Consider the following 144,179-nt stretch of genomic DNA (forward strand, 5'->3'; position numbering starts at 1 on the left):
GTGGAAACCAGTACAACTTTATGCTCGATTGAGTGTTCCAAAACCTTATGAGTCTAAGCCTGGATGACTTTTCAGCTGAAATGTTTATAGCAAAATTTAAAAGCAATGTTTTATTTTTTAGTTTACAATGTTTTCTAAAGTAAGAAGCAAAATATTATTACAATAATAATAACAACTGTTTATCAAAACTACTTTCATACTTTGTTTTAAGGTGTTTTGTATGAGCCCGTTAGATTTTTTTATAGCGTCAACATCCGATAGGAAATGTCTGTTTTGTGATTCTTCGCAAAGTGTCGCGGAAATGACGTTTTTACCTTCAACTTTCATTTGCTCCAAGTTTTTGTACATCACTATATTTTGCTAAAAGTGTGTTTGCAAATATACTTAAGTACTTTGAGCTATAATCATTTTTTAAACTATCTTATTACCTTGCAACTAAGATTGTTAGTATTTTATGGATATATATTTATATAAAAAAGTTTAGGAATTAGCAACTTACCAAGTACATAATTTTCTACACTATTACACATTCACATCATCATTAAAATAATCAATAAATACATGAAAAGTTAATTATTTTAATTTTCGAGAATTAGAAACAAAAACATAAAAATACATATGTAAACTAAGAAAAATACTTATATGAAGTCAAAATAGATACTAAAATATAGTAATAATTAAAACTATCTTTTATCTGTCAGTTTAATTCATCTCTTTTTTATGGCTTCTTTTCAAAAGTTCAATAATAGAAAGAAGGGTAAAACGTAATGCTATAAAAATCAATTAAATGCTATCGCTTTTATTTCAAATTGTAACTCTTCTTATTAACTGGAATAACTTTAGTCTAAAAATAAGTGAGATAGTATACTAAAAAGAGCAAACATAATAAATTTTCAAATGACATACTTAAAAGTATGAATACTAGCAACTAATACCTTTTTGCAATTTGGTTGTTTTAATTTTGAATGACCCAGCAGTTTAAGATCTACTCTTATATTTCAGTTGTAAAAAAGATTAGATGATAAAGCCTAAGTTATACAATAAATAATAATAATAAGGATACATGAAATCGATTGAGAATAATAAACAGAAGTACAATATAAAAGAGTTATACCATGTATGGCGGAGACACGAACTTGGTGAGCTGCGATCTCGTTTTCGCCTTCCTCATTGACAATGACATCACTCTGATGTAGGAGTCTTGCAACTGTTTCGACTTGTATAAATCTTGAGACTCTCCTCCATTTAAAATAATTAGAACTGAAGGCCTATCATTTTTTAATTAGGATTTGTTTAACAAATATAGTTGATTTTCAACTTTCAGCCTTTAAAATAAGCTGAATGCAAAGTCTAATAACTATAGATGTACTTTACAAATAAATGTACAATATGATGTATCTTTTTTTTTTACTATACAAATAGATGTATATCAATTATGTTTACAAGTCTTTAATTGGAAAATATAAAAAGATACTATACAAAATAAAATAAAAAAATTAAATTTTTACGTTAAACATGGTAATCAATACAATATTTTTTGTTTTAATTTACACGAAGTATTTTTAAGTTATAGCATAATTAGTTTACTATGGTAATTTTGATTAGTCCTTTTAAATAACTTATTTAGACTTACGTTTTATAAACTTGTATAAAAATTTTCAGTTTAAAGTTCTTAAACAAATTTCAAACATTACTTTAATTATTTTTCAACTATTTTTTAGTGTTAAATAACTTTTTTCTCTACTTTTACCGCAAGTGTACATTACTATTTTTCAAAACGACTGAAGCAATTTATCTTGTAGGTATCATAACAGATCAATTTAGTTTTGATTATTAATACTAATTTGATAAATTTAGTTGTATATAAAGCATAATCTGTTTAAATTAGTCTTTTATAAACCACTAGTAACAAACTTTTTTGTATGTGTTAACTTGCTTCAATAGGATATTAGATATACTTACATTATACATAAATATGAATATCTTTGAGTTGTTTATAATAACATATATAAATATTATCAGTAGATAAATAACTTTATTTCTACTTACATAGTTTACGAACTATAAAGAAATAAAACTTGCCTATCATTTGTTGAATTTAATTCTTTTGGAAAGTTTTTGAACTTTTGAAAAAATCTTCCTTTATTTTTGTTGTCAATTTTTAAACTGTTTATTTTATACACCAGTTCAATTTTACTGTAGTTAAACGTTTCAATGTCTAGATGTTTTGTGAGCTCATAACCATATCTAAAAACAGTTAATCTAATAGTTTAACTTTGTAACTGTTTTTAATTAGCTTTTATTTTTTAACTTTTTTTTTAGTTTTTTTTTTTAACAGAAAGTTTTACATAAACAACCTTGAAACAAAAGTTAGTGTAATATTAAAGGTAATAAGCCTTCTTGATTTAATAGTTTAAACTACATTCTTTTAACCAAAACTTAGCATTACACATGTTTTTATGCAGCAACTTTTCTATTAATTACCAAGTAGGTGGTTTAACAAGGTTACACCTTTAAAAGTTGCTTTTCTTGTTGCAAAAACAAACATGTGTAGACGGTGCGTAAACATTTATGCTATTACTAAATTAAAACGTTAATAACTAGAATACTAGATGGTGCGCTAATCTGTTTTTGACCATGTAGTTAACACAAAACAGTGCTAAAAAGTTCAACCCTAGCTTGCTCTTAAAGTAAAGACTTGTAAGTTCTTACTATAATTAAGATAAAGTTGAAAGACTAGTAGATTATGCATTGTAAAATTTTTTACAAGATGTTCTAATTTAACTGAAATCTTAAAACTAGTTTAAAGAATAACTAACGTGAAAACGCATATTCGAGTTGATTGATAAACTGGAGTGGGCTTTACGAGATCTGAAGCTACACTTGCCAACAACTGCTTCAAATTTACAAAATCCTCGTTGGAAACACTGTTGTCTATTGCAAACACAACCTCGAGGCTCAGGGATTGCAAGCAAGAGGACAACGTAAACTTCCCGCTGATGCGATCTACTAAGAAAAACGTTAGAAGGAACTGTAGAATGGTGTAAACTGATTTCATGTTTAAAAATAGTGATTCTAAGCTGTTTTAGTTTTGAAAATAACCATAAGTCTTCTTAAATTTTGAAAGTAATTGAGTTTTTCTGATGTTATTCAAAAAGTGTCATCTACACGACTACCTATTTATGTAAAAAAAAGTACAATTAAGTGTTCTATTCACACCCGAAAAACTAAAATATAAGCACACATTATTGATTTCTATCATTATACCGTGAAATCAAAACGCTTAGAGCTTTCAGTAATTAACTTTTTTAAGTATGAGTGTTTATATGGGTTGCTTTGGTGTAAAATTTTTTTAAAGAAGTTTATTAATTTTTTGTAGAAATAGCACATAAATTACTTTTTTACATAAAATCATTTCGTAATAAACGTATAAAAACGTGAAGAAATTAAAAAAAGCTATATTAATTAGGGCTATAACAACAATAAATCTAACAAACTAATGCAATTGAGCAAACCATACTCAAATCAGTTTACAAGTGTCATAAATATAAAAATATTTGAATAAAACGTTTGCAGCAATAAACAAAACCAAGCAAACAAAACATCAACACTCTGTGAATTGCGAATTTTCGCCTCGAGATATCTGCAAAAACGCTTGTCGCACTAAACACTAACAAAAGCTCGAACTACATGCCAAATTCGCTTCTCACATAATTCAATTAACAACATCATTTTTGTTATTTGTAAAACAGCAACTGATCGAATAAAATTTCAGTTTCAAGAAGAAAAAAGTTTTGCGTACTTTAGAAACTTTTTCTGGTGTTCTCTTGCTAAATTCTATCAACTTTAATGTGTCGTAAATTTTTTTGATAAATAATGATGCTGTTTGATTACATCACAAATGTAAAAGGTGTGTTCGAACGTCGACGAAATCAAAGAAAGTCGCAAATTATGTTTTCTTTGATCCACTATACATAAGTGGCTGTAAAAAAGAACACTAAATTGTTTTCCAGCAAAATAAAGTCACGTATGTTTCTTGTAAGACACTTCAGTTGAACAAGTGTAAAGAGCAAATGATCAGAAGTAGAAACTAAGTTTGTAAAAAGACTATTTTTTATTACCTTACAGCAATTTTGCATTACGTTATAATTAAAAGTTTTGTTAGCAGTACCTTATCCGTAAAAAAACGAAGAATTTCACTTTTAAACAACTTTATAGTTTATAAAAAAGTTTGTTGAAAGTTTAGTTATATAATGACTAAAACAATGTTTCGAATAGTTTGAAACTATCTTTACTGTTTTTAAGCCAGTTTTTACTATTTTTAAGTCTTAATTAAGTAAAAGTATGTTCTAGAGTAATACTGCTTGTCTCAAGTTTTTTTACTTAAAACATTGTTATTTAGATACCTTTTTAAGCTAATAACAATCTAAATTTAAATTGTTAAAAACTTTACTGTCAGTCTTGTTTGGAGCTGTCAAAGAACAATTTTTACATCACATATGTTATATTCTCGCTAATACATTTAAAATAAAGTTTTAATACTGTTTAAAGACCTTTTAGTTTTGTTAAACTTTTGTTTTGTAACTTCAGCAGTCATTATTACTTGCTTTGTTTAAAATTTAGGCGTTTCTTCCATTCAAGTTTAAAAATAGTTTTTATAGTTTATGATTCAAACTTCATACTGTTTTTTAACAATTTACATATTTCCAAAATTTACTTATTTTATTTATAATGCCTGTTTTTTGTGATTCAATGAAAATGACAAAAATATTAAACTCTAACCAAATGTTTTTGTTTAATAAAGAACGACCGTTTAGCAGATCTAAAAACTTTGGGTATTCGAGCTTTTAGTTCCATAATTAAATGTATTAGATACAGTTGCAAGAAGACTAAATTTGTAGTTAGTTGATTATATTACAACAGTTAACTATTTTTTAAAATCTAAATCCAAAAGACTGTTGACATAGAGTATTTTTTATTACAATCTTATTTAGAGAACTACTGATCTCTAGATAAAAACATTAAAACATTTGTTTAGTTTATTATTTAGCTTAATGCAATTCAAATTCCCATTATGCTACATTCAGCTGCTTGCTTTATTTTTGACTTTCCAAACATTTTATTTGTAAAGTTTTGTTTAGAGTTGTGGATTTAAATTTCATGTCTGACAAATTGGCAATGCTATTTTTCTTAAAATTTCGCAAATTTTGAAAATAGAAATAATCGCGAGCGACAATTATAGTTTTAGTTACTACTTTTCAAAACAAACCCCGAAATATCTAGTGCAAGTTTTAAATCTCCCTAAAGTTCTACCTGAGTCCTATTTTTACTGTTTATTTCAAACTCTAGAATATATTCAAATTTTATTTTGCGGGCAGATTTTCATGCTCGCGTGCCGTATTTTACATTTCGCGGGGTTCAGTTTACCGGTTCCTGCTTAGACAAATAAAGCTATAAAGTTTCGTTTAGTTCTATCTCTGATGTTGCACTTTTTTATTTTAACTATCACGGTGTACTTTCTACTTATAATAATACAACTTTTTTATTGTTGCTCACTGCTAACATTTTAGAGAATAGAGTTAATAAAATAATTATATAGTTGTTTGTAGTAGTTTGTTTAAACCTGATAAATTATTCTTAAAACTCAGTAAATTTTTCTCACTACTTTTGCAAGAATCCGTTTTATTATACAGATTTCAGCACATCTTTTGCATTTATTATTTTCATTTGGACACTTTTTAATGTTTTTGACCGCTTCAATTATTATTAACGCTTACTGCAAAACACTATTATTTCAAGTGAGGATTGTTTGCTTTCTGTAAATTTCGAGGATAGTTTTCTCATCTTTTTTTTAAAGTTATATAGCCTTCAAACTTCAATCATAAAAATTGGTTATTTACTTCCGGGTTTCCCCGTAATTACAAACCAATTCCTTAGTTAGATTCTTAATTGTTTACGTACAAACAAGAAGTTTTGTACTCTTTATTATATATACATTTGTTCTGCTTTTTAGCAGTTTATAAAATCTTTTGTTGGATTTTACACATTTTGTTTAGTTTTAGAAGTATAACAATTTATAAAGCCAGAGTTAGTTGAGCATTGTTTTAAATTTATACTTAATACAAAACACGCTATGATTTCAGTATGCAACTTCTAAAAACTAAATAAATAGCTGTATTAAGTTTACAAATGAAAACAATTATAAATAGTTTGAAAAATGCTCAAAAAAAAAACAATTTCTCTAAAAGAAATACCCAGGTGGTTTTAACAAGTGTTTTTTCTGAATAATAGTAATAAAAAATAAATAGTTCATAAAGCTTTACACGTGTAATGTTGTATACAATTCATTACAAATCAAGTTTTGTACTTGAAATTAACTCTGTTTAAAAAAATATTAAGTTGAAAATAGATTGAAGAACATTTAACAATCTTTTTATACAAAAAATAAATCCATACTTAACAAGCAATAGTATTATTCTTGATTCTGAAGTAAAAATATTATCTAAAAAAATTTAAATGCTTAATCCTCATGATATACACAATGCACAAATCAAATAGTGTATTTGAAATTGACTCCGCTCCCCTCCAATTTTTCCTCCACCATTCTGTCCCACTCTTCCGACTGCCTGACTGTTAAGTGGTTCTTCCATCCGCCCACTCCGCCTGGTGTTAAAAAAAAAACTAAATTGTATTCAAGGATAAAGTTTGTTGGTTTGTCTGTTTAGTATTTTAAAAGTTTGTGTTTAGACGACTTCTTTTATGAAAACTTTGAGTTTGGTTTACAGCGTCTTATTATGCCCGATGATAGTTAGATGCCTGCTTGACCGATTTTAGATTATAACTAATGGTTGAATATAACATGTTCTTAGCATGTAATTAGTTGTGTAGTAATAAAACTTATGAATAATTTACTAAAACACGCGTTTTGATTTACATAAAACGTATTACCAGAATATTCATTTGTTTACACATAACATATGCAAAACACTAAAATCTTTAATTAGGCTTTTAAAAAAGATGGTGTTTAATAGCTTGTTTGTGTTACAGTTTTTATTTTATTTTTAAAGTAAAATTTTTGAACTCGGTGTACTTTTGTTGTAAAGTTTAAATTACAATTTGTTAAAGTAATTTATAAGCCTCATCTAAGTGCGAAGACATGTCACCTTAAAACACAAACATATCTGCTACTTAGCTTTGCTGTTAAGTTTTTTAAAAATTTAAAACTTAAAACTACTAGTGCAAAACTGTTTATACTCTATAAAAATGTTTAACAAACAATTGTGAACTATTTATCAGCCACCTTTGAACACGAACATGGGGGCCAGCTGCGCGTGAAACCCGACTCTCTTCTGATAATTCTTCCGCATGCTGGCGATGGTGCACTCATTTGCGATTTCCTCCAACTTGTCGTCGGAAACTTCAACTTGCAGATACTCAGCCAGCTTCCTCACTTCGCCCTTGAAATCCTGTGAAAAAATTTGAATGTTGAAACATTTTCAAGAAACAACAAGGTTGGGGTTTAACTACTGTTTCGTAAAAATTGTCAAGAGTTGCGTTGAGGATAAGCTTCAGCTACTTTTTTCTTCGAAGTAAAAGTGATTAAATACTATTTCTAACAGTTTTTATCTTTAGTAAATTAAAAATGTGTTATTGTGACATGTACGAACTACTTTAAACTTCCATACAAGTTTATACTTGAAAAGGAATTAAATATGTTTTTAATAGCTTAACTTTTAAAGTATATTACACTTTATTGAGTATTCTAAAATCTTATCATATTAATAAAAAACAGCGTAACTTCAATATTAAAATTAAAGTTTAACTTTTATTACAAGTTTCAAACAAACCACAAATCTTTACAACTTAAACCCGAATTAAACAGAAAAAAAATTTAGGTTCAGCTCTCAACATCTTTTTTTTTTCGAAATCGATGATTTTCGTTATAACTAATGCAAACATTGTTTCAAATATTGTCAACAAACTTGTTGAAGGTTTTCGTAATAGACAATGTAAACATTATTTTGTTGCACATGCTTCATCCAATCAACGATGTGATCCAAATAGTTCTGATCCCTGTATCCGTCTATCGGGATTTCGTCTTAAATTTATTTTTTGTGTTTTACTGTGATTCTATTTTCTTTTAACTACAGTGAAAAAAATTTAAACTTAAGAATCTTTAAACAGTTTAAAAATAATTACAATCGTTACTATTTGTTTATATAAAAAAAGAAATCAAATAGCTTAAGAAGCTTGTTTTTGTTTGATAACATTACATTTAAAGTTTAGAACTTACAAAAAAACTCTTAAATTTTTGAGATGTTCATATTAGTTTTTATTTTAAGCAAAAATTAAAAGACAGTTGTTGCGAAAAGTTTTTACTAAGTAGACACAAGTTGTCTACAACAAGCATGAATAGTTACTATAAACGTTTTTTTTTAGTGTAACCAAGAAGGGTTGTTTAAGATTTCTTTGGTAAACATACAATTCATATAAGCTTCATAGAAACTCTGAAACCCGTTTGAAACTAGCCATTTCATTGGCTCAACTGAAAATGGCGGCAATTTCTTGCAAAAGTTGAACATTGAAACCATGACGTCTTTTGGGTTGCGAAGTACGTATACTATCTAAAATCGATTGACGAATTACCTTTCAATAGTTTTTAATTTCATAATGTGTCTAAAAAAACAAATAGGGCTCTATTTAGTTTCAGTTTAGTTTACTTACTTCACTTTTTTTTACTGAAGTAGGAAATACAAAAAATTTTACAGTCTTTGTTTCAAAATTTGGTTAGAAAGAAATTTTTTTTGTAGGTTTTACAGAGTTATAGATTGTAAAAACAATAGTGAACAGTAAGCCACTTAAGTAGCGTCTAGCAAAAATGGATTTACTGTATAAGTTTAAACACTGTTGAAGTAATAAATCGACATACTTTTAATTTATTTATACACATATATTTATACAAAATAAGTCAAAACTTTAAAATATATACCTTTACAAATAAATTACACTACAACTTGCTAATAAAACACAACTAGACAATCAAACGTACGATAACTAAAACAAACTTTGGTGTTCTTTTTTTTGAACATTTCCAGATCGAGATCGCCCGCTTGAAAGTGAGTAGAAAATACTCGGCGTTTAAACGGCAGTTCGTTGAATATTTCCCATTTCTTTGCTGTCAAGAAAAAAAAAATACAAAGTATTTTATTTACCCATTGATTTACTAAATTATTAGTTTTAAACGGCTTAGAATATCTTTTAAATACATAAACTTCATGGAAAGCTTTCATATTGTAAATCAAATAGTTATAAAGTATATAAAACAACATGAATTATTTAATAATGTGTATATTTATACTTGTGGTTAACTGAGTGTGAGAAGAAAAGTTCTAAGATTATAAAAATATTAAAACACTGATTGCAGTCTAATATGAACCTAGTGAAAAAATAGGACAATATAGCTTTTAAAATATATAATAGAATATTATTTAGAAGTAAAAAAAACCTTGTACATAAATTAATGTTAAGTTGACTTACGAGATCCAACTTCAAGTATGTTGAGATTCATTGGCATCAGCTTCCATTTGTTAAACTCTTCCGTATCTTGAAACATCAATCTGTTTATTATTTCTAACGTCCAGTTTGTACCTAGCATAAATATCAGGATAAATTTATTTGACTTAAAACTTTTTAAATGGTTCAGCAACAAAAATTTTGTAAAAGTAGTGTTTCGTTTTTAAAAGTTATATTTTTGAAATGTTTTTATAATCTTAAAGTAGTTGTTATAATAATTTTAAATGAAAACTAACAAAAATTCTTTTTTAAATTTACTTTTTTATGTTTTAATACGAGAAAATATAACCAAGTGATGTACGACTTGATAAGCGAAAGGTTTTTTCGTGCACCAAGTCCGTGGACCAAACACTTTGAGCACTTTTTTGTCGTTCAATAAATAATATTCAACAAAAAAAAGGGTATAAAATAAATGTGCATAAATAAATTATTAAAGTACATTATTTTTTCGGAAAGTTTTTTACAAAAAATGTCTACATAAACTTTTTAATGCAGCTGATTATTATTATCACAGCCAGCCTAGCATAACAGAAAAAGATTAAAAGTAATATTTTAAGTAAATTACCTGTTTTAGGGTAAGCAGCAAGCAGTACTTCCCCTTCGTTGAAAGTCATGTTTTTGTTGACCTGGTCCATTACCTTCAGCCCGTTCTGGTGGAACACGGAGAACATGTCCTTGGCCTTAGTTCCCTCTAACGTGTACTCCTTCAGCGAGTCGCTCTCTAAAACTTCTTTCAATATGGGGACTTTTTCCTCTGGTATCAGCTTCGTTAGCCCTTCCTCCATCGTTGTATAAGTGATAAAAAAAAAGTATCTGTTTTAATTTTATTGATTAAGAAGAAAAACGAGTTTTAGTAAATTAAATAAATTCAACACTTAACTTCACAAATTTTTATTTGTTACTAAAAGATATAAAAGTATGTTGTACTCTAGCAGAAAAATTTCTAGGTTTAATAAACTAAAAAGAAAACTGTTTTAAAAAAATGCGCGTTAACTGTTTTTAATATTTTTTAAGTTGTTTCTAGGTTACTACAAGTTTAAACAATAACTTGAACTAAAGATGCTTACAACTAGTGATGTACCGGACTCACTATCCGGGTCCGGGTCCGGCCGGATATTGCCATTTTTGTCTGATATCCGGATCCGGCCGGATTCTAATTTGAAAAAAAAGTCCGGATCCGGTTCCGGCCGGACTCTAATTTGAAAAAAAAGTCCGGATCCGGTTCCGGCCGGATTCTAATTTGAAAAAAAAGTCCGGACCCGGATCTAGTTAGTAAAAAAGAGCATACTGAAAAGTATTTTTTCAAAAACAAACCCTGTGTAAATTAATAAGAGTCATTTTCGTCAGTTAAAATTAAACACCTACCGTGATTGGCTCATTCATTACACGTGACTAATTTACATTTGTATACATTTGAACTATGAAATAAACATTTCGTAAATGCAACTCTTTACATATCTTATAAAATTAAGAGCTTTAGAATGAATACTTGCATTATTTATTGTTTTAAGTTGTGGTCAGAGAATATTTAGAGTTAATACGGTTGAATGTACGAGCAAATGAGAGTCATATGACAAAATGTTTCAAACTAAATATTGATGCAACAAAACATCAGAACATGACAGGCAGTTTATATGTAAGCAGTTAGTTAGTTTAGTGTGCAGCTTGAAGCAACAAAATATCTTGAACTTTTTTGTGAATACTTATTGTAAGTAGTGTTTTGTTTTAAAAGTGAATATTTCAACTGGTGTTTAATTGTTTAAATATTTAAGCCAGGTTTATAGTTTAATAGTTTATTAAAAATTCTACAGTTTCTTGTTTACTAATAGTTTTATTTAATTTTTAGTTTGTTCTTTTAAGTCTTTTGATATAGATTTAAATAGCTTCCAGTTTTTAAAGTGTTACTAAATTAATTAATAATTTTGTATATGCTAGTATTTCTTGTTGTGTTTTATATAAAAGATTCATCTCTCAAAACTGTCGTGTCTGATTATAGAAAGTAGTCTCAGTTAGAATTTAGTATTTGTTAGATATTAACTAAATAAGGTAGGATTTAATTATGATGGATAGTACTAATAAGTTAAGTGTACCACAATCAGTCCACAACTTTACTACCAAATTGTCAACCTTTGCTAGCTGTCTGATTGTTAGATTAAAGTAATTTTTTCAGTTTTTAAAAACCTCATTCTGACTCCGACTTGTTTATACAAACTCTAGCTAGTTAAATTGACTTAAACAATGGCAACCCTGCTGGTTTGAAAATTTTTGGGAATTTTAGAAAATCTTGGACTGCTTCAGGCTAGTTTAGTTTTTTATAAAAACTCAGGCTAGTTTTCTTTTAGATTTTGAATGAGTTTGAGCTAGTCCAGTTTTCAATATTTTGTATTTTTCTAGTGTATTTTGTTCCAGAACTTGATTTCAGATTTTTAATTGTAAATAAGACCTAAATTTGTAAACCTTGTGGCCAGCTGTTCTACTTATTATTATATTAAAGTTCTTTTTTTTTTCAGTTTTTAAAAACCACATTCTGACTTAGGCTAGTTTATACTAGTGATGTACCGGACTCACTATCCGGGTCCGGGTCCGGCCGGATATTGCCATTTTTGTCTGATATCCGGATCCGGCCGGATTCTAGTTCGAAAAAAAAGTCCGGATCCGGTTCCGGCCGGACTCTAATTTGAAAAAATAGTCCGGATCCGGTTCCGGCCGGATTCCAATTTGAAAAAAAAGTCCGGATCCGGTTCCGGCCGGATTCTAATTTGAAAAAAAAGTCCGGATCCGGGTCCGGCCGGACCCGAAATTGTGGGTCCGGTACATCACTACTTACAACACATTTCATCATGTTTGTTTTACTTTTTTCATTTTATTTCTTTAACTACAAAATAAGAAGGTCACAACTCTAAGCGCTATTTTTTAAATTAATGTAGTTTTACAACATTAAGCTATTTAGCTTTTACATTGTAGCATAATGTGATGATTATATAATTTGAAACTTTTAAATTATTTTAAAATAAAGTAGCTTATAGTTTTACCCTAGATATTAGCTTAAAGCCTTTAATACTGTTTATTATATAAGTTGAATGATATATAACCTTTAAATAAATCTTGGTATAATGACATTAAAAAAACACAAAGAAAAGAGTAAATGCAACTGTAATCTACTACTTGTTTTCCAACAAGCTCTGTTTCAGTTTACTTAAAGACTAAATTTAAGCGTTTTGTTTACTTAAACATACCATTGAAATAGTTTAAAACTCATAAAGCTACTAAAACTTAAAAGTAAACAAACAAAAGTATCGCGGTATGTATAAATGTATCAAAGACGAGTTGTCAAATAAATTTATTGAACAAAGTGTAAACTTTTTAAGATTTATCATTTTGTGCATCAAATTTAAAAATTTTTCAAAGTAATTTTTATAAATGGACTATACTTTTCATTTTTAGTTGAATTAAAAATAAAAGGTGCACTTTATGAAAAAAATATTTTCATTTTATAATGAAACAGCCAGATTTTTTGTAGAAAGTAAAATAAAACTACCTCATTTGTTGATGTTCTTAGAAAATTGTCTTAAAATCAGTTCTACGAAAGGTTTTGCAAACTTTTTACTTTAGCTAAACACAATTATTAGAAAAAAACTCTTCTTAACTGACTAAATTAACGATAAGCTTTTTAGAAAAAAAATTTAATACAGTAGTATAACTTGATACTACTTTATAAAAACAACTGCTAATTACAGAAATTTAAATTAATAATTTACCTATAAGCAAATAGCTTTGCGCCGATTTATTTGTTTTTTTCTTCCATGCCTAAATAATATTTGATTAGTAGTTTGCAGTTGAAACAGGTAAAAATCTTGAATATTGCAAATATAATATTATTTGAAAATAATTCTATCACTTATGGTAAATTAGTCGTATAATTTATTTTTTTAAATAGAAAATTAAGGTATTTAAATTATAATTTATTAAGCATCAAAAACAAGTTTAACAAATAGTTTTTTGATGTCTTCAAAAAAATCAAAATTACTGTTTAGAAAAAATAGTAAACTTAAAGTAAGTATTTTTAATGAAACAAAATAAGTATGTATTTTTAAAATAGTGAATATTTTATATTTTACAACTCTGGTCATAGTAAAGCTGCTTTAAAACTGATTTAGTAAAATATCATTTGTATGTATTTCTTATGCAATTTTAAAGTAAGCTTTTATAAATAAATTATTAAACAAAAATTGTTAATACTAAAACGTTTAGTCTTATAAATATTGCTCTTACCTAGTTTCTTTTTTTTTTAATGTTGAGAATTTTTTTTTTTAATTCTCAGACACATTGTACTTTTTTTTTAATTTTAATTTTCTTGATACTTAAAACTCATAACTCCGAAACTTCAGTTCAGTGCGACTTTGGTTAACTGTAAAAAAGAACTTAAAACAAAACTTTCAAAAAATTTTGATAAACAAACTCCTTTTAAAATCATTTTAAAAAACAATGCATACTTGTATTATTTCTTTTTATAATAAAAGCTTTTTACTAAAAAGTAATTAGCAAATTATTTCTTTTATACTTCTGTATAAAGATGTACTTAAAAAATTCCAATGCTTATTTTCTTTTTTTAGATCTACCACGGGCTTTAAAAACATTTAATAGCTTTCCCGAGTCCCGACTCGTACTCTACCTTTTTATTTTTTTTTTATTTAAAGCATTCACAACTGAAAAGGCCTTCAAAAGCACTCAATCTTGTAACAAGCTAATAAACCTACTTTTTGATAGTGAAAACATGAAACATAGTTAAGAATTTTTTATTCTACATCTATAACATATAGTAAAATATCAAACACTTTTAAATTCTTTAAAGTTAGTAATTAATAGACGTTTTTAAAAACAACTAGTTGAATCTATTTACTGGACTTCTAAATTTTTCTTAGTTTTAGTAATAAAATTTGTACTATTTATACTAAAAAACATATATATTGTTTCTAGGAAACATGAAACATACAGATAGGAACATTGTGTAATAATAAAAATTTTAACTCATAAGTTTGTGTATTAAGATTTTAAAGTAAATGCTTAAGATAAAGAAATTCAAGCAAAGAGATAAAACTGAAATAAACGAAGATCAAAACTAAACAGACTTATTTTTAAAAAAGTTTACCTCATCACTAGATATTTTAGTATATTTAAACCTATTATTTTTTAAAATTACCACCAGATTATTTTGTTTAGCATCTAACCTAATAACTAAGTTAATAAATTGATTACTTAAACAATAAATAGTAGTAATTTGTTGCGTAGTACATTTCAACTGTGAACAATACTAGCAAAATCTTGTTGATGTCGACTCTAATCTAATACTTTATGAATGTTTTGTTTATTTTTTTGTTATCGTTGCCCAATTTTAACTTTTACTTAAGTAGTTTATGCAATGTAAAAACAATTAGTTTTCCGGCTACAATGAGTGTCAAAACCATGACTAATGCTAATTTAAAAAAGGTTTAAACCTTAAACTAAAAAGAAACTTGTCAAACTGCTTGAGACTGGCAGAGATGCCAGATTCTGAACAAGTGTTTTTTGTTTTAACTTAAAATGTTATGCTCGAGTTCTGTAACAATTCTTATATAGAAATTTGACAGCTACTAATGTTAAATTGTAAGAAAAGATCTTTTTTTAATATCACAAGTTAAATTTATATATTTTAATTTTAGTTCTACGAAGTTAATTTTTACTGTAGTCTAACGAAAATTTTTTGTCCAAGTTTTAAAAAAAAAACTTACTTGAATCGAACATTATCAAAAAAAATTTACCCGTTTTTGACTTTTAGAAGAAAGTTGCTTTGAAAATAACTATTTTTTGAACACTGAAGAAATGCACTAAACAAATTTCTGCTGCCTCTAAATATTAGTTGATATAAACAGCTAGTAGTATAGTCCCAACAAGGGAAAACTTATAACCTATTGTTGTATTGTTGGTATTTATACTTAATAAACTTCAATTTTATTTTAATAATGATTTAGTAATTCTTAAAAAAAGAAAAAATCTTCATGTTTATTTTCTGTCTCTCAAACTTGAAAAAAGTAATGCAATAAGACAAATAAAACATCAGATTTCTAATATTCCTTGTAAAATTTTACACTCTTTACATCAAGTTTAATAAAAGATAAAAATTAAAAAATTGCAATTCAACCTTGAGTATTTTTTTCTTAAAATTGTGTTTGTTGTAAATGATCTAAAAAAATAAGTACCTATTTTTTTACTAAGCTTTCTAATTTATATTTTCACTGAGATTTAGTATTTCATATTATTTCAATTAGCTGTTTAAATTTTTCAACTTTACCCACAAACTGTCGCTTCAGTACTTTGTAATCCCTGCTTGGTTAGATCTCAACAGCAGTTTCAAGCAACTATGCCTGCTTGATGAGTCCTAATAAGGAAAAACTGGTAGTAGGTTGTCTTGGATGTTGTTGTTAATCTTGAAGTAAAGTTCATTAATTATATTATTTCACTATTAAAGTACCATTTTTTTCCTATGTCAAAAATGTAATAGTTTTATTTAACTTTTTTTAATAAATAAAGTCCTTGATATTACTGTGGTGTTGTACATATTACTAAATACTAGCTCTTTAATTTTAAAGTAAGTTATTGTATTTACTTGGCTGAAATGACATTATTGTTAGAGTTATATAAGGCCTAAAAACCAACTTAATTTTTATAATTAATTCACAGCAGTATGTAACCTACATAAACCATAATACTAAAAAAATAAAAAATAGTTTGAAAATTGCATTGTTGAAATGACACTGTTGTATACAGTTGAAGAGTCACCTAAAATTACATTGAGTAGTATAAGTACATAAGCAGGGCGAAGCTTATGTACTTATTTTCAAAATAAAACTGAAAACTATTTAAAATAAAGCTGAAAAATTCCTGTATATTGAATTACACCTCAAATTAGTTTTAAATTATAAATAAGTCTGTATGGATCAGCTACAATAATTATCAAAACTATGATTAATTAAGGGCATAGGGGGGGGGGGGGGTAAACACCCTTTTTTGGTTTTTGATCTTATTTAATATAGTTTTTACTAGGCTACAAGATGCTTTTTACAGATTTTAAAAATTCAAAATAATTTTTGAGATATAGCCGGTCAAAGTCAGAGCCAACAATAGGTTCCTTATGGGAGGCGCAAACTAAAACGGCAAAAATAGACTATTTTACTAAAAATCTATCTTCTCCTACATTTTTTGAGATAACTACCTCAAACTTTCAGGAAATGTTCCTTGATATATTTAGAAAATTCTGTCAGAAGGAATTTTGAAAAAAATAATAAATAAAAATTTTATATAAAAAATAAACAAAAAAACAGTTTTTTTTTTTGTTTTTTTGTTATAAAATTTTTATTTTTTGATTTTTAAAAATTATGTTCCGACAGAATTTTCTAAATACTGCAAGGAACATTTCCTAAAAATTTGAGGTAGTTATCTCAAAAAACGTAGGAGGAGATAGATTTTTAATGATTTCTAGTTATTTGCCGTTTTAGTTTGTGCCTCCCATAAGGATCCTATTGTTGCCTCAGACTTTGACCGGCTATATCTCAAAAATTCTTTTGAATATTTTAAATCTGTAAAAAGCATCTTGTAGCTTAGTAAAAACTATATAAAATAAGAACAAAAACCAAAAAAGGGTGTTTACCCCCCTATGCCCTTAATACTCAAAAAATGCAATAATAAAGTCTTAAGTAGATGTACAATAATGTCCATCTGTTGCCCGACCTTAGAATTTTGTTTAGTAAAATATTTTGACATTTGGAAATCACATAAATAGATAGTGTAAAAATAAATCACCTTCCTAGCCTTAAGCCTGCAGGAGCAAATAACCTTTGAAAATTCTGCTTTATATCGGTTTATTTAAAAAGGGAAAAAAAAACTATTTTACTAAAAAAATAATTTCTACTACGTTTTTTGAGATAATTATATGAAACAATTAGGAAATGTTCCTTTCCTTATTTAGAAAATTCTGAATTAAAAAAAAATATCAAAAAAATTAAAAGTAAAACTAATTTTTTCTCTTAATTTTTGAATAAAATTTTATTTTTGTTAAACTTTGTTTCTACAGAATTTTCTAAATATGTCAAGGAACATTTCCTAACTGTTTCAGGTAATTATCTCAAAAAACGTAGTAGAAAATAAATTTTTAGAGAAATAGTCTTTATTCCCCTTTTTAACTATACAGATATAAAGCAATATTTTCAAAAGTAATTTGCTCCAGCAGGCTTAAAGCTAGGAAGCTAGTTTTTTTTGTGCTGTCTGTTTAATTAATTTCCAAACATCAAAAATTTTACAAAGCAAAATAACAAAATTTTCAATTTTTGAGGGGCAATAGATGCACCCTAATGTTCAACAAAACTGTACATCAGTATCTCTTAAACCAAGGGACAAATACAAAGGTAATCTTGAAATGAAGCTGAAATTTGATATAAGTGGTTTTCAAGCACTTAACATCTATAAAACTTTTTTCAGTTGGAGACTCTCTAGTGGACTTAGTTAAAAAAAGTTTTTCATCTTGATTTTATGTCTTAAACATCAATAAGCTCAAGCTTGAAAAATTTCCATTCAAAATGTTAACTATTGTCAAAATATTTTTTTTATAATAAGCATAACAGCCCTTTTTATTTTATATTTTTGTTCATATAGTTTTTATTAATTTTACAGTTTTCCCTCTATGCCCTTATTAACTAAGCTAATGGTTGCTTTTACCCTATATATAACAAAAGTTGGTTGATTAATGTTCAAGAATTCAAAAGGTTTTCTTATACTTTATAGAGGGCTCAAGTTAAAAAGACAAAAAAGACTATTTCATTACAAATCTATCTTTTAAGAGTTTTTGGTTAACTGTTTCTAAACATTTTAAGTCTAATCTTACAAACATAATTAATAATTTCTCAGAAAAAAAAAGAATGAAATAAAGCTTTTTTTAGTGTCTAGAAATCCTTTCAAAAACTATTTTATTGTTAAATTTTTAAAATTGATATGTAAAAATTTGAAGTAAATTGTTCTATTTACAGGGTTGCCAAAAAACTTATAAAAACCTGGGTTTTGACAATTTAGGCAAAAAAACCTGGAGTTTAAGATATTCTGAAAAAATAACTGAGAAAAACCTTAAATTTTAAACTGTTTTTACATATAAAAAGATAGAATTTGGATTATACACAAAAAATCTAACATATAGATAAAAGTTTTTGTATCACAATATTTTTTTTTAAAGAAATTCAAAGTAGCTTTCGATATTTTATCAGTGTTGTTATACTATTTAAGACAGTTTTTCTACCTTTAGCTTAACTTTATACCAAAGATTAAATCAAAAACTAGTATTTAAAAAATCTGTAAGAAATTCAGTAAGCCTGGAAGAAATTTACAAAAAACATTTGGCAATCCTGTATTTGTTCAATTTTTAAAATATGCACAATTTATATCAGAAATGTTTTACTAAGCTAAATATAACTTGATGAAATTTGTTTTTTTTTTGTTCAAAAAAATTATCTTATAGTTATAGAATAAGCATCCAAATTAGAGCTGATTTTAATATTAAAAAAAAGTCTCTTATTGTTAATTTAATTTAGATAACTAGATGGTGTCAACTGACATTTAAAAATTTATTTATTTGGAGGTTATGAATTTTATCTAAAGCTCAAAACACTGGTAACCACCAATTAGAAAAATGAAATAGTTATACATATTCGTAATTTTTTCTCAAATGGGGACAATATTGCTTGCTCTGTTATAAGAACAATAATGAAATTATTATTCCAATTAAATTGCAATTAACTACCGAAATAGAAATAAGCAGTTAAATGAAATGGTTTTATATACCTTTTAGATAAAAATAAACCTTTTCTTAAGTACTCTACTTCTTTAAGCAATTTTTTAGTTTGTATAATACACCTAAATTTTAATCATACGTTAGAACAAACATAAACTGGGTCTTTAAATTTTAATAGAAATATTATTACTTAGACCTTCTTTATTCTATTTAATATTACTATTTTTACCTTTAGTAATGTTTTTAATAGTTTTAACTGAAATTTTTTAATGTTGATAAGTGAATTGTTTTTTAATACTTGTAATACTTTACTTAAAAAATTATATATGTGTATACAAATATTTATTTATATTCCAGTGAACTTGTTTTGCTAGAATCTTTTGTTAGCAAACGATTAAATCTATAGTTTGAACAGTTATATGTGTATATATTAATCATTGTTTAGATGCTCAAATAATAACTATTGAAATTTATGCATTTTAATTAAAAGTTTTAGTTAAGGCTTTAAGGGAAGTCTTTATTGTTTTTTAAAAGTCGATCTTGTTTAATGGAGTTTTTTATGTTAGTTATCACATACTTTTTACCAGTTATCAAGTTTTAATTCATTTTTGAGATATAAGGGATTAAAGTTGGTGTGTTTATTAGGTTGCTAACACAAAAGGTATTATCTAAAAAGAAAAAAAAATATATTTAGTAATATACTAAACGTTAAACTAGCTTAGTTTCAAAATTTACAGTGAGTCTATTGCTAAAACTTAAATCATTCACTAGAGGGTATGTATTGGAAAAACAAATTATTGTTAAAAGGTTACCTTTTTTAAGTTTGAACTCTCTTGCTCAAAAACCAAAAAGTAATTTAGTTTTTAACTATTATTTATAAATATATGATTTTTTCAACTTAACCCACAAACGTTTGCTTCAGTACTTAAGCCCACTTTGTAATATCTCAACAGCGGTTTCTTGCCTGCCTGATGAGTTCTAATTTCATTGTATATAAAAAGTTTAAAATATACTTCAACACTATAACGTTGAATTTATACTTAGCTGTATATAGGAAATGAATTATTTTTCAAGTAAAAAGATTATAATATATAAAAATTCTCTCACATTTGTTGTTTTTGGGACAAATTAACAATTCAAATTTTTAAACAAAATTGCTTTCTACAACTTGCATATAACAAAAAAACAAAAAAAAATTCAAAGTATTTGGTCCTCGGATCTGGTGTACAAAAAAACCTTTTGGTTATCGAGTTGTACATTACTCAGATAGATACAGTTTAACGTTTTGTCCTTAACAGACTATACAAGATGATGAACCAGAAAAAAAAAAATTAATATCAACATGGTTTCCAAAAATTCTGGAATCCTGAAAAAACCTGGAATTTGACAATTAAAAAAAACCTGGAATTTTGATCAAAAATCTCTAAAAAACCGGGAGTTATAAACTATTGTTACATGTAAAGTTGCTAAATTTCAATTAGATACAAAAATCTATCATAAACATATAAAAAATTTGTATCATTTAAAAAAATTTTCAATAAAAAAATTTAAAGTAGCTTTACAGTATTATTTCAACGTTTTTTTTAAGACAGTTTTTACCTAAAGTTTAAAATGATACTAAAAATTTACCAAAAACTATTGTTTTATATACCTAAAATAAATTGAAAGAAAACTTTTGGCAACCCTGTACCAAGTAAAAATTATTTTTACCAACATGTAATTTCATACTAAGTGAGACATAAATTTTTCTTTACAACATTGTTCATTGTGCTTTAATTTTGTTCTACTGTCTTGTGTTCAAAAATTTATCTAAAAATGGCCTGCATAAGTATTTAAATAAACGTTTGGTACAAGATTGGCATAAACATAGTTCCAACTCTAGAATACATACATAACTTATTTTTTTGAATATTATGTAATGTGTGTTGAATTATAAACTTAGCACACTTAGCAATAAATGGAAGTGATGTTTTTTATATTTTTAGATACTACATATCTGCAGGCTTGAAAAAAAAATTCAGCTTTTATACATTAGCTTTAAACATAGTTGCCACACACTCAAGATGTTTTGAAATTTTAGAAAATCTCAAGTCAACTCTGGATGTTTTGATTTTTAAAAAACTAAGTTGGCTAACCTTCAAGTTGCTTTTTACTGTTTTAAAATACTAAAATTAGTTTCTGATATATGACCGATCAAAGTTGGGCAACATAATAGGTTCCCTATAGGAAGGGAAAACTAAAAAAGCAAAAAAGGACTATTTTATTTAAAATCTATCTCCTAAATTTTTCAAGCAATCTTCTTCAAATTTTCACAGTCTAATCTTTACACAATAACAAAAAAACATTATTTTATACTTGAAAAATTTTAAGTAAAATTATTAGAAAAAAAAAATTTAATTATTAAAATCTATAAGTAAACTTTTTTTCTTATAATGTAAGAAAAATTTCCTGAAAATTTGAAGAAGATTTCTTGAGAAAGGAAGTAGGAGATAGATTTTTAGTGATTTTTAATTTTCCGAGAAAATTGACTTCAAAACATTTGCGGCCCATACGTTTGTATTGGAAACTTATTACAATAATAAAAATATCTCAAAAGTCGAATGATAATTTTGAATTCTATATAAAACTGGCTTGTAGTTAGTACTTAAATCTTTCATATAAATAGCAAAATTATTTTTTGTAAAAAAAATTGTTGGACCTCCTCCCCCCTATGGCCTTAATTTCAAACAAGTGTTCGTTTATAACCAATTTTGTTAAATAACTTGATTTTATTAATTTTGAAAATTAAAAAAAAAAGTTTTTAAGGATTTAAAAAACTCTGGATGACTTAGGACAGTTTTTTGACTAAAAGTTTGGCAAACATATTTGAAAGCATGAACTTGATGTCAATTTTTATAGAAATTATAAAAGTCAATTAATTTTTGAGGTATAGTAATTTTTGTAAAACATTTCTAATACAAACTTAGGGACCATATCTTTTAAAAAATTCAAAAAATCCTATATACTTTTTGAGCTAGAGACATAACATTTTTAGAAAAAGTTTGTTAAACAAGTTGAATTTGTTCAATTGATTATTTAATTTAAAAAATATTAAAGAGTAAAAAATTTAAATAAAAAATTGAAACAAAAAAAATATGTAATTAAAAATAATAAAAAATAAATTAAGTATTTTCCTATAACTATTTTTTATTTTTATTATATAATTATTTAAATACAGTAATAGACTTGCTAAGCAAGTTTTAAGAAGATTGCTTAACAATGAAAAATAAATGTTCTAATTGTTATCTTAAATCTACTACTTATATTTAAATCATTTCAATGTAGGATTTTTTTAGTTTTTTTTTTTTTTTTAATTTAAAATTTCAAAAAATAGTGTTTACCCCCTATGCCTTTAAACTATACAACAAATGGTTTTTGAAAGTCTTTAACTCATAGATAGATGGAAAATGTAGATGTTCAGTTATTAATCCAATTTTAAATAGAAATGAAAAAATAAGTTTTTTATCTATACATTTGAATCATTAAATTTTTACAAAAATTACTTTGTCTCAAAAGTTAATAAAATTTTTATATTCCTGTCTATAAAAACTTCCCTGTAGTTACACTTTAAGTTTTTATTCTAAACTAATGTTAAATTTTATAAAACAACTTCCATCAACCTCCCTATGCCCTTAAACATAAAACTATGCTTATAACATGGCTACAACGCATTTAAGCCACTCAGACTACTAGTTTGATATGTTACAAAACTCAGGCCAACTCAAACTAGTTTGAAAAATTTCAGGTTGTTTGAGTAGGCGAATTTAAATTTCTTTTACAACTTAATAATCACTTTTTTCTTAATGTATTTTAAATATTAAAGCTCTTTTGTTATCATATATATTTTCGTATGTATTTAGGCTTGAATGACTTAAAAGTTGTCTAGGTTTTAGGCTAACTTAAATTAGTTTAATGTTACTCAAGCTCTTTTTTGCTTCAAAATGCAACTCTTTTATAATGATACATAATCAATTTATATCAAAATTTTTACTCCCCAATCATTTATTATTTGTAGATTTCCCATTCAATTGATTTGAATTTTATTAACTAAAATACAAGTTCATCCCAATTTAATCATTTCTCATCTTAATGTACATATTAAAAATAGATGGTTACCTAAAAGTGTTTTGTTGTTACATATGTTAAAACCTAATTTACTAATTTTAAGACTCTCCAAAAATATAGTTGTTTGTAAAATTTTTAACTTGTATAACTGTTGGATCATTACTTAGTTATGATAATATTGTCTTCAGTTTTCTTCTTTCATATATAAATTCAGCCAGTGGTGAAATAGTTCTTATTGTTTCTTAATGAACTGTAGTTGAATAAAATCAAGGCTTTTTTCATTTTCTTTAAACAGTTGCAACTTTGTAAATGTTAAATTTTTATATTCTATTGAAGATAATTTCTGTGTGTTTATACAACTTTAATCTGTTATAGTTTTATGATATAATTTAAATTAGTAGTAATTAAAAAAATTATCAAGATAGAGAAAAAAAAACATAAAAAATATATGTATTTTTCAACTTAGTGTTTATAGTTTAATACCTTTTTTACAGATAATAAATCTTTAAGCTCTAAAGATAAAGAACAAACAATAACCTACTATGAGTATGTATGATATTCATGATCAGGATATTGATCCTGCAGAGGAATACAATGACAATGGCAATGAAATTTCTGTAGACATGTGGCAAGAGTCTTGCTGGATTGTCATCAGTTCTTACTTTGATGAAAAGGGGCTTGTAAGGCAGCAGCTGGACTCTTTTGATGAGTTTATTCAAATGAAAGTCCAAAGAATTGTGGAAGACTCTCCAACAATTGAACTTCAGGCTGAAGCTCAGCATACTACAATGGACATACAAGAGCCAACTAGATACCTCTTGAAATTTGAACAAATTTATCTGTCCAAGCCTACGCATTGGGAAAAAGATGGTGCCCCAAGCCCAATGATGCCAAATGAAGCAAGATTGAGAAATTTGACTTACTCAGCTCCTCTCTATGTTGATATCACTAAGACTGTTATTAAACCTGATGAAGCTCCAAGAACTAGCCAAAACTTAAAAATGTTTATTGGTAAAATACCTATTATGTTAAGATCAACGTATTGTTTATTGAGTAACATTACAGATCGTGATCTTACAGAATTAAATGAGTGCCCATTAGATCCTGGTGGTTACTTTATTATTAATGGATCAGAAAAAGTACTTATTGCCCAGGAAAAGATGGCAACTAATACTGTCTACGTTTTTAAGAAAAAAGATCACAAATACACATACACAAGTGAAATCCGAAGCTCTTTAGAGAACAGTTCTAGGCCAACAAGTTCTATGTGGGTAAATTTGCATGCAAAAGGTGGAGGTCAAGGTGCCAAAAAAAGTGCAGTTGGTCAAAGAATCACTGCAATTATTCCATACATTCGCCAAGAGATTCCAATAATGATTGTGTTCAGAGCATTGGGTTTTGTTGCAGACAGAGACATATTGGAACATATTATATATGATTTTGATGATCCTGAGTTTATGGAAATGGTCAAACCTTCTCTTGATGAAGCTTTTGTTATCCAAGAACAAAATATCGCCTTGAACTTTATTGGTACAAGAGGTTCAAGAGCTGGCGTTACTAAAGACAAGCGTATTAAATATGCTAAAGATCTTCTTCAAAAAGAGATGTTACCTCATGTTGGAATAAGTGACTTTTGTGAAACCAAAAAAGCTTACTTTTTGGGTTATATGGTCAATAGACTTATGTTAGCTGCACTTGGTCGCAGAGAAGTTGATGATCGTGATCACTATGGTAACAAGCGTTTAGATCTTGCTGGACCACTTTTGGCATTTTTATTTAGAGGTCTGTTTAAAAAACTAATGGGAGAAGTTAGGTTGTATGCCCAAAAGTTTATAGACAAAAACAGAGACTTTAATGTTGAACTAGCAATTAAAACAAGGATTATAACTGATGGCTTAAAATATTCACTTGCTACTGGAAATTGGGGAGACCAAAAGAAAGCTCACCAGGCTCGTGCTGGGGTCTCTCAAGTTTTAAACAGACTAACCTATGCATCAACACTGTCTCACTTGAGAAGGTTAAACTCTCCTATTGGAAGAGATGGTAAGCTTGCTAAGCCACGTCAATTGCATAATTCACTATGGGGTATGATTTGTCCTGCAGAAACTCCTGAGGGTCATGCTGTAGGCCTTGTGAAAAACTTAGCATTGATGGCATACATATCTGTTGGTTCTCAGCCAAGTCCTATTTTAGAGTTTCTTGAAGAATGGTCTATGGAAAATTTGGAAGAAATTTCACCTTCCACTATTGCTAATGCAACTAAAATATTTGTGAATGGATGTTGGGTAGGTATTCATCAGGATCCTGAGCAACTAATGACAACTTTAAGAAAACTCAGACGTGATATGGATGTTATTGTGTCTGAAGTTTCTATGGTCAGGGATATTAGAGAACGTGAAATACGTATATACACTGATGCTGGAAGAATTTGTAGACCACTGCTAATTGTAGAAAATCAAAAGCTTCTACTAAAGAAAAACCACATTGATCAACTAAAAGAAGAATATAATCCTATCAGGTGGCAGGACCTTGTTCAAATGGGTGTGGTTGAGTATATTGACCCACTTGAAGAAGAAACAATTATGCTTGCTATGTTCCCTGAAGATTTGCAACAGAAAGGTGAACAATATTGTAGTACATACACTCATTGTGAAATTCATCCTGCTATGATTCTTGGTGTGTGTGCTTCTATTATTCCATTTCCTGATCATAACCAATCACCACGTAACACATATCAAAGTGCTATGGGTAAGCAGGCTATGGGTGTGTACATCACAAATTTCCATGTTCGAATGGATACTTTGGCTCATGTTTTATACTATCCACAGAAGCCTCTGGTCACTACTAGATCTATGGAATACTTACGATTCAGAGAGTTGCCAGCAGGTATCAATGTTATTGTAGCAATTGCTTCATACACTGGTTACAACCAAGAAGATTCTATTATTATAAACAAAAGTTCAATTGATCGTGGGCTCTTTAGGTCAGTCTTTTATCGCTCATACAAAGATGCTGAAAACAAAGGTTCTTATGAAATGGAAGAGACTTTTGAAAGGCCTTCCAGAGACAGCTGTGTTGGCATGAGGCATGCTTTGTACGACAAACTTGATGATGATGGTCTCATTGCTCCTGGTACTCGTGTGTCTGGAGATGATGTTGTTATTGGTAAGACTGTCAAACTTGAAGAGAAAGATGATGATGTTAGCAATGTTTCATCAAGGTTCAAGAAAAAAGATGGGTCCACATTTTTAAGGTCTAGTGAAACTGGTATTGTTGACCAGGTTATGGTCAGTATTAACTCTGATGGTTACAGATTCACAAAAGTAAGAGTGCGCTCTGTTCGTGTGCCTCAAATTGGAGATAAATTTGCTAGTCGCCACGGTCAGAAAGGTACTTGTGGAATTACATATTCTGCACAAGATATGCCTTTTACATGTGAAGGAGTTCAACCTGATTTGATTGTCAACCCTCACGCTATCCCATCCAGAATGACCATTGGTCACTTGATTGAGTGTCTTCAAGGTAAAGTTTCCGCTAACAAAGGTGAAATTGGTGATGCCACACCTTTTAATGATGCTGTTAATGTGCAAAAGATATCTAACTTGTTGCGAGAGTATGGGTACCAGCAAAGAGGTAATGAGGTGCTTTACAATGGTCATACAGGGCAAAAGATGAACACCCAGATTTTCTTTGGACCTACTTACTACCAACGTTTGAAGCATATGGTAGAAGACAAAATACATTCTCGTGCTCGCGGCCCCGTCCAAATTCTCAATAGACAGCCTATGGAAGGTAGGTCTCGTGATGGAGGTTTGCGTTTTGGAGAGATGGAACGTGATTGTCAAATTGCTCATGGAGCAGCCCAGTTCTTGAAAGAACGTTTGTTTGAAGCTTCAGATCCTTATGCTGTGCACGTTTGCAATATGTGTGGTCTGATTGCAATTGCAAACGAGCGCTCTAACACGTTTGAGTGCAGAGGTTGCAACAACAAAACTCGCATATCACAAGTCAAGATGCCCTACGCCTGCAAACTGCTGTTCCAAGAGTTAATGTCCATGTGTATTGCTCCTCGTATGGTGGTCAACTGAGTAGAAACATTACGTTGATTGTAAACGACAAAGTTTTTGAATGTGAACATAATTTACCAAGTGTAATATAAGAATGTATAACTTTAATTTTGCTTTCAACTTTATTAGAGTTACTTTTTTAAACGAATTCATAAAGCGTTTTTGTTTGTATTTACTACAATTCAATTTTAGAAAATTAAAAGTATTGGTTTACATTTAGAAAATATAAATTACTAATGTTTCATAGTATTTCTAGAAAATAATATCGTTTTCATATTTTTTAATAATGTAGTATTAAAGCAAAAAATAATATATATTTGTAATTTTACTGAGTTGAAAAATGTTTTAATTTGTGTATAACGTGTAAAATTTTACCTTGTTTTAATTTTTTATTTTTTAAAATATTTTATATGGTAGATAAAATACCAGATGAAGGTAACTAACTGAAAAGTTTTTTTTTTACAATAAGTTTCAAAATTTCTCTGAAAACCTCTTAAATTAAAAAAAAAATCAAAGTACCTTTCTAAGTCTGTTTTTATTATTGAATAGGATTTTTATGAGGCTAATTAATATTTTCAATGTTTCGTTCAAATCTTGACCATGAAAGTCGGGGAAGTATGTTAAATCTTCGCAAAAAGAAGAAAAATATTAGAAGCATTGTTGTTGACACATTAGACGCTCGCCTTTATTTTGAGTGCGTTTAAAAAAAAAGTTTTAATTAAGTTTTGACCTAAATCTAATGTTTTAATGTATCTGCGGATAGCTGCAATATATACTTTGTTTATGAATTTCAAGCTTTGTAATTTTTATATTGAAATAAGTACTTTTGTTTAACTCTTTTATGATGAGTATTTAAGTACAAGTTATTGAAATCAAATTTCTTTCAATAGTATTTCAATATCCTTTTTAATTATAAAAAATTATAATAAAAGTGAACATAAGTTATAAAGATTCAAATTTTATACTGTAGCATTGAAATTGGATCAAAAGCGAGAGTTGTTTTTGATCTTGTCTGCCACACAATTGGACTGCGTGAAACAAACTTCTTCGGGCTGGCAATCGATCAGGACACAAGCGAGTTTCCGTTTTGGTTAAAACTGGATAAAAAGGTTCACATATAAAATATTATTATGATATTATAACAACTTTAAAAATCTTAATGTTTCTTATTGTAATAATTAAAAGAAATCTTTAGCTGGTTAGTGTTCTTAAACTCTTACTAAGCTACAATTTATCATTCGAATTATATCAATATAGTTTTTAAAAGTTTTATCACTTATATAAGTGTTTTAGTAATTTATTTTAAATATATAATCTACAGTTATTCGATCAAATAGCCCATATTTTCAAAGAAGATCAGAATGTAGTGCTGCAGTTTTATGCAAAGTATTTTCCCGAAAGCGCTGAAGACGAACTGTTGCAGGATGTCACTAAACATTATTTTGCACTTCAGGTTGATCATTTTTAGTTGGATTAATTGTTTTTGATGGTATAGTAAAAATCTATTTTTAATTAAAATTTTTATAAGTTGTTATAAGAAACGCAGCATAAAATATTAATAAGCTTTAAGGTTACTAATATTAACTAATGTATACAGGGTTGCCAAAAAACTTGGAATTCTGGAAAAACCTGGAATTTGACAATTTAGGCTAAAAAATAACTGGAAAAACCTGGAATTGAAAAAAAATTGGAAAAAAAATTGGAATTTTGAAGCATAACCACTAAAAAACCTTGAATTTTAAAAAACAAAAATCACTAAAAAAAGCTGAAAAATCCTGGAATTTTAAACAATTTTAACATCTTAAGTAGTAAGCTTTTAATTTGACACGAAAAATCTACCAATATATAAAAAAATTCCTTTATCATTGAAATTTATTTATTAAAAAACACATTTAAAGTAGCTTTACAGTATCTTTTCAGTGTTATTATACTACTTAGCACAGTTTTTTACCTTAGACTTAGCTTTAAAAAAATCAGGAATAAATTTCTCAAAAAAATTTGGCAACCCTGTGTATAATTTGGTAATTTTTTTTTTATTCAATAAAAAAATTGTAATTGTAAAAATATGTTAAATTTTATTGGTTATAGTTGTCTCTTAACAGTATTGAATTATAAATGCCAATAAAACTAAAATTTAAATTTTTAAAGATATCCTCAATAATGTATTTATATAATTGGTATAGATGTCTTTAAAGATTATAGTGTTTTAACGAACTTGACTTATTAATATTTTTAAAAAGTAAAGCAATTAGTTTTAAAAATATTGACCTTACAGTTTAATGTAATGTTTTTACATATTTTATTTTTTACATATTTAAATTATAATTTTACCCTATTAACCACCCTGAACAGCAAAACTAATTTTGAAAATTTTAACAGTACCAGTTCTTAATACAGAAGAATTTTATAGAATGCACTTATGATGCTGGTGAACTGTTGGCAGCTTTTTCAGCTCAGATAAAAGTTAGTACATTTTCATATGCCATTATAGTTATTTAAAGTGAAACTTTTAGCTAATATTATCTTGAAAATGTTAATCAACTTAAACTGAATAATATTTATTTGAGGCTCTAAAACTCATGGTATTTTGAATAATAAAAAATGTTTGTTAGTAAACAGTTTGCTGTAACTATAAATAATTTTAGTAAGCTTAATTTACTGTACATGTTTTAAAAACTTTCAGTTTCTAATGTAAATGATCTTTACAAAACTGTTGAAAAATATTTTACACGTTTAAAGTTTTTTTTGTACACAGTATGGAAACTTTAGTGTGATCGAGAACGAAAACCTGTGGGAAATGTATAAAGATTTTGTACCTCAGTCTACTTTAACCTACTACAACAATAATCAGGACGCAATAGTAAAAGCAGTAAGTATGTGGTAAGTATATCTGTATATGCTAAGTTTGTATATTAAATCTTAAATAACATGTTTATAAAGTATTCTTTATTATGATTAACAAGTCTAGTTATTTGTGTAGTTTAATTTTTAAAACTGTCCACTTCTAATTTTAGTTTAGCTAGGTAAAAATCTATTTAAAGTAATACTATAAAGGCCACGACAAGTAAACCACGATCAGTAACTTTGTTATGTGTGCAAATTATACACTCTTATATTCTGTCTCGTGCCAGAGAGCTCATTACGTAAGATGATTTTCACTATTGTTATCACTTAAACGTTTACAGGCACATAAAGCACAAGGGAATGTGCAGGGAGGCTGCAGAACACGAGTACGTTAACATTGTTCACGACTTTCCAATGTGTGGAGTCAACTACTACGAAGTTCAGGTTGATGAGTTGTTCATTTAATTTTTGATTTTATAACTATCGAGCTACTATGTCAATTGCTTCCAATCTCAGGTTAATTAAATAGTTTGTTCGTCTAAATCGGTGATTACTTATTAGTTTTAAAAAATTAAAGTATCATAGTTCTTTTTACCTACAAAGGGTGTGTTTTCTATTTAAAATACATATAGCTTCCACTTTGACCAAGTCAAACACGTTACAGCAAATTTTAACTATCTTAAGTTTCTGCAAATTGAAATATTTAGCACAGCTTTGATTGTTCACCAAATGCTTAGTCATAGCAGATCTTTTTCTTGCAGATATAATTTTTACAGACTTCTTTCTTTTTCCTTTTCAGCTGATTTTAATAACTTATCAATTCAAGCGGGTATATGTTTTTTGACCCTAAGATTATATTAAAATTAACTGAAAAGTTTATCTTTATGTTAGTTTTTTAAGAATACTTTACTTTCTGATTCCATATACCGTTTTAGCCAATAAAACGGCATAACTAGATTTGTATTTATAAAGTTAAACAAAACATGATTCGTTTAACCGTAAAAAAACATAAAAAATCTACAAGCTGTTACAACAAAAAAAAGTAGGCTTATCTTGTTTCTTTTTTAGTATTAAAATAATCCTAATTTTAAAATAAATTTAAAAACAAAAAAAAAGTGCAAAAGCATTTTGTGAGCTACTACTTTAAGGCTTCTTACTTTTATTGTAATAGATTATTAATAATTCACTAGCTATAATTTTGGGTTACATCGAAACTTAGTTTTTAAAAAGATTAAAAGTAGTTTGTACAAGATTTTAATCCCTATTTCCACTTCAATGTGGTTTGGGTCCACTGTGTAATGGAGTTCTAACATTTCTTTTTATAAAACTAAATTTACAAAACCTTATTACAAAAACTTAAACGAAAGCTTGAAGTATGATCTTCTAGTCATTTTTTATAGGATACAAAAGTTTTAATTTTATTTTGAGATAAAATCAAATCAATATTTAAAAAAAAATAGTCAATTTTATAAAAATTTTCCGATAATAGCCTATGCAACGCAGTTTTTTATATCGTGAGTCTGGACGTTAAAATAATCAATAACATATTTTTTATACCCTTTTTTTCGGATTAGAGAACTCAAATTCTCAAAAAATGTTTCTTCAGTATTAAAAGAAATAAAAAATAAATCAAAATGTATTTTTTTTTCCACAATTATTCAGTTTTTTTTTTGTATAAGTATTTTAAATGAAATTTAGAAATTCCGTATAACGGTTTTTATTTTTAATAATTAAAACTGAGAAAGTTTGAAAACGATTGCTTAAAAATTTGAGGAGATTTTTAGTACAATATTTTTTTGCTTTTTAGTTTGCTAAAATGTTATATCATAAACTAAATATCAAACTTTCACAGGGCAGCAACGGCATCCTAGAAATAAGTTTAAGTTTTGAAAAACGGTCAAAAGTAGAATATAATTAGCAGGCCACAAAACCTGGAAAAACCTAGAATTTGATATTATAGGCCAAAAGAACCTTGAAAAACATGGATTTTTAAAAAAACCTGGAATTTTGAACAAAAAAAAAACTAGAAAACCTGGAATTTTAAACAATGTTTACATGTTAAGTAGTAAAATTTTAATTTAACACAAAAAATCTACCATAAAATAAAAAATTTGTCATCAACAACAAAAAATTTATTGAAAAACACATTTAAAGTAGTTTTACAGTATTTTTCAATGTTATTATACTACTTAACATAGTTTACCTTTAACATAGCTCAAATCTAAAAATAGACCCAAAAATGTTTACTTTTAAAACCCTTGAAGAAATTACTCAAACACCAGTGGCAACCTTGTATAATCATTAAAAAAAATGCTAAAAACAGGGTTTTACCCTTATAGCATATATTATATTATCCTCATATCAAAATATCTTATTATAAACAAAATATCAACACAGGACAGCAACGGGGTGAACGCGTTGTTGGGAGTGAAAGCGGATTCGGTGTCGACTTACCCGATGACCGACAAAATAAACCCCACCACCACCGTGGACTGGAACTCCTTGGTTGACATGAGCTACACGGAGCGCAAGTTCACCTTCAAGTACGCCGTTCCAATGCCAGGTAGTTGTTTCAAGCAAATTAAAAACCTTTACTTTTGTTGATTTGTATAAATTTATTACATTTTAAAGATAAACTACGTTTTTTGACTTTTGGTTTATTCACTCAATTTTATTAGTTCACGAGTTCTTTCATGAAACGGTGTTTCACTCACTTAATCAATAAGATTGTTGAGATCCTCAGTTTCAATTAATTCTTATTTAAACAAAGAAGGTTTCTTCTCTAATAGTTGTTACTTGAGGAAAAATTATATTTATGATATACCGCGCAGAAAATGACAACAAAAAGAAAGAGTCGTCGCTGAAGAGGTCGTTGAAGCTGGGCAGCCAGTTGAACTTGTCCACTGTGAACTTGAACAAGCACAGCAACCACTACTACCTGGACCTGACCATCAACGTGAAAAACACCGACATGTGCAAATACGTGAGTTGAAAGTGTTTTTGATTAAAGTGTGACCAGGCGAAGTAGCCTGTATGGGTAGTTGTACAACTGAATGCGTTTTTTGTAGTTGAAGTTTAAACTAAAGTTCGGCCCATGATAATAAAAGAAAACTGATTCCTAGTGGTTTTTGAGATGATTTCATAATTCTAGACCCTTGTTTGGAATTTTTTGGATATTTTTATAACCTTGTAACTATATATAGCAATATGAAATTCATTAAAATACAAAAAAAAAAACTAGTTTTGAGAAAAAGTTTGTGTACTAATAAAATTACACAAATGTAATTTTCTAGTTGTAAAATTTCTTATCCATTTAAAATATTTTTTATTTATTCAAACTACAACGTAGTAATAATAAATAATTTTAGTTTTAACAAAAAGGTAACAAAGTTGTTGATCTACATAAAAATAATACTAAATGTATCAGTTATAAAGTAAACAGCGTCAAATATTTTAACCAAAACTTTATTGTTAGCTGATAGACATCTGTAGGGGAAACCATTCATTGTACATGGAAAGAAGAAAGCTGGGTAGAAACATGGAGCTTCAGCAAATGAAAAGTCTAGCGCTCGAAGAAAAGGGTAGAAGAGAAGTTAGTTAAAAACTTATACTGAATTAAATACTCTTAAAGAAACTTGCTGTGAACTTTAGAACTGTTCGAATTCTTTTAGTTTTTAGTGTTTTTCTAAGAGTAATATAAATATTTGTAAGATGTTTTTCAATACAGAGCTTCCCCGCTTATCTAGTTCCTCGCTTATCCCGTTGGTTTTTGTCGATAAGTAGGTTTATTTAATTTAGCTTAATTCAAAGCCTTACTATAAATACGTGTCTAATTTGATTTCAATAACTAAGCAAGCAGTTTATAGTAACGTGATGATAAAAAAAAAATTATAGTTCATGTTTTTCGCCCTATACTAAAACAGTATTAAACTGAGGGTTACTCCAAACATAAAATTTTTAATTGTGAAGAAACCAAGAAACCGGGTTGTATTTAACAATGTTGCCTGGAAATACTGAAGCATTAGTACACAATCAGCCGGATTAAACAACAAACCAGAAACCTTATTAGAAAGTGTTTCATAACTTATCCAATTCCGAGAATTTAATGCTAAGAAACAAGAAAATTATGTCAAACAAACTTCCATTCTTTCTTTTTTCAGAAAGCGTCCCAATACTAGTTTAACTGTTTATGATGTGATTTGTTTTTGTTAAATTAATTCAAAACTTTACAAAGTTTCGTTTCGTTTATTGTTTGTCTGTTTTAATTGTTTGGTTTGATGAAGAAAATTTAAATTAACTTTATTGGCAGATAAGTAATTGTACGTTTTGTTATATGCATTGAATAATATTAATGAGGTAAATTATGATGAAAAACCATATTTTATCCTTACCCGGCCAAAGGCTAATCAGGTCTAGTTTACATAAAACGCATGCCGGGTAAGTAAGAAAGCACTGTACTTGCAATCACAGTTACTATTTTTATTTTTGTAAATCTAATGGTAGCGATCGTTATGCCTTCTTATGCTTAGATCGTCAAGCATTTAATCAACAGCAAAAAGTTTAGTTTATAAAACCAATAGATCTAAGAAAGCTACGTTAGAATAGTGCTGGCGAGAAAGCGAAAATTCGCAATAACTTTTAACCACAACCATATCACTGCAATTAATTTTTTTTGTGTTATTCAAAATGTATACATTTCAGAAAGAACGGGAGAGCAGCTTGAAGGACGTGGACATAAAGCTGAAGTTTCACGAAGAAAAAATGGAGATGATAGCCAAGTACAAAGTGCTGGAAAAGAAGTACAACGAAACTCTGGTTTCACTGGTTGGTATTTATATTTATACTTGGAGAAACATAAATCAACAATTTTTTTCACCGTTTTATAGATTTAATTTAAAATCAAAACGGTGGAACTGATCGGTTCGCCTTTGTAAACCAAGGATACCTGCAACTAGTTTGCATATTTTCCGAGTCAGCATAACTTTTTAAATGTGTTTTTTATGTTGTTTCAAAAATGCTAATTAGTTTCAGGTTTAAGAAATTACCCGAAATATAATGCTAGAACATTTTTTTAATCGGCTGCCGACGAATTTTTTTAAACCGAGCCGTCTTTTTCAATCGGCTCACAATTTTATCTCGACCAATCACGAGTCGTTATTTTCATTTTTTTCTCTTAACCAACCGCGAAGCGGGGATCGACGGAGATGTGCGGGTTGCAGCGGGAGAAGACGGAGGCGCTGGAGGAGGAGGCGTCGCTGCTGAGGCTGAAGGCGAGGAGCATCCAGAACTCCATGCAGCAGGTGTCCATGGATTTCGAGGTTTGACTCGGTAGCAGTGAGAGAGAGGTGTTGCAATCAGAGTAGCCGTTTGTTTGATTGTGAATTATAAATATAGTGGGTTTTTTAGTGTTTGTATGTTGTGGTTAATTTCGATATGTATGTAACTCGTAGTGTACATCATATACTGTGCTCTAATAGTTTTTTTGTTGTTGTGAGCTAGCTTGTCGTATTGTTCGATTTGTTTTTTTTATGCCTAAAAGTTTTGTAAAATAATGTATTTTTTTACTACAAGTTTTGTTACATAATTTACTCAAAGCAATTATTAATTAAACTTTTTTTTTGTATTTGCTATTTATAACTTACTCGTCTTTTTATTATTTTATGCTGTACTGAGTAATTCTTTAATTATATTTTATCATTAAAATATAATTTTATTTCTACTTTTGTTTTACTTAATTATAACTTTTTATTTTATAAAATTTCATTTATACAAGTATTATTCACGATAAAATTAAATAAGTTGAATCCTGCTTCAAGTTAATAAGATTTTTTGATTGTTCTGTATATAATTAACTTTTCAATATATTTGGTTTGATTAAAAATATATTAAGTTTAATTGACTGTAATTATTTTGTTCATAATTTTTAAACATTAATTTCTATAAAGCAAAAGTTGAAAAAAAATAGTGTAGTTTTAAACCAAGATAAACTTTGTTTTATTTTATTTTTTTTTTATAGGTTTTTTTTTATAAATTAAAGTGTGTTTCTCAAATGTTTTATTTTTATAATTAACATTTAATACTGACTAATTTGTTGAAAATAATTTAATGAAAATTTAATTTTGAAAAATTAAAAAAGTGATATATTAGGTATTACATATATGACTTATTGTTGTAGATTTATAAAAAAATTATAAGCTTTTGATCATTTGATTTTTTAACTTGTTTAATTTTTATACAAGTTTAACATTTCAAAGTTTATATAATTAGTCCTTTTTTTTTTGAAATATTTACCCTAAAAAATATTTTCCATAAAGACTGATTTATTTGTTTCTAAATTTTATGGCATAAACTTTTTTTAAACTACGAAATATAGATAATTCAAGTTTATTTTATTTAGTTAAATAATTTTATTGGACTGTTTTCTGCTTTTTGTTGGTTGTTCTTTACAAACAACATGGTTGTTCTTTATTTAAGTAAAAATCCTTATTTAGCTGCGATACAATATGTTTATAACACTTGGTAGCCATTTAGTCAAGTTTTTATGCTAAACGGTCAGTAAGCCTTCTTGACTAAGTGGAACATCAAAGTTTATTTTTCAAATATTTAATTAAAGTTTATTGTAGATCATTTCTTTTTTACAAAATTTTTTACAAATATTTTTCATATAAAATACTTATTTCGTTAAATTCAAACAACTTTAATAAGTTTGTTTGATTTATATAAATTCTTGTATTTTAAAAATGATTGAGTTCCTTACCTCAACTTTTGTTTTTGTCAAATGATATGTCAACAATTTATTAAAGTGATTAGTTGGTACCAGTGGCGTAGCGTGGTTTTTTGGTCAGGGGGTGCGCAATTTTTTTTCTCAAAAAATCCGCCTAAGTTGCAACTTTTGTAATTAGCTATAAAAAGATCTTTTATAAGTAATATAATTGAAATAAATTCATTAAGTAAAATAAGTTCAAAGCAACTGTTTTAAAAAATAATTATTTATTACAAAATTAAATAATTAAAAAAAGTATAAACTTTATTAGAACTACTTATACTTATACAAATGTAAACTTACTTCGAGGTCAATTTTCTGGGAAATTTAAAAGATTATTAAAAATCTATCTTCTTCTTCATTTTTCAAGCAATCTTTATAAATTTTAGAAAATGATCCTTACTTTACAAAAAAAAACGTAATTTATGAATTTTGATAATTAAAATAAATAAAAATTTTATAAAAAAACTTTAAAATTTATTTTATTTTTCATAAAAAATACATTGTTACTACAATTTTTTTAAATTCACAGGTAATGTTATTTTATTATTGTAAAAAGATTAAACTGTTAAAGTTTGAAGAAGATTGCTTGAAAAATGTAGGAAGAGATAGATTTTAAACAAAATAGTCTTTCTCGCTGTTTTAGTTTTCCCTTTCCATAGGGAACCTATTATGCGGCCCAACTTTGACTAGTCATATCTCAAAAAATAATTCGAATTTTTTATAACAATAAAAAGCACCTTATTGCTTGGAAAAAAATTTATAAGATAAGATCAACTTCTAAAAAACATGGCTTACCCCCCCTATGGCCTTAAACTACAAATAAATAGTCAACTAAGTATAACAATTAATGCCTCTAAACATTTTCTCTGTGCATTTTCTAGATAATTTTCTATATCTATTTTATATCAACAAATAGATTAAACTCAAAATAACTCATACTTTTATTTTGTTGCAGCTTTTAATATACTATCTCTATCTTTTATATAAAAATGTTAAATCTTCAGTATTAAAATTAAAAGTCTTAAATTTTTAATTTATTTGTAAAAAAATTCTAAAGAGCTAGTTTTTTTTTTGTTTTAACTTCTACATTTTTGGCTATATTACAATATAAAACTGTAAAAATATATCTTAACAAATAAAGAAAATCTGAAATATAAACAAAAATTAAAATTTCATACCACTTGAACTGCAGTCTTGAGTAATAGCAATATCTGGTGTTGGTCTGCTATTTTTCAATTCAAGTTTTTGAACTTCAGATAATTTTCCTATCTGACATATTTTTAGATTTGCAACATTCCATACAATACTACTTTGCATATTTTTTTAAAATAATAATCTAAAAATTAATGAAAACAGATTTTTACTTTTTATTTAGTATTATAAAACAAATTTTCAAAAAACAACCAACTTTGAAGATATCAGGATTGCCTTGCCACTCTTTGAGTCAAAATAACAGTCCTGAGTTAGTTTAAAAATATCATGTGTCATCATAGGCATTTTAAATTATTTTAAAGATATTTTTTATTGTTTTTAAACTAATAGAAACTAGGCTCTTAAAAAAAAGCTTTTAAAACCAATAAATCTACCCTGAGTTAACAAAAAAACAAATATATCCTTAGTCAGCCTGAGCTTAAAAATACTTAATTTTATAAAATATTAAAAAAGTTATCCTGGTTTTAACTGAGTCATACTAAAGTTTTCCAAAACTTCATAGAATCTTGAGTTATCCTGAGTGTGTAAAGATTTTACTAAATGTTTCTGATACAAAACAAAAAGTTTAAAAGATAAATTTTTGAAGGTCAACCTTTTCCATGCTTTCAAAAATTCACAAGAAATATAGCTTTTCATTTATCTTGAAATCGGTTTTTCTATGATCTTTAGGGAATAGCATTTTTTAAATACTACAAACAGTGGGTAGAAAGAATTTTTTTTAAATACCATTTAAACTTGATTTAAATTTAATTAATTTAAATTTACAATTAAGTCTTTAAGACTAAATATTGATTGTAAAAAATCTGTTTTACAAAATGCTATAATATTATTCATGATGTGACTGAAGAAATTTTAAAATAACTAGCTACAAAAATTGATTAATTTTTAAACTTTATGGCTGATAGAATAGTTTGATTTGTTTGTTATCTTAATAAAAAAAGAAACTACTTATAATAAAAATTTTAAGTTTAGGGTAATTTAAAGAATACTTTTTGTACAGTGAGAATAAAACTGCAATCACAGTATGAACTGTTTATTTATTATTTGTTTTAATTTTTTTTTTTTTTTTGTATTTATCTTTTAAATTATGTTGTTAATATTTTTTGTACTTATTATCAATTTATTTTTATTTTATTAGCAGTTATTAATTGCTATTTTTACTACTATTTGTTTATTCTTGAATCATTATCACTATAAAACAGGTTTAGCTTTATGGTTTGCTAACAAAATGTTAGCATTTGTCCTTGTAGAAAATTCTCACATAAGGTTATACTACTGCGGTGCACTAACTGGTTGCGTACTGTTTGAGTGTAAATTCTTATGAAGTTAATGAAGTTATAAAATTTTTCCTTATGGAGTTTTGCATCAACATTGGTGCACATTTGAAATTACGCACCGAATCAGTATACTGGGTGATTTCCCTAACTTGTCACTAATTAATATTTGAAATTTCGTTTTACTTTTCAAATACTAGAAAAACTAAGTTGAAAAGCGGCAAATTAATCAGAAAAAATAAACAATAAAGAATAAAGATATTACATTTTTTTTAACTTCTTTATTTTTCTTTTTCGGGTGGCACGCATGCGCCAGCGTCCCTCCCCACGCTACGCCCCTGGTTGGTACTTTACATTCAATTTTTTTTTGCTCCATTTGCAGTAAGCATATATAAACTAGGAAATATTTTAAAACTTTTTACTAATGTTATTAGTATTTGTGTGAACATTTAGGAAGCCGCTCAAGCACAAGCGTCCACTAAAAAGGAGGTGGAAAAATATAAAGAACGCGTCAACAAACTTCAGTACGATTTAGAAATTAAGTGAGCTTTTGTGATTTGGTTTACTTTTTTTTTAGTTGCCATATAAATACTTGAGATGGGTTTAAATTACTAAAGCCAGGTTTTAGAAATATAAATGCTGCAGTATGGCTAATAAAGACAAGTTTTATTTTTTAACTAATGAATGTAATTTTTTTAAAGAAATATATTCATTAAAAAGAATTATAAATTTTGTAATAATTTGTTATAAAAGTACTATTGAAAATTTTATAATGAAAAGACATAAAACTTAGACTGCTGTTTTTTTCTTCTAAAAATCTCAGTTGTGAAATATAAACTGATCACATTCTAAAATTATAAGATTTCATTGTTGTATGTTATCCTTATGCAGTCCTTGTTCCTGAATAGAAAAAAAATCAAGTTTTACAGACTAATAACGGGTTGCCACAAAGTCATGAAAAGTTAAAAATAGATAAAAAAGCCAGGAATAAATAGTCAATTTCGAAAAAAAAGTCAGGAATTTTGATAAAACCATGCTCTTAATAAGAAAAGTATCATCACCAAAAGCTGTATTTTGCTAATGTTTTTTTTCTAAGAAATTCTGCTTTTGCAAAACGATGATTAAATCAAGCAAAATAACTGTTGTTTTAACCTTTATAAAAATAAGACTGATATCTAAACATAATTTAAGTCTTTGATCATGTATTTTTGAATTGGTTTTAATTAGATATTAGGTATATAGAATTCAGGTTTTTATTGGAGCTGTATCTGCGGCAATCATTCTAATAAGTTATTGTAAGATAATTTACTAAAATTTAAAAAAAAAAGGAATACACAAGAACATTTTTCAAATTTCATAAGTTTACGTATTAATTTTATAAATAAGTATATTATCAAAATTTTCTTACTTAGTTGGTTATGAATATGTTATAAAAATAAATTATCAATCTAATGAAGACTATTTAAAATTTAAAGAATACGTTTTTATTTTTTATACTTGGTTTTTTTTTTCTATCGAAAAATTTTGGCTTTAAATTGCATAATAAACTCAACAAAGAATAAAATTAAAAATGAACAAAAGGATCTAGTAGTTGTTATAGATTAAGATTAAGTATCTTATGACATGCAGTTTTTAAAAGTTCACTGTCGATTTTAATCACAATTCTGAGCGTCAGGCAGCAGTTTAATTTAAAACTGGCAATTAATTACTTATATTTTGTATTGTCTTTTAAGTTAAAGTGACAAATTTTATTACTAAAATATATTTTAAAATAATTATATTGAAATTTATATGAAATAGGCAACAAGAAAACGATCAATTAAAAGAAGAAATCGCATCACTGAAGAAAAAACTGAACAGGCATTCTTTGGGTATTATTCGCAGCTCATCGTTTAAGGTAAAAGAAATGCTTTAAAGTTTAGTAACTTTGATACATGGTTTCCTTTAAATCTTTCTTTTACATTATTTAAACTATCACGAGTTTCTAAATTTGATTTTGAATCGATTAACTTCAGCAAAACTCACCGCAATCAGTCAGTAGCCAGCAACACATCAAGAGTTACCATAGAAACCAGATTCAGCACCAGGATAGCAACGGTTACCATCCGAACAACAGCGGTGACTACCAGCAACAGCAGTTCGCTCCCCAATACGAAATTGAGCAATCCTACCAAATGTACAACAACCAACACTCCAGGTTAATTTTTTTTGGAATTTTTTTACACATTGATTTATACAGGGTTGCCAAAAACCTTGAATTTAACAATTTAGGCTAAAAAACTTAAAGTTTGAGAAATTTTGAAAAATAATAACCTGGAATTTTTAACATGTTCAGTAGTAAAATTTCGATTTGGCACAAAAAATCTATCATATAAATAAAAAAAAACTTTCATCTTCAAAAATGTTTTCTTTAAAAAACACATGTAAAATATCTTTACAGTATCATTTCAATGTTTTACACTATTTAACACAGTTTTTTACCTTAAACTTAACTTTAAACTAAAAATGATGTCTTTTTAAAAACCCGGAGAAAATTTGCCAAAAACATTTGGCAACCCTGTTTATAGTATTATCAGTGTAAGTTTCCTCAAAGTGTCTAGAAAAACGATAGTATAGTTCATTCTCGTTTTAACTTGATCATATATATATCATACGTATGTTGTTAAATTTTTAAAATGTGTTCTTTTCACTCAATCAGTAAATATTATGCTCTTGGACATGTTACGTTTTTTTGATACATTAAATCAGCTCACCGACTGAAATATCTAGCTTGTAAATCTCTAGTGAAAATTAAATAAAATTGAGCTTTTTAAAAAAGTTTTACACGTTGATTTATTGTATTGTTAGTGTAAATTCCCTCAAAGTGTCTATAAAAACACTAGTATATATTATTTTAGTTTCAACTTGATCATGTTTAACATGTGTTGTTGCAATTATTATAATGAGTTATTTTCACTCAATCAGTCAAAATATTACTCTTGGACTTGTTACATTTTTTGATACATTAAATCAGCAACATTCGGCTCACCAACTGAAATGAAATTGAGCTTTTTAAAAAACAAGTGCTCGAAATGTGCTCTTAACTTGAATTTCAATATACAGTGGTGCTTATTAAATGATTACAATTTAATAAGTTTTCAATTTTTAGAGTGCAATTTTGCAAAATCTTTTGGTTGTCTAAGACTTTTTTTAACAAGTCTTGTCTACTAACAGTTTTATATGGTAAGTCCTAACCGCAGACTAGAAGAGTTGCTTAACTTTACGTTAGGTTTGCAATAAGTACTAGTAAACACCTTGTTTTTTGCTTGATTTATGGTATTTAAAACTAAGAAAAAACAAAAGTATGATTACACACAATACAGCTTTAAAAGTTTTTCAGATTTTAATGGTGCAGTTGGAATCTTAATTTGTTTTCAGTTTGAATCAAATGTTTTACAGAAAATTTCTAGTTTATATAATACTTATTTTCAAATAACATAAGTAACGTTGTACTACAGATAAGTTTGTTGTTCTCAACTGTTTAAAATATGTACAAAATTTTTCTATTGAATTTGAACAAAAAAAAAAGCATTATAAAATTTTCAGTCCAAAGATGTCTTAATAGTTTGTTGAACTGTATAAATGCAGTTTCTGAACAAATATGTGTAAGTAAATTTTCTAACACCTAATAAAATTCTGCCAAAAAATTATTATTTGTATAATTAACTAGTCTATTTTATTTAAGTTTTTTTGATTCTTGTAAAAAAAATAAAAATATTACAAAGTATAATATAGTATACAAAGTACGTATATTTTATTAAAATCTAATTTAATAATATACACTAGTTGTTCACTAGATTGTATGTTATCTAACAATGAAAAACACTGCAACTATAAAAAAATTTGTGATATTACAACATTGAAAACTTAAAAAATAAATTAAAAATATAAATAAAAACCAGGTCATCCTCGCAAGCATCTAGGCACAATCAGCCGAAGTACCACCGACAATCGCCAGCAAACCGATCTTACGACGACCACCATGAAATACAAAAATCCAAGTTAGTTTCGGAGTGTTCTGAAGTCAAATATGTAACTTTTTGATTTATCGTTCTCGCGTTTAGTAAATTGAAATAAGTTGTTTTTTTAAATTTTTATTTCCAAACAAAATATGGGTAAAAAAGCTCATCAGCGCATCAAGTAATTTTATTCTTAATAAAATCTATATATCACAGATGTTCTTGTGCTAAAACTTTATTTCAACTAACGGCGTTTCACTGCTCTCAAATAAATTTAAGAACAGATCTACGGAGTCTATAAAATGTTAACACACATTAGAAAAAAAGCAGAAAAAAGCATGTATAATTATGTATAGTGTTTATCTAGGTAGTAACTATAAATGGACTTTGTGGTTTGAAAACAAAGTTTGGGATAAAAGCATAAAATTATAAAATTGTCTACAAAAAATCAAATTTAATAAAAGTAGGCACTAACCTCAAAAAGCTCTAAGAATAGGCAAATTTTAAAAATGAAAATTAAATTGAGTTGTGCAGAAATGTTACGTCATAATAATTTTAACAAATTTTTCAATAATTTATACAGCTTAAAAACATGAAGTATTAAACTTGCAAGGATATGTAAGTTTTGTGAAATAAATTAGTACATAAATAGACAGAGTTATTTAAAGTAGAATCGTCGGTTATGGGGACAGATATTCGATAAATCTTGCCGCTTATTCAGAAGTAGGTCTTTATCTTCTGCTGCAATTACTGCTCTTTCTGTATTGCAAGTTGGGCAAATTCTACTTACTCCGTTGGATGCATGTTTTATCTTTGAAACAATATATAATTTTATGCTTTTATCCCAAACTTTGTTTTCAAACCACAAAGTCCATTTATAGTTACTACCTAGATAAACACTATACATAATTATACATGCTTTTTTCTGCTTTTTTTCTAATGTGTGTTAACATTTTATAGACTCCGTAGATCTGTTCTTAAATTTATTTGAGAGCAGTGAAACGCCGTTAGTTGAAATAAAGTTTTAGCACAAGAACATCTGTGATATACATTCCGATAAGCTTAGCTTATCAGGATCTCCAGGATTTAACGCCTTATAACGTTACATCTTAAAATCTATATATGTATTTACTTAATTTAAATATGAGATGTTTGTTGTTTAGATCTAACATTTCAAACAAAAATATCCACACAGCAAGGAGTACGAGTCGACGAGCAGCAAGATGGAGCAATCGTTCCAGGAGATCAAGTCGAACATGATGAACTACGAGTACAGCTGCACTTCCAGCTCCAACGACAGCCAGGACAACCTGTACTTCCAACCTCAATCGGTTCGCAGTATAGATGTTTAGTTTTGTATATAAATTTGAATGTATGATTTTAAATTAAGTTCAAGTTGCGCGCGAATTGTAAAGTGTAAATGAGTGCACTAACGTTTAAATTTCATTAGTTCAAACTTAAACGATTTTTGGTTAATTGTAGTTTTTCTTTTATTAAGTATGTTATCCAAAAAAATATTACCATCATAATTTTACTAACTAGACCAACATGAACTTTTTTCTTCTAATTTAAGTTAGTATTTTAGATATGACTTTAAAAGTTTATAAGCATACTAAAATATGGCTATTATTAATAAATTTAATTTTCAATTTTTAGAAACCCAAAAAAATAATGTTTAATCATATTCTTAACACTCAATATATAAAAAATTTATTATATATTTTTTTTGTTATTTAGTATACTATAATATACAATTAAAATAAATATGGCTACATGAGCATTTTTTCAAATTTAATTTAATTTTAGAGATGTGGCCCCTTAAAGATTTTATAATAATTTAAATTGTCGGAATTCGAGTTGTCCTTTTATTTATGTTTGTATACTTGCAAGTCAAACACATTTTTTGTTCTTTTAGTTTTCAATTTAAAAATAACAAACATCCCTTATATGACATATTTTTAATCATATTAAAACAAAGTTAAACTCTCTTTTGTGTTTGAAAGTATGCTTTATACTACTGTTTGCTAAAACTATCTTGGTATTAAGTTTGTTTTATACCAATGGCTTTTTTTACTATTTTTGTTTTTTTTGCCAGGCGCTACCTATTTTTATACTTTACATTGGAAATTTTTAAAATAATTTTGTGATTTTTAATCAAAGTTTCTAATGTTATTAAGCAGTTTTGAGCTGTTTTCCAGTTGTATAATTTGAGCAGCTCGGGCATACACTGTATAAGTGTAAAAAATATGATTAATACTAGCCATCAGTTTTTCACACAGTGTCACAATAAATTTTGAGAAATACTGGTTTAAAGCTAACTGTGTCACAATCACAAAAGAATCAAGCTAACCCTTTAACTCTGGCTATTTATTTGCAGCAGAAAAAAGCAACTTAGTAATACAACACACCTGTTCATGTAATACAAGGTTTCCAAATTCTTTTTACAATCGCCACTTTGGCAAAAATCTCTCATTTCCACCACCTAATTACGTATTTACTTTTTAGTTTTCTTTTTACTTTCTTGATACAAGGGGGTGAGCTCGCCCACTTTGGGAAGCCCCGATGCAAGAATTTAAGTTAACTTTGTTAAAATGTTTCTTCTAAACGGGACTTTTTTTTTATCAAGTCAATGTTCAAGAACTTATATTTTTCAGGTTGATGAGTGAATGCACACTGAGAGGAAAGAGGCCTAACACTAGTAATATTTTATTCGCCAATAGTTCTTGCATATGTTTTCCAACTTTACTAACGGTACGATGTTTTAAGGTTCAGTTTGTTATTTTTGATAATGTCACGTAATACTTAACCAAATCTTAAGTTTCAGGTTTGGTCAATCAAAACGAATTTTTCATATCACGGTTTTTTATTGTGTTTACTTGTATCAAAATATAGTTAAGAACAATCAATTTTTATTTTTTCTTATATCAATGTTTGGAAACTCAGTTTAATAATCTTATTGTCATTTATTTTTTCATTTTAAACAAAATTAATTAAGAAAGCTTTAAATAATTTAAGAAGCAAGTTTTTCTCATGTTTTATAACATTTTTATGATTATCAAGTGTTTTTTTGGTGATAAAAAGGCTTTTGCGTAAAGCTCGTTTTAAATTTGTACAATCATTTAGTGTTGTGCTTTATTCACGAAGACCTGGAACTTTTTGATAATAAAAAGATATTTTAACGTTCCACAAATTTAGCTATAGACAGTTCTTTACTATTTTTTAAAATTTTAGTTATTATGTGGTATTTTTAGTTAAAAGTTCTTATCAAGATAACTATTCTGTCATGTGATTTTCAGTACTAAATAAATATGATACTAGAAAGGTTTTCTTATTGTAAACATTTATGTTCTAATCTTTACAATATAAGTGGATAAAAATACTTATGTTACCTAAAGTGGTTTCAATTTAATAATACAAAGTCACTATTAGTAAACTTTAAAATTTTCCAAAGAAAAATTATTTAACTATAGATTAAAATTAAAGTGATCTACCGAATCTGGCCTTTTTTTTTTGTTAACATCCTAATGTTTAAATTAGATCCGGATTAAGTTATTTTAAAAGAGTATGAGTCGATTTTTATTAGAAAATAATTACAAACTAAGTTGATAACAATATTCTCTTGAAATGACACAAACTCCAAGCAAACCGCCATACATAAACAAAGGCACAGTAGAAGACACTGTTGAAACTAGTTACTGATCAATATTTTTTAAAATTTAAAATGTTTAAAAATATCCCGTTGCTGTATAACATAAATGTTGATATACTTGAAAAATATGTTTATTGAAAAATGTGAGGATAAATTTTCGACTTACAATTTATCGGTAGATATATAACGTAAATAATAAACACAAGAATGTTATTTACTTTTATTTCATAGAATTTTTTTTTTTTTAATTAAAAATTTTATTCGTCCTTTAAACAATTAACTCTCTTATGATGTTCTAAACTAATTTTATTAACTTTAGAATCAATAAACAAGCCAGACGTTTATGTAATCGTATTCGAATCTTAGCTAAAACATTAAAAGTGAGTGATGAGCAAGTGAATAAAATATATACCAGGGTTTCCCAAAGTGAGCCACGAGCAGCAAAGGGGTAAGAGGGGGGGGGGGGGGCATAAGGTCATAATTTGAAACTTACACTAGATATTCTCGAGTTGCAGATTAAATACAAAAAAAAAGTCTTAGGTGTTTATATGGTAGTTTGGTAGTTTATGAGTAATCTTGTTTAAGGGGGCCATGGCTTTTTTAATTTCTTAAAAGGGGGCCATTTGCAAAAAGTTTGGGAAACCCTGATATAGACTATAATTAATAATTATTTATTTTGAAAATTTAGAATTATTCGTAACCGGGCGGAACTTCAATTGAAACAAAAATCCTAACCTTATTTTAAAAAATAAGGTCCGTATCAGGTAAATCTATAATAAAACTTGAGCTTGCTAATAACTATTAATTATATTTATCTAAAATATTGGATATTACCGTATCTTAAATCGAACTATATTTTAAAAACCTTAACTGTAACTATGGTATTTAAATGAAATTTAAGTCCTGGGAAGCATTTAAGCAGTAAATGCGTTTTTAACTGTTAAGAGCATGTTGTCTCAAACTAGATTTTAACTCAAGTATTTTTTCTGCATAATATAGCAATGTTTTTAGCTCTTTTTTTTAAATTAAACACATTTTTTTCATGTTTCAGAAGCTATAAGTTAGCACCGTTTTTTAGCCTTATAAAATATCAGTCTTTAAAATAAACGTATAATAACGTAAAATAAATATCAGTATATAATGTTTATGCCTGAGGTTAACCTAGGAAGATTTTCAACTCTCAATAACAATTCCTAATTTTCACTTGTTCATTGCTTATTCTGTATTGATAGATATCACCCAATTTGTTGAAACTGTGGTTCCGACCAATGTCGAAGTAGCTAAAATGTTTTAGCTGCAATAAAAGTTCACCAAACTGATGCACGACAACTTGAACCGTAATTTCTGCGACAGAATGTGATCGTGGTTTTCACCCATTAGAACTTAAAACATATTTATGAGAAAGAACCTGAAGTTGAGAGATAGATGTAAACAATTGTATAGGACTCGAATTTTTGTAATATTTACACTCTCATGCCTGACCAAACTATTAAGGTTAAAAAATAGCTGACTAAATTTTATCATACCGCTACCTCGTAGATTTTTTATAAAATTGTTAAACTTGTCTAGTTCGATAACAACATACACAATGTAAGATGTAAATACAGAGTTATAATTGTTTTTTCTTAAGCTAGTTTTTTATTATTTAAATTTTAAATGCACTAAAACAAGTCATTAGCCAAAAATGTAATTTTAAAATTAAACTTTGTTAATGTATATTTGAAGTAAGACCAAATGGTATTAATATTAACTTTACTTTTATTACACAGTAAAGTTTTTAAAAAAATTCTGTATGCGTGTTTCCAAAATGTGCACGAATATTTTGGGTGAACAAAAGTATCTTAAGAATTGAAAAAATGATGAAATAGGTGCATATTGTGTCAAATGTAAGTTTCTTTCGGTTAACTCCAGTACATTTTCATTTTAACTACAAGTAAACTATACAAAAAATATATTATTTTAAAAAGTATATTTTTTTTTACTAGGAAAGTTTTAATAAATTAAGGAACCACTACTGTGAACAACCTATAATATGATCGTAAACCACATGGATCGTAATCTAATTTGATAAAACAGTCTTTTACTTTGGTTTTTTGTCACAACTTAGTTTTTTGAGTAAAATTTCATGACAAGAATGTTTTTTCCGAAACGAGTCAGTTTTGCACGAGTGACAATTTTGCTGAAGAGTAAGAAATAAAACAATAGTAAACTATGAGGTTAGAGTGATGCTAAAAAAATAATAACAGATACTGATCAGAATTTAGAGGTAACAGAGATAAAAAGTAAGCTGCAACCTGTGCAAAAGTGTTCCTTTGTGCATTTCTTACGCCTACCTATTTTCTAACGTTATTAATCTGTTAATATAACTAATTTTAACTCTCAGTCAAACAGTCTGTTAATCAATAATTTATGAAGTAGACGACTCATGTACTGACTTAACCTCTGCGTTTCCTAGTCACATTTTTGAATCTACCGCGATGCAGCCTTTTTTCTAAGGTCTGGATTTTGATATAAAAAAATCAGGATCTCATTAATTTAAATAGCAAGAATCAAGTTTTTTTGTAAAAACAAAACTTATACGCGAAAAAAATACTAGCTTTACCTATCGAAAAGTTTACTCAGAAGACACCACTAAGCATAAACATATTAGCTGTATTAGATAATCGTTCTCCGATAAGTCCAACTAAACGGAGAAAAACACTTTTAAATACTAATCGGCCTTTTTCTTAATTTTAAGCCTGAGCTTAAAAGTTCTTTATGGTTTTAAAATGTTGTATAGGGATTTAAAACTTAAGCATTCTAATTACAGCAAATTACCAAAAAAAATTATTTACAGTTTTGTTCAGCAAGTCACATTTACATACTCGCTTGCCGCTGACTTTTCTTTCGCAATTTCTGTTATTAATTCTTAAATGAAAAATTATAAACACATAAAATATTATACAGATTTCATTATAAGTAAATTTATTAGCGCAACTAAATACATTTGAAAACAAGAAAATATCAATATATTCTGATCATCCGTTACCTGAACAATTTATATGAAACTAAATTATAAGAAAAAACTTTTATTTTTTTTTAATCTGTATAAAAAACAAATTAACATAAAAAGTGTGTAATTTTACGTTTACCAGATAGAAAATTCAGAAACATTTTAATATTATTTAGTAAAAAAGAATTACACTTCTCTAGTGTACTAAGCATGAGTTATTAAAATTATAATAAAAAGTAATCCTATAACATTTAATACCTTATTTCAGTCCTTTATTGAGTAAAAATCAAATAATCTAAACATACTATGTATTGAACACAATCAAGTATGCAGGTACCATCCCCTCTGAAGTTGCGTTGATGATGTTCTTTGGATTTAATAAAGGTGCGGGATAAATAGAACAACCTCTACTGTCTGAACCAAATGTATTATCTGCATCACCGACAAATGTATCATGAAATTCTTCTTTCGATAAACAAAATTTTTTACCACCGGAAACATCGAATACAGTTTTTTTCGTTTTTTTTATGTTGCCTACAGCAAAAACAAAAGATAAAATTTTAACTTCATCTTTAATTTTACAGTAACTTGTGCCTTTTGAAATCTCCTTTGTCAACACATTAGACACTCTACAAGAACAATTTTTAGTGTGGAAGATGTCTTCACCTAAACACTCTTCTTTGCATTTTTTATCATAAGATTCCCCTTCTTTTGGGTACCCAGACTTGAGTACATTCATGACTTTGTTAGATTTAACTCCGTTAAAATAAAGAGAAACATTGTTTATTTTTCTAACATCATTTTGATCAACAGGGTTTATTCTAAAGATATGAAGAACTCTTGGATTTTTTTCAGTTATTTGATTATTAGTTAAATTCCATATAAATTGATAATTTTCATCTGTATATTTTAGTGTTTTAGTTTTATACAATATAGAACTGTTATTAGTAGTTTGCGAAAGACTGCTTACTTCAAAAGATAACTGTTGAGTAAGTGAAACAATATTATGATCAAATTGAGATTTTATAAACTCTAGTTAAGCAAAATAGTTTAAAGATATTTCTTTTTTCAATTCTGAATAAAACTGTTCTGAGGTATAGTCGCTCGTCGTTTTTAAACTAGTTTGACCTGTTGAAATTTTAGACACACTTTGAGGTTTTGTTTTAGTACTAGTTTCTTTACTAAACCTATGCACAAACATTTTGTTGTACAGTATATCTTTAACAAGTTCTTGCACAACTCTTTTTTCTTTTATTTCTATCAGGTATGCAGGAGTCACTAAGTCATGATGAGCTACAGCTTTTTTCTCTTCTAAGAAATAGTTGTGAAATGTACCGTTAGGAATTTTGTTGTCCTGACTATCAAATGTATCATGAAGAGAATCTTCGAAACTTTTTGGAATTTTAAAATCTGTTAATTTCTCAAAAACTCTTAAGAAAGGCTCATTATTAGCATAGTCTTGCAAACTTTTTTCTGATGGTACAGGTCTTGAACCACTAACACTACTATCTTTCTTACCATTTTTATATGTTAGGGCAGTATTTTTAGGATTAGCAAATACAATTTTACTTTTATTTGATAGACTATCCCGCTTGTCTTTTCTTAGTTGTGTAGATGCTACATTTTTCTTAGTACATTTTACTTTATTGACAAAAAAATAGCTTAAGTTTTTAGGAACTCCTTCATTATTTACAAAACAATTTCCATACTTTAAAGCACACAAAAAATTGTTAGTTAAGTATACACCAGGACCTTTACTACCAGATTGCGATGGTCTAAATCCTTCTTTTAATATACCTTCAACACACGGCCCTTTAGTTCCATGAAGTAAGAGTAAATTAGAAGATTCAGAAGCTTTAGATTCTTGTAAAGTTTTATTAGTTGATTTTACTCTGTAAAATTTACAATCATATCTATCGTCTTTTAGTTCTAAAACTTTACTAATTGCAGCTTCAAGTCTTTCTGTTTTAGACTTTACACTAAGGTTCCATGCTAACGTATCATAATCTTGATCACCGTTTTTCATTAGTTCAAGTTTATATCTGAAATTAGGAGCAGGTGTTGTGAAATTAGAAGTGTTGTATTGAAAAATTTCTTTGACTTCTTTTAACATATCTTCTGTTGTTTGCTTAAATTCGTTAACTGCTTTTTCAATTTCTTTACAAGTCTTGTCTTTTTCTTGAATGCAAAGATTAAGCAAACATTTTTGAGGACCAGAAAAGTTGTTTAGTAGCTTATTCAAATTTGTATCATTTAAATACATATTGTTTATTGTTAATCAACTAAGCTGTAAAAGTACCCGATTTAAATGATAGTAAGATGTTTCCATCTTTGGTTTTTTATTTATTAAATGTTATTTAAAATAAGTTTAAGTTGTGAAGGTTTATTCAGAAAATAGTTGTAGCTAAGAAAACTAATTTAATAAGCGTTTTAGTTACTTTAAGTTTTCACAAATTTGCTAATATTTTTACATATTTAAAAATATTGAAAGAAAAAAATATTGTATCTAAAAAAGTCTTTAATTTAATTTTAAGTATAATTTTTATTAAGTTTGTAAATAAACATATATATCAATAAATAAAAGCAAGTTTAGTTGTATCTTTAATTACAAAAATAACAAGCCACAAATCTGTAATATTGTTAAATCTGTTTTAGATTTGTATTTGTTACATAAGAACCAGTTTAACATGTTTTATTGATCTGTTATAAAAAGATACTAAAATGAAGTATCTAGACATTAACTAATTGGGAAAACAATTAACTATATGTTGAAAAAGCAAAAAATTTATATTTATTAAAACTATATGAACACCATTTTTTTCAAGTTGACATTTTTAGTTTTATTTTGAACATTCGAATATTAAGTTATAGTTGAAATTTTTTAAGGTGTCTAACAAATAAATAGTAATGGAAACTAACAGTTTTATTTCAATAGTCCAGGACAAGACATAAAACTGTAACCGTGGTGTAGGACTGTATAATCAAAAGATTTTTCGTACACCAGGTCCATCGATAAAAATTTCTGAGCATTTTTTTGTCGTTCAAAAAATATATACTAACATAGATAGAGCATAAGTTAGCTTTATTAAGTTTGACAGTTATGGTTTATAGCTAATTTTCAAAAGTAAGTTACTATACTTTTTACTACACATTTACTAGTTGTTTTATATCATAGGAAATATTTTTGAGTTGCTAATAATTAATTACATTTTTGAAATGCTTATTATTCATACAAAATATGCAATAAAATATAGTTCTAGTTTCAAATTTTCATACAGTTGGCTGAAAAGAAGCTTAAGCGTCCATTGACTAAACAAATTAAGAGTTTTTTTTAAAGCTGGGTTTCTTCTTTTAAAAACTGTGTTTGGTTCCTTAGTTCTTGAAGTATATCAAAAGTTAGAGTCTTGAAGTGTAGCAAATTTTTGCGATTTTTTAGTTTAAAAACAACTCAAAAATCCTTAAACTTGTATGAGAAATAAGGTCTGCAGTAAATTTTAAGAATACCATAAAAGCTTTTACAGAAACATTTTTTTAGGTTATTTATTTTCTTTGGTTATGTGTCAATCAATATGAGTGAAAATTGAATATTTACATATAAAATTTTATTATATCTCATTTTAAAATCTGGTATTCTTTCCAAAAATTCATTAGTGTTTTTTTTGGCAATATAGAGTGATTTTAAGAGTTAATTTTTTTAAAACACCCATCACCGACAATTTTGAGTTTTTAAATACATAATTTACTAAAGAATATGCATTTTAATCTAATAATTCTTTTTTAATTTTAATTACGTTTTATTGTGAGTAGTTTCATATCATTTTAAGGACTTACTGTAATGTTTTTATTTTTTTTTTTCTTAATTAATACCAGAAAATTTAAACTGCTTTGAATTTTAAATAATTTAGATTTTTTGTAAATATAGCGATTGTATTTGCAATAATATCTTAAACGTTAGAATTTTCATTTACTTGGTCTTTTATTCTGTTTGCAAAAAGTATCATTTAAAAACCTTTATGTTAGAGATATACCTTTTGTTATAAGTTATAATGCTGCTTTTTATAAAACTATTGGGTATGGTGGTTAACATTACTGAATTACTTTTTTAAATAAATTAAACTTCAGATAGTGTTTGTTTACTTGTAACCTCTAAATAAAGACTCTTTTTAGTATTAGTGTATAGAATAAACTAAACAAAATAATAAGTAAAGAGAAAAGAAATGAAAGAATTACTTAGAAAAAAAAGAAGGTTATAAAAAGCTGACGAATTTGTCCATTTGTATAATTCAAACTTATCAAATCAAAAACACTAAAAAGGCTTGTTAAGTACTAATATAAATACACATATACATATTAATTATCTAATCAAACTACATAAATAGTTTGACAATTATTTTCACTGCTACTTTTAACTAACTTTTCAACGTTTTCTTAGGAAAACACCTAAATAATTTTATTTTTGTTTTGCATTATTGTTTTTCGATTCGGTATTCAAAATTGTATTCTTTAATAAACATGAGGGAAGCGTAAAAAGCTACCCGAAATATTTTTTCACAACTGCCAAACATTTTTTAACAGTCATAAACCTAGCCGTTGTTATTGTTAAAATATCTTACTCTAGGAATGTATTTTATCTTAATCGTTTTAAAACAAAATATTAACTCGAGAACTATTAGGTTTAAGATATATCTTTTGTTATATATTATTTGTGATGATAGTGTTTAAAAAATATTTTTATAAATGGATTAAGGGTAATGAGTTACAATAAAACAGTATTAACTTTATAATTTTTAATTTAAACTTTAAATATGTTCTTGCAATGTTTATTTTGATTACTAAGGTATACAAAAATGAAAAATTAATGAAAAAAGTTATTCTATCATATCAACTTTTAAAAAATTTAAACAAATACTTATACACTTAAATACATATAAGCCACTACAACAAAACAGTAGTTGTTTATTCAACCGGTATAGATTATTTGAAATGTCTTTCATTAGTATGTAAAACTTTTTTGTACTACCTTTTCATTTAATAAAAAAGCTTTAATAAGCTAGTAAGATGGGTATAGACTTGCACCTTTGTTTTTATATGCAGTATTTAAACTTGTATTCTTTTATAAATATGTGTGCAGCATAAAAATTTGAATATTTTTATTTGTTTTTATAATATAAGTATTTCAAAAATGAATAGAGTTTATTTAAAAACTTTTAGGGCTAAAAGAAACTAACAGAAATGTTAAAAAGGGTTTCTGATTTTACATCTTTTTATAATAAATACATAAATGCTTTTAAACAATTTATAGTTTATATAATTTCAAACTTACGATTTTAAACCTAACACGAAATTAAAAATATATGTCAGAGTTTCAATAATTAGAGTTTTTATACGTCTAGTGATTGTAAATGAAAATATTTCTAACACCATTGTTACTTATATAAATTTGGTCTTAACTATTTAAATGAATTTGTATTAGTTTGACTACTTCTACCCTAGAAATTCTAGGTACAAAGTTTAGCTTTCAGTTATAAAATATTTGTAATTATGCTGTTTTTAATACAATTGTGTAAGATGAGTTAAGGATAATGAATTAGAATAAAAGAATAGTGACTTAAGAATAATGAAAATAAAGAAGATTAGTTTACTTTCTACATCTTAAACAGAGAGTATTAAAAATTTAGTTTTTAAGTTTTAACTTTTACAGAAAATTAAAGAAATTTATAAGTAAATTCATAATAAAATTAGAAGATTTACCATAAACTATTTTTGAAAAACGTGACCATTTAAACAAAACTATAGCTAAAAACTGATGAAATAGGCTATTCTTTATTTTGAATCTATCAAAATTGTAAAAGAAATTCAGTGTTACTTATATATTTTCGTATAAAAAAGTAACTTAAACTAAAACACAAGGTATTAAGTTGCTTATAAATACGTCGATTTTGAGTTAAGTTAGAAAACGTTTTACACATGGCAAATACCAAAAAAACACCCTATGCAAAATTTTAGCTAATTTAAAGAAACTTTAACCCTGGCGTAATTTGATTTTCTAAAACCAATCTTTATGCAAACTTTATGAGATCCAAAAATTTGACCTTAGAATTTTAGCTGGATTTTTTTTTACATGATGCCAATTATCTTAAAACGCATCGATAAACACTACATAAAACCAAGAAATGTCTCCATTAAACTTTCTTAAAATCGTCTTAAATTATGCACAATGTGTTTTTGTGATGTTTAGAAACATGTAAGAATTTTAAGCTACAAATTCATGGTCAAATTTTTTGGATCCCAATATAAGTTTTTTTTTTAATCTCATACATTTTCATTGGGGTAGTTTTCATATTGTGCCAAAGTAAAAGTATCTTCAAATCATCTAAAGTTTTTTAAAGGGTGTTTTGTGGTATTTCCCAAGTGTAAAAAAGTTTCGAGTTTAAAACTCAAAGGTCGCCGTATTTATAAGTAAAGCACCTTCCACCAAAGCAATTTTGCTAATTAGATATATCTTCAAATTGTAAAAAAAAAATTTTTGACATTACCTTGTACTGGTACTTTTGTTTATTTTGTCCTACATTTTCTTAAAATTTTTTTTTTATAAAAAATAAGATATATGTAGACTTTCATCATTTTTTCTAGATTTGTTATTTAAAGTTGTAACCATTTCTAAATACGAGAGCAACATAAAAAGTTACTTTAAACAATACTTTAAACAATTTAAACAAAAACATTTTGACACATAATTTAAGTTTTGCTAATTAATTTTAATGCTCATTAAAGATAACATGATGTTTCTTTTAATATATTTTGCATTACAAATACATAAAAGATTAAAGAAAGACTTTTGAATTTTTTAATCTCACTATAATTTTTTGTTATTTACTTTTTCCGTAATTGTTTAGATTTTAGAAAATTGAACAATAAAATGTCAAAATTTTAAAAAGCTCTTAAAAAACATATAACAATTCGTTTGTCATGTTTTTTGTTTTACGTGTAAAATTATCTGTATGTATGAACCGTTTACTTTTTATTTGTTTAAATGCGCCGTTTACTTCTAGTTTTGTTAATACTTTTTAACAAATTACAGCTACAAAGCTATTATTGTTAGTTTATTGAACGACAAAAAAACGCTCAAAATATTATATTATAAATAAATATAAATTTATAATCTACAGTTATTCGATCAAATAGCCCATATTTTCAAAGAAGATCAGAATGTAGTGCTGCAGTTTTATGCAAAGTATTTTCCCGAAAGCGCTGAAGACGAACTGTTGCAGGATGTCACTAAACATTATTTTGCACTTCAGGTTGATCATTTTTAGTTGGATTAATTGTTTTTGATGGTATAGTAAAAATATATTTTTAGTTTAATTTTTATAAGTTGTTATAAGAAACGCAGCATAAAATATTAATAAGCTTTAAGGTTACTAATATTAACTAATGTATACAGGGTTGCCAAAAAACTTGGAATTCTGGAAAAACCTGGAATTTGACAATTTAGGCTAAAAAATAACTGGAAAAACCTGGAATTGAAAAAAAATTGGAAAAAAACTGGAATTTTGAAGCATAACCACTAAAAAACCTTGAATTTTAAAAACAAAAATCACTAAAAAAAGCTGAAAAATCCTGGAATTTTAAACAATTTTTACATCTTAAGTAGTAAACTTTTAATTTGACTCGAAAAATCTACCAATATATAAAAATTTTCTTTTATCATTGAAACTTATTTGTTAAAAAACACATTTAAAGTAGCTTTACAGTATCTTTTCAGTGTTATTATACTACTTAGCACAGTTTTTCACCTTAAACATAGCTTTAAAAAAATCAGGAATAAATTTCTCAAAAAAATTTGGCAACCCTGTGTATAACTTTGGTAAATTTTAGTTTTACTCAATAAAAAATTGTAATTGTAAAAATATGTTAAATTTTATTGGTTATAGTTGTCTCTTAACAGTATTGAATTATAAATGTCAATAAAACTAAAATTTAAATTTTTAAAGATATCCTCAATAATATGTTTATATAATTGGTATAGATGTCTTTAAAGATTATAGTGATTTAACGAACTTGTCTTATTAATGTTTTTAAAAAGTAAAGCAATTAGTTTTAAAAATATTGACCTTACAGTTTAATTTAATGTTTTTACATATTTAATTTTTTACATATTTAAATTATAATTTTGAAAAATTTAACAGTACCAGTTCTTAATACAGAAGAATTTTATAGAATGCACTTATGATGCTGGTGAACTGTTGGCAGCTTTTTCAGCTCAGATAAAAGTTAGTACATTTTCATGTGCCATTATAGTTATTTAAAGTGAAACTTTTAGCTAATATTATCTTGAAAATGTTAATCAACTTAAACTGAATAATTTTTATTTGAGGCTCTAAAACTCATGGTATTTTGAATAATAAAAAGTTTTTGTTAGTAAACAGTTTGCTGTAACTATAAATAATTTTAGTAAGCTTAATTTACTGAACATGTTTTAAAAACTTTCAGTTTCTAATGTAAATGATCTTTACAAAACTGTTGAAAAATATTTTACACGTTTTAAGTTTTTTTTGTACACAGTATGGAAACTTTAGTGTGATCGAGAACGAAAACCTGTGGGAAATGTATAAAGATTTTGTACCTCAGTCTACTTTAACCTACTACAACAATAATCAGGACGCAATAGTAAAAGCAGTAAGTATGTGGTAAGTATATCTGTATATGCTAAGTTTGTATATTAAATCTTAAATAACATGTTTATAAAGTATTCTTTATTATGATTAACAAGTCTAGTTATTTGTGTAGTTTAATTTTTAAAACTGTCCACTTCTAATTTTAGTTTAGCTAGGTAAAAATCTATTTAAAGTAATACTATAAAGGCCACGACAAGTAAACCACGATCAGTAACTTTGTTATGTGTGCAAATTATACACTCTTATATTCTGTCTCGTGCCAGAGAGCTCATTACATAAGATGATTTTCACTATTGTTATCACTTAAACGTTTACAGGCACATAAAGCACAAGGGAATGTGCAGGGAGGCTGCAGAACACGAGTACGTTAACATTGTTCACGACTTTCCAATGTGTGGAGTCAACTACTACGAAGTTCAGGTTGATGAGTTGTTCATTTAATTTTTGATTTTATAACTATCGAGCTACTATGTCAATTGCTTCCAATCTCAGGTTGATTAAATAGTTTGTTCGTCTAAATCGGTGATTACTTATTAGTTTAAAAAAATTAAAGTATCATAGTTCTTTTTACCTACAAAGGGTGTGTTTTCTATTTAAAATACATATAGCTTCCACTTTGACCAAGTCAAACACGTTACAGCAAATTTTAACTATCTTAAATTTCTGCAAATTGAAATATTTAGCACAGCTTTGATTGTTCACCAAATGCTTAGTCATAGCAGATCTTTTTCTTGCAGATATAATTTTTACAGACTTCTTTCTTTTTCCTTTTCAGCTGATTTTAATAACTTATCAATTCAAGCGGGTATATGTTTTTTGACCCTAAGATTATATTAAAATTAACTTAAAAGTTTATCTTTATGTTAGTTTTTTAAGAATACTTTACTTTCTGATTCCATATACCGTTTTAGCCAATAAAACGGCATATCTACATTTTATGTATTTATAAAGTTAAACAAAACATGATTCGTTTAACCGTAAAAAAACATAAAAAATCTACAAGCTGTTACAACAAAAAAAAGTAGGCTTATCTTGTTTCTTTTTTAGTATTAAAATAATCCTAATTTTAAAATAAATTTAAAAACAAAAAAAAAGTGCAAAAGCATTTTGTGAGCTACTACTTTAAGGCTTCTTACTTTTATTGTAATAGATTATTAATAATTCACTAGCTATAATTTTGGGTTACATCGAAACTTAGTTTTTAAAAAGATTAAAAGTAGTTTGTACAAGATTTTAATCCCTATTTCCACTTCAATGTGGTTTGGGTCCACTGTGTAATGGAGTTCTAACATTTCTTTTTATAAAACTAAATTTACAAAACCTTATTACAAAAACTTAAACGAAAGCTTGAAGTATGATCTTCTAGTCATTTTTTATAGGATACAAAAGTTTTAATTTTATTTTGAGATAAAATCAAATCAATATTTAAAAAAAAATAGTCAATTTTATAAAAATTTTCCGATAATAGCCTATGCAACGCAGTTTTTTATATCGTGAGTCTGGACGTTAAAATAATCAATAACATATTTTTTATACCCTTTTTTTCGGATTAGAGAACTCAAATTCTCAAAAAATGTTTCTTCAGTATTAAAAGAAATAAAAAATAAATCAAAATGTTTTTTTTTTTCCACAATTATTCAGTTTTTTTTGTATAAGTATTTTAAATGAAATTTAGAAATTCCGTATAACGGTTTTTATTTTTAATAATTAAAACTGAGAAAGTTTGAAAACGATTGCTTAAAAATTTGAGGAGATTTTTAGTACAATATTTTTTTGCTTTTTAGTTTGCTCAAATGTTATATCATAAACTAAATATCAAACTTTCACAAGGCAGCAACGGCATCCTAGAAATAAGTTTAAGTTTTGAAAAACGGTCAAAAGTAGAATATACTTAGCAGGCCACAAAACCTGGAAAAACCTAGAATTTGATATTATAGGCCAAAAGAACCTTGAAAAACATGGATTTTTAAAAAAACCTGGAGTTTTGAACAAAAAAAAACTAGAAAACCTGGAATTTTAAACAATGTTTACATGTTAAGTAGTAAAATTTTAATTTAACACAAAAAATCTACCATAAAATAAAAAAATTGTCATCAACAAAAAAAAATTTATTGAAAAACACATTTAAAGTAGTTTTACAGTATTTTTCAATGTTATTATACTACTTAACATAGTTTTTAACCTTTAACATAGCTCAAATCTAAAAATAGACCCAAAAATGTTTACTTTTAAAACCCTTGAAGAAATTACTCAAACACCAGTGGCAACCTTGTATAATCATTAAAAAAAATGCTAAAAACAGGGTTTTACCCTTATAGCATATATTATATTATCCTCATATCAAAATATCTTATTATAAACAAAATATCAAACTTGCACAGGACAGCAACGGGGTGAACGCGTTGTTGGGAGTGAAAGCGGATTCGGTGTCGACTTACCCGATGACCGACAAAATAAACCCCACCACCACCGTGGACTGGAACTCCTTGGTTGACATGAGCTACACGGAGCGCAAGTTCACCTTCAAGTACGCCGTTCCAATGTCAGGTAGTTGTTTCAAGCAAATTAAAAACCTTTGATTTGCCAATTTGTATAAATTTATTACATTTTAAAGACAAACTACGTTTTTTGACTTTTGGTTTATTCACTCAATTTTATTAGTTCACGAGTTCTTTCATGAAACGGTGTTTCACTCACTTAATCAATAAGATTGTTGAGATCCTCAGTTACAATTAATTCTTATTTAAACAAAGAAGGTTTCTTCTCTAATAGTTGTTACTTGAGGAAAAATTATATTTATGATATACCGCGCAGAAAATGACAACAAAAAGAAAGAGTCGTCGCTGAAGAGGTCGTTGAAGCTGGGCAGCCAGTTGAACCTGTCCACTGTGAACTTGAACAAGCACAGCAACCACTACTACCTGGACCTGACCATCAACGTGAAAAACACCGACATGTGCAAATACGTGAGTTGAAAGTGTTTTTGATTAAAGTGTGACCAGGCGAAGTAGCCTGTATGGGTAGTTGTACAACTGAATGCGTTTTTTGTAGTTGAAGTTTAAACTAAAGTTCGGCCCATGATAATAAAAGAAAACTGATTCCTAGTGGTTTTTGAGATGATTTCATAATTCTAGACCCTTGTTTGGAATTTTTTGGATATTTTTATAACCTTGTAACTATATATAGCAATATGAAATTCATTAAAATACAAAAAAAAAACTAGTTTTGAGAAAAAGTTTGTGTACTAATAAAATTACACAAATGTAATTTTCTAGTTGTAAAATTTCTTATCCATTTAAAATATTTTTTATTTATTCAAACTACAACGTAGTAATAATAAATAATTTTAGTTTTAACAAAAAGGTAACAAAGTTGTTGATCTACATAAAAATAATACTAAATGTATCAGTTATAAAGTAAACAGCGTCAAATATTTTAACCAAAACTTTATTGTTAGCTGATAGACATCTGTAGGGGAAACCATTCATTGTACATGGAAAGAAGAAAGCTGGGTAGAAACATGGAGCTTCAGCAAATGAAAAGTCTAGCGCTCGAAGAAAAGGGTAGAAGAGAAGTTAGTTAAAAACTTATACTGAATTAAATACTCTTAAAGAAACTTGCTGTGAACTTTAGAACTGTTCGAATTCTTTTAGTTTTTAGTGTTTTTCTAAGAGTAATATAAATATTTGTAAGATGTTTTTCAATACAGAGCTTCCCCGCTTATCCAGTTCCTCGCTTATCCCGTTGGTTTTTGTCGATAAGTAGGTTTATTTAATTTAGCTTAATTCAAAGCCTTACTATAAATACATGTCTAATTTGATTTCAATAACTAAGCAAGCAGTTTATAGTAACGTGATGATAAAAAAAAAATTATAGTTCATGTTTTTCGCCCTATACTAAAAGAGTATTAAACTGAGGGTTACTCCAAACATGAAATTTTTAATTGTGAAGAAACCAAGAAACCGGGTTGTATTTAACAATGTTGCCTGGAAATACTGAAGCATTAGTACACAATCGGCCGGATTAAACAACAAACCAGAAACCTTATCAGAAAGTGTTTCATAACTTATCCAATTCCGAGAAATTAATGCTAAGAAACAAGAAAATTATGTCAAACAAACTTCCATTCTTTCTTTTTTCAGAAAGCGTCCCAATACTAGTTTAACTGTTTATGATGTAATTTGTTTTTGTTAAATTAATTCAAAACTTTACAAAGTTTCGTTTCGTTTATTGTTTGTCTGTTTTAATTGTTTGGTTTGATGAAGAAAATTTAAATTAACTTTATTGGCAGATAAGTAATTGTACGTTTTGTTATATGCATTGAATAATATTAATGAGGTAAATTATTATGAAAAACCATATTTTATCCTTACCCGGCCAAAGGCTAATCAGGTCTAGTTTACATAAAACGCATGCCGGGTAAGTAAGAAAGCACTGTACTTGCAATCACAGTTACTATTTTTAATTTTTGTAAATCTAATGGTAGCGATCGTTATGCCTTCTTATGCTTAGATCGTCAAGCATTTAATCAACAGCAAAAAGTTTAGTTTATAAAACCAATAGATCTAAGAAAGCTACGTTAGAATAGTGCTGGCGAGAAAGCGAAAATTCGCAATAACTTTTAACCACAACCATATCACTGCAATTAATTTTTTTTTGTGTTATTCAAAATGTATACATTTCAGAAAGAACGGGAGAGCAGCTTGAAGGACGTGGACATAAAGCTGAAGTTTCACGAAGAAAAAATGGAGATGATAGCCAAGTACAAAGTGCTGGAAAAGAAGTACAACGAAACTCTGGTTTCACTGGTTGGTATTTATATTTATACTTGGAGAAACATAAATCAACAATTTTTTTCACCGTTTTATAGATTTAATTTAAAATCAAAACGGTGGAACTGATCGGTTCGCCTTTGTAAACCAAGGATACCTGCAACTAGTTTGCATATTTTCCGAGTCAGCATAACTTTTTAAATGTGTTTTTTATGTTGTTTCAAAAATGCTAATTAGTTTCAGGTTTAAGAAATTACCCGAAAAATAATGCTAGAACATTTTTTTAATCGGCTGCCGACGAATTTTTTTAAACCGAGCCGTCTTTTTCAATCGGCTCACAATTTTATCTCGACCAATCACCAGTCGTTATTTTCATTTTTTTCTCTTAACCAATCGCGAAGCGGGGATCGACGGAGATGTGCGGGTTGCAGCGGGAGAAGACGGAGGCGCTGGAGGAGGAGGCGTCGCTGCTGAGGCTGAAAGCGAGGAGCATCCAGAACTCCATGCAGCAGGTGTCCATGGATTTCGAGGTTTGACTCGGTAGCAGTGAGAGAGAGGTGTTGCAATCAGAGTAGCCGTTTGTTTGATTGTGAATTATAAATATAGTGGGTTTTTTAGTGTTTGTATGTTATGGTTAATTTCGATATGTATGTAACTCGTAGTGTACATCATATACTGTGCTCTAATAGTTTTTTTGTTGTTGTGAGCTAGCTTGTCGTATTGTTCGAATTGTTTTTTTTATGCCTAAAAGTTTTTTAAAATAATGTATTTTTTTACAACAAGTTTTGTTACATAATTTACTCAAAGCAATTATTAATTAAACTTTTTTTTGTCTTTGCTAATTATAACTTACTCGTCTTTTAATTATTATATGCTGTACTGAGTAATTCTTTAACTATATTTTATCATTAAACTATATTTTTATTTCTACTTTTGTTTTACTTAATTATAATTTTTTATTTTCTAAAATTTCATTTATACAAGTATTATTCATGATAAAATTAAATAAGTTGAATCCTGCTTCAAGTTAATAAGATTTTTTGATTGTTCTGTATATAATTTACTTTTCAATATATTTGGTTTGATTAAAAATATATTGAGTTTAATTGACTGTAATTATTTTGTTCATAATTTTTAAACATTAATTTCTATAAAGCAAAAGTTGAAAAAAAATAGTGTAGTTTTAAACCAAGATAAACTTTGTTTTATTATTTATTTTTTTTAATAGTTTTTTTTTATAAATTAAAGTGTGTTTCTCAAATGTTTTATTTTTATAATTAACATTTAATACTGACTAATTTGTTGAAAATTTAATTTTGAAAAATTTAAAAAAGTAATATATTAGTTATTACATATATGACTTATTGTTGTAGATTTATAAAAAAAATTATAAGCTTTTGATCATTTGATTTTTTAACTTGTTTAATTTTTATACAAGTTTAACATTTCAAAGTTTATATAATTAGTCCTTTTTTTTTGAAATATTTACCCTAAAAAATATTTTCCATAAAGACTGATTTATTTGTTTCTAAATTTTATGGCATAAACTTTTTTTAAACTACGAAATATAGATAATTCAAATTTATTTTATTTAATTAAATAGTTTTATTGGACTGTTTTCTGCTTTTTGTTGGTTGTTCTTTACAAACAACATGTTTGTTCTTTATTTAAGTAAAAATCCTTATTTAGCTGCGATACAATGTGTTTATAACACTTGGTAGCCATTTAGTCAAGTTTTTATGCTAAACGGTCAGTAAGCCTTCTTGACTAAGTGGAACATCAAAGTTTATTTTTCAAATATTTAATAAAAGTTTATTGTAGATCATTTGTTTTTTACAATATTTGTTTTAAATATTTTTCATATAAAATACTTAATTCGTTAAATTCAAACAACTTTAATAAGTTTGTTTGATTTATATAAATTCTTGTATTTTTAAAATGATTGAGTTCCTTACCTCAACTTGTGTTTTTGTCAAATGATATGTCAACAACTTATTAAAGTAATTAGTTGGTACTTTACATTCAATTTTTTTTGCTCCATTTGCAGTAAGCATATATAAACTAGGAAATATTTTAAATTTTTACTAATGTTATTAATATTTGTGTGAACATTTAGGAAGCCGCTCAAGCACAAGCGTCCACTAAAAAGGAGGTGGAAAAATATAAAGAACGCGTCAACAAACTTCAGTACGATTTAGAAATTAAGTGAGCTTTTGTGATTTGGTTTACTTTTTTTTAGTTGCCATATAAATACTTGGGATGTGTTTAAATTACTAAAGCCAGGTTTAAAAAAATAAATGCTGCAGTATGGCTAATAAAGACAAGTTTTATTTTTCAACTAATGAATGTAATTTTTAAAAGAAATTTATTCATTAAAAAAGAATTATAAATTTTGTAATAATTTGTTATAAAAGTACAATTGCAAGTTTTTAATGAAATAGTCATAAACTTAGACTGCTGTTTTTTTTTCTAAAAATCTCAGTTATGAAATATAAACTGATCACATTCTAAAATTTTAAGTTTTCATTGTTGTATGTTATCCTTATGCAGTCCTTGTTCCTGAATAGAAAATAATCAAGTTTTACAGACTAATAAAGGATTGCCACAAAGTCATGAAAAGTTAAAAATAAATAAAAAAGCCAGGAATAAATAAGGGTTTTCGAAAAAAAAGTCAAAAATTTTGATAAAATCATGCTCTTAATAAGAAAGTTAATCATCACCAAAAGCTGCATTTTCCTAATGTTTTTTTTCTAAGAAATTCTGCTTTTGCAAAACGATGATTAAATCAAGCAAAATAACTGTTGTTTTATCCTTTATAAAAATAAGACTGATAACTTAACATGATTTTAAGTCTTTGATCATGTATTTTTGAATTGGTTTTGATTAAAAATTAGGTATATAAAATTCAGGTTTTTAATGCAGCTGTATCTGCGGCAATCATTCTAATAAGTTATTGTAAGATAATTTACTAAAATAAAAATAAAATAAACGAATAGACAAGAACATTTTTTTTAGTTTTATAATTTTACGTATATCATCAAAATTTTCTTACTTAGTTGGTTATGAATATGTTATAAAAATAAGTTATCAATCTAATGAAGACTATTTAAAATTTAAAGAATACGTTTTTATTTTTTATACTTGGTTTTTTTAATATAGATTAAGATAAAGTATCTTATGACATGCAGTTTTTTAAAGTTCACTGTCGATTTTAATCACAATTCTGAGCGTCAGGCAGCAGTTTAAGGCCATAAGGGGGAGGGGGGGCATTTTTTGACCAAAAATAACATATAGACTTATATTATAGTAAATTTCATAATCTTTCAGATGCTTTTTTTAGATTTTAAAAATATTAAGTAACTTTTTTTTTATGACCGGTTATATAAAGGGTTGTCTTTATAAAGGGTAACTTTAAAGCCGTTTTTCTCGAGTTTTTAAAAACGGGCTTTAAAATCTACCTTCTCCTTCATTTTTCAAGCAATCTTCTTCAAATTTTCAGGAAATGTTCCTTACATTATGAGAAAAAAACGTTATTTGTGAATTTTAATAATTTTAAAAAATAGAAATTCTATGACAAAAAAAAGTGATTTTTTATCAAAAAAAATTAAAAAAAAAAAAAAAAAGGTATTTTTACTTGAAATTTTTTAAAGTCACAAATAACGTTTTTTTGTTATTGTATAAAGAATAGACTGTGAAAGTTTGAAGAAGATTGCTTAAAAAATGAAGGAGTAGATAGATTTTGAATGCATTTGTCTTTTTTCGCCGTTTTAGTTTTTCCTTCCCCATAAGGAACCTGTTATGCGGCCCGACTTTGGCCGGTCATATCTCAAAAACTAATTCGAATTTTTAAAAACGGTAAAAAGCAACTTGAAGCTTAGTAAAAACTCTATAAAATAAGATCAACTTGTAAAAAACATGGCCTACCCCCCTATGGCCTTAATTTAAAACTGGCAATTATATAACAAAGCACTAAAGTTTACTTATATTTCGCTTGAAAACTCCCTAATTGAATTACATTATGGTTATATTTTGTATTGTCTATTTATTTAGAGTGTCAAATTTCTACTAAAAGATTATATTTTAAATTATATTTAAATTTATGTTAAATAGGCAACAAGAAAACGATCAACTAAAAGAAGAAGTCGCATCACTGAAGAAAAAACTGAACAGGCATTCTTTGGGTATTATTCGAAGCTCATCGTTTAAGGTAAAAGAAATACTTTAAAGTTTAGTAACTTTAATACATGGTTTCCTTTAAATCTTTCTTTTACATTATTTTAACTATCACAAGTTTCAAAATTTGATTTTGACTCGATTAACTTCAGCAAAACTCACCGCAATCAGTCAGTAGTCAGCAACACATCAAGAGTTACCATAGAAGCCAGCTGCAGCACCAGGATAGCAACGGTTACCATCCGAACAACAGCGGTGACTACCAGCAACAGCAGTTCGCTCCCCAATACGAAATTGAGCAATCCTACCAAATGTACAACAACCAACACTCCAGGTTAACTTTTTTTGGAACTTTTTACACGTTTATTTATAGTATTGTTAGTGTAAGTTTCCTCAAAGTGTCTAGAAAAATACTAGTACAATTTATTTTTGTTTTAACTTGATCATATATAACGTATGTTGTTACAATTTTTATAAGGTGTTCTTTTCGCTCAATCAGTCAATGTTTTACTTTTGGACTTGTTACATTTTTTAAAACAAGTACTCGAAATGTGCTCTCAACTTGAATTTCAATGTACTGCTTATTAAATAATTCAGATTTAATTTTAGAGTTCAATTTTGGAAAATTATTTGGCTTTCTAAGACTTTTTTGTATGGCAGATCGTGCCTGCAGACTAGAAAAGTTTACTAACCTTACATTATGTGAACTTTACATTCGGTTTTCAATAAGTAAACCCCTTGTTTTTTGCTTGATTTATGATATTTAAAACTAAGAAAAAAAATATCATAAACTCTATAAACAACAGTATGATTACATACAATACAGCTTTATAAGTTTTTCAAATTTTAATAGTGCAGTTGGAATCTTAATTTGTTTTCAGTTTGAATCAAGTGTTTTACAGGAGATGTCTAGTTTATATAATACTTATTTTAAAATAGCAAAAGTAACATTGTACTATAAATAGGTTTGCTTTTCTCAACTGTTGAAAATTTTTTTATTATTCAGTTTGAACAAAAAATTAAATGCACCATAAATTTAATAGACTAAAACTGACATTTTAGTTCAAAGATGTCATAATTTTTTGTTGAACTGTATAAAAACTTTTTAACATCTAATAAAAATTCTGACAAAAATTTAATATTTGTATAGTTTAGTTGTTTTTTTTAAATATTTTTGATACTTGTAAAAAAAATAAAGTAAAAGATAATCATTACAAAGTAGGCCATGTATATTTTATTTAAACTAAATTTAATTATATACATTAGTTGTTTACTAGATTGTCTATTATCCAACAATGAAAAACACTGCAACTTTAAAAAATTTTTGTGATATTACAACCTTGAAAACTTAAAAAATAAATTAAAAATATAAATAAAAGGTCATCATCGCAAGCATCTAGGCACAATCAGCCGAAGTACCACCGACAATCGCCAGCAAACCGATCTTACGACGACCACCATGAAATACAAAAATCCAAGTTAGTTTCGGAGTGTTCTGAAGTCAAATATGTAAATTTTTAATTTATCGGTCTCGCGTTTAGTAAATTGAAATAAGTTGTTTTTTTAAATTTTTATTTGCAAACAAAATATGGGTAAAAAAGCTCATCAGCGCATCAAGTAATTTTATTCTTAATAAAATCTATATATGTATTTACTTAATTTAAATATGAGATGTTTGATGTTTAGATTTAACATTTCAAACAAAAATATCCACACAGCAAGGAGTACGAGTCGACGAGCAGCAAGATGGAGCAATCGTTCCAGGAGATCAAGTCGAACATGATGAATTACGAGTACAGCTGCACTTCCAGCTCTAACGACAGCCAGGACAACCTGTACTTCCAACCTCAATCGGTTCGCAGTATAGATGTTTAGTTTTGTATATAATTTTGAATGTATGATTTTAAATTAAGTTCAAGTTGCGCGCGAATTATAAAGTGTAAATGAGTGCACTAACGTTTAAATTTCATTAGTTCAAACTTAAATGATTTTTGGTTAATTGTAGTTTTTCTTTTATTAAGTATGTTATCCAAAAAAATATTACCATCATAATTTTACTAACTAGACCAACATGAACTTTTTTCTTCTAATTTAAGTTAGTATTTTAGATATGTCTTTAAAAGTTTATAAGCATACTAAAATATGGCTATTATTAATAAATTTAAATTTTCAATTTTTAGAAACCCAAAAAAATAATGTTTAATCATATTCTTAACACTCAATATATAAAAGATTTAATAAATTTTTTTTTGTTATTTAGTATACTATAATATACAATTAAAATAAATATGGCTACATGAGCATTTTTTCAAATTTAATTTAATTTTAGAGATGTGGCCCCTTAAAGATTTTATAATAATTTAAATTGTCGGAATTCGAGTTGTCCTTTTATTTATGTTTGTATACTTGCAAGTCAAACACATTTTTTGTTCTTTTAGTTTTCAATTTAAAAATAACAAACATCCCTTATATGACATATTTTTAATCATATTAAAACAAAGTTAAACTCTCTTTTGTGTTTGAAAGTATGCTTTATACTACTGTTTGCTAAAACTATCTTGGTATTAAGTTTGTTTTATACCAATGGCTTTTTTTACTATTTTTGTTTTTTTTGCCAGGCGCTACCTATTTTTATACTTTACATTGGAATTTTTTTAAATAATTTTGTGATTTTTAATCAAAGTTTCTAATGTTATTAAGCAGTTTTGAGCTGTTTTCCAGTTGTATAATATGAGCAGCTCGGGCATACACTGTATAAGTGTAAAAAATATGATTAATACTAGCCATCAGTTTTTCACACAGTGTCACAATAAATTTTGAGAAATACTGGTTTAAAGCTAACTGTGTCATAATCACAAAAGAATCAAGCTAACCCTTTAACTCTGGCTATTTATTTGCAGCAGAAAAAAGCAACTTAGTAATACAACACACCTGTTCATGTAATACAAGGTTTCCAAATTCTTTTTACAATCGCCACTTTGGCAAAAATCTCTCATTTCCACCACCTAATTACGTATTTACTTTTTAGTTTTCTTTTTACTTTCTTGATACAGGGGGGTGAGCTCGCCCACTTTGGGAAGCCCCGATGCAAGAATTTAAGTTAACTTTGTTAAAATGTTTCTTCTAAACGGGACTTTTTTTTTATCAAGTCAATGTTCAAGAACTTATATTTTTCAGGTTGATGAGTGAATGCACACTGAGAGGAAAGAGGCCTAACACTAGTAATATTTTATTCGCCAATAGTTCTTGCATATGTTTTCCAACTTTACTAACGGTACGATGTTTTAAGGTTCAGTTTGTTATTTTTGATAATGTCACGTAATACTTAACCAAATCTTAAGTTTCAGGTTTGGTCAATCAAAACGAACTTTTCATATCACGGTTTTTTATTGTGTTTACTTGTATCAAAATATAGTTAAGAACAATCAATTTTTATTTTTTCTTATATCAATGTTTGGAAACTCAGTTTAATAATCTTATTGTCATTTATTTTTTTCATTTTAAACAAAATTAATTAAGAAAGCTTTAAATAATTTAAGAAGCAAGTTTTTCTCATGTTTTATAACATTTTTATGATTATCAACTATCAAGTGTTTTTTTGGTGATAAAAAGGCTTTTGCGTAAAGCTCGTTTTAAATTTGTACAATCATTTAGTGTTGTGCTTTATTCACGAAGACCTGGAACTTTTTGATAATAAAAAGATATTTTAACGTTCCACAAATTTAGCTATAGACAGTTCTTTACTATTTTTTAAAATTTTAGTTATTATGTGGTATTTTTAGTTAAAAGTTCTTATCAAGATAACTATTCTGTCATGTGATTTTCACTATTAAATAAATATGATACTAGAAAGGTTTTCTTATTGTAAACATTTATGTTCTAATCTTTACAATATAAGTGGATAAAAAATACTTATGTTACCTAAAGTGGTTTCAATTTAATAATACAAAGTCACTATTAGTAAACTTTAAAATTTTCCAAAAAAAAATTATTTAACTATAGATTAAAATTAAAGTGATCTACCGAATCTGGCCTTTTTTTTTTGTTAACATCCTAATGTTTAAATTAGATCCGGATTAAGTTATTTTAAAAGAGTATGAGTCGATTTTTATTAGAAAATAATTACAAACTAAGTTGATAACAATATTCTCTTGAAATGACACAAACTCCAAGCAAACCGCCATATATAAACAAAGGCACAGTAGAAGACACTGTTGAAACTAGTTACTGATCAATATTTTTTAAGATAATATCCCGTTGCTGTATAACATAAATGTTGATATACTTGAAAAATGTGAGGATAAATTTTCGACTTACAATTTATCGGTAGATATATAACGTAAATAATAAACACAAGAATGTTATTTACTTTTATTTCATAGAATTTTTTTTTTTTTTTTTAATTAAAAATTTTATTCGTCCTTTAAACAATTGACTCTCTTATGATGTTCTAAACTAATTTTATTAACTTTAGAATCAATAAACAAACCAGACGTTTATGTAATCGTATTCGAATCTTAGCTAAAACATTAAAAGTGAGTGATGAGCAAGTGAATAAAATATATACCAGGGTTTCCCAAAGTGGGCCACGAGCAGCAAAGGGGTAAGAGGGGGGGGGGGGGCATAAGGTCATAATTTGAAACTTACACTAGATATTCTCGAGTTGCAGATTAAATACAAAAAAAAAGTCTTAGGTGTTTATATGGTAGTTTGGTAGTTTATGAGTAATCTTGTTTAAGGGGGCCATGGCTTTTTTAATTTCTTAAAAGGGGGCCATTTGCAAAAAGTTTGGGAAACCCTGATATAGACTATAATTAATAATTATTTATTTTGAAAATTTAGAATTATTCGTAACCGGGCGGAACTTCAATTGAAACAAAAATCCTAACCTTATTTAAAAAAATAAGGTCCGTATCAGGTAAATCTATAATAAAACTTGAGCTTGCTAATAACTATTAATTATCTATTAATTATCTATTAATAACTATTAATTAAATCGAACTATATTTTAAAAACCTTAACTGTAACTATGGTATTTAAATGAAATTTAAGTCCTGGGAAGCATTTAAGCAGTAAATGCGTTTTTAACTGTTAAGAGCATGTTGTCTCAAACTAGATTTTAACTCAAGTATTTTTTCTGCATAATATAGCAATGTTTTTAGCTCTTTTTTTTAAATTAAACACATTTTTTTCATGTTTCAGAAGCTATAAGTTAGCACCGTTTTTTAGCCTTATAAAATATCAGTCTTTAAAATAAACGTATAATAACGTAAAATAAATATCAGTATATAATGTTTATGCCTGAGGTTAACCTAGGAAGATTTTCAACTCTCAATAACAATTCCTAATTTTCACTTGTTCATTGCTTATTCTGTATTGATAGATATCACCCAATTTGTTGAAACTGTGGTTCCGACCAATGTCGAAGTAGCTAAAATGTTTTAGCTGCAATAAAAGTTCACCAAACTGATGCACGACAACTTGAACCGTAATTTCTGCGACAGAATGTGATCGTGGTTTTCACCCATTAGAACTTAAAACATATTTATGAGAAAGAACCTGAAGTTGAGAGATAGATGTAAACAATTGTATAGGACTCGAATTTTTGTAATATTTACACTCTCATGCCTGACCAAACTATTAAGGTTAAAAAATAGCTGACTAAATTTTATCATACCGCTACCTCGTAGATTTTTTATAAAATTGTTAAACTTGTCTAGTTCGATAACAACATACACAATGTAAGATGTAAATACAGAGTTATAATTGTTTTTTCTTAAGCTAGTTTTTTATTATTTAAATTTTAAATGCACTAAAACAAGTCATTAGCCAAAAATGTAATTTTAAAATTAAACTTTGTTAATGTATATTTGAAGTAAGACCAAATGGTATTAATATTAACTTTACTTTTATTACACAGTAAAGTTTTTAAAAAAATTCTGTATGCGTGTTTCCAAAATGTGCACGAATATTTTGGGTGAACAAAAGTATCTTAAGAATTGAAAAAATGATGAAATAGGTGCATATTGTGTCAAATGTAAGTTTCTTTCGGTTAACTCCAGTACATTTTCATTTTAACTACAAGTAAACTATACAAAAAATATATTATTTTAAAAAGTATATTTTTTTTTACTAGGAAAGTTTTAATAAATTAAGGAACCACTACTGTGAACAACCTATAATATGATCGTAAACCACATGGATCGTAATCTAATTTGATAAAACAGTCTTTTACTTTGGTTTTTTGTCACAACTTAGTTTTTTGAGTAAAATTTCATGACAAGAATGTTTTTTCCGAAACGAGTCAGTTTTGCACGAGTGACAATTTTGCTGAAGAGTAAGAAATAAAACAATAGTAAACTATGAGGTTAGAGTGATGCTAAAAAAATAATAACAGATACTGATCAGAATTTAGAGGTAACAGAGATAAAAAGTAAGCTGCAACCTGTGCAAAAGTGTTCCTTTGTGCATTTCTTACGCCTACCTATTTTCTAACGTTATTAATCTGTTAATATAACTAATTTTAACTCTCAGTCAAACAGTCTGTTAATCAATAATTTATGAAGTAGACGACTCATGTACTGACTTAACCTCTGCGTTTCCTAGTCACATTTTTGAATCTACCGCGATGCAGCCTTTTTTCTAAGGTCTGGATTTTGATATAAAAAAATCAGGATCTCATTAATTTAAATAGCAAGAATCAAGTTTTTTTGTAAAAACAAAACTTATACGCGAAAAAAATACTAGCTTTACCTATCGAAAAGTTTACTCAGAAGACACCACTAAGCATAAACATATTAGCTGTATTAGATAATCGTTCTCCGATAAGTCCAACTAAACGGAGAAAAACACTTTTAAATACTAATCGGCCTTTTTCTTAATTTTAAGCCTGAGCTTAAAAGTTCTTTATGGTTTTAAAATGTTGTATAGGGATTTAAAACTTAAGCATTCTAATTACAGCAAATTACCAAAAAAAATTATTTACAGTTTTGTTCAGCAAGTCACATTTACATACTCGCTTGCCGCTGACTTTTCTTTCGCAATTTCTGTTATTAATTCTTAAATGAAAAATTATAAACACATAAAATATTATACAGATTTCATTATAAGTAAATTTATTAGCGCAACTAAATACATTTGAAAACAAGAAAATATCAATATATTCTGATCATCCGTTACCTGAACAATTTATATGAAACTAAATTATAAGAAAAAACTTTTATTTTTTTTTAATCTGTATAAAAAACAAATTAACATAAAAAGTGTGTAATTTTACGTTTACCAGATAGAAAATTCAGAAACATTTTAATATTATTTAGTAAAAAAGAATTACACTTCTCTAGTGTACTAAGCATGAGTTATTAAAATTATAATAAAAAGTAATCCTATAACATTTAATACCTTATTTCAGTCCTTTATTGAGTAAAAATCAAATAATCTAAACATACTATGTATTGAACACAATCAAGTATGCAGGTACCATCCCCTCTGAAGTTGCGTTGATGATGTTCTTTGGATTTAATAAAGGTGCGGGATAAATAGAACAACCTCTACTGTCTGAACCAAATGTATTATCTGCATCACCGACAAATGTATCATGAAATTCTTCTTTCGATAAACAAAATTTTTTACCACCGGAAACATCGAATACAGTTTTTTTCGTTTTTTTTATGTTGCCTACAGCAAAAACAAAAGATAAAATTTTAACTTCATCTTTAATTTTACAGTAACTTGTGCCTTTTGAAATCTCCTTTGTCAACACATTAGACACTCTACAAGAACAATTTTTAGTGTGGAAGATGTCTTCACCTAAACACTCTTCTTTGCATTTTTTATCATAAGATTCCCCTTCTTTTGGGTACCCAGACTTGAGTACATTCATGACTTTGTTAGATTTAACTCCGTTAAAATAAAGAGAAACATTGTTTATTTTTCTAACATCATTTTGATCAACAGGGTTTATTCTAAAGATATGAAGAACTCTTGGATTTTTTTCAGTTATTTGATTATTAGTTAAATTCCATATAAATTGATAATTTTCATCTGTATATTTTAGTGTTTTAGTTTTATACAATATAGAACTGTTATTAGTAGTTTGCGAAAGACTGCTTACTTCAAAAGATAACTGTTGAGTAAGTGAAACAATATTATGATCAAATTGAGATTTTATAAACTCTAGTTAAGCAAAATAGTTTAAAGATAGTTCTTTTTTCAATTCTGAATAAAACTGTTCTGAGGTATAGTCGCTCGTCGTTTTTAAACTAGTTTGACCTGTTGAAATTTTAGACACACTTTGAGGTTTTGTTTTAGTACTAGTTTCTTTACTAAACCTATGCACAAACATTTTGTTGTACAGTATATCTTTAACAAGTTCTTGCACAACTCTTTTTTCTTTTATTTCTATCAGGTATGCAGGAGTCACTAAGTCATGATGAGCTACAGCTTTTTTCTCTTCTAAGAAATAGTTGTGAAATGTACCGTTAGGAATTTTGTTGTCCTGACTATCAAATGTATCATGAAGAGAATCTTCGAAACTTTTTGGAATTTTAAAATCTGTTAATTTCTCAAAAACTCTTAAGAAAGGCTCATTATTAGCATAGTCTTGCAAACTTTTTTCTGATGGTACAGGTCTTGAACCACTAACACTACTATCTTTCTTACCATTTTTATATGTTAGGGCAGTATTTTTAGGATTAGCAAATACAATTTTACTTTTATTTGATAGACTATCCCGCTTGTCTTTTCTTAGTTGTGTAGATGCTACATTTTTCTTAGTACATTTTACTTTATTGACAAAAAAATAGCTTAAGTTTTTAGGAACTCCTTCATTATTTACAAAACAATTTCCATACTTTAAAGCACACAAAAAATTGTTAGTTAAGTATACACCAGGACCTTTACTACCAGATTGCGATGGTCTAAATCCTTCTTTTAATATACCTTCAACACACGGCCCTTTAGTTCCATGAAGTAAGAGTAAATTAGAAGATTCAGAAGCTTTAGATTCTTGTAAAGTTTTATTAGTTGATTTTACTCTGTAAAATTTACAATCATATCTATCGTCTTTTAGTTCTAAAACTTTACTAATTGCAGCTTCAAGTCTTTCTGTTTTAGACTTTACACTAAGGTTCCATGCTAACGTATCATAATCTTGATCACCGTTTTTCATTAGTTCAAGTTTATATCTGAAATTAGGAGCAGGTGTTGTGAAATTAGAAGTGTTGTATTGAAAAATTTCTTTGACTTCTTTTAACATATCTTCTGTTGTTTGCTTAAATTCGTTAACTGCTTTTTCAATTTCTTTACAAGTCTTGTCTTTTTCTTGAATGCAAAGATTAAGCAAACATTTTTGAGGACCAGAAAAGTTGTTTAGTAGCTTATTCAAATTTGTATCATTTAAATACATATTGTTTATTGTTAATCAACTAAGCTGTAAAAGTACCCGATTTAAATGATAGTAAGATGTTTCCATCTTTGGTTTTTTATTTATTAAATGTTATTTAAAATAAGTTTAAGTTGTGAAGGTTTATTCAGAAAATAGTTGTAGCTAAGAAAACTAATTTAATAAGCGTTTTAGTTACTTTAAGTTTTCACAAATTTGCTAATATTTTTACATATTTAAAAATATTGAAAGAAAAAAATATTGTATCTAAAAAAGTCTTTAATTTAATTTTAAGTATAATTTTTATTAAGTTTGTAAATAAACATATATATCAATAAATAAAAGCAAGTTTAGTTGTATCTTTAATTACAAAAATAACAAGCCACAAATCTGTAATATTGTTAAATCTGTTTTAGATTTGTATTTGTTACATAAGAACCAGTTTAACATGTTTTATTGATCTGTTATAAAAAGATACTAAAATGAAGTATCTAGACATTAACTAATTGGGAAAACAATTAACTATATGTTGAAAAAGCAAAAAATTTATATTTATTAAAACTATATGAACACCATTTTTTTCAAGTTGACATTTTTAGTTTTATTTTGAACATTCGAATATTAAGTTATAGTTGAAATTTTTTAAGGTGTCTAACAAATAAATAGTAATGGAAACTAACAGTTTTATTTCAATAGTCCAGGACAAGACATAAAACTGTAACCGTGGTGTAGGACTGTATAATCAAAAGATTTTTCGTACACCAGGTCCATCGATAAAAATTTCTGAGCATTTTTTTGTCGTTCAAAAAATATATACTAACATAGATAGAGCATAAGTTAGCTTTATTAAGTTTGACAGTTATGGTTTATAGCTAATTTTCAAAAGTAAGTTACTATACTTTTTACTACACATTTACTAGTTGTTTTATATCATAGGAAATATTTTTGAGTTGCTAATAATTAATTACATTTTTGAAATGCTTATTATTCATACAAAATATGCAATAAAATATAGTTCTAGTTTCAAATTTTCATACAGTTGGCTGAAAAGAAGCTTAAGCGTCCATTGACTAAACAAATTAAGAGTTTTTTTTAAAGCTGGGTTTCTTCTTTTAAAAACTGTGTTTGGTTCCTTAGTTCTTGAAGTATATCAAAAGTTAGAGTCTTGAAGTGTAGCAAATTTTTGCGATTTTTTAGTTTAAAAACAACTCAAAAATCCTTAAACTTGTATGAGAAATAAGGTCTGCAGTAAATTTTAAGAATACCATAAAAGCTTTTACAGAAACATTTTTTTAGGTTATTTATTTTCTTTGGTTATGTGTCAATCAATATGAGTGAAAATTGAATATTTACATATAAAATTTTATTATATCTCATTTTAAAATCTGGTATTCTTTCCAAAAATTCATTAGTGTTTTTTTTGGCAATATAGAGTGATTTTAAGAGTTAATTTTTTTAAAACACCCATCACCGACAATTTTGAGTTTTTAAATACATAATTTACTAAAGAATATGCATTTTAATCTAATAATTCTTTTTTAATTTTAATTACGTTTTATTGTGAGTAGTTTCATATCATTTTAAGGACTTACTGTAATGTTTTTATTTTTTTTTTCTTAATTAATACCAGAAAATTTAAACTGCTTTGAATTTTAAATAATTTAGATTTTTTGTAAATATAGCGATTGTATTTGCAATAATATCTTAAACGTTAGAATTTTCATTTACTTGGTCTTTTATTCTGTTTGCAAAAAGTATCATTTAAAAACCTTTATGTTAGAGATATACCTTTTGTTATAAGTTATAATGCTGCTTTTTATAAAACTATTGGGTATGGTGGTTAACATTACTGAATTACTTTTTTAAATAAATTAAACTTCAGATAGTGTTTGTTTACTTGTAACCTCTAAATAAAGACTCTTTTTAGTATTAGTGTATAGAATAAACTAAACAAAATAATAAGTAAAGAGAAAAGAAATGAAAGAATTACTTAGAAAAAAAAGAAGGTTATAAAAAGCTGACGAATTTGTCCATTTGTATAATTCAAACTTATCAAATCAAAAACACTAAAAAGGCTTGTTAAGTACTAATATAAATACACATATACATATTAATTATCTAATCAAACTACATAAATAGTTTGACAATTATTTTCACTGCTACTTTTAACTAACTTTTCAACGTTTTCTTAGGAAAACACCTAAATAATTTTATTTTTGTTTTGCATTATTGTTTTTCGATTCGGTATTCAAAATTGTATTCTTTAATAAACATGAGGGAAGCGTAAAAAGCTACCCGAAATATTTTTTCACAACTGCCAAACATTTTTTAACAGTCATAAACCTAGCCGTTGTTATTGTTAAAATATCTTACTCTAGGAATGTATTTTATCTTAATCGTTTTAAAACAAAATATTAACTCGAGAACTATTAGGTTTAAGATATATCTTTTGTTATATATTATTTGTGATGATAGTGTTTAAAAAATATTTTTATAAATGGATTAAGGGTAATGAGTTACAATAAAACAGTATTAACTTTATAATTTTTAATTTAAACTTTAAATATGTTCTTGCAATGTTTATTTTGATTACTAAGGTATACAAAAATGAAAAATTAATGAAAAAAGTTATTCTATCATATCAACTTTTAAAAAATTTAAACAAATACTTATACACTTAAATACATATAAGCCACTACAACAAAACAGTAGTTGTTTATTCAACCGGTATAGATTATTTGAAATGTCTTTCATTAGTATGTAAAACTTTTTTGTACTACCTTTTCATTTAATAAAAAAGCTTTAATAAACTAGTAAGATGGGTATAGACTTGAACCTTTGTTTTTATATGCAGTATTTAAACTTGTATTCTTTTATAAATATGTGTGCAGCATAAAAATTTGAATATTTTTATTTGTTTTATAATATAAGTATTTCAAAAATGAATAGAGTTTATTTAAAAACTTTTAGGGCTAAAAGAAACTAACAGAAATGTTAAAAAGGGTTTCTGATTTTACATCTTTTTATAATAAATACATAAATGCTTTTAAACAATTTATAGTTTATATAATTTCAAACTTACGATTTTAAACCTAACACGAAATTAAAAATATATGTCAGAGTTTCAATAATTAGAGTTTTTATACGTCGAGTGATTGTAAATGAAAATATTTCTAACACCATTGTAATTATATAAATTTGGTCTTAACTATTTGAATGAATTTGTATTAGTTTGACTACTTCTACCCTAGAAATTCTAGGTTCAAAGTTTAGCTTTCAGTTATAAAATATTTGTAATTATGCTGTTTTTAATACAATTGTGTAAGATGAGTTAAGGATAATGAATTAGAATAAAAGAATAGTGACTTAAGAATAATGAAAATAAAGAAGATTAGTTTACTTTCTACATCTTAAACAGAGAGTATTAAAAATTTAGTTTTTAAGTTTTAACTTTTACAGAAAATTAAAGAAATTTATAAGTAAATTCATAATAAAATTAGAAGATTTACCATAAACTATTTTTGAAAAACGTGACCACTTAAACAAAACTATAGCTAAAAACTGATGAAATAGGCTATTCTTTTTTTTGAATCTATCAAAATTGTAAAAGAAATTCAGTGTTACTTATATATTTTCGTATAAAAAAGTAACTTAAACTAAAACACAAGGTATTAAGTTGCTTATAAATACGTCGATTTTGAGTTAAGTTAGAAAACGTTTTACACATGGCAAATACCAAAAAAACACCCTATGCAAAATTTTAGCTAATTTAAAGAAACTTTAACCCTGGCGTAATTTGATTTTCTAAAACCAATCTTTATGCAAACTTTATGAGATCCAAAAATTTGACCTTAGAATTTTAGCTGGATTTTTTTTTACATGATGCCAATTATCTTAAAACGCATCGATAAACACTACATAAAACCAAGAAATGTCTCCATTAAACTTTCTTAAAATCGTCTTAAATTATGCACAATGTGTTTTTGTGATGTTTAGAAACATGTAAGAATTTTAAGCTACAAATTCATGGTCAAATTTTTTGGATCCCAATATAAGTTTTTTTTTAATCTCATACATTTTCATTGGGGTAGTTTTCATATTGTGCCAAAGTAAAAGTATCTTCAAATCATCTAAAGTTTTTTAAAGGGTGTTTTGTGGTATTTCCCAAGTGTAAAAAAGTTTCGAGTTTAAAACTCAAAGGTCGCCGTATTTATAAGTAAAGCACCTTCCACCAAAGCAATTTTGCTAATTAGATATATCTTCAAATTGTAAAAAAAAAATTTTTGACATTACCTTGTACTGGTACTTTTGTTTATTTTGTCCTACATTTTCTTTAATTTTAATTTTTTTATAAAAAATAAGATATATGTAGACTTTCATCATTTTTTCTAGATTTGTTATTTAAAGTTGTAACCATTTCTAAATACGAGAGCAACATAAAAAGTTACTTTAAACAATACTTTAAACAATTTAAACAAAAACATTTTGACACATAATTTAAGTTTTGCTAATTAATTTTAATGCTCATTAAAGATAACATGATGTTTCTTTTAATATATTTTGCATTACAAATACATAAAAGATTAAAGAAAGACTTTTGAACTTTTTAATCTCACTATAATTTTTTGTTATTTACTTTTTCCGTAATTGTTTAGATTTTAGAAAATTGAACAATAAAATGTCAAAATTTTAAAAAGCTCTTAAAAAACATATAACAATTCGTTTGTCATGTTTTTTGTTTTACGTGTAAAATTATCTATATGTATGAACCGTTTACTTTTTATTTGTTTAAATGCGCCGTTTACTTCTAGTTTTGTTAATACTTTTTAACAAATTACAGCTACAAAGCTATTATTGTTAGTTTATTGAACGACAAAAAAACGCTCAAAATATTCCGTACTAGGACCTTATGCACGAAGAACTTTTCGGTTATAAAGTTACACACCATTTGGATACCTTTGGAACGTCTTGTCCAGGACATTATGTCTACTAGTCAGATATGCATTAAGTCAGTTACAGTTCACGTTTTTAGTTGCTAGATTTTTGTTACGAGCAGGTCTTTAAATACAGACATTTTCACTATAAAATGTTTGTTACAAGTTAATTAAGTTGAAGTAAAAGGACAAATACTTTTTTTATTGAACCTTTTTATTGGTAGTAATTGTCATGGTTTATTACTTTTAAGCGTTGTTGCCATCATGGCTCATAGCATATTGCCACTAAGTTAATCGAGGGTGACATTATTAACTAAAACAAACAAGCCTTTGTATACATTTTATAGTTTTAAAAAATATTCTTAAACTACAGCAAACCTGCTTTCGTGAATTGGAACTGACCTGCAACCCAGCTCTTTAAAACCCCTTGGTAAAACCAAAATCTTTGTGAATATTTTGAGTAGAGTTAAGGCTGAAGAAAAGCTGAACACAGTTTAGTCTTAATTACTAAAGTTGAGTAAATTCGTTTGATAAGTGACTCGATTGTTGAAGTAGAAGCAAATCTGTATTCTAAAAGCTTTAATTTTTCAGCGTACGTTTAATAAACTAAATATTGTTTCTTTTGTTATTAGAGACTTGTTTGTACTATCATTGTCGAGATACCCTTTTACACGAGCAACAGTTTGACTTTCAACAATTTTATGCCCGTACTCTATGCTTTGTAAAGGTCACTGCTGAACTTATCAGTATTTTACTTTTACTAACAAACACAATACGTAAGCAACAATAAATAGTTATATACATATATAAAGGACCTACATTCGCTTTAAGTTTTTTTTATCTCTTCAAAGTTAAAAAATATGAAAAAAATACATAAATTGTTTCATTCAGTTTTAACAAATAAAAAAATAAAACAAAAACTTGTAGAACTTTAACAAAAAGAAAAAAAAATGTTAATCAAACTTGTTGTTAAAAAAAAATGCTTATTAGATACAGTTTTACTTAGCCTTATAGTAAATGGAGTTATATTAAATGTTTTAAACTAAATTTGATTAAACAGTTTTCGGTATACAAAAGTTTTGGTTTCTGAAGAAAAACGCATCTGTTCTTAAAAAAGAAAGATAAAAGTAATTTTAGAAGTATATGATTATTTTTTGATACCAGACTCTTAGGCCTAATAATCAGTTTTGTAAAGTTTTTAATGATTGACTTCGAATTCGACTAATATTAAATTATATCTCAAAAAGCTGGTTAAGGCTATACTTGTCATACTGAAAATAGTGATACATTTATTAATCTTCATAAACTACTTTTATACTTTCTTATCAAAAAAAAACATGTAAAGTTCTTGCATTAAAAGTTGACAAAAGACTTAAGACAAATACAATAATAAATTAAAAAAGGGCATAACTAACGGTATTCTTTTTTCTACGATGGTGCTAATAACTAATATGTTGAATAAAGTTATTGAAAAATGGTAATTGGTGCATTGCAGTCTTAAAATAAAATTATGCTTTGTAAAGACTTGAATGAAAAATGATAAACTATTAAAATTTTTACGCTAAATACTGTTATAATAACTTGTAAATATTAATTTATAGTTTTTAATATTCTAGGCATTCATCATAAATATTTATTCAATAGTTTTATAATATTTTTACAAACTAAGACTTACTTTAAGTTTAAGATTGGTCTACATTCAATAAAAATACAATTTATACAAAACTTGATAACTGAAAACTTTTTTTATTTGTTAAATAATTGCTGGTTATTGATACAAAAATTTAGTTTACTAAAACAACTAAACTTGATGGTAAAATAATACCTTTAAAGTTTCATTTAAAATAATTATGGTTTGTTTGCTTTTAAATTTCTGTTTTTTTATAACACAGTGGTCTTCACGGTTTGCACCTTTGCACAGTAACACTTTTGCACATGTGCACAATAACGCGATCGAAGTTGTTTTACTGTGCACAGAAAATGCAGTAAAGTAAAAATACTTTTTGAATGACGATTTTTTTAAATATTAGTAAAAGATAGTAATAATTTAAATAAACATTTCTTCAACCAATATTCATAAATCAAGAAACTAAAACCAAAAATAATTCTTTTTTGTTATCGTGTATTGTGAACAGAACTAACATTTTATTACTTTAGTGTGTACAGTTTTCAAAATACTTAAAGACCTATAACATACTTTTAGCTAAATTTATTAGGTTCTACTCTAAATTTAAAAGCGAACATTTTCAACATGTCAATTAATTTCAACTTGGAAAAACATTTTGTTATACTTTGTGAATAAGCAAAATATCTGTAACACTTCTAAAATTTTTCTATTAATACTTAATAAAACGTTTTCACACCTTAGTATTAATATTGTACCTTACAATGCTCAGGTTTTTGTCTACAAATTTTATTTACTCTTGTACAGTAGTAAAAAGACCTAACCGTTTCTTTTAAAACAGACTTCATTATTTTTCTAGAACTCATTGTTTTTTTTATGCTTTTGATAAATTAAAACAGCATTTTTCCAGAATAAAAAAAAAATTATTCTATTAACTTATACCATAGTTTATTCAAAAAAAGTCATGAACAATAATCGATATAAAATTTTAACTACACGATTAGTGTAATCATTTAAATTATTATATAAAAGTTATAAATAAAGGACTTAAAGTTTAATTTACTTGAGGAGTTTTAATATTTCGTAAAACATTTAAGAATTTTGACAGTGGAAAAAACAAATCTACTGGAAAATTGTAGCAGATTAGCTACTAATAATCAATTAAATTAACAAGAAATAATTTAGGATGACATTTTAAGCTGTAACAAACATACATTTATTAAATTTTGAGTGTTGAAAGCTTTTATTTCTGACATCCCTCACCTATAGTATTTAGTCCAGTTGTATTGAGCAAGTAATAATTTTAATTGTAAAAGAAAGTTATTTAAATATTTTAAAGTGTTTTGGTTTACCTTTACTCAAAAACTTTGAAAGCTGCAACAAAGGCCATTACTAACAATTTTAACCTACTTAAAAAGTTATAGAAATAAAATTTTCTTGTATGAAGACTATAACCAATGGCTTGCAATAATTATCTTTTATAGAATGTTTTATAATCTCAAGTTTGTAACTTGTGATCTTATATTTGCTGTATAAGCTTCTTTAAGCTTGTAAACAAAATGTTTAAAAAAAAAATACTGATTTTAAAAAGTTTTTAAGTGTTAAGTACAAAGTTTTATTTTTTTTTAGTTTAAACTAATGCTTATTAACTTTATTGAGGTAATTTTTTATTTACAAAAAAATTTATACTGTTGATGGATTTTTGTAAAAAAAAATTGTAGTTAATCAACTTTGAAATATATATATTTTTATGTTAATTAAAAATTAAAAAAAAAAAAAAAAAAAAGTATATCGATATGAATTACTGAAATATTTTTTTAATTATTTATTTTTTTTCAGAATATAGCAGTTTCGCTGTATGTAAAAGAAATTTTTAAACTTTACTGCTCTGTCTTGTAAATTTTTAGTATATTTTTATGTTTTAGTTTTAACCAAATTCAAAGTTTTATCAGTTGAAAAAATTCCCCAAGCTAAAATTGTAAACAATTGTTTAACTTCCAGAATACCAAAATAAATAAAAATAGTTCTAGAAATTGTATTGTTTGCCTTACATAGGGAATGACTTAATGTTTATCTTCTAGAGTACTAAAATAAACAATAATAGTTCTAGAAATTTTAATGTTTGCTTTTAATAAGGACATAAATAGTCCCAAGTTTTCACAATATTTATTATTAAGGCTGTTGGGTTGAAGAAAATATATTTAAAAAATTAAAGTAAACATGTATAAAGAGTTAAGTGTAGCTCGATGTAGTAAGGGTCCTGATGACGGCTTTTAAATCTCTTTAAATTATACGTTGCAAGATCAAAATCATCCAGTGGTCAATGCATATACAAAAAAATAGGGTAAGGAAAATCAAGAAAAGTCAGGAAATTCAATAAAAACATGCTTTTAATATAAAAGTTTATCATCACTAAAAACTACATTTTACTAATGTTATTTTCTAAAAAGTTTTGCTTTTGCAGTTCATCTTTTTTCAAGGTCTAGTTGAGTTTTTGGAATAATTTGAAACCTTTTATGATTTTATTTGTGTATTTACTATGTGGTAGAGGTACAAGTATTTTGCTGATAGAGCTTTTTGTTCCAAATCATACACGGTTCAAATGGTGCAATGAAAGTTATAAGATTAAATAGAGCAAAAGAACTGTTGTTTCAACCTATATAAAATTTAGATTAGAAACTTTAATTTATTTCAAATATTTGTTAATGTATTTTTAAATTGGTTTTAATTAAGAATTTGATTTTGAAAAGTCAGGATTTTTTTCAGCTTGGTTAGTGGCAACCCTGATAAAGTCACTTTTTACTGATTTTTTATAGAGTTTGTCAATTTTGCAACACATGTTTATATAAAAACATTATGAAAACCACAATTATTTTTTGTAAAATTTCTCAAACTATAAAAAACTTATGTTATTATCAGAGGGCATTTACAAAGAAATTTGTAATATGTTTGTAAAAACATAGGGGTAAATGTTAATAAATTTGGAGTATATTTTAAAATATAATAAGTTTAGTATAGCTGAGCACCCCTATTACATCATAAAGCTTTACCTCTGGTACATAGTCAATCAACAAATCTATATTACCATTAATAAAGTACTATTTAAGGTTTTTTTTTTGCAGACATGAAACATACATTTTTTACCTCAAATGTTTTCCTGTGCACACTAAAATATGATGTATAGGGTTACTGTGCATGCACAATGCTTACTGGATTGAAAATTATTGTGCAAAAGACAATGAATTTGTTTTCATATTTTTTTAACTCAGACTTACCCAAACTAGTTTATAGTCACTCAGGCTAGCTTATTTATGAGAACAGTGGCAATCCTTTTTATTGATTTTAACAGTTTTAGATTTTTTAGGTTTAAAGTCCTAAGTTTAGTCCTATTTATAATCAAGGGTTTATTTTTATTGTAATTAAATAATTGAATATTGTTATTGTTAAGGTTTTAGGTCTAAATAACAAAATGACAAACTTCAAAAAATTTTAGCTCTTAGAATATGTAAAAATGATTGTTTTAAGGTTTAGTGTTTTAAAAGATAAGTAAAAAACATAAAACAGGTTATTTTTTTTAAACTTAGTTGTTTCATTTTGGTAAAAGCTACTGCTAGCTTAACTCTAGTTCATTCTAAGTCCAATTAAGTGAACAACTTATTATTTTTTAAACTAGTGCTATTATATAAAAAATGTCAGATATATTTGTTTCAGATTTGCTTCTCAACCTGAATAGTTTGAAGCTAAAAGCTTAGACAGGCATATACTTTTTTATACTTTTAGGACTGTATAATACTTTTGACCAACTAATACTAGTTTATACATTGTTTTGATTTACACTGAGTCTATATTTAAATAAAATTTTCATCAATTATTTGAATTAGTTTAGTTTATTATTTGAATATTATTTTTGTTTAAAGTATTAACTTAATTTAGGGCATAAGGGGAGATGAGTAAATTGTAGGGTTGCCACAAAGTCAGGAAAATTCAGAAAAAACTAAAAAAAATGACAAAAGTCAGGAGAAAATGGGGTTTTTTAGAAAAAATTCAGGAAATTTGACAAAGTTTAAAAAAAATTCAGATTTTGTCAGTTTAAATTTACAAAATTCCTTATTTTCCAAAGCCTTCAAATGGTAAAAATTTAATTAAAAATCTATTAAAGTCAGACTAAAATTGCAAAATTTTCTTAGAAGTTTACAAAATTATTTAGTTTTCAATGCCTTCATCTGGTATAAATTATTAAAAAATCCTTTATAAAACTGCAAAACTTTTTATTAACATATTGAACAACTACCCTACTTAAACAAGCAGTTTTTATAAGTTTTTTAGTATTGATGATCTGTTGCAAGGACACTTCCATAGTGAAACTGTGATATATAAACAAAAATTTATCTAGCATAATTTTGGAATCAAAGTGTTTTTTGTTTAAGTAAATAATTGAGTTCTTTATAATTAAGTAGTTAGTTTAGTGTTTATATAACAAGTTGTTGTGTATACTTTACTTCTATATAGTCTTTTCAAAATTGTTTAAATTGTTGAATTAAGTTATAAGAGAGAGGTGACCAGATGAAAGAAACCACATCTTCATTAGATGAATAGGTTGAGGTGCTAAAAAACAAACGGAGAAAATAAATTTTAGTACATATAATAAATGTTTGATTAAGTTCTTTATTGTTTTAAGGTTTCAACTGTAAAAGTTCGTTACTGTTTTAAGGTTTTAGTTGTGAAAGTTCGTTACTGTTTTAAGATTTTAGTTGTGAAAGTTCGTTATTAATTTAAGGTTTTTATTGTAAAAGTTCCTTATATGTCGTTCCGTTTATTTAATTACATTTATATTAGGAAATGCTAAAAAATTGTGTCTTTTTTCAGACAAGCTGTGTTTGTAAGGTAATAAATGATACAAGTATTTTGCTGATAGAGCTGTTTATTGCAAGTACATCAATCATACACAGATGGTTCAAGTGATGTAATGGAAGTTAGATGATTGAAATCATCAAAAATAACTGTTGTTTTAACCTGTATTAAAATAAAATTGAAAGTTTTATATAGTTTCAAGTACTAGATTATGTATTTTATAATAAGTTTAAATTAAGAGTTTGATTTTGAAAAATCAGGAAAATTTTAGTAAAAAGTCAGGAAATTTTTCTCAGCTTGATCTGTGGCAACCATGAAATTGTTTTTTTAGCCTTATATTTTACATAAATAACTAACAGTTACTGTTTACTGTTTTTTAAATTTAAAGTAACTTTTGAGATACAATTGATCAAAGTTAAAGAGTTTCATACGTTTTTTATTGAAGGTAAAAAAACAATTTTACTAAAAATCTTTACGCTCCTACAACCTTCAAACCGTCTTTTAGAACTCTCTAAATCTGTTTTTTTTTAATTGTAAATCAATAATCAAGAGGAAGTTTAAAGTTTTCAACCTTAAAATTAGAGAAATTTGTTGCTAAGTTTGTAAGCTCTAATTTACACTAAATATGATTCAATTTGGTTAAAACCTGGTATTTTTAGGTAATATAACCAAAGTTTAAACTTTGTTGTTTCTTATTAAACTAGTGTTCTACCAGAACCAAAAACCATATCTGACTATAGCTTGAAAAATATCTATAAAAAATCTGGATCTAACCAAATTTGATTCAAGACAATTTTTTGTTAGATTTTGATTTGAAAAAATTGTCATATTTGATTCAGGTTTTAAATGTATATTAGATATCTGGATCAGACAAAGATCAATTTAAAATAAATTAGACTGGGTTTGGATTTTATCTAATAACCCCTACTTTTTTAAAATAATTTCATCTTAGCCTGTTCTCAGAAATGTTCCTTACAATGTTAATAACATAAATATTTATGAACAAAAAGTTAAAAAAATGTTTATTTTTAAAAAGTCAATTGCAAACTTAAATGTACTTCACATAATTTGTCATTCATTTATAAAAACAGCTTGACACTGTTAAGCTTAAAAACTGTAAAGTAAAATAGATTTTTATTAAATAGTTTTGATAAAATTTCAAAGTTTTTTAACAAAAAAAGTGAAAACAAATTCACATGCAACTTTTGTTCTAAAAAATCTAGGTTTTCTTGGGATTAAAATTAGTTTACATAGTATACTAGGTTTTTTTTTAATTTAGTGACATTTTTATGTATATGAGATAGTATATAGTAAAATTGTACCCAATATTTCAGATGTGTCTCAATTTATTTTATTAGCTGCAGTTAAACTTTCTTAAAATTATCTATTTTTTAAATTTGTCACAGCATATATAAGTCAAGGCTTTGACTCTGTAAACTTTAGCCAATGTTTTATTTAATCTTCTGGTTGTTAATATTTTTTTTTATAAATGCTTGTAATGTTTTCCTAAGTTTTTTGTTTATACATATAAAAAACAAGTTATTGATTTATAATAATAGCTTTAAGTTAAAACAATATTACTTATTGTTATAGTACAAAATTGATTTTTAAATTTATTGTCATAAACTGGAAATGATTTAATTTAAAAGTGATAAGTTTGTGAGAAACCATGTAAGATTTAAAACTGTAAGTTTAATGAAACATAACTTATCACTTGCAAATACTAAAAGCTCCGCCTAACAGAATTTTATTAAATAACTTAAAGCTGTTTTTACTAAGTTATATTGATTATGAAATATAATTTTAAGTCTTTTTAAAGGTCTAAAATAATATGAAAATTTCCAATTTTTTACTAAAAAGCACTGGGTTAGTGTCTAACTTTTCTCATGACAAGTTTATAAAAATGTTTCCTCCTTCCATAAAACTTGCATTCGCGTATGGCTCAGGAATCTTTGCTCAAAAAAACAATGAAGACACATCCCAAAAAATGCTTGATTTTGTTCTTGTTGTCGAAGACTCTTATAAGTGGCACAAGCAAAACTTGGAAACCAACAACAGCCACTATGCGTTGATGGGAAAACTTACAAGTGTGGAAAACATTCATTCTTGGTTGGATAAGTCAGGTGCTGGTGTGCATTTCAACACAGGAATTTCTATCCAGGACAGACAAGTGAAGTATGGAGTTATCTCGGAGAGGCGGCTCGTTGATGACCTCACTAACTGGAAGACACTGTACATTTCAGGAAGACTGCATAAGCCTGTTCACATAATAAAACACAATTTTGAAAACTCCCAACTGCTTTTAAATGCTTTGAAAAGCAATTTGGAAAGCGCAGTTGCAGCAGCACTGCTTATTCTTCCTGATACTTTTTCAGAAAAGGACTTGTACATGACAATAGCTGGTTTGTCGTACCAGGGCGATGTTAGAATGGGCTTAGCAGAGGATCCTAAAAAAGTTTCAAATATAGTTGAAAATAATATTGAAGGATTCAAAAACTTGTATGGTCCAGTTCTTAAGCAATTTATGGATCCAAAAATTAAAGAAAAAAATGTAGTTGTTTACAATCAAGGTAGCAAAACGTTTTTACAAGACAAAGGCCCAGTAAATAATCATACATTGATACAACTTTTGCCTAACAATTTAATGCTAGAAATGTGTTGCCAGTATGATAAGACCACAAAACATATAAGAGATATTGATGAGGTAGTCAAGGACATTGCCAGATACCCTGAAGTTGATGAGATAACAAATAAAGCTTTAGCAAACATAGTTGCGCAGTCAAGCACTACACAAACTTTGAAAAATTTAGCAACTGTTGGCCCACTAGAAGCTGTAAAATATGGAAGTAAAAAAATTACAAAAATGCTGCAGAGCTTAACTCAACGATCTTGAAAAACTGCTGCTTAGAAAATAACTGTACTTTTATTGTATCATTTTATTGCACTTAGAGAAATAAAAATCATGATTAGTTTTTTTTTTTGAATTTTAAGTAGTCTTAATTAAAACTGCTAATATTTTTATATTGTTAAAAGATACTTGCAAGCTTTCATAAAAATGGCTCAAGTCAAAGTAATTACTCAAGAAACTTTTGACGAAGTTGTGAAAGAAAACATTGATGATTTCGACATGGAAGCTGAAGAAGCATTGAAGGATGCAGTGGAACAATTTGAAAAACAGGTTGCTTTGTTACACTTAAAAAATAAATTGTTTTAAAATTCAACAAAAATTTATTTGTATTTTAATTCAAAGTTAAATATATTGTCAATAGAAGTTTTTTTTGAAAGATTTTATAAATTATATTGTTAATTTAGTGGGTTTTTTGGCTACTTTAACAAGTAGTAGGTCAATTAAGAATAAAAAATGAATTGAAATGAATAGATCTAGTTAAATATGATAAAGTAGACTATAAAAACTTTTTTCTAATACTTTAAAAATTTTAGATAGAATTTTTGTTTTAGATTACAACCATGTTTTACTCACACCGTTTATAGGTATGGTTTTTGCTTTATGATATGATATATTTTTGCTAAATTAGTCAATCTGTACTTTGCGTTTATTATTTTTAAGATGTTTATTTTTGTAAGCCATTCAGACTTCGTCAATTTTATTTTAGCTCTGACTAATCATATCTTTAAAAACGTTTAAAAAAGCTGTAAAAAGTTATAACATATGTGTTTTTAATATACATATGAGTAGAAGTTTAGTTTTAAATATTAAACAATTAACATGTTTAATCAAAAATTAAAATCAGGAAATTAGTTTGAAAATGATTATGAAGTCAGTACCTGAGCAGAATGGAAAACATTTAGTTATTAATCTTGTTGAACAACTTTCTGACTTGAAAAAATCTGAAAACCCTTCAGGTAAATTTTTTAAGTTAAAATTTTTTTTTTAAAGTTGTATCTATTGTATGTTTTACTAAGTCGTTATAACTCTAACCATTTTCTACTTATTTTATAAAACATGTGATATTAAGAGACTCTACTTTTAAGCTTTACAGAGGTATTTACAATTTTAATAATCAATTAATACTAAACATTTTTTTAAATATTTAAATTTTAGTAATGTTAGCCATTAACTATAAAAACTTTATTTAGTTTAAACATCTAGATCAGGGTTTCCCAAAGTGGGCGATATCGCCCCCCTGGGGGCGATTTTAGTATTTTGGGGGGCGATTATTAGTAAGGGGGCGAAAGGGTGGGCGATAACTAGTTAGGGGGCGAAAAGGGGGCGATTTTAAAATGTTGGGTTGTCATAAGATTTTTACTTTTTTTCTTGCTATTTTACTATTTTTAGCTCGCTATTAATTATTTGACCCTGAGGTAAAACTTAAACAAAAATGTTTATTTTATTTATGAAAAAAAAGAAAAAAATCTAGTGCTTATGACTCCTACTTTCAAGTAAATACTATATTTTCATTTATATATTTCCATATTTAACAATTACATATATCATAGACGATTGGAATCCCTCTCACTATTTTATAACCTGACATATATGTTATTTGGGGTTATAAATGGTTTGTAAAAATTTATGTTATTTATTACTAACTATCACCTCATGATATTTCCAGTTGCTTTTTGAAAAGTCACTAAGTTATAAGAAATAAAACTATACAGGGTTGCCAATTTACCTAGAAACCTGGAAAAACCTAGAATTTGACAATTTAAGCAAAAAAAACCTGAAAAAAATCTGGAATTTTCACAATTTTAACATTCTAAGTAGTAAAATTTAGATTTGACACAAAAAAGCTATCATATAGATAAAAGTATGGATCCCTTCGAGGCAAATACTTTTGAAGTAAACGACTTACAGGAAACCTTCTCACACTTACAAACTGACCTTGAACTTAAAGTAAATTCTTCCAAAGAACGATATGAAAGCTTTTGGACTCAACAAAAACTAAGGCAAAAGTATCCAATCATTTTAGAGGAATTTAGATTGTTGTTTATAGCTAATCCTTCTAGCTATGTTGTTGAGAAAGCTTTAAGTTCAGTTATCAACATCTTGAGCAAAAGGTCTAATCTAGATATATAAAGGAGGTGACTTAAGGCTCTATTTTACTGATTAAGAATTAGATTAGAAAAACTTGCAAGCAGTCATATTCCTCATCCTTCACATTATATTAGACTTCAGTAGCAGACATTATTTTATGGAAGTTTTTTAATTTTATTTGATCTTTTGAAGTATTTCTTATTTAACCTGGTTTGTATTGTATTTAAGTAGTCTTTTTATAATAACAACTTTATTAAGCGATTTATTCTACAACAGGTTTGCATAATGCCTAATAAATATTATTTACGGTAGACTTCCTCTTGAGTTCGCACTTTTTACCCAAAAAAAAGTGTAAATTTATATTTTCTTAAATTTAACTAAGTAAAGTCTATTACTAACTAAATATTAATAAAACAAAATATGTATAATATTTAATATCTTATATAGATCTATTTTTTTAATGAAAGTTTGTTTTATGTTTTAGTGGATTTCATGTTTATTCATAACATCATTGCATATAACATATTGAAATTTGTCATTTTGTAAAAAAAAATATGGTAATTATTTTTTGAGTTTGCACTTTTTGATTTTTTTCAAAGTGCGAACTCAAGCGGAAGTCTACTATATTTATTAAATGGTTTATGTTTTAAAGATTTTAATAATTTTATTTTGACCTGGTTAATTTTGTAGTTGATATTCGTTGTTTTACATTACACTAAAAGTTTTTATAGCATAGTGATTAAAATATTTGTTTGAAAGACCTTTATTTGACAGGTTTCTGTTATTACTAGTTTAATCTGTATACAACTTATATCAATATAAAACTATTATCTGATTGTAATATTTTGACAACCATTAAAGTTTTTATTTTTAAAAATATTTTTTTGGTTTTAAAAGAGTATAAATTTGAGGTCTCTATTTAAAATGACTTCTACTTTTACATTTAAAAGTTTCTTAAACACAATTTTATTTTCTAACTTGATTTATTATTGTTCAAAAGTTTATTATAATATAAGGAGTTTTAAACTATTAATACAACTGTTTTTTGTTTTATCTGAATTCAATATATATTAGCAATTAGAATATACTTAGTTTATTTTAATACTTCAACACTAGCTTTTAGTTTTTCACTATTTTCCTCTGTTAAATTATTGTAGGCTAATAGCTAGAAAAAAAAACTTTTTAAACAGAATTAAATAAGCCATCAAAAAGACTGCTACAGTTACAAAACAAAATTTAAACCTGTTTAAAAGTTTTTTTAAATTGATTACTTTCTGTTTACAGAATTAACTGTAAAACATTGGATTTTTTTTTGAATTTAAATAAATAAAAAAAATTGTTAGAATTAAGGTTTAGTTCCCTAAAGAATATTCCAAGTCAAATGCTATTTCATGGTATTCTACTACAAAAAAAATAGTTTAAAAAGTTAAAAATTAAATTTTTAACTTTACAACTAACTTGCTATCTTAGCATTAAAATTAGTAAATTTACTGCATTAACTGAAGCTGTTGATGAAACCACTTTTCATGTGAGATAATCAACCAGTCGGTCAAACTTCCTTTAAATAGATCAGAAATAATGTTTTAATATTTATTTCATTATGTGTAAAATAAACTGTTAATTCTTTTATAGTTTTTTAATCTCTGGTATATATATTTAAAAAAAGCCTATTTGTAAAGTAATTTAAGTATTTTGTGCGGCTTAAATAAGTTACTTAGTATTAACTTCTAAATGTCCGAAATTTGTTATATGAGATATTATTAAAATGTCAGGTTTAAGTTAAGATTTCAGGTGGGTAACGTACGGCTTAGATCCAGTCGCAGATCCAGTCGAATTTCGACCCGCTAAGTAAATTGAAAACTACTTGTGCAAAATAAATAAAATTTACTTTTTTTGATATTTAATATTTTGATATACGCTTTCATTTCGTTTTCAGTTCACAAAAATATTTCATAGATCACAATAATACTAAATCATTTTATTACAATTTTACTCAAGTTTTTTAATTTTCTTATTTGTAATTTTTCTAAATCATGCAGCCCGCAATTACATTTTCTAACGAGTAGAAAATAGAAAATATTTTTTAGTAAATATGAATTGCTGACTACAAAAGTTGTCCACCACTGACGTAAAAGTTTCAATAGTTTCAAAGCAGATCACATTTAAACTGGATTGATTACAGATTACTCAAGGCTTTTTAATAATTAAGTATTGTGATACACTTTACTGGGCTTCTAAGAAAATAACTGTAAATTATTTTCTCAAGCTCTGTAAACTACTTTGAAAAGTGCGTGCATAAGAAGTACAAGACTAAATTACATTTCGTACACAACTTTTTTTAGCTCAAAAGTTTGTACTCAAAAGAAAAACTACTTTGTAAAATCGTGGGGGGCGATTTTTTTTAAAGTTACTGAAAAGGGGGCGATTTAGTAAATGAGTTTGGGAAACCCTGATCTAGATATTGATATATTTTATAAATTGAAAGTGTTTCGTTATTAATGCAAATAAGTGTTTGTTAGTAACATGTTATATAATGGGTCAAAAAATTTATTTTTTGTAAAATCATTGATCCTTATTCGAGACACAATGAATTTTGTAAAAATTTGTCAAAGCAAATGTACAAAGAAAAAAAAAAGATTAATTTTCTACAAGTTTTGAAAATTTTACTTAAACTATATCTCCTCTAACGTTTTTAAAACATTTTACCTTAAATTTTTAGAAAGCTTTAAATATACATTTCAGTTTAAACCACACTTTTTGGCAGCAATGTGATAAAAACTCACAACTTAGCTCCTATTTTATTAATTAGTAATTTTATTTCTTTTTTCTTGCATGTGATATTACATTTTTGTTTAATTTTTTTTTATTGTATACTACAATTTGTAGGAAATTGACTCATTACTTTTAAAAGGCTGCGGACCCATTTGGGGTAAAGCATTTTAACGAGTTTAAAAAGTTTAAAAAATACTTAACTTCTCTAGCTGTTGCTTTTTACCGTTTTTAAAATTCAATTAAGTTTTTGAGATATAAGGGTAAAAAGTCATAAAGTTTAATATGTTTCATGGAAGAATTAAATTTAATCGCGAAAAGAGACTTAATAAAAAGTTAATCTTTTCTTATTTTTTTTTTCATCAGCTTAAACTCAAGTTGATAGTAGATAACAATATTGTAAGAATTTTTTAGATTTGAGTAAAAAAAATCAATTATTATTCAATTTTACAAATCTGAAAACCCTAAAGGTAATTTTTTTAAGTTAAAAATTTTATTATAAGGTTGTATTGTATGTTTTACTAAGTTGTATAACTCTAACCATTTTCTACTCATTTTATAAAACATGTGATATTAAAAAACTCTACTTTTAAGCTTTACAGAGGTATTTACAATTTTAATAATCAATCAATACTCAACATTTTTTTAAATATTTAAATTTTAATAATGTTAGCCATTAACTATAAAAACTTTATTTAGTTTAAACATCTAGATATTGATATATTTTATAAATTGAAAGTGTTTCGTTTTTAATGCAAATAAGTGTTTGTTAGTAACATGTTATATAATGGATCAAAAAATTTATTTTTTGTAAAATCATTGATCCTTATTCGAGACACAATGAATTTTGTAAAAATTTGTCAAAGCAAATGTACAAAGAAAAAAAAAAGATTAATTTTCTACAACTTTTGAAAATTTTACTTAAACTATATCTCCTCTAACGTTTTTAAAACATTTTACCTTAAATTTTTAGAAAGCTTTAAATATACATTTCAGTTTAAACCACACTTTTTGGCAGCAATGTGATAAAAACTCACAACTTAGCTCCTATTTTATTAATTAGTAATTTTATTTCTTTTTTCTTGCATGTGATATTACATTTTTGTTTAATTTTTTTTTATTGTATACTACAATTTGTAGGAAATTGACTCATTACTTTTAAAAGGCTGCGGACCCATTTGGGGTAAAGCATTTTAACGAGTTTAAAAAGTTTAAAAAACATTTAACTTCTCTAACTGTTGCTTTTTACCGTTTTTTAAATTCAATTAAGTTTTTGAGATATAAGGGTAAAAAGTCATAAAGTTTAATATGTTTCACGGAAGAATTAAATTTAATCGCGAAAAGAGACTTAATAAAAAGTTAATCTTTTCTTATTTTTTTTTTTATCAGCTTAAACTCAAGTTGATAGTAGATAACAATATTGTAAGAATATTTAAGTTTTGAGTAAAAAAAATCAATTATTATTCAATTTTTTGTTTTAAAACACTTTTCTAATATTCTTAATTGTTAGAATAAGTAACCTTCTAATGCCTTGAGCATTTCCTAAAAGTTTGAGGCTTACTCTGAATTTAAAAAAAATACAAGACTAGCTCTTAAAATACTAATTTACTCCTTTTTGACTTATAAGCTATATTCGTGATACTATACAATAAAACTTAGTTGTTAGTTATTTAATAGTAATGCAAAACAAAATAAATTTTTGATTTCTAAAAATAATAATTCAGAATCAAAAATTAAAGACGTATTGGAAAAGATGCAAATCGAATTTGACAGAGACATCTCATATAGATATCAAGCTTCAAAACTAACTGATGTTGGAAGTTTAGTATACAAAACTGTTGTTTCGAATAAGGACAATAAATCTTTATTCATTAGTAAGTAAAACTAGTAGGTAATATTTTTCTTGCATAATGAGTTGCTTAAAATATTCAGCTTAAAGATTATAAGTATAAAGTATTATTGATAGCTGTTTTTAATATAACTCTTTTTCAAAAAAATAATTTTAATTTAATGTTAATGGTGGAAAAGAAGTTTAGTTGATATAACTACAGTTATACTTGTTACAGCATGCTTGAAAACATTTTCTTCCTTGCTCAATGGCCAACCAGACTTGATCACTTTCCAAGGCATGGAATTTTTGGTGACAATGTTGAAAAGTTAGTACTTTTTTTTTTTCATAAGTCCTTGTAAACGATTGATTTCAAAATAAAAAACACAGTTGTTTACTTAATTTATATCAATACAGGTTGTGAAAATGTTGAAGAACTACAGCTCATACTGAAGCTGATCACTCTTTCATGCACTGCTCACGAAGGCAACAGAACTGCACTGGTCAAGTGCGACGGTATCGAGGCTATTCTGCAGTGCTGCGAAAACCATAAAGGTTTTTTTTTAACTTTCACATTAGTTTTAGGTTGCAGGTTGAATGTTTGGTTTACTAGTGTTATTTTAGAGAGCTGTTATCGTTTACCATTTATGTATATTTTGATAATGAAAACATAAGTTTGTGTCTGTTAGTTTAATGTCTAAGAAAATTTTAGTTTAGAAGTTTATTATTCAGTCAAAACTAAGTTGTAAGGTTAGTTACTTTCAGTTTTTTATTTAGATTAGATTTAAAAGACTTTATGACTTATTTATTTAGTTGTTTTAGAATGAAATATTTTTATTTTCTTCTCATATCTTATTAGTCGCAGATTTCTAAAACTTGTTTTGGCAAATCAGTAAAATAGAAAACAATATACTTTTTTATTATTTCATGTAGAAACTGCTTTTATGATTTTATTTATTTATAATTTAAACTTATATGTTTTAGAGTACAAATTAAACTTATTTTAGATTTTTGTTCAAAGGTTTACTTGAAGCATCTCAAAATCCGAGTTCAGTTAATTCTTCAGAAAAAAACACAAAACAGTCGAAAAAGAGTTAGAATTATGTTTTTTAGTATTATAAAAGTTTTAAACGTTTTTAAATATATGTTTTTAGTATTAAACAGTTCCTACCAACATAGTAAGATAGTTACGGTTTAGTCTGTTTTATAGAATTTAGTTCAGCGAGCTGTTACTTACTTAACATTTTTGAAGTTATTTTTGTTAAGCACTGTTAAAAGTTGAATTTCATTTAGGCTTAAGGCTCAATTACTAGGGAAGAAAACTCATTGTTTATATATCACAATTTATTGTTGTACGCTTAGTATGTTAGTTTTTAGTAGCTATGTTATCTTTTTATAACCAGCATAGCTTTACGAATAAAAAGTAATCTTTTATAAAAGCAAGTTTTTATCAGCTCTTAGAAATCATAAGTGTAAAGTAATTTAAATCGTTTATAGTTTTCTCATTTGCAGGATTTCCAATAAACCTAGAATCTAACAATTTATGAAAAATCACCTTGAATTTAAGAAATTTTGAAACTGAATAAACCTAGAATTCCGACCAAAAACCACTCATACCTGGAATTTTAAACTATTTTTTCATGTTTGATAACAAAATTTCGATTAGATACGAAAAATCTATCATAAAGATTTAAAAAAAGTTCTAAATTATTTAAAAAAAATTCTTGAAAAACACATTTAAAGTAGCTTTACAGCATCTTTTCAATGTTGTTATACTATTCAAGAAAGTTTTTTTTAACTTAAGTTTAGTTTTATACTAAAAATGGACCAAAATCTTCTTTTTTTTCAAACCTTGAATAAATCCAGAAAACCTTGAAGAAATTTACAAAAAACCTTTGGCAACCCTGTAATTGAGAAATATTATATGACTTATTTACAATACATAAAATCCAACACTGCTCACATTACAAAATTTCTTTACATCTGCGTACATACGTTTCTTAACCTACTTTTTTTTCTTTGCCTCTGAAACTGTTAATATAAACAATTAATTTCAGGAAGCTGTGACGTCATTAGACAGGCTTGCAGCGCGCTGAGGACGCTGACGTTGGACGACGACGTCAGAGTTCAGTTCGGAAACGCTCACGAGCACACCAAGCAGATCGTCACCACCCACCGCGGTCTCGAACGCATATTCGTCTTCGTCAAAGGTTAGTTTCAAGTTGCTTTAGTTGTAAAATAGAAGTGTTTAACTAGACCTATAAAAGTTTTAATTTTATATGTAAGAATAAAAAAAGTTACGATTTTAAGTAATTTATTATACTGTAGTGTTTTTAGATTTAAAATTTTGTTACAGGTATAGTTTGAAACTATTTAATAGGTAATATATGTATAAATACGCTTTTTATAAGAAGTAAAGTGTAAAATAAGTAATATTACTATGGTTGTGTTCGAAGAAGACTACTTCACAAGGCTTTAAAACGCTCTCAAAAGCACTTGTTTCATTATTAAACTCTATAGAGCATATTAAACTTATTTAATTAATTTCTTTATGCTTTCAAACTTAAATTAAAAGTATAACTTCATTTTTTATTTTTATATGGCTTTTCTATGTCTATTGTGTTTAAATCAATTTTTTTTTTACTTGAAACAAAAAGAAAAATGTCTCATTACATTTGTTACTAAAACTGTTTATAGCTTCCTATAGCAAATAGTTGTTAAAATATTTATCTAGCTTCCTATGCTTCAGATATCTTTTGAAAAGCGTCACTTATCATATTAAAGCTGTATGTTTTTTGTTTTTGCTACTTATGAACCCTCATCATCAGTTGTTTTAATTAAAAATGTAGATGTTTTTTAATTTAATTTGTTTGGATAAAAACATAGTTTTTTATAAAACATATGAAATATAAAATATAGTTTTTTATGATAGTTTTTTATTAAACCCTTTTTCTTATTGCTAATTAAGTTTTGCTTTATGTATCTGTAACATTTTTTTTGTGTAATATAATTTTTTTTTAACCTATGAAGGTTACGAAATATTTGTTTAGTCAAAATACCTGTTCTAATTACAGTAAAATCCTTAATTCCTATAATCATATTGTTTACTTCCAACAAATATAAACACACTTTTCTAGAAGCATTTGCCTTTTCTAGAAATAAATGAATTAAATCCTTCTAGAAGACATATTGTGCTTAATAAAACAAGATGTCTGCATAATGAGCCCTTGTTGTTATAATAAATGTTTTGTTTGTTTTTTGAGCCATTCTTATGCAAATATAACATAACTTCATTGTTTTAATTATAATAAATACACAAACAGGTCACGTTTTGTGTTTCTTATAAATTGTCTTTACGAATGAATTCTTATTAAACTACTCAAACATTGTTTTAGAATTTTTTAGTTTCAGTAGAATAAAGCTCAATATTTCCTGACAAATTTTGTGAGTGTTTATATTTAACATTAAAAAAGTTTCTTTAACCTCAGGTTGCAATCTTATAGTTAAATCAGCTTTAAAATTTCCAGCACTTTCTTTTAATACATCTTTTTTTTTTAATTGGTCGGTTTAATGCGTTGTATTTTAAAGAATTTTAGAATTTAATTTTTCTATAAATACTAATATGTAGAATATGATATTATTAATGAAAATGCTTATCTCTCACCTATGATATATAGTTAATATTTCCACAGTAGACATATTCAGTTATAAGTTGATTTAAAAAAAATAATTTGTATGAATTATATGTATAAGAATGTATTAAAAGAAGGTGCTTGAAATTTTATAAGAATCTGATAAAAGCTTTTGAAAATGGATTTAATTTTTTTTAATTTATATCGTTTCAATTAATTATTATAATGCGGGTTGATTTTTTATTAAAGTTTTAATTTTTTAAATCAAGTTTAATGTTAGCTTGTAAAAAAATAAGACTTAATCTTCAAACCATCCAATTAGATGTTTATTACACACATGAATTAAGATGCAAAGTTTAAATTCGTGTATAAAAATTGCATTTTAGATTAAATTGATAACAAATAACCATAAGAAATTTTCAAGTATTTTTTTTAGTATAGTACTGGATTCAGCAGTTTTTTATAAGAAACGAGTCGAGTTACACAGACAAAATATTTCGAGGGCCGCCATACGTTTGAAAATTTGTACTAAAAATGTGCAATATCAAAACTGTGAATAAACATCATTAAATGAAAAGAAAATCTTGCTCATAAATAAGTTGACAACATATTTTTTATAAGCTTTTTTGCATTTTTTTTTTGTTAAAGATAAGTTACAACTGGAAGTTTTCAAACCCTGGCATATTTATTTTTTAATTTGGAAATTCTTTAAAAAAAATTGACTGTGTTTTGAGCATTTCTTTCTTGCTTTTAACCAAAAGTATAGACGAAGATAAACCTATGGAAATGTTCATTATAAAATGTTTTATTATAAATATGTTAATTTGTAAACCTCGCAGCAAGTATTTCACAGTCAATATAACAAATACAATGTGATAACCTTGCTAGTAATCAGCCCTGTAGAGTAGAATTCTTAATTTCGTTAGTCACTTTCTTAGCAACACCTAGAATAAAACTTTTATTGAAGTTAGAAAATATATAAGATGCATAGTGTAAAATATAAAGTAGCTTTTCATTTTGTTTTTCTGCTCACTAGTTTATATCCTTTCATAGCTCTTTTTCTATATACTGATACATTTTAACATTTAATTTTTGTCATTTTCAAGTATGTACTCTTATAAAATAAGTAAAACTGATTAAGTATTTAATATGTTGAATATTAAAAAATGTAAACGCTACTTAGGTGCGAAATATTTTTTCTTCTTTCAACTTATGTATATTATTTATAAAAGCTGAAAATTTATTATTTTTTAAACTAATTCATAAGCATGTAAGAAATACATTCTCAAGATATGAATAATACAAAAGATAAATTTAAGAGATTTTTTAGTTTATATATATATATATATGTTAAAACTTTATACTTTTCCTATGTCCTTGAGCATTTACTAGTTTTTACACAATATTCAAGTAGTAAAGATTAGTCTAACTTTTTAAATGTTATTTTCTTAATAGTTACCAAAATCTATTTTAGTAGTAGTAAATTATATAAAATGAATTTCAGTTTTTTGATAGAATAGCAATTAACGTGATGTAAAACAGAAAAACTTAAGTTCATTTAAATTTGTATAATTTAAGTTTAATTACAGTGTAAAAAACTTTATTTTTTCCGCGTGTTGTCGCTAGCAATAATTTTTTATTGGTTTCTATTTATAGCTGCAAGTATTTAGTTACAGTAAATGAGATAAGGTAAATTAAAACTTTTACTTTTCAACCTGTTATCCAAATTGATTGTGAATTTTTCATAAAAACATTAATATTGTTAAAATTAAGATACAAACATTTTATTATTAATTTTAAATATAATAAGTTGTTCCTACCAAACTATAAAAGCTTTACTTTTTCTGCATTAACACGGCCTGTTCGCAATAGATTTAGTAGTGCTTGCTTCATGGTTATTGAACTGAGTGATTTTTTATGATTTCATAAAAGTAAAACTAGCTGTTTGTTTTAACAACTTGCATAAAGCATTAAAACATTAGTGAAAGTTAACAATTTTCCAAATCTTGAATCTGCAATTTGACCGTTATTTCATGGTTGATTTTATAAACACAAAACTAACTGATTATTTTGATACCTTGTATATGGCATTAAAAAAAATGTGTTAAAGAAAACACTTGAGTAGTTTTTATTTTCATAATTTAAACATTTTTTACAGACACTTTTCCAAATACTGAAATTTAACCACAATATAGTTTGATTTTAAACCCACGCAGATCACGAAAGCGACGTGGGACTGGCCAGCGAGGTTTGCCTGACCCTCGGAAAGCTGCTGGTCCGCAACGAGTTCTGCCAGCAAGTGGTGGACCTGGGCGCGTTGGACGTGGTCAACAGGCTGCTGCAGACCCACATGTCCCGACCCGTTAGTTGTTTGTTATGTCATAAGCTTTTATGTGAAAGTAATTAAGAAATAGTTGAGGTATGAATAAGACGACAAGTGTTCTGTTGAAAAGTTGGTTGCAGCCTCTCTGATGAGTCAAAGTAAATTGGCTTGTACATTGTGGGCTGAACTTATTTTTTTAATTAAGATTCAAAGTCTACATTCGTATATAAACATTACGTCTTTATGATAAATTGGTTACAAATAACTAAGAAAAATACTCAAATAAATTATTTAATTTTAGTATTGTACAGGATTCAGCGGTCTTTTATAAAAACCAGCAATTATTGTTAATATTTTAAATACTCTAGATTAAGGTTAAAACTTGGTAATAAAACTACAATATCAAATTTTTTTAAATTCAATTAAGGTTTACTAATAGCTTAGATTCAAAGTTGTTATTTTAGATAGCTAAACAAGTTTGTTTAGACTAAAGATATAAGCCAACATAAATTAAATTATTTCATCTAAATTCTGAAATGAACTTAAACCTATACATGGAGTAATTAAATTCAGATTGGACATTTGCAAAGCTAAAAACTGTTTACACAAATGAGTTGTTTACTTAGTCATAAATTTCAACAGCTTACTCATGATATACGAGTTAGCTTTTCAAGTGAAAACATATGTAAATGAACTTTTATACTTTGTAAACTTTATGTTGTTCACTAATAAATTAGTGTATTTTTTAGTTTGTTCTACATACTTGATAATTCTAAAAATGTTTTAATATATTTTATAGCTTGTGTAATATTTAAAGTCACAAATTTAAGTGCCTAACATATATAAACGTTTTAAATGCGTAAAAAATTTTTGAATTATTTAATTATAATAACAATAATAATAATGTACTATTAAAATATAATTTTTCAAATATAATTGTATTAATATTTTTGGAATTTGTACATTTCTGGTGCAACTACTTTTAATTTTAAAGCATTTCAACTTATAAATCTTCCACACTGGCTACCATTGTTTGGTTTATTTTAAAATAAGCTTTATGAACAAATCCTCTTTTAAATATATTTTATGAACAATAACTAACTGACGTATGTGTGTTATGGTAGAATGATTGTAATGCTACAACATTTTTTCCTGTTATGGTAAATGTTCTAAGTTAATTGTAGTCATTGTTTCTAACACAAGTGTATCATTATTATCTACAAGTGCATAATGTATTTACTTTAATATATATACATACTTTTTGTTAATTAATAATTTACTAACGCTTATTTTAAGTGGTTAAAGTATATATTATTTTGATACTAATATATAACAGCCCTTAGATTTTATAACAAAACAGTTTAATTTGTCGTACTCAAACATTTTTCCTCTTTTGTTATTTATTATGTAGTGTTTTCAAAAAACGGAAATCTTTTCTTCTTCAACTTGTATATTTTTGAAATGAAAATTTATAAGGTTCTGAATTAAATTTAAATTACAGATTACTGATATACTCATTTAAAACTTTTATTATATTCACACTAGTGAATATATAATTATAAACTGAAATTGGTTTAAAATAAACCATATATTTTAGTATTAATATACAAGAAATTTAGAACAAAAAATGTTTTAAAGTTTTATTTATAAATAGCCACGAAACATTAAAAACAAGCTTTAGTTAAAAGAAATTTATTGGTATAAAGTTGTTTTTAATTAATAGAATAATCTAGTTGACAACTAATGTTAAGAAGGTAGTTTTGAATGTCATTAGTTTAGATTTACTACATTATGTACTACACGTACAACATACCATAACATAAAAATAAAGCATATGTTATAATTTTAATTTTTAATATCTTATATATTTTTTTTTGTAAGCATGTATTATATTTTTATCTTTAGTAAATAACTTTACCATAAAAATTACTTCATAAAAAAGTTTACAACATTTAGTAATTCGATACACTAAAATGTTAATAGAATTGTGCCTTTGTTCGTAGGAGAGTATAAATAAATTTAAACAAACTAATAGGTTCAATAAGTATTCTATATGCTATTTTTGAGAAAAAAATTTATGCTTCACTTAGCATTAAATTGATTAGCTGTGAATAAAAAGAAATCGTTTTTTTTTCAATTGTTAATACATTTACTTAAACTCTATTTTTAAATATATCATAAAAGTTAATATTTTTTCAAAAACAGTACTTTAAATTTTAAGCTCATTTCTATTTAAAACACTGTGAAACTTCAGTCGAAAATCAAAAGACAGATTTAAAACTGTCTAAAATAATTTGCTCTGTATATATTTCAATAAACTTATAACATGCAGAGATAATGATTGGTAGAATAAAGTTAAAATGGACGCGAATTTGACAAACGTTCTGTGTAATATAAGTTAAATAAAAAAACAAAGTTATTCAATTTAGTATAAACTTTTTAAAACATATTTTAAAAAGAACTTTCTGAATTGAGCAGTAGTATAATAATATAAATAACTATTTTAAAAAATAAATTGAATTATTATTGAAACTTGTTTGGTGTTGTCTGACAACGCATAAAAAATTAAGTAAATTACAAAATGAATATTTAAACAAAGCACAACGCTCAATCAAATTAAACTCCATCAAGTCGCTTTCGACATCCGTGAACTCGATTTTTCGTTTTCAATTATTACGTCACACTACGACCACGTCATCGTAGTTCAGGTCGTCGTCGACCACCGCGCCGTTCCTGGCCCAGGAGGGCAGCGTGCCTCCCATCCTCCTCTCAGATCCCTCCTCGCTCCTCCCGCTGTCCACGCTACCATTTGTCACGTGATCACGGTTTCTAGGCGACGTGGGCGACGTCACCACGTTGTCCCAGTTTTTCATGGACACCCGGCTGGTTTTTGCGCCCCCGAAACCCCCGGAAAGGAGCCGGTCGAGGTCCTGGTAGCCGGGCTGCTTGAACTTTGGCGCGTTCTGATTAGCCGATTTGAAGCCCCTGGGGAGGGTGGAGCTGCCGTACAGCTTGTTGCTCTCCTCCCATTTCTTCCGCATGCTCGCCACTCCTGTGGTTGAAATTTTTTTTAGTAAAATAACAGTTTGTAAAAAAAATCTCAAATGAAACTGATTGTTGATATTTCATAAATATAGTTTTAAATTTTTTGAGTTGTACGCTTGGTCAGTTTTGTATTGTGTGTATCTGAACACGAAAGCATCTACATTTTTTTTTACAAAATACTTCTGTTTTATCCATTTTATCCAAAAAGGCTATATTAAGCTATGCATATCATAAAACACTTTAATAAGCTATAGCCTATATTAAGCTTATAACTCAGTTAGGAGCTTTTAATCAACGGCAGTAGTTCATACTAGAAAAGCAACAATTTTTAACAGAGCAATGGTTGTTTTTATACCCAATCGCGTTCGAACGTTAGTTTTACAAGTGCCATGTAATTTACAGACTCGGTTATCAAAAATAATTCTAAGAACAACTTGAAAATACCATGTAAAACCAAGTCGACATTATAAGAACAGTGGTTGTTGTAACGAACCTGCTTTGTAGTTGGGTTGCCACTTGACGTGCACGTGCTGAGATATGTTCAGCGGTGTGTCGCCCCCTTCTTCGTCCTGCGCGGTGATTTGCACGTTCAGCTTGCACTGCTCCATGCTCATCCTTGCCATCTCGATGTTGAAGTCGGTGGCGAAGGCGGCGTTCGGCTCCCAAATTGCCTCGGAGGGTATCAGCACCTTGAGTTTGTAAAAAAAATGTTATAGTTAAATCCCAAAGTGGGCAACATTTAACCCTTTAAGGGCGTCTTTGGCTATCAGAAAGCGTTAATTGGTCAGTTAGCGAAAAAGTAAATATGTTATTAACTATCGAATTGGTGATATCTAATAAATGTGGGCGATTGTTTTTTAATTTTCGACAAGGGGGCGTTAATAAAAATGAGTTTGATGAAACCCTGAGTAAGTTTGAAGCAAGTTATTTGTAAGTGTTTAGCCTTAAATGACTTTAGTTTAAAATTTTTTCGTTCGTATACATTAAAGCAAATTTTTTGTTAAACCAAAAAAGCTAATGTGTAATTCGCAAAGTTTCCATAAGTTATAGTTTTTTTTTTCTGTGAATTAACATGCAACTTAAATAAGCGAAAATAAAATAACTTTAAATTACGGCACATATGCAGTATTCAACTATTAAATACAAAATTAACATCTGCTACGTCACAATACCTTGCTCGGTTCCACAGCGCACTGCTTACTGTCCTCTCCGGCCGCCACGGACACCTGCACCTGCAGTCCCCGGTCGTGGGCCACCTGCAGCGTCAGCCCGCTCTCGAGTTCCTCGTGGTTGGGCTGGGGTTTGTGGATGTGGTTGACCGCGTGCACCACATGCGGCAGGTCGTCGCATATGCACACCTGGTAACATAAATAAATTATTATATCAAAGTGAATGTTTATTTAGTTTTGAATAGTTTTAGTTCATTGATTTAATTATTATTTTTCAGTTAGTTAGGTTTACAACAGTTTTTTTATTTACAGTAACGTAAAAGCAATAAAATTAAGTGTAAGAAATAATTGATAATATTAATTGTTTGATATTTTTTATTTGTGTAAATTAATGATTAAGATTTTTTTTAATTAGTTAGGTTTACAACAAGTACTATTAAGAACAAAAAAAATTATATAAAAAGTTTTTAATATTAATTATTTGTAATTTTTTTTTTCATATTGATAAGTTGTTGTCTTTATCTACACATTTATATTTTAAAATTGATACTGAAAGAGTAAATACTGTTTTCTTTTGGTTAGCTCTTTAAGATGAACAAAACATTTAAAGCAATAGTAGCAAATTAATTTTAAAATATACATATAATATTGTAAACAACATCTTTATCAAAAATTTGATAACCTAAATTTAAAACTAAGTTTAATATAAGGAGTCACAAGTTTTCTACAAAAAGTTTGAGGTATATAGCCAGTTTTTAAGTTTTGACTAACAGGACATAATTTACTCACATTTTTTTCAATTAAGATGTCTTAAAATAAACAAAATTTTTAAGATGACGATGCCTAATGATATACATAAAACTCAATTTCTTAACAATCACATTATAGTTACAAAGTTTGTTTTACATTTAATGTAAGCTTAGCATATCAATAACGTAAAATTAACTGTTTTGTCACTTGGTATAAAAAAAATCTAAATTATTCAAACTAAGAACAAAAAGTAACCTTCAATGTTTGATGTTGCTTGTTTGAGCCGACCAGGTAGATGGAAGCAACCATTCTTTTCATTGAGTGCTTGTTTCCTATGAACTGCACGCAGTAGTATTGTTGCGTGTTTACCCCTTGTCTTATCATGTTTTGTTGTTAACTATATGCTTCTAAATAATTTAAAAAATTGGTAATTATCAAGTTAAAATTTTTGTTGTAACAGAACACATAAAAAGTTCAAAATAGTGCAGAATATATAAGTGAACTATTTATTTTGAAGCAATATACTTCCTTTTCTAAACAATAGCTGCACTGTAATTGAAATTCGTTTCAACAAATTATCCATTCTAGCGTGCTGAAGCGGTTTCACACTTGAACTCGACTATAAATACAGCTGAAGTCATAAACGCGTTTCTTTCTGCAACTCATTTTTCATTAAAATAAAAGAAGTTTAAATTAATTCAAATATTATTCTACTAACATGGCAGTGACGCAAGTTCTCACAAGATTGTAAATAAACACTGCTTGTTTGTAAAATCTTGTCTTAAACCTTTTAGCGGCTGTATACAAATAAAGCTGTAAACACTGTTTAGTTAAACACCCACGTCAAGTTACGTATGTACTTTGGATAAACAGTTTAGCTGAAAATAAATTAAAATAACGTGAAAATACAGTTTAGCTGAAAAACTAAAATTAATGGACAGTTGTTTTTTAAATCAAAACACAAAGTGATACTTGTGTGTCTTGTATCGTGTATTTGATTCTTGTCACACGCCAGCTCACCCGATTAAAGCGACATTAGCGCAGTTTAGCTTGATACTTGATGCCAGTTTAGCCCAAGGGCTTATCTCATACATCGCCCATATATTCGCATTCGAAATTCTCATGCGGAAAATATTCACGTTGTTTGATCTGCTTTTGTTCAAAGTTCCCGCTCTTTGTCAAACGGAGCGCTTTTAATCGCTTCAAGAAACGTTCAAACGGCCTCAAACGCGTTTTCCTGGTTTGAGCACTTGTAGGTGATAACAACTCAGTTATATAACCGAAGTCATTACTACTTTTTGTGAATGATTTTCCTTGTCGTGTTGATGGAAAACCTTGTGCGATTGACACCTTCTTTCCTCGCCTCTTAAGTCATTTAATAATTGATAGAAGTTGTCGAGTAAGACTGGAAATGCCGGGCTTAAACCCGTGTGTTTTGTTGGCGCTAGTTAATTAATTTTTCTGGTTTTCCTTAACATTCGAGCTCTTAGGTTGTACAGCTGGTTTTTTTACTATACTTATTACAACGCTAAACAAATGTTGGAAAATTTTATTCATTTTTCTTATATATAAGTATAAACTAACTACTTTACTTAATTATTCTGGTTCAGCATGCACTTCATGTAATTTATCTTAGTGATTTAATAGTTTTATTAAAATAAACGAAATTAACTATAAAGTAGTGTATCTGACTCGTAATTATATCCATCTTTCTGTTTCGTTTACACTTTGAAAACAAAACACACAAAGTTCACTGATCTATTTTTCTCTATATATAGTTAATTATGCAATCAGTGTTGGTCAGTATCCATTTGTTGATACGCACCCCATGAGCACCACTCAACCTCCAACATAAGCACTATTCCCCGTTGTCGTGTATATTTTGTTTACTTCCCGTAACACAATACTGCCAAATTCCTTTCCAATGTTCTCAGTTTTCATTGAACAATAAAGTATGCTCTACTTTTACTTTTACTGTTATGTATGGTTTTTTTGAAGAATTTTAACTGCTGCGCTTCATAAAAGGCTCAGTTTTTTTATGGCACGCTTGAAATAACAACAAAAAGATGAAAACAGGGAGTAATAAATCATACAAAAAACAAATTGCATGTTGTATTCAACTGGTATTTTATTTTTAATATTCTTTTGTTTGTCTTGTTTTATTTTGAAGCTAAAACTTTTTAAAGTTTATGTTGGAATTCATCTTAAACTAAATGTGAAAAGTATAAAAAGACTTGTTCAAAAAAAAAATCCTTATAAAACGTTTACAACTGCCTTTGAAATAAAAAATCAGTTTTAAGAATTATCTAATTCCGAACATACTAATCTTCTTTTACTTTTTTTTAAACTACCTGCAAGAAAAAACTTTCAAAAAAGCACCAGTACAAAACTCATTATCAGTGCAAAATAGAACGCTTCTGCGCATTTATCAAACATCACATCTATATGGCTTCACATGCGATACGCTCCGTTACGCGTCAGTAAGCAATATTTGAAGAAGGGTCATCCAGGAATGAACGCAACTCGCTCTATACTTGTCCACCTATTCGTGCGTGGGTTAAAGTTAACTAAAACATGCATTTGCTTATTCATTTTTGATTTTAAAGCTGGTTAAAAACTGTTTTATGGCAAAAAAAACAGCTTCTTAACTTTCAATATGAACTTTTTTATGTTTAAAATGCGCTGGAAAATTTGTTTATGTTAGTGCCTGAATTCCAAACATTTTTGAGTTCTCATGTGTGGTCATTGTTTTGTTGCCTCTTTTCCCTGCAACAAGATATTTGACGTCATTTTAGGATTTTATAAGCATTATTGAACGCAGTTTTGTTTTGTCGTTAGAACTTTTTTTTATTAAAATTTGTCCTTTATAAAGTGTATGAAAAGTAAAAATTTTGATTATATATATATGTATCTAAAACTTTTATTTAGACTAATAATGTGACACTTATTATGTAAATCTCTAACTTAAAGTAATTTTACAAACTTAATAAGTTTTAGGCATAAATTTATAGAACACAAGTGTATAAAGCTTTAAAATTTAAAATATAACAAATAAACTAATTTCTCTTAACGATTAAAAGTTGATAAGAAAAAGTTTCGTTAGTAAATTTATCCTAATTAAGCTGACATAATAAAATTGTTGAATTTTACCTGGGTTTTATTGTTTGAAATTATTTGGGGTCAACAAATTATGTATATAAATCTTTTTACATAATCTTTTTCTATTTTAAAGTTGTTATAAAGTGCTCAATACTTAATAGGTAAAGTAGAGAGAAGTTTATATTGTTAAATATTTTTATGACTTTTGAAATTTCAAAGATGTTATCAAAAAAATGCATAACTTAAAAGTCATAAACAGTATCGATGTACCTAACTTTTAGAATTAATAAAGTGTATTGAAAAGTTTACTTGTAAATGTATCCTCATCAAGCTATCAATTTTAAAAACTTACTTTCATCAATGTTAATAGCTTGTGAATGTTACAGTCTCTGGTGCGTCAAAGATATTCTCAAAATTAAACTTATCTAAGTCATAAGCATGAAAACATGTCAATGTATATTACTAAATAAGCTGATCTTAAAACTATTAATTTAAAGTCAGAAGGTATAAACTTATAAGTGAATCCTTATAAGTATAACTGCATTAATGTACCTTTGTATAAAACTTGTAAACATAACAGTCTCTGGTGCGTCAGTGTTTCGTGCTGATCAAAGCGATGAGCGGTAATGACGATGTCAAGCGGGCGGTTTGCAAATCACCAGCAATCGACCTCATGATGCTCGCGTTGAGCGAACACAAGGACTCTCCCGCTGTTAGTTTGCATACTTTTTACATTTTTTAAGTTTTATGAGTGCTCAAATTATATACTGTTGTAAGTTTTGTCTACAGGAAATTGATTAGTAAATCAGGGTAAAGTTTGTTGATAAAATTATGTTTTTATGCTAAATTTTCAATACCAGTCAAAAAATAAACTTTGTAAAACTTTATAATGTATATTTTTAACTTTCTTTTATACTATTTCAACAGTATTCTTTAGTTTTATGTTCATAAACTTTCTAACTAATGTGATGCCCAAATTACTGGCGAGTCAAAAATAACTTTTTTTATAAAAAGTAAAGAAAATACTGGCGAGTCTAAAAGGTATATTTTATCAAAGGTGTGTGAATCTGTGTTCGCTGCCGTCACGACCGTGTCCCTCAGAATTCCCGAGCACTGTGATGTCATAATGTCCAAAGGATTTGCACCGCTCGTCATATCCGCCATGGAGTTCCACAAAAACCACTCCGGAGTGCAGGTCAGTGGTAATTGTTACGTATAAAATTTACTTTTTTTTTCCTATTTTATCAATTTAAATATTTTTAAATAGATAGAGTTTATGGTTCAATCCATATAGTTTTATTTAAAAGCTTCAAATGATTGACATAGAATCTAATTCTTTATACTTCTACTTTCTAAATAATTTTCTTGATTTTTATTTAATTTAATACTTCTAGATAGAAACAAGCTGTTAGCACATAAATTTTAACTAAAAGCTTCAAATGGAACTACGTATTAAAATCTAGTTCCATTGATTTTTCCATAAGATTTTATTTTACTTTTTAAGTCAAATTAAAAATTTTCAAAAAGAAACAAGCGTGTATGGCGATCAGGAACATGGTTGTGAGAACGAGGAACCACAAGAAGCCGTTCATCGACTTCAACGTGGAAGGACTCATCCACAAGGCCATGTCGAAACACGGAAAATGTTTGTTTGTGATAAGCAATACATCAAAGTTCGCTTTGATGTTTATGTTAAGTTGCTATAGTTGTAAATACAAAAAATTGGCTAAGGTTGCTAAATAAAGAATTAAATTATTCACTTGAAAGAAATTTTTGTTACAAAGTTTGATTTGAATTTAAATTTTATGGTTATAATTTAAAAGTCTACTCTAAAATTTAATATCTACGTTTAAACTAAACACATAATTAAGTTGAATGTAAGTCGCTAATATTTCAAGTCAAGTCTCTTAATAATTATTATTTTGTTGACTATTTATAAGAAGACTTAACACTTCTCATGTTCTATATAGGGGTACTTTAAGTAATTTACGTTAGATTAACACAGTGCTTACTAGTTATTGTTTAAATTTTCATGACTTTTCTATATACAGTGTACTTTTTTTAGTTTATAAGCTGTTTTGCTCATTATAAATTATGTAACTAATTTTTATATTCATATTTATGTTTTTAACATGTAACTTTTTTCACATACCTAAGAAGTACAACATATATAGTTCTAGTTTAAACTTTCAAATAGAAATTTTTCTGTTTCTTAAACTTATTTAAAAATACTTTCTACGTTTACTTGTGACATTTGATAGGTTTCAATTTTTAAATTTGTATAAATTTTGACTATACAAATGTGTTAATTTTAAAGGTAATGTTTAAACTACTGAAAAGGCTGTTATTTTCAACAAATTTTACAACTTGAGATATTAATAAATAACTTTTACATTGATCAGATTTGGATGCTGAAAGTAAAGCGGCGCTGAGGGATCTTGACTTGGAAGTTGATCTCAAGAATCCGTGGAGAAACGAGAAGGGAAGCATTGCTAACTGCTAACTACTGTGAAAATATGTTTCTTGTTTTAATTTTTACGTAATTGTTTTAATTTTTTTCGTTTGTTTTAAATTAATACTTTAATTTCAATAAATTGCTAAAATCAAATTTTTGTAGTTATATTCACTTTGTTAAGTTAGTTTTTATGGAACTAAACTTTGAATAATTTTAAAACAGTACTTAAACTGGTTTATTTTCAAGAGAGGTAATCATCTATTTTAGAAAATACTATACGAGTTCAAGAAGAACAGCAATGACTGTTTTGCATTAAGAATTACTTTTACACAGGTAAAAATTATGAGCAAACTCAAACTGTCTTTTAAAGCAAATAAATCTATAAGTTCAGTGGGTTTAAGACATTGTATTCATTAAGATGAAACATTTTTTTTACGTTTCAAGTATTCACACAATTTCAAAAATAATACAAATCCTAATATTTTAAAATGTGGTTAATTAATTTAAAGTCTACGAAACTTTAACAGTCTTACACATTTTCGCGGTTTGGTCAAAATTAGGAAGTTAATTTTTGCTGATTATATATTTTGTGTTACAATGAATAAGTAAACGCATTTTGGCATTCCTGGGAAGTAAAACAGTTTTATTACTATGTTTACGATATAGAAATGTTTCAACAGTTTTCAAATCGCCAAAACAGAAGTAGAAACTAAAATAGTGGGAAGTACAGTTTTGTCTGTGATGTATAAAAAACACATACTACTCTTAGTTTATTATTAACTTTAAAAAATACTAATGTTAAGTATAACTGTGTTGTTATAAAAGTTGGTAAAATTTTGTAACGCTCAGTAACATTCCAAAATGTTACCAAATAAATAGTCAAAAAAAGTATAAACTTATTTATTTGCTAATTAACGCTAGATTACTTGAATATTTTTCTTTGTAAAGTGACTGAACATATTTATTTTATGATTTAGACTAGAGGTGGGCAACGTGCGGGCCGGACCCGGCTCGCAGAGTGAAAATGACCGGCCCGCGAGAGAATTTACAGGCCCACAAAGGGTCAATATTATAAAACTTTTACAAAAATTTGTATCATATTTTTACAAAGCAGAACTATAAGAATTTGACTTCAAATCTTGCTAAAAAATTACCTTATAAATTAGTGTGTACTAATAAATACACCATTTTGTCCTTATATTTTGTATTGTTCTAATTTAGTTGGAATATTTTTTGTAAAATTACCCCAAGCAAAGTGTTTTTTTAAGTACGATATTTACATATGTATCTTTGTCAATTATAATGTCAATACTATTTATAGACATTATTTAAACATCTGACATGTCTCAATCTACATCTTAAGTTGTCAGACTTGAGATTTTTTTTTTGAATTTGAAGGATTTAAAAAAATGATCAACTGTATCCATAAAATTAGATTCCGGCTGGATCCAAAACTTTTATTTACATTAGAATCCAACTGGATACGTATCTCAAATTGAAATTAGTTTCCAGTTGTATTCGGATCTAAAAAGTCGTTATTCGGCTTGATCCAGATACTGGATATGGTAAATCACTAATTCGAAATGCTCCGGCCAGCAAAAGACTAAATTTTTCTGGATCCGGCCCGTTGATTGAAAAACGTTGCCCACCCCTAATTTAGACGAATTAAGGTTTAAAACTTATTTTTAAAAACAACTAGTCTCAATGTTGCTGTTTGTGCTTAGGAAAAATGATAAGTCGAAATTGTGATTTAGAAAAAGTATCCAATTAGAAAAAATACCAACTTTTCTTTTAGCTTTCAAATTTAGATTTAATTGTTTTAGCTAAAAAACTATGAGGTTTAGTAAAATTTGAAAGGAACAAAATTGTTTTTGAGAGTTAATAAGTAAAAAAAAAAAGTTTAAATAAATATTTCAACTTAATTAACTAAAAAAATAAAATTTAATAAAATATCTAAATATTTACTTATAGTAATTATTTACATACTCTGAACTTTTCCAGTAAAAAAAAACTTTAAGTATTTTTTAAAAAGTATTGACAAACAAAAAACTTGTCTATATTTAAACTTGCTTTTTAATTTTATTTTACAAATTTAAAATTTTTTTATTTTTTACGTACTTCTTAAAAGTTTAATAAATTAACTTAATTGGTATATGTAGTTCAAAACCTTTAGAAATTGAGTTTTTAAGCTTATAATGTTTTGTTTTTTCATACAACTTGACTCATCATTTAAAAATACACGAAGAACAAGGAGTTTTCTAATGCATTATTTTCATAATTTTTCACAAAACAAATGCGTAATTTAAAATAGTTATCTCGATTGGTAGGTTTATATTGATATAGCTTTATTAAGCATCGCCTTGTTTCAGAGATGATGTTATCAAAGTTTTTACTAAAATTTAGAATACAAATGGTTTGTGAGTACAACAAGAATCTTGTGACAGAAAAAATAATCTAAAAATTTATTCAAAACTGTAAAGGTAAAAAAATAATTTTAATGAAAATGTTATGTAAATTTTAACTTTTTATTTAATAAGGTAGTATAAGTAGTGTTTGGCAGAATACTGATTGCAAAAATAAACCCGGGTCTAATCAATTCGAAAACAAATTTTGTAGAGACCAACTGTTAATTTTTTTAATTAATCACACTAAATGTATGATAAAATGTCCCTTGAATGACACAAGTGTACAATCAGGCATAAAGCTTCACAAGTCAGAGTTTTACAGATATTAATAGTTCTTTGTTGTGGTAATTCTGATCTCAATGCTATAGAATTTTAAAAGTGCTCATCAAAAAACAAAAAAATATTTTTTTTTAATTTTCACTTTATAGACTTTTTTTATTGAGTCAGTAAAAACATTTCGATTGATTCCTCACCACTTTTTTCTTCTATCATGAATTACCAATACTTTCTGTATTGTTTAAACGATATACTTACTCATAAACAAATATATTTTTGTATAGTTTATTCTATGTGCTCAAATAGGATTAGGCAACTTCTAAAGTCGGATATCCGACACATTTTATTACGCAACCGGCCGGATCTATTAGACATATACTTTTGCAGTCCGTTTTACCATTTCAAAGTTATTCTAGAAAATTAATTTTAGTTTTCTACGCACCAACTATAACAATTTAAGCATGGAATTAGCGTTAAGATTTACTCTTAATAAGTAACACAATGATGGTAAACAATAGTTCTAAACAAACAAATTTTGTAAATAGTGTTTTCCAAGTTTTTATCATAGAAATTAAGTTGTGGGTCGGATCCTACCAACATACGGTATAATTTCCACCACTATTATATAACAAAGTTAGTTGAAAATAAAATTGATAAACTAGGAACTTTTTATATAACTTCATATAATTATCATCTAAAACATGAGACTATTTTAGTTAACTTATTCTGATCCTACTTGACCCTAGTTAGTTTAATAAATGACCCGATTCCGGTCGGATCTTAATTTCTATATGGATCTGGTGGATAAAAACTAATACAAAGTCGCTATATTTTTGAGACAAAAATTGATTTTTTACTTAAAGTCTTAATACATAATATTGTAACAATTGTCGAAACTGATTAAATTTTTAATACCTTTAAAGTTAATAATTCTAAAAAATTTTATTGATAAACTAAAAAATAACTTTTAAACCTGAGGATTAATCAAATGTCTAAACAAAAAACTAATATATGTCTAATCTAACTCGATTAAAAGTATCTTTAATGAAACCAAACTCATACACTTAGTAACAAGTTAAACTATTATTACACAACTTTTTTTATTTTAATAAAAATTTAATTACACTTAGGATCTTTAATAAAGTGAAACATTGGGTTATAACGGAATTTTTTAAAGTTTTTTTTTCTTCTTTAACCCAAGTTGAGAACTCTGATTGTCGTACTTAAAAGCAAAAGTTTGAAAAGTAAATATATGAGTATTTGAAAACAATACTCTTTGCTAATAAGTTTTAAATGTACTTTAAAAGCAAGCTTTTCTAAGTTTTATTTTAAGTTTTTATTTTTATACAACTCTTTTTGCTAAGTTTTTTCCAAATTTTAGTTTGTTGAAAATTATTTACAGATGCTTTTTTGCCAAGTAAACATTAAAAACATTATATTTAATTCAAGTTTTTTCAATTTATTTTACAAAAGATATTATAACTATAAAAAACTTTAAAACTAATAAAATTATTAATACACTAATTTTCATTCATTTTTTCAAAGCTGGAGTTTAAAAGTGGTTAGAATAATACTTAAAGTACATTAGTATCTTTAATTACTAAATAATAAAAAATAAGCGCTCAAAAAGTTTGTTCTAAGGACTACTAGGTGTACGAAAAAGTTTTTCATTGTGATGCAAAAAACTAAACAAGATATATTTAAACGTGTTTGAAAATTTTATTTGTAGCAATTTAACTTAAAACGGAATCAGACTGGAATTCACAAACGCTTTCCTTTTTTTGCGCTCCTCACACTTTCGACTGAATTCAGTTCTAATATTTCGTTTTACGACAACCTCATCGTCTCTTTCAAAACCGAATATGTTGGCTGTCGGTAGCGCTTCCAACCCCGCTTTGATCGGTTTCAGCATCAAGTCGTCTAGCTGGTACTTCCCCTTGCCGAGAGGAAAACGTTTCACTATGTATTCGATGAAAGCCAAAAAGAATCCATTTACTATCAGGAACGCGCCTATGATGGTGAAAGACCATTCCTTTTCCATCGCACCAGCAATTAGTGGACCAAACAACGAGCCTAAAACATTTTTCATTTGATCCTAATTTTATTTTAAGCATTTAAAGTATTTATTTTAAACAAATACTCTTTTTCAAGCACTACTTTACATATTTTTAATTAGATAATCTTAATCACTTTTTTTCTGTGTAAACAAATAGTAATTTTACTACTTAGTTATATTACAAGTTAATTCTTTTGTTTGTTGATGAACTATTTAGTAAAAATATAAATCTTTGTAAAATTAACCTGCGATAGTCACATACTGAACAAATTCATAAATAAGTATTCCGTATTTTTGTCCGAATAGCTTAATGTTAGAATAAACTCGAAGCGTCTTTACTAAGCCGCTGGTAAGTCCTAAACCTACAGAGAAAAATAATTGTTTTATAACAATAACTTTGTTTAAAATAGTATAGCATATTAGATTTTTTGAATATTTTTATTTGTTTTGTGTAAAAAATAGATGACATAAAGTACATGTTCGTTTAACTCTTAAAGTTACTATAAAAAACTAACAAGCAACGTAGACGTAAAGCAGAACCCAATCGTGGTAGTTAGCGCTAATGATGGTCACGACTCCAGATATCATGCTGGGAAAAGTGTATATGAGATAGTACTTGTTTGTTTTCCTCTCCGCTAGCACTGATGCTATCATTCTTCCGAAAAGCTCAGAGATTCCGTACGAAATGACTACCATTTCAGTTTTCTGAGCAAAAGCAAACGACCCAGCTTCGGAGTCCGTTATTTTAGTCATATAGTGGTCTTCTATATAAGGTACCTATATTTAAACGTTTTAAGTCATCTAATATTTTTTTTTCAACATTGGTCATCATTTTCCGAAAAACTAGAGGTGTTAATAATTAGTTTGATTTTAAAAAATGAAAAATTATTCAAAAGCCCAACTTTGTATTAAAAATGTGCCAATTTTAAATACAGCTTGTGATAAACTATTGTTCTATTTGTTCATTTTAGTCTTATGTTTAAAGGTAAATTTTGTGTAATTGTTTAAATTTAATTCTCCTAAATTAAACTATATTTTAAGTATTAAATATCCAAGCGTTGTTTAGTTTTAAAAAAACTTTAAATAATATTTTCAAAGCATGTTTACAAAAATAAACGACGTTTAAATCTTTTTATGATATGAAAATAGAAACTTTTATTTATAAACCAAATGAACTTTTAGTTAAGTATTAGTATTTACATATACTTAGTTAATTTAAAAATTTCACTATCACTTTACTTAGATTGATAAAAAATAAATAGTATTTATTTATCCTTAAACATATATAAACATCAAAACTTACCAAAAATACAACCGGTAGCAAAAGAGACAGTGTTTCCATAAGAAATAAAACAAGCCAAATAACGACTCCAAGGTTTTTAAGAACTTTAGTTTTTGATATGCTGCTTACGTCTTCTTTTAATTCGCTAACTTCCTCGCTTGACAATAGTTTTTCTTTTTCTTTAAGAGGTGAGAACCATGGAACAATTAGAACAGTAAAAATTGAAACAAGTGCTAATATTTGCATTGAAAATCTCCAGTCTCCTAATTGCATTAAGTACTTGATGGTTGGGTTTATAACAATTGTACCTGTTAAATAATTGTAACATATTTTTAAACTATTCAATGTCAAAGTGTATACAACAAATGGGTAGGAGTCTAATATGAATTTACAAGAAGGGTCAAATATGCACGAAGACGCTTTTGCATGATGACAGTTTTGCACGAAGGGTCCATTTTGCACTAAGACACTTTTGCACGTAGGGTCTATTTTGAACGGGTTGAAGAATTTTTTTTTTTTTCTACTTCAATTTCTAATTTTCATTTTTACTATCACTATTACCGCTAACCCTTGCCCTCGGTCGGTAATTTTTTTTTTGTTGATAATATTTTGATTGATAACTTTTAATAGGTTTTTTTTTTGTTTTCTTTCACTGTTACCCCTAATCCTTACCCTCGGTCGGTAACTGTTTTTTATTTTGTTTTTGTTAGTTTATTTTCTTTCTTTTTTGTTCTTTTTTAATACTATTTTTGTTATTTTTTAAATTTTTGTTATTTATTTTTACTCTCACTGTTACCCCTAACCCTTACCCTCGGTCGGTAACTCTTTTTTTTTACTTTTTGTTTTACTCTCGTGCAAAATGTCTTTGTGCATATTTACCCGTTCCCACAAAAAAACTTTCTTTTTCAGAAACTTAGCTTATAAAACGATCTTTTGAGCTTTTGTTTATGGTGAGAATAATTAAAAAGAACTTTTTTAAGTAAAATATCACTAAGTTTATAATTGTTAACAATATAACATTAAACCAAGTTATAATTTAATAAATATGTCGTAGATTTTATGCAATTTGTATTTTTTGAAATTTTGTATTAGACACTAACAAAAAAGTATTTATTTACATGCGGTTTCAGAACAGTTTAAACTCTTAATGCTTTATTCATATTCTACAGCTACCTATATTTAACCTTTGGTACTTTAATATGGTGCATGCATTATTAGTAATTCGATAATTTAAAAAATGTTGACAAACCGACAGAGACTCCACATGTAGACATACAAGTAGCTAAAACTTGATACTTGTCAGGAAAGTACTCAACTACGTAGGCTGCTGTTGCCTTCGATAAAATGTTGCAACCGAGTGCTATCAAAAAACTGTTTTGATTTATTAAACATTCAATTAAAAACAAACTTTTCTTATGCTCAAGTAGTTAAACATTTTAAATCTTTAAATAAATATACTTTTAAAAGTTGAATGTGTTTACATATTTTAAGTAGTAAATTAATGTAAACATTGTTATAATTTAAATTTAACTTTAAAACAAAATTATTAGACTTACCAATATGTAAGAAAAAACCAGTATATATGATTAACAAAGGCACTGGCGAAAATTCCAGTTGTAACGAAGAAAATACCGAGGATCATGTATGCTCGCTTATCAACATCTTTCATGACTTTTTTTTCGAGAAAGTTGTAAAACGTCGAATTGAAGACATTAAACAAAGAAAAAGCAGATAGAAAAGCTGAAATAAAATGAAACAATTTACGTGTTATTGCATTATAATTTTTTAATTATAACACAAATCTAAGCATTGCCTTATTTCTATTTTATAATAAATTTATTTTTTGAACGAAATAACTGCTACTTACCAAGCAAAGTTTTATCGTTTTTATTGAAAAATTCTGGATCAGAAACTTTTATACTGTTGTAAAAGCTACCAAGTCCTGATAGAATTCCATATGGCACTGCCAGTAACAAGATGCTAAAAAAAAGAACAAACCAGCCCCTTTTCTGAGGTAGCTCTCTGTATCAAAATAATTGAGTTAATAACCTTATTAATATGGATTTTAAGGTGTTCTTTTTAATGCTATTTTTGTTTAACCTTTGTAGGAAATATAAAACAACTAATAATTTATTGCAGGTCAATTTAAGCTACGACATTTCTCTCTATTAAAAGTGTTTTGATCACTCAATTTGATTTAAGTTTAAACTTTAGAATCTGCTATTCATCGTGCAACACAAGTTATAGATATATAAATCATTTTTCTTATAAAAAACTCATATGTTTTTATTTAACAGTAAAACCTTTAGTTAATTATACTCTCTGAAAATTAGTTTTTATTAGAATTTACAAGAACAATTGTGACTAAACGATTTAAATTTACCAAAAAACAAAAGTTTTCATTTATTTTAAAACCATCCTGTAAATTGTTACAATCATAATATTCATTTTTTGAATTTCAATAAACAAAAATTTTATTACCTAAGCAAATCGTTATCAGCTATCTTACAAAAGTATTTAGTTTGAGTTAAGCCATTATTTGCCTCAACTCAATAATCGGAAAAAAACAATAGTTAGATAAACAGAAATTAAAATTGTTACATACAAAAAATAATAATGTGGGTTCATAAAAGTTTAAATAATTTATTCACCTAAATATAGTTCTAAGCTGTTAAATAAATCTCACTGGTTTATATAAATATATTAATTTTAATTGCTATGCATATATGAGTTAAATAACTTAAAATTACTTAATTGTTTACTATCACTATTTTATACTATTTAACAGTAACTTACTTATAAAACAACTTACCTTCTAATGCAGTCTTCTTCCATAATATATGTTTTAAGTTTTATATTAATTCTAGTAAAAACTTGTAATAAGACTTTTGTAATAAAAATTTAAAGTATAAAGAAAGCTTTAAATTTACCAATGTTTAGTATTTTTGTTGTTTTTTAAAAGATAAAATAAAAGCACTCAAAAAGTTTGGTCTAAGGACCTGGTTTAAGGTAGAAAACTACAGTTCCGGTTATCGAGTCGTACACTACAAGGTTTTAAAATCTATTACGAGCCAATTAAAAGTTAATTTTTGAAAATTAAACTTTTAAACTTAAACAATTAAACAAACGACTAAACGAAAACTAAATAAGTAATAGATTTATTCTGAAAAGTTGTATTCAAAATGTACTCAAAAACTTTTTTGATAACTTACAAATGAAATTAGAGTTCAAGTCTAAAGTTTTGGAAAAACTAAAATAGTAGTAGACCATATAAACTAATAAATAACAAAAAAAATTTAACAATGGAAAAGAACTTTTAATTAAAAACATTCGAATATATTAATTTCTCGGTTTAGACAAGAAATGTTTAAACAAATATTTTTTTATGTTTTAACATTATTTTCAAAAAAAAAAAAAATTCTCTAGGTTTTTATCAAAGTTGAATTGATTATATTATTGAATGATATTGATTAGATGTGTTTAGCTATATCTTATCAAATGTCTATAACTTAGAGATCTTGTGTTTAATTACAAGTATTAATATTATTCCTTTTTAATTTATTTTTAAGTTTCTGTATAAAGGGTAAGCCAAAATCTGTGGCCCCTGATCTACTGTTCAGCCGCAAACTTGCTTTTTAAAAACAATGAAAAAAAGTTTTTGTAGTGAAACCTTTTAACAAGCCTCTTAATTTAATAATTACTAATTACTAGTTCGCTATTATTGCATGCTTTATAATTATAGTTTTGTTTTAACTTTAAGTTTCTTTAAATCTAATTTAAAGAAGATTTTGATTTTCTGCTAAACTAACAAAATAAATTTTATAAAGTAAATGATGTTTTTAAATTCAAAAACATAAAAACATAAACTTATAACATGCAGTCTACAAAAGTAACTCATCTAAAAACATTTCTAAAACTCATATCTAACCCATTTTAGTTACTAAATATGACCATTAACTTAGAATTTATAGATTAAAAAAAAAATGATGTTAAAAGTATACATATATGATTTAAACCTTAATTTTAGTTATATTTTTAACAAAATAAAAAAAACTTTTATAAATTACTGAAACTTTCAAATTTTACAAGTTTAAAAATTTACAACTCATGACTTTAAGGTTGTGTTTTTAAAAGAATAGTGACTAAGTTCAATATACTAAGTGAAGTAAATATTTTAGAGAATATTTACTTTAAAAGTTATTCAAAAATATTTCAAAGCACAATAGACTTAGAGAAATTTTTTTTGTGCAAACTAAAAAAAACAAAAAACTGTCTTCCATATAGTTTGAGAAAACAACAGAAATATTTTGTGATTTATCCTTAATGACAAACTAAAGCAATACACTTTTTCATGGTTGCCACTGATCAAGCTGAGAAAAATTTCCTGACTTTTCCTGACTTTTTATAAAAATTTTCCTGACTTTTCTATATCATTTTTACTTATATAAATAATTCACTTAGGTTAATAAAATACTACCTAAACTATTTAATATAAAATCCTTAAATTAAAAATCAATTGAAAAAGAATATTTTTAAGTAACTGTAAAAAAAAAAGTAAACTATATATCTGTTGTATAAAATATTTCCTCTTGTCATTTAGTATAAAACTTGTAACAAATAAATATACTCTTATTTACTTTAAAAACTTAAGTTACTCTACAAAAAATACAAACAATAAGTAAACTTAATCTTGGCATATACCTCTTTTATAACTTAATTTATAAATTTATACAACTTTGAAAAAATTATAAACAGGTAAAGTATACACATTAACATGTTACATAAAATACTAAACTAACTGCTTAGTTATAAAGAATTCAAATATTTAAACAAAAAAGACTTTTATTCTAAAATTATGCTAGATAAACTTTTGTGTATGTATCACAGTTTCACTATGGAAGTGTCCTTGCTACAGATCATCAATACTAAAAAGCTTACAAAATCTGCTTGTTCATGTAGGGTACTTGTTCAATATGTTAATAGAAAATTTTTGCAGTTTTGTAAAAGATATTTTACTAATTTATACCAGGTGAAGGCATTGGAAACAAAATTAACTATTTTTGTAAATTTCTAGGAAAATTTTGGAATTTTTTTCTAACTTTAAAGGACTTATAATTAATTTTTACCATTTGAAGGCTTTAGAAAACAAGGAATTTTGTAAACTTAAACTGACAAAATCTGACTTTTTTTCTTTTTTTTTATCAAATTTCCTGACTTTTCCTGACTTTTTTTAAAAACCCCCCATTTTTTCCTGACTTTTGTCATTTTTTTAATTTTTTCCTGACTTTTCCTGACTTTTCCTGACCGAGTGGCAACCCTGCTTTTTCTTGATTGAACTAGTTATAACATTATTTCACCATGTTTTATCTTTTTAAACAAAGTACTAATTTTATAACTACAATTTCTATAGATAATCTTATATTTTTTTGCATCAACAAATTGTATATATTTATTATAATTAATTCATATCATTATAGTATATGTTGTATTATATAAACTTTTATTAGACTTTTATAACAATTTTTGTAACTAACTATATACTATTTTCTTTTATTTTTTTTTTTTCATTACAGAAATTCAATTCTTTTAGAATAAAATGAATAGCCTAAATGATAAAAAAATAACTTGATTTTACTAAAAAGTCTCTAAATAAAGTTTTGCACTTTTGTCACAAAATAATCAATGTGCTCAAAATAATTTTAGTGAGCACAATGCACATGAAAATCTCCAAGTGCAAAATAATAATTAAATATATGCCAAATTAGTATTGTTCTATTTTTCATACTAATTGGGAATTTTTTTCATGCTACGCAAATTTGAACACAAGTTAACTTCAAAAAGTATATTTCATTCATAAAAAGATTAAATTACATTACACACTATGCATAGAATTTTTAAGATTTTAAGAAAAACTGCTTTAAGTTTTAATATATTCACACTTTATTTTAAATTACTAAGAAAAGCTTAGTAAGCATATGTTTTCACACTTCATGTTTACAAAAAGCTGTGAAAAAAACCTTTGTTACATTTAAGTAGAGCTGGCAGCAAAGCAAAAAAAACAATACTTAAAAATCTACACTAATATAAGTTATATAGTACAACATGAGTCAACAATAATATCAACATTTTTAAAACTAAATCAACTTAAAACCATTAAAAAAAAAACTAGCTCAAGTTTTTTTTTTTAATTCTCAATGTTTTGATTCAGCCTGAGTTTTTTAAAAGTCTCAAACTAAAATTCAAACAAGTCTGAGTAGTTTAAGTGTGTGACAATCCTACTACAGTAATAACTTTCTCTTGTTATTATTCACTTTTGAATTTGTGTGAACTCAACTGTGACTAACTAAAACTAAAACCATTCGTGTTACTTAGTAGACACACTCAGTTTCACCGTTTTGAAATTTACAGCTCAGTAACAATTCTTCAAAACATTTTGAACAAAATGTGCAGAACAAGCTTAAACTGACTTCAGTCTTTTGAACTTACATATTATACCAATCTATATACAATTTAAGTATACAGCAGCAGGGTTGCTTGAATTAAAAAAAGAGGTGTTCTGAATATATAATGAAAGTTTGTTTGTTGTATACTAAAGTTTCCTGCTCGAGTATTTTTTTGAAGTTTACTCGTAGAAGTTTAGTAAGTCTGTTACAGTAGTAGAAAATATGTCAAATTCTACAGGGCATAAATGACATTTGAAAATTGTTCGAGCATGACGTTTAAACTTTAGAAAAACGTTTACTAAGTATTCATTGTATAGTGTTTAGTTGGCATAGCAACCATTTTTCACACAACCCTGTAACTGGGCAATAGTAACGTTTAACTTTTTTTTTTAACTTGTTATTTACTTCAGTCATAATGCACTTAACTTTAGTCTTGTATGAAGATCAGCAGTACTTTTAATTCTACTCAGTACAAATTTCAAAGTTCGTTTGGTATCCTGCAGCTATTTTACCCTTAATATAAAATTAAGCAACAAGCCAATTTACAAAGCAAATTACCATTTTAAAAAACCAAAACTTTAAACAAGTAACAGTTTAATTTTTGCCATTTATCTGAGCAGTCGTAAATGTCTTTTCTTTTTCAATTAATTTCACATATATCTATTTAGATCAGGCTTTCCCATACTTTATCTCAAAAGGCCCCCTTTAAAGAAATTAATAAAACTATGGCTCCTTCCAACAAAATTTCTCAAAATCTAAGACCTTAATTTTTTTTGTTTTCATCATCAACTCTAAAATATCAAGTGTAAGTTTTTATGACCTCATAAGGCCCTGTGACTCTGTGGCCTCTTTGCAGCTCATGGCCCCCTAAAATTCTGTAAACTTGGCCCAGTTTGGGAAACCCTAATATAGATTATTAATTGATTTCCTAATATATTTATATTTTAAGTTGATGGCTTACTACCTAAATTTAAAAGTGTAGCTTATTGTCCTGGACATAACATTAAAAGGTATCCAAATGGTGTGCAACTCAATGACCGAAAAATATTTTTGTACACTAGGTCGTTGAACCAAATATATTGAGCAACTTTTTTTTGTCGTTCAATGAAAAAAAATATATTTAACAACGAAAAAACTTCTTTAAAAACATGAAAATAAGTCTTATTATTACAATTTTAAATAAATATCTTACGAAATGTAAAAAGAAAACGACGCTCTCAAATAAGGTGGTATTGTAAAAGATTTCTTGGTCATTAACTTAGAAACAACTAATTAGCTTTAACTATTTTAAACCGTACAAAATTACAACAAATAACAGTTTAACACTTATACTATTATACTGAAAGAATTTACAAATAATTAATAATTCAAAAATTAATAAACTTCATATAACAATACTTTAGCTAAAAAACGTAAACTTTAGGGATAATTAATTGTTTTAATTAATTAAAAAAAAAAAAAAAACTAAAATCGTGTGCTTTCAGATTTTTTTTTACCAATAAACTATCAAATATTTATTACAAAAAGTTTATACTATATAAATTTAATTATTTTTATTAAATCAGTAATTTTAGTTAGTGATTTAACAAATAAAAGTTTTTTGAAAAACAAATAAATCAACAACTTAGAAAATTAACTTAAATAAAAAATTTTAAACATATGAAACTAGAACTTTTCTTTAAATCTAATATATTGATACTATAGAAAAAATTACTATAATTTAAACTTGATCCATTACTATTAGAACAAGTTGAACATAACCAATATCAACTAGCCTCAGGTATTAAGTATTTATAAGCATAAATCTAAAAAACATAAATTTAACATCCTTATGCAACCTATTTACAGTTAGCTAGAAGAAACAATTATGTATTTTTTTAATTACTTACTAAAATAATAGTTTTTTTGAATTATTAACAAAAACTAGAAAAGAAAAGTTTATTTAAGAATTAAACTATAAGCTTGTTTAGTCATATAATATTATTAAAGAAATATATTTGAACTAATACTAAATAAATATTCATATAATAATAAACAAATTATAATCTTAATAAAGTTTTCTAGATTTAAGGTGGAAAATTTATTAGATAATTTATTATAATCAACTTAAAAACAATAGTTATTTCAGTTTATTTTAATGTTTAAATGTTTTTGTTTTTAAATTTACAGGTTGCAACGAAATTTGTTTGATTGCTTTTTAAATTGTAAAACAAACATATTTTGTTAATGTAATTTGATTTTTACAAAACTATGTTTTTTTAAAACTAGATACTTTTATTGACAACCAACTTAACCAAAATTAAAAACAATGAATTATTCGTAAGCGAAAATTAGTGTCTTTATATTGAGTTTGATTTCATTATTTAAAAAATTTTATAAAAAAAATTTTATTACTAAAAAAATCAATTGTTTCATGCTTAAAATATAGATAAAAAGCTAATTTTTAATCACAAAATCATCATTTGAACAAAATCTAAATAATAACTATTAAGCTTAGATATAATAGTTTAAATAAACCTAAACCAAACAACAAAAACATCTAAAGCTTTTCAAAATAAGGTTTACAAGTTATTCTACTATGAAAAATGTATCTATTTTTTAACTAAAGTTTTAAATTTCAACAAAAATTTTTCTCAGAATAACTTTTATCAAAAAAAAAGATGATAAAACTACTGTTTTTTATTTCATTTAAACTAAATCTTTGTTTTGAATTATATTATAAAAGAATTTTAACAAGTAAGTAATAACAAATAGCACAACCGATTATGTTTAATTATGTAATTAGTACAAAAATTAGTTAATCCTTAAAACACCTTATTTAATCATACTACTTCAGTTATAGTAATTATATCAAATAAGGAGTAACTATGTTAAATTTAGTTTTAATTCCAGAACTTTTTAATTTAAATAAGTGATTATTTTAAAATTTTAAAGTTTTTTTTAGTGCTACTTGTTTGTATTCTAATCTATAAAAAGATTTAACAAAAAAGTAAGCTCTCACATAATGTTAAAAAACTGTTTTTAGCTGATTAAAAATTTTGACTAGAAGTTTTAATTTCTTTTTATCGTTTTTATATTTTTTTATTCTTTGTAGTTTTTAATTTGTTTTAAACCAAAATTTATAATATACAACCTAGTAACTTTTTTTTATCAAGCTTTAAAAGTTGTATAATATATAGAAAACAATAGTTTATGTTTTGAACTTGCACTTTTATAAGTTAAATTAACTGCATAATACACTACATTTTTAAAGAGGAGTTATTAAAAAAAATACTTCAAATCTCGCTATTAACTTTTAATAGAAGTTGTTTAGCAAAAGCAAAACTAAATTTGATTTTTCTGCGACAGTCTGTTTCTTTCTAAAAAATTTTATTAGTGATAATCGCTATTATTTTTACCTGAGAAACTTGGTTTTAATAAAATTCAAGCTGAGAAAATAAAGATTATAATTGCTTAATCTGTTTAATTTTATAAAGAAAGAACTTAAAATTAAATAGCAGTGTTTATACTCGTTTCTACAGTATACGTTTACTTAACTAGCGTGATAACGTCTGATATATTATTCATACATTTTAAACAAAGTTTTTTAGCATAAAAAACTGGAAACAGCAAAATAAAAGTTGTAGTTTATTACGTCTGTAATAAAGGTGTTGATATATAACAACTATAAAAACAATATTTAGTGTATAACTATTTTAAATTTTCATTAGTGCTTAGACAAATGTTTAAATAATTCTGAAAAAGAAAATCGGAAAATTCTTCACATCTGAAACTTTATTGCCGTAGAAATACTTGAAATTTGCTCTGAAACTTGACCTTGATCATACCTAATGGGTCATACCTAATAAAACCCGGGTTTTGTTTTAATTAAAATTCAGGTATTCACAACTGAATTAACCTGTAGTCTCACGGGATATTAAAGTACATGCTTTGGTTCTAAGTTCTTACGCAGAAGTTTTAGAGTCATTATTACTAACATATGATCTGTTGTGCTACTTGATGATTTTTTGTACGTTGCATGGAAATCGAACAAGATTAAGTGTAACATTTTTACATAGGTTATATTTTATTTATTTACGTGGAAATATAAAAAAACATCGATGGCTACATTATTGCATAAAAATCTAGAGTTTGTAATCAAACACAAAATCGGTTGTTCAATGTCTTACACTTGATTTGTAAACAAAAAACATTTAGGAGAATTTATTAAAATTTAAAAGACTTTAGAATTAAGTAAAAAATTAATTTAGTTTGTAATAACATTGTTTGAAATAACTAATAAAAAGATAAGATTTCAAATCAAAAAATTAATAACCAGAGTATTTAAAACAAAGTCTAATTTTGGTAGACTAAAATAATTTTCAACTTATAAACTTATCTTCTAAGTGCTTTTTTTTACTGCATTATGATATAAAATTAAAGGAAATTGAAAACTTTTTATCAAACCATATGGTGTTTCTCTTTAAATTAAAACGCTTATATATTTATTTAAGTTTTTGGTAATATACACAAAGTTAGACACTTGTTTTTTAATTAATCAACTATTTAAAATTCCTCTACGAAATATTTTGCTACCTAAAAAGCAATTGAAGCTTGTTTTTTTTTTCTTTTTAAACTAACTAATTTAACATCATTTAAAGCAGTTATGTGACCACTAGCTCAAAAATGAACTATTTAAGATATTTCAATTTATTTTTTGTTTCGTAACACTAAAAACTTTGTAACAATAGATATAAAATTCATTCAAGTTCTTTTGTTCTTTGTTGTAATATTTCTGTCAAATCAGTTGCCCATGTAAATGACTTTGTTTGAACCCAAAGACAAAAATTTTGGACATCAGTGATGTAGAATATATAAAACGTATGTTATATAAAATATTTTTCAATAACTTTTTAGTTTAGATAAACAGTACGCTTTATTTACTAGGTTGAAATGATAGTAAGATATTTAAGTTAACAAGCTTTAAATAAAATAACAGTTACACAATATTTATATGTTTAGTTGAAATATGAAATTTAAGTTATCTTGCATTAACTTTAATTTTACTAGGAAATAGAAACAGTAATATGAAATGCATTAAACTTTCGTAAGTACTTATTTGCAGTAAAATTGTAGTTAAAAAGAATTAGTTCTAAAACTACTTTGATTTTAGTGTATAAGACCATAAACAACTTGCTAGTAAAATAAATATTAGAACTAAATTGGATTTAGTCATAAAAATTATACATTTTTTATTTGTTTAATTAATTATTAAAATATATTTTAAGAAATAACACACCTGCTTATAAAGAAATAAATAGAAATAATATTTTTTCTACAGTTGGCTAACTAGAAATTTTTCTAGACGGATTTTTTTGATGTTTTTGTTTTATAGAACATTTTTATTTGTTTACTCTTTTAGTAGTTTTAGCTGAGAACCCCAAAATATTTTATGACCATTTTTTAAGTTTCTTAGCTTAACTATTACAATACAGATTATGAAATGTTACACAATTTCCTAAAAGTTTGAATGAGTCAATTTTAATTAGAAGTTTTCTTTTTCATTTAAATATAAGTCTTGTTCATAGACTTCCTAAAAAATTTTAATTCAAACAGAATAAAGGCTTATAAAGAATATGTTCCTTTTTATATAGTTTAGTAGAATAAATTTTAAGTATTTCACATCAAACATTTTTGTTTTGAATGCAATAAGGTATTTCAACCTAGTGTGTTAAAAAATATACCTTACGCCTACATTTATGTTGCAATTAAAGTTGTACAGTTGTATCTAGGACACAGTGGACCCAAGTTGCGTAAAACTTTAAATGAGGATAACAATTTCATAAAGAATTGTAATTTTTAACTTTTTTCAAAATAAAATTTTGTTGTAGCCATATATTTAAAAAATTTGATTTTTCGCATTAAAAATATCTAATAGAAAAATTAACAAGCTCCATGAAAAAGCTTGCTTTTTTTGCCTTTTGCATTTTCAATATTTAAAACAGGTCTGTTTCAAACTAAAAAATTAAACTTTAGTTTACTTTTGTTTTTCTGTCATTGTAGTACATTCCTCTAAGCATTTTCTTTCTTCTTATTCCCAGCTAGTTTTTTACTAAGTTTAATGCTTCAAATTTGGTTAAAAATAGAAATATGGGCTGTGATATTTTATCGATATAAGTGCTTTGTACTTGGTAAACTTCAATTTTTTAATATTATTTATATTTTAGGTCAAATATAAATACTTTAAAATCTGAACTTACAGCTTTTATTAAGTTACCATTGCTAAGTTTGTAGTTTTGAGTAGTGTTATAATAAAAAGTTTTTCTTAATAAAATTTGGGGTTTATTTAATAAATTTTTATTAGTTTTGTTCGTAAAGAGTATGGTTTTTTCAGCAAATTTTTTAACTTGGCCCTATAACTTGTAATCTTTACGTTTCTTAATATCTTTTATAAACCTTTTCATTTCTTTTTTAAATCAAGTTAAGAAAATACTTTATTCGACAGAAACTTTATAATAGAATAAAACATAGTATAACGAGTTTGAAATTTGATCGATTTTTAATTAATATATAAGTTACATTACTTGACGTATTCAGAAGTAACTTGTTTTATTTCGTATTTTATAAAATTATTAAAATTCAACCATTTATTATATACTAATGTTTTTCATAAAACAAAACTTTGTTATTATATTTTTCTGACTTATTCCTAAATATAGGATTTTTTAAAGTCTACTACTGTATTATTTTATTTAGTTTTGCTTATCAATAAATATTTTATATGAATTTCGCTTGTTTTACTTCTACTTTCAACAAAATCTGATATTTTACTAAATAGTCTAAGGTAGAGTTTTGACTTGACGATTTAAGTTTAAGAAACTAAAGCAATTATCGGGTTAAAAGCATATTAAAATTCTTATAACTATACTATCAGTAGTTATTTAAATTTATTTTTATTTTTATAAAAGTTAAATTAGTTTTGAAATAAACAAAATACCTTCATTCTAGTTGTAAAACTTTAAGTTCATTAGTAAATTGTCTCTGGTAGCTAAAATGCTTTGTTTTCATGTTTGAATGTTTAACATTTCTATGAAGGTTACTTTTGATAAAGCTGCTATTAGAAAAGTTACAAGAAATCTTTATTAATTGCATAATATAATTGGAAAGAAACAAAATCCAAATGCACAACTGTGGTCCTGGTGTTGAGAAACACCTAAAGGTCATGTATCTATGATAAACTTATTTATACTAAGTATCAGCAGTTATAAAAAAATTATCATCAACTTTTAGGTGTTGAGTGAAAAATATTTATAAACAAATAAAACAAACAATAATTGTTACAAGTTTAACATAGACCAAAGACTGAAAAAATTGACCATAAAACCAAACAATTGGACACCACAAAATTTCCTCTTAAAAATTCAATTTTTACATGTTTTTCTGGCCTTTGTATTAAGAGGGGAGTGTAAGCACTTCTGATGTTTTTCTACAAAAAAAAAAGACAACTAAGTGAAATCCTATAAAAATGCAGCAAAAAATAAAGGTTAAAAATAAGGTTTATAATTTTATGACACACACATATAAAAAAGAGATTAATGATTACAATATTGTACAGTTTGAACTATAAAACACTATGAAATAAAACTGTCTGTGCTTCTGTTTGAAAAAAAAGATGCTTATTTGTTTACCCTCTTCTAATACACTATATTTTATACAATCTAATTTCATTATAAGAAATAGATTTTTATTAAAAAAAAATAACATAAATTTAAGTTATCAAATATACTTTAAAAATCGAGATTTAAATAATTAGCAGATGTCAATTTTATTTTTTCTAGCACCATTAATTAAAAATGTCTAAAAATATAAATAAAAGTGAATAAGTTTGTTATTATTTTGAATACTTCCTTAATGTTACACAGTTCAATTTTTGGTTACTCAGGCTAATTTGTTTTGCCTTAAATTTTTGCAACTTTGTCTTAAACTCATGCTGCCACAGTTTGATAAAACTCAGACTATTTTTTGTTTAAAAGAGTGGCAACCTTGTTAAATAAGCCCTAGTTTCATATTTGTCTGTTTTAGCAATAACTGTTAAACTTCAATATTTACGATATTTTTAGAATATTTTTCTTTCTGTAGCAGTTGTCAATATTTAAGTTTCTATTAAAACCTGACTTTGTTAATGCTTTTAATCTTGCCACAGTCTCAGGCTACTCTGGCCAGTTTATATTCCCTAAAGGTTTTCTAACTCATCTGTCTTAAGCATATCTTTTTTTTTTTTGCAATGTTTAGACCAGTAAGGAATTTTAATAATCTCAAGTTAATACTTGTGTACAAAAATCAACTTATTTTCCAAGAAACAAATGTTTTTTAAAATCTTGCTTTTGAATATTGCTATTACTGTTATTGCTATTATTCTTCACACACTCAGATCCTTTGAACATTTTTGAGCTTATTTGAAAAATTTAGGATTTCTAAGGCTTGCAATAATCAGTTCTATTTTTACCCTAAACTTCATGTAAGTTGCGAAACTCAGGCTATTTTTTTGCTTAAACAATAACAGGGTTGTTAAAAAATCTGGAATTGAACAATTAAGAAAAAAATAAAATGGAAAAACCTGGAAATTTAACAATTGAAAAATAACCTTAAGTTTTAAACAAAATTACTAAAAAACCTTATTAAAAGTTACATGTAAAATGATGAAATGTTGATTATATAGCAAAATTTGTCACATAAAATCATTTTCATTTTCTATCATTTATAGTTTTATTTATTGTAAAACACATTTAAAGTAGCATTACAGTGTCTTTTCAATGTTATTAGACTTATCAAGGCAGTTATTTACTTTAAACTTTATTTTATAATAAATAGATAAAAGTAATTATTAAAACCTGAATGAATTTAAAAAAAATAGAATTTTTTGAAAATACCTTAGGTAACCAATAACAATCATGTGGGTTGGAATCTTATTTTTCATCTATTCTAGAAAAATTTAGTGCAAAAAATGTTTAAAATTTCAGAACAGCTAAGTTGAAAGCTTTACTTATAAAAACTGTGCTCTAAAAGCAATAAACATTTGCTAATAGATTGTAGCCAAATAACATATAAAGCCTGTAATTAATCATTATGCTTTAAATTAATTGAGATATTATTTATAATATTTATATGATAACTGATATTTATTGCACAAAAATATTACTATTTATTAAAAAGTAAAACTGAAATTTAATAAATCTACTTTAAGAAGATATAATGCTGCTATTGTTTAAAAAACTGTACTTTTATCAAGAAATCTTCTTTTAAACATAAAACATCATGTTTTTATAAAAATATTTTATTTAAAGAAAAATGAGTACATATAGTAATCAATTTAAAAAATTTATCCATCATACTTATTTTTGTTAACATTTATTAAGGCCATAGAGGGGGTAAGCCATGTTTTTTACAAGTTAATCTTATTTTACACAGTTTTTTCTAAGATTCAAAATGCTTTTGATCATTTAAAAAATTTTCATTTGTTTTTTGAGATATGACCAGTCAAAGTTGTTGCATAAGAGGTTTCTTATAGGAAGGGAAAACTGAAACAGCAAAAAAAGACTATTTTATTTAAAATCTGTCTCCTACATTTTTCAAGTAATCTTCTTCAAACTTTCACAGTATAATCTTTACACAATAACAAAAAAACATTACTGTGGACTTAAAAAACTTTTTTGAAAAAAAAAAACTTTTTTTGATAGAATTTTTATTTTTTTTAAATTATAAAAATTCATAAGTAGCGTTTTTTTCTATTAATATAAGGAACACTTCCTGAAAATATGACAAAGACTGCTTGAAAAATGAAGGAGAAGATAGATTTTTAGTGAATTTTAGAATTTCCCAGAAAATTAACCTCGAAAAACTTGCGTTTGTATTAAAAACATTTTACAAAAAATAAAATATGTCATAAGTTAATTGATATTTTCAGTTCAATAAAAACTGGCTTGTAGTTTTTTTCTTAAAGCTTTCATATAAAAGCCAAAGTTAAGGGCATAGGGGGGTCTACTTTGATTCTTACAACTTGATCTTATTTTATAGAGTTTTATCTGAGCTATCAGAAATTTTCAACCGCTTGAAAAAATTCAAAGAGTTTTTTAAATATGAGCAATCAAAGTCGGAGACCTCAATAAGTTCCTAATGGAAGGCGCAAACTAAAAACGCAAAAAAAGGCCATTTGACTAAAAGTCTATCTCCTCTTTCATTTTTTAAACAATCTTCTTCAAATTTTTACAGAAAGTGTATTATTAAGTTTTAAAAAGATTGAATGCAGGAATTTGTTTAATTTTGAAAAAAGAAATATTGAAAAAAATCACCTATTTTTTTGGTTATTTTAACTAAAATTGTTAGTTTTTAATATTTTTTAAATTCCAACATTCAAAGTCTTTCAAACTATAAAAGAAACGTTTCCTGAAAATTTGAGGTCTCTTTTTTAAAAAAATGAAGGAGAAGATAAGTTTTTAGTGATTTTTTAAATTTCTGAGAAAATTGACCCCAAAGAATTTAGGGACCATACATTTGTATCGGAAACTTTTTATAAAAATTACAATATCTCAAAAGTTAAATAATATTTTTTAATTCAATAAAAACTGGCTTGTAGTTTGTACTTCAAGCTTTCATATAAGATCCAATGTTATTTTTAGTAAAAAAATGTTGGACCCCCCTCCCCTATGCCCGATAGCTAAATAATTTTCATTTATACATGAAATACTTCTTTATAAAGTAAAATTATATGTAGTTGTTGCACTAAATTGCTATCTTTTTTATTAACTTTTCTAATCTAGTCTTTGACTATTTATATGTTCTTGTAGCATTTTTAATAATTTATTTTTAACTTTTTTCTATTAAATATTTCTTAATGTTGATAAGTCTGTAAGCATAAATAAAACAAAAAAAATTTTTTTTGTTCTTTTTATGATGTCATTAAACTTTTATAAAACATTAAGCTACAAAACATTGATTTCCAGCTTTGAAATTTTACACACAGTTTTGTATCATTGTACTAGTAGAAATAGAAATCTTTGTTTTTCTCTTCTAAAAGTTAAAAGTTTACTTAATTAAATAATCCCTATATCAAAACTAATTATTTTAAGTCTAAATGAGATAAGATATCATACCAAAAAAATTAATTTTAATTAACAAAATATTTTTTTTGTTTTATTAACTTTTGAAAAAAGGTAAACTAATTAAGAACAAAAAGGAAAATGTATACTACATAATTAGAACTTTTTATTTTCTAAAAAAAATTCTTGGAGTTCACAACATAAAAACCATGGATACTTTGAGAAATACTAGATTGATGTTGTGTAAATAATACGCAATCTGATTAAAAATAACTACTTCAATTAAGTATTCTAGAAGAAATATCATACAAGAATAAAACACACTGCTGTAATTGATTTGCATATGATAATGTTTTTTCTTTATAAGCTTATTGAAAATGTTATTTGTTTACATGCATTTTTTTCAATATTTATGCTATATATTTATTCTGTTGGTCTTATACATAATTAAAACAGGGTTGCCACACTTTCAGGATACTCAGAACACTGAAGATAATTTAAAGTTTTTGAAAATCTCAGAATAATTTAGGAAATTTTGAATTAAAAAAATTTAAAAAATTGACTCAAGATAGTTTTGTTTTTTTATAAAAATCTTAGAATAGTTTTACATTTTTTTTTTAATCTCAGGACAGTTTTTTTTTCAGATTTTAAATGAGTTTAGTTTCAATACTTCGTTATTTTATATCCAATTTAAGTTAACTTTGAAAAAAAAAATACCATGTTTTTTAGGGATTTAAAAAAACTTAGAATGACTCAGAAAGGTTTAGGGTTATCAGGATCATTTTGGTAACTCAAGAACATTTTTAATAAAGTTCATTGGTTTAAAAGATAAAAAATAGGAGTTTTGAAGTTTAATAAATTCAAAGAGTTAGTAGAAATATTTATTCAATTAAATAACACTAACTTTACTTTAAAAAATTGAAGTTAAGATTTATGATGAAGGAAAGACCATAATATCAATTAATAAACCAATTTCTTAAATAAGTGTAAGTTAGTCATTTTAGTAAGAAATAAAAAAACAAGTTTGAGTTGTTTTACCAAAAATTAACAAAAAACTGTTTTATTTTTTTTGAACATAAATTTTATTTTATTTTTCCAAAATACTTGTTCACAAAGTTTTTTATAAAAATTGCAAGAATCATAAAAATTGTTTTAGGTGTTTAGCTCAAATATTAGAAAAGTATATATATTTTTATGGCTTAATATTCATAAAATTTGATATTAAAAAATCACAGCCATAGGTTTATTAAAAAATCTTTACATAAATTATTTCATCCATTTTTTTCAAATAACTTAAAATTCATACTTTAAGCTTTTATTTAAACACTAATGCTGATTTAATAAGAAATGTATTGGACTCTTACAATAGACTTGCTTAGAAAGCTTATAGCTCATAATAGGATAGCCACAATATGATTGAACTCTTAATCGAGTGAGAACAAAAAAAATTATAGAGTTTTGGAAACTAATGATTTTTTTTTGTTTCATTCGTGTTGTTCTTATAATTTTTGTTACGTAGATATTGTTTAAATGAGTAGGTTCCAAAATTGCACAAGGCACAAAATTGCGCAAAAATTGCACAGATTTAGTATCCAACGCTTATGCACAAAGACATTTTTGCATTGGTGGATTTTTTTTTCAATATCTTTGTTTTATTTTTTGACTAATTTTAATTATTATTACTATCACTGTTACCACTAACCCTTACCCTTGGTCGGATACTTATTTTTTTATTAACAATTTTTTTATTTTTATTTTGGTTATTATTTGTTTTTAATTTTTTTTTACTATCATTGTTACCCCTTACTACGTGGTTGGTAGCATTACTTTCTTTTTTTTAACTTAATTCTTTTTTTAAAGTATTTTTTATTAGTTTTGTTTTTATTTTTACTAATACTGTACCCGTTACTCTTGGTCAATAAGTAATTTTTTCTCTTTGTTTTTTTTTAGTAATTTATATTGTAGTTAATTTATTCTGTATATTTTTTAAAACTTCTTATTCAGGTTTTTTTTAACTCTTGTGAAATATTAACCCTTTGTACAATTTAGTCCCCTCGTGCAATTTTGACCCGTTCCCTGTTTAAATATATAAAAAATTTCTGTTGTTTAATTATTTCTTAAATTAAAAAATTTGTATTGTTTCAAGTTGTATATCTTTGAAAGCTACTTAAATCCTTACATATTATTTCTTTGGATTTATTATGTTTTATTTTGTGTTTTTCTAGTTTTATTACTTATTGTATTATTATAATGGTATTTTATTTTCTATTTGCTTTTTAATAGTTTTATGTTTTTTTTATTTTATTAAAAAGTTCTTATATACTTTATTCTTCAGTCATGTATATGATATGAATAAATTCTTAAGTAAAAAACTAAGATCACTTAAAAAATTTTAAAAATGAAAAATTTTTGTATATTTTTTTATGTCATTATCAATTGTTTTATTTTAAGTTATTCAACTGAATCAATACTATTTTATCTTTTAAACTAAAAATCATGACCCTCTAATAGATAAAATTTCATTAAAAAGATTTATCCTGGATTTTAAATTGATTTTTATTTTTGTGGGAAGCCTTTCAATTTTTATTTCTTTAAATTTTAGATAAATTGAACAGTAGCTAGAGTCAGAGATTTTCCAGCTCTTAAAAAATTGTAAATAACTGAAACTAATAACCATGTGCACAATATATTTTAAAGTTATATGTTTCTTTCTAAAATGATGCTTGTAATGTTAACTATACTTAATTTGATAAAATCTTAAAATTTATTACAATTAAATTGTGATAAAATTTATGTCTTAAAATATGAATTTCTAGAGGATAAAGTATACTTCAAAAATTTTATATTCTTTTATAGATTTAATGTTTGTAATTTGAATCATGCATTTTGAAAATGCTCAGTTGCCTAGATCTGTAAATAAAAGTGGATTTTAACTTAATTTTTTCTCAAAACTAATCTAATAAAACTTTTGCAGTAAATTATTTGATAGTTAATCAAAATGGCAGCCCGCAACGTAGTGAAAGCAATTGACTGGAAAGTTATCTTTGAGCGCACTCCACCAAACTTGAGGGCTGCAATTGGTGCTTTCAAAGGCAAGAGTGACACAATTATGTCATCTTACAGCAAAGCGAAGACTGCCCAAACCACCATTGATTGGGATCACTACATGCAAACCCTTGACAACAAGGTTTGATTTTTTAAATATTGGTATATATTTGATTTTTATTTATAATTTTTGTTTAAACTTATAAATTTTTTAATTGTTGTTAATAGTGAAAAAAGTTATTTTAAGAGGGTTTTTAAGTAACCCAAAATAGTTATTACTACTTAAAAAATAAATGTTTTTATTTTGTTTCTCTGCACTAATTGATAAAATGTAAAAGATTTTTAAAATCATGTATATTGTTGTATAATTTCTCTTCAAAAAGTATATTTTTACAAACTTTTATAATGCATTTATTTTCTATTTAAGTAACAGTTTGTACAATTTGATCTATAGTTACAATATATTTTTGAAAACTATACAAGAAGTTCTATATTTTAATTTGAAAATTTTATTAATATTACAGATAATTCCAATGTTAACTTTGTTTTTCACATGTTTTTTATTAAGACAAGACTCTAATTAAGCTACTAGATACTTTTGATAACAGAAAAGTGTATATAAAAAAAAACTTATTAAACCATTACAAGTTCATTGTATCTTTCGTGGGTTAAGCAGACCAAAAATATAGACAAACAAAACTTTTGAAAATAATTTACTACATTAATTTAAGCAGTATTTTGCAAATTTTGAGTACTTAAAAAAAATTTTTAAGGATAATTAGTATAATATTGTTTTAAAACATAATATCAACATTTTTGTCAGTTTTTTAACATTATAAGTTTTAATTTGTTTATATATAAAAACTTGAAGTTTTAAATAAAATAATAGACATTCTTCATTTCATAGCTATAAACTTAAAGTCTTTAGTATAAAACAAGTTATAAATTTGTAGATAACTTAAAAACGGCTGACAGAAAAGCTAACCAGTTTAAAATTGTATTCCAAAGGCTTTTTACAAAATGACTTAACCTTAAATTTCAAAATTTTTATAATCTTTGCAACTCGTAGCTGCTAAGTTGAACTCTCATATAAAAACCAATCTCTCAATATTATTCTTACAAAATCACTGTAAATTTTTTGTATGGTTGTAACAAATTATTCTGCTAAGTAAAGATCTAAACTTTTTCTTATTGCATTAAAAATAGGATCTTGTCGCCGACTTCAAGGCGCAGTTCGAGGCGCTCGACATCCCGGAACCCGTCGACACCAAATCTGAATCGCTCGCCGCTCAAGCCGTCAGCGACCAGGAAGAATACAAGCAGGTGGTGGCGAAGTTCGCCGACAAGGAGGCCGCTCTGAACGGCGAGATCGACCGCCTCTGCTCGCTACCCCCCTTTGAGCAGATGACCGAGGCCGACATCTACCACCACTTCCCCAAGCTCGACCACCGCACCAGCAACTGGGGCTACACCGACTTGTCGGGCGAGGAGAGAAGGGAGTACACGCTGCTGGGCGAGCCGGCCAACGCTCCGGACGTGGCAGCATACGTCGCCGACAAGAAGGCTTCAAAATAAATTGATCATGTGTATGCTATATTCTATATATAATGTTAGTCTGTAATTGGTAAATTCGCATGGGCGTAATAAATTATTTAAATTTTTATTTGTAGTTTTTTAGACTTTTGAATGTGGAATTTAAATTAATAATGATAAACTAAGTTAAAGTATAATTATGAAACAGTTTTTGATTTTTCTGTTTAGTATTTTAATCGGACATATGTATTTTGTTTTAGTAGTTTAACTAATAGTATTATAGAATAACATATGTTTTCCGAAGTATTTGTATATGTCTTAGAAACATTGTTAATTGTTGTATAATGAAATTTTGTTGTGAAAAAAGAGTTTCAGAAGAAAATATTAATTTTATTACTTAGATAATATTTTTCTTCTCTCACCACTACAGTTGTAATTGAAACTTATAAATTGTAATTTTTTAAAGACTGGCTCTCCGCATCCAAAAATTTCTAAATACCTTATTTAGATTTTGCACGTTAAAGTTTAATTGGCTTTATGTAAAGCTAAACCAAGACGCTTATGGTTTATAGTGTTGTATTTTTTTTGTTATTCTGAGAATAAAAATCAACGAGTTTTAATTTAGGAAAACAATCATGGAATATTTTCAGATTTTAATACAGTTATTTTAAGTCCTTGAATTTCTTATCCTTAAAAAACAACATCGTTTTCCGACAATTTTGTAATTTTTTTAAAACCTTTTAAAAGTTGTTTTAAATTTGAAGATTCTGAGCTTTCAGATACTTTTCCAAGGCTGCCACTAGGTCAGGAAAAACTAAAAAAAAAGACAAAAGTCAGAAAAAATTGAGGTTTTTGGAAAAAATCAGAAAATTTGAAAAAAAAAAAGGTCAGATTTAGTCAGTTCAAATTTACAAAATTGCTTATTTTCCAAAGTCTTCAAAAGGTAAAAACAATAATTAAAATTCTTAAAAGTCAGACTAAAGATGCAAAATTTTCCTAGAATTTTACAAAATTACTTAATTTTCAATGCCTTTATCTGGTAAAAATTAATAAAATATCCTTTATAAATTTTTCTAACAATATATTGAACAAGTATCCTACTTGAACAAACACTTTTTGTATGCTTTTATTATTGATGATCTGTGGCAAGGACACATCCATAGTGAAACTGATATATACACAAAAGTTTAACTTGTAGAATTTTAGAATCAAAGTGTTTTTTGTTTAAAAAAATAATTGACTTCTTTATAATTAAACACTAATTTCAGTATTTTATGTAGTGAGTTTATGTGTA

General features: G+C 26.4%; 8 protein-coding genes across 10 annotated transcripts; 6 read left to right on the forward strand and 2 right to left on the reverse strand.

Annotated features, from left to right (window-relative positions):
* Positions 1–6,550: 6,550 nt before the first annotated feature.
* Positions 6,551–10,358, reverse strand: LOC145836379 (sulfotransferase 6B1-like). Its single transcript, XM_082944187.1, has 7 exons — positions 10,139–10,358; positions 9,538–9,648; positions 9,066–9,175; positions 8,483–8,624; positions 7,983–8,098; positions 7,301–7,466; positions 6,551–6,663 (listed from the first exon to the last, which is right to left on the reverse strand). The coding sequence occupies exons 1-7, from the start codon at positions 10,356–10,358 to the stop codon at positions 6,551–6,553; spliced, it is 978 nt and encodes a 325-aa protein (XP_082800313.1).
* A 13,629-nt stretch (positions 10,359–23,987) lies between these two features.
* Positions 23,988–27,914, forward strand: LOC145848543 (DNA-directed RNA polymerase II subunit RPB2-like). The gene has a single exon (XM_082953944.1). It carries the CDS (start codon positions 24,031–24,033, stop codon positions 27,574–27,576), a length of 3,546 nt encoding a protein of 1,181 aa, XP_082810070.1. The 5' UTR covers positions 23,988–24,030; the 3' UTR covers positions 27,577–27,914.
* A 195-nt stretch (positions 27,915–28,109) lies between these two features.
* LOC145832437 (merlin-like) lies at positions 28,110–46,938 on the forward strand. Of its 2 annotated transcripts, XM_082939755.1 has the most exons (17): positions 28,110–28,249; positions 28,526–28,664; positions 28,877–29,008; positions 29,935–30,018; positions 30,311–30,435; positions 30,741–30,843; positions 32,797–32,962; positions 33,231–33,382; positions 33,875–33,991; positions 35,101–35,223; positions 35,589–35,717; positions 40,105–40,193; positions 41,452–41,548; positions 41,667–41,848; positions 43,593–43,691; positions 44,845–44,980; positions 46,304–46,938. In XM_082939755.1, exons 1-17 carry the CDS (start codon positions 28,134–28,136, stop codon positions 46,313–46,315), a joined length of 2,001 nt encoding a protein of 666 aa, XP_082795881.1. In that variant the 5' UTR covers positions 28,110–28,133; the 3' UTR covers positions 46,316–46,938. The 2 variants fall into 2 exon arrangements, with proteins under 2 accessions (XP_082795881.1, XP_082795888.1); XM_082939762.1 differs by lacking the exon at positions 35,589–35,717.
* A 10,131-nt stretch (positions 46,939–57,069) lies between these two features.
* On the forward strand, positions 57,070–71,237 carry LOC145836390 (uncharacterized). The gene is made up of 17 exons (XM_082944196.1): positions 57,070–57,074; positions 57,372–57,387; positions 57,460–57,591; positions 58,480–58,563; positions 58,856–58,980; positions 59,286–59,388; positions 61,350–61,515; positions 61,783–61,934; positions 62,426–62,542; positions 63,654–63,776; positions 64,142–64,270; positions 65,857–65,945; positions 67,851–67,947; positions 68,066–68,247; positions 69,293–69,391; positions 69,632–69,767; positions 71,091–71,237. Exons 1-17 carry the CDS (start codon positions 57,070–57,072, stop codon positions 71,100–71,102), a joined length of 1,767 nt encoding a protein of 588 aa, XP_082800322.1. The 3' UTR covers positions 71,103–71,237.
* A 19,289-nt stretch (positions 71,238–90,526) lies between these two features.
* LOC145849031 (phosphatidate cytidylyltransferase, mitochondrial-like) lies at positions 90,527–91,738 on the forward strand. Its single transcript, XM_082954140.1, has one exon. It carries the CDS (start codon positions 90,536–90,538, stop codon positions 91,595–91,597), a length of 1,062 nt encoding a protein of 353 aa, XP_082810266.1. The 5' UTR covers positions 90,527–90,535; the 3' UTR covers positions 91,598–91,738.
* A 2-nt stretch (positions 91,739–91,740) lies between these two features.
* LOC145849012 (armadillo repeat-containing protein 6-like) lies at positions 91,741–114,917 on the forward strand. 2 transcript variants are annotated; one of them, XM_082954129.1, is made up of 11 exons: positions 91,741–91,882; positions 92,457–92,568; positions 98,194–98,343; positions 98,536–98,625; positions 98,715–98,852; positions 100,355–100,507; positions 104,146–104,291; positions 112,896–113,027; positions 113,373–113,510; positions 113,843–113,960; positions 114,718–114,917. In XM_082954129.1, the coding sequence occupies exons 1-11, from the start codon at positions 91,760–91,762 to the stop codon at positions 114,816–114,818; spliced, it is 1,401 nt and encodes a 466-aa protein (XP_082810255.1). In that variant the 5' UTR covers positions 91,741–91,759; the 3' UTR covers positions 114,819–114,917. The 2 variants fall into 2 exon arrangements, with proteins under 2 accessions (XP_082810255.1, XP_082810261.1); XM_082954135.1 differs by having other exon boundaries at positions 98,209–98,343.
* On the reverse strand, positions 106,184–109,618 carry LOC145849046 (uncharacterized). The gene is made up of 4 exons (XM_082954144.1): positions 109,472–109,618; positions 108,470–108,655; positions 107,791–107,986; positions 106,184–107,304 (listed from the first exon to the last, which is right to left on the reverse strand). Exons 1-4 carry the CDS (start codon positions 109,598–109,600, stop codon positions 106,931–106,933), a joined length of 885 nt encoding a protein of 294 aa, XP_082810270.1. The 5' UTR covers positions 109,601–109,618; the 3' UTR covers positions 106,184–106,930.
* Positions 114,918–141,285: 26,368 nt separating the features above from the next.
* Positions 141,286–143,015, forward strand: LOC145829624 (ATP synthase subunit d, mitochondrial-like). The gene is made up of 2 exons (XM_082937475.1): positions 141,286–141,494; positions 142,559–143,015. The coding sequence occupies exons 1-2, from the start codon at positions 141,306–141,308 to the stop codon at positions 142,925–142,927; spliced, it is 558 nt and encodes a 185-aa protein (XP_082793601.1). The 5' UTR covers positions 141,286–141,305; the 3' UTR covers positions 142,928–143,015.
* The last annotated feature ends 1,164 nt before the right edge of the window (positions 143,016–144,179 follow it).

Source organism: Thalia democratica, chromosome 1 (genome assembly GCF_965202585.1).
Source record: "Thalia democratica chromosome 1, ktThaDemo2.hap1.1, whole genome shotgun sequence".
NCBI classification, from domain to species: domain Eukaryota; kingdom Metazoa; phylum Chordata; class Thaliacea; order Salpida; family Salpidae; genus Thalia; species Thalia democratica.

Excerpts from the sequence above, each read along its gene's own strand:
- LOC145836379 (XM_082944187.1), bottom strand. The coding sequence starts at position 10,358 with ATGGAGGAAGGGCTAACGAAGCTGATACCAGAGGAAAAAGTCCCCATA. Across the intron at positions 9,649-10,138 it reads TGCTGCTTACCCTAAAACAG|GTACAAACTGGACGTTAGAA; the intron begins GTAATTTACTTA and ends TATTTATGCTAG. Across the intron at positions 6,664-7,300 it reads CCCCATGTTCGTGTTCAAAG|GCGGAGTGGGCGGATGGAAG; the intron begins GTGGCTGATAAA and ends TTTTAACACCAG.
- LOC145848543 (XM_082953944.1), top strand. The coding sequence starts at position 24,031 with ATGAGTATGTATGATATTCATGATCAGGATATTGATCCTGCAGAGGAA.
- LOC145832437 (XM_082939755.1), top strand. The coding sequence starts at position 28,134 with ATGTTTCGTTCAAATCTTGACCATGAAAGTCGGGGAAGTATGTTAAAT. Across the intron at positions 30,844-32,796 it reads TCAACTACTACGAAGTTCAG|GACAGCAACGGGGTGAACGC; the intron begins GTTGATGAGTTG and ends ATATCAACACAG. Across the intron at positions 35,224-35,588 it reads ACGAAACTCTGGTTTCACTG|CGGGGATCGACGGAGATGTG; the intron begins GTTGGTATTTAT and ends CCAACCGCGAAG.
- LOC145836390 (XM_082944196.1), top strand. Across the intron at positions 58,981-59,285 it reads GTAAAAGCAGTAAGTATGTG|GCACATAAAGCACAAGGGAA; the intron begins GTAAGTATATCT and ends AAACGTTTACAG. Across the intron at positions 61,935-62,425 it reads ACACCGACATGTGCAAATAC|CTGATAGACATCTGTAGGGG; the intron begins GTGAGTTGAAAG and ends CTTTATTGTTAG.
- LOC145849031 (XM_082954140.1), top strand. The coding sequence starts at position 90,536 with ATGAAAATTTCCAATTTTTTACTAAAAAGCACTGGGTTAGTGTCTAAC.
- LOC145849012 (XM_082954129.1), top strand. The coding sequence starts at position 91,760 with ATGGCTCAAGTCAAAGTAATTACTCAAGAAACTTTTGACGAAGTTGTG. Across the intron at positions 100,508-104,145 it reads CATATTCGTCTTCGTCAAAG|ATCACGAAAGCGACGTGGGA; the intron begins GTTAGTTTCAAG and ends AAACCCACGCAG. Across the intron at positions 113,511-113,842 it reads AAAACCACTCCGGAGTGCAG|AAACAAGCGTGTATGGCGAT; the intron begins GTCAGTGGTAAT and ends ATTTTCAAAAAG.
- LOC145849046 (XM_082954144.1), bottom strand. The coding sequence starts at position 109,600 with ATGATAAGACAAGGGGTAAACACGCAACAATACTACTGCGTGCAGTTC. Across the intron at positions 108,656-109,471 it reads AGCAACATCAAACATTGAAG|GTGTGCATATGCGACGACCT; the intron begins GTTACTTTTTGT and ends TTATGTTACCAG. Across the intron at positions 107,305-107,790 it reads GCAACCCAACTACAAAGCAG|GAGTGGCGAGCATGCGGAAG; the intron begins GTTCGTTACAAC and ends TTTCAACCACAG.
- LOC145829624 (XM_082937475.1), top strand. The coding sequence starts at position 141,306 with ATGGCAGCCCGCAACGTAGTGAAAGCAATTGACTGGAAAGTTATCTTT. Across the intron at positions 141,495-142,558 it reads TGCAAACCCTTGACAACAAG|GATCTTGTCGCCGACTTCAA; the intron begins GTTTGATTTTTT and ends CATTAAAAATAG.